This window comes from Sphaeramia orbicularis, chromosome 22, assembly GCF_902148855.1.
Source record: "Sphaeramia orbicularis chromosome 22, fSphaOr1.1, whole genome shotgun sequence".
NCBI lineage: Eukaryota > Metazoa > Chordata > Actinopteri > Kurtiformes > Apogonidae > Sphaeramia > Sphaeramia orbicularis.
In genome coordinates this window covers 38,832,318-38,976,496 of record NC_043978.1, presented here as the reverse complement: position 1 = coordinate 38,976,496, position 144,179 = coordinate 38,832,318, and the positions used below count along the sequence as shown (strand labels likewise).

The 144,179-nt window shown below is 37.8% G+C and overlaps 9 protein-coding genes across 12 annotated transcripts in view; 7 read left to right on the top strand and 2 right to left on the bottom strand.

Annotated features, from left to right (window-relative positions):
* Positions 1 to 6,071, top strand: part of LOC115414369 (serine palmitoyltransferase 2-like) — a 26,903-nt gene extending 20,832 nt beyond the window's left edge. Inside the window, exon 12 of the mRNA XM_030127690.1 lies at positions 5,792 to 6,071. Within this exon, the coding sequence (XP_029983550.1) occupies positions 5,792 to 5,911 (120 nt within the window). The 3' untranslated portion in view covers positions 5,912 to 6,071. The remainder of the gene's footprint in view (positions 1 to 5,791) is intronic.
* Positions 6,072 to 14,253: 8,182 nt separating this feature from the next.
* LOC115413990 (alcohol dehydrogenase 1) lies at positions 14,254 to 23,208 on the top strand. The gene is made up of 9 exons (XM_030127150.1): positions 14,254 to 14,384; positions 17,676 to 17,777; positions 17,864 to 18,005; positions 20,063 to 20,150; positions 20,610 to 20,829; positions 20,903 to 21,163; positions 22,541 to 22,673; positions 22,808 to 22,946; positions 23,049 to 23,208. The coding sequence occupies exons 1-9, from the start codon at positions 14,367 to 14,369 to the stop codon at positions 23,080 to 23,082; spliced, it is 1,137 nt and encodes a 378-aa protein (XP_029983010.1). The 5' UTR covers positions 14,254 to 14,366; the 3' UTR covers positions 23,083 to 23,208.
* Positions 23,209 to 30,634: 7,426 nt separating this feature from the next.
* On the bottom strand, positions 30,635 to 32,122 carry LOC115413994 (complement C1q-like protein 2). The gene is made up of 3 exons (XM_030127155.1): positions 31,885 to 32,122; positions 31,415 to 31,546; positions 30,635 to 31,328 (listed from the first exon to the last, which is right to left on the bottom strand). Exons 1-3 carry the CDS (start codon positions 32,021 to 32,023, stop codon positions 31,054 to 31,056), a joined length of 546 nt encoding a protein of 181 aa, XP_029983015.1. The 5' UTR covers positions 32,024 to 32,122; the 3' UTR covers positions 30,635 to 31,053.
* Positions 32,123 to 37,714: 5,592 nt separating this feature from the next.
* On the top strand, positions 37,715 to 45,333 carry LOC115413993 (alcohol dehydrogenase 1-like). Its single transcript, XM_030127154.1, has 9 exons — positions 37,715 to 37,798; positions 40,016 to 40,117; positions 40,235 to 40,376; positions 42,474 to 42,561; positions 42,916 to 43,135; positions 44,211 to 44,471; positions 44,591 to 44,723; positions 44,807 to 44,945; positions 45,075 to 45,333. The coding sequence occupies exons 1-9, from the start codon at positions 37,781 to 37,783 to the stop codon at positions 45,103 to 45,105; spliced, it is 1,134 nt and encodes a 377-aa protein (XP_029983014.1). The 5' UTR covers positions 37,715 to 37,780; the 3' UTR covers positions 45,106 to 45,333.
* A 7,095-nt stretch (positions 45,334 to 52,428) lies between these two features.
* LOC115413992 (alcohol dehydrogenase 1-like) lies at positions 52,429 to 58,278 on the top strand. The gene is made up of 9 exons (XM_030127152.1): positions 52,429 to 52,516; positions 53,632 to 53,733; positions 53,867 to 54,008; positions 54,959 to 55,046; positions 56,106 to 56,325; positions 56,464 to 56,724; positions 57,478 to 57,607; positions 57,698 to 57,836; positions 57,942 to 58,278. Exons 1-9 carry the CDS (start codon positions 52,499 to 52,501, stop codon positions 57,973 to 57,975), a joined length of 1,134 nt encoding a protein of 377 aa, XP_029983012.1. The 5' UTR covers positions 52,429 to 52,498; the 3' UTR covers positions 57,976 to 58,278.
* Positions 58,279 to 66,844: 8,566 nt separating this feature from the next.
* LOC115413991 (alcohol dehydrogenase 1-like) lies at positions 66,845 to 77,439 on the top strand. The gene is made up of 9 exons (XM_030127151.1): positions 66,845 to 66,959; positions 71,232 to 71,333; positions 71,465 to 71,606; positions 72,652 to 72,739; positions 74,352 to 74,571; positions 74,710 to 74,970; positions 75,711 to 75,843; positions 75,934 to 76,072; positions 77,283 to 77,439. Exons 1-9 carry the CDS (start codon positions 66,942 to 66,944, stop codon positions 77,314 to 77,316), a joined length of 1,137 nt encoding a protein of 378 aa, XP_029983011.1. The 5' UTR covers positions 66,845 to 66,941; the 3' UTR covers positions 77,317 to 77,439.
* Positions 77,440 to 85,867: 8,428 nt separating this feature from the next.
* Positions 85,868 to 93,422, top strand: LOC115413150 (alcohol dehydrogenase class-3 chain L). The gene is made up of 9 exons (XM_030125893.1): positions 85,868 to 85,938; positions 86,444 to 86,545; positions 87,772 to 87,913; positions 88,054 to 88,141; positions 88,235 to 88,454; positions 90,865 to 91,125; positions 91,605 to 91,740; positions 92,932 to 93,070; positions 93,330 to 93,422. The coding sequence occupies exons 1-9, from the start codon at positions 85,921 to 85,923 to the stop codon at positions 93,352 to 93,354; spliced, it is 1,131 nt and encodes a 376-aa protein (XP_029981753.1). The 5' UTR covers positions 85,868 to 85,920; the 3' UTR covers positions 93,355 to 93,422.
* Positions 93,423 to 99,869: 6,447 nt separating this feature from the next.
* On the bottom strand, positions 99,870 to 109,192 carry metap1 (methionyl aminopeptidase 1). 4 transcript variants are annotated; one of them, XM_030126445.1, is made up of 14 exons: positions 109,001 to 109,192; positions 107,768 to 107,819; positions 107,412 to 107,521; positions 106,080 to 106,140; positions 105,346 to 105,357; positions 104,968 to 104,995; positions 104,447 to 104,472; positions 103,993 to 104,084; positions 103,796 to 103,879; positions 103,326 to 103,464; positions 102,416 to 102,547; positions 101,411 to 101,554; positions 101,238 to 101,303; positions 99,870 to 101,120 (listed from the first exon to the last, which is right to left on the bottom strand). In XM_030126445.1, the coding sequence occupies exons 1-14, from the start codon at positions 109,175 to 109,177 to the stop codon at positions 100,954 to 100,956; spliced, it is 1,290 nt and encodes a 429-aa protein (XP_029982305.1). In that variant the 5' UTR covers positions 109,178 to 109,192; the 3' UTR covers positions 99,870 to 100,953. The 4 variants fall into 4 exon arrangements, with proteins under 4 accessions (XP_029982305.1, XP_029982306.1, XP_029982307.1 ...); XM_030126446.1 differs by lacking the exon at positions 105,346 to 105,357; XM_030126447.1 differs by lacking the exons at positions 104,447 to 104,472; positions 104,968 to 104,995; positions 105,346 to 105,357.
* Positions 109,193 to 109,197: 5 nt separating this feature from the next.
* eif4eb (eukaryotic translation initiation factor 4eb) lies at positions 109,198 to 119,191 on the top strand. The gene is made up of 7 exons (XM_030126449.1): positions 109,198 to 109,267; positions 110,661 to 110,764; positions 115,569 to 115,664; positions 115,826 to 115,889; positions 117,032 to 117,145; positions 117,356 to 117,495; positions 117,914 to 119,191. The coding sequence occupies exons 1-7, from the start codon at positions 109,250 to 109,252 to the stop codon at positions 118,026 to 118,028; spliced, it is 651 nt and encodes a 216-aa protein (XP_029982309.1). The 5' UTR covers positions 109,198 to 109,249; the 3' UTR covers positions 118,029 to 119,191.
* The last annotated feature ends 24,988 nt before the right edge of the window (positions 119,192 to 144,179 follow it).

The window sequence follows — 144,179 nt, the reverse complement described above, 5'->3', positions numbered from 1 at the left end:
AAGGAAAATCACCACAACACTGCAAACAACAGTAAAAACAATGAACAACAAAGAAAAAAACAAAAAACAAACCATCTATTTTTTTTTATAGTGGGTTGGTCTCACTCGCTTCTCTGTTTTGCCCCCGTTCCACAGACAGCGGGGGGTGCATGCTCAGACGTCTATGGAAAGAAAGGTCTATTCTCTCAGCACGTTTTGAAATTGTTCCTATTGAGCCAATGGTTGAATTTTTATAAATATTTAAAGTAAATTGTACATTCAGAACGCTCACTACAGACACGTCAGGGGCTAAAGGGCTGAAGTTGTAGGAGCCAATATCAGGGAGAAATAACAATAGATTTTGAAAATACACTCTTTCCTTTCCACAGCTCTCGCCTCTCAGTCCTATTCCATGATGTCCTTTTCAACTGCTCCTAATGTGTGTTCAGTGTGGTAATGCTAATGCTAATGCTAGCGACTGTGTGTATCAGGATGGGTAAAATGCAGAGCACAAATTTCCCCACACGGATAATAAAGTGCATTAATTTTTAACCCTTTCAACCTTGATTTTTATGCTGTACATGAAAAAGTGATGCCACTAGAGACGTAAGATCAAGTCCAGGTTGCGTCTGACAGAAACCTATCAGCGATCTGTAATTACAGCTGTCAGTCACTTATTTAAGCCCTTATCTGTCTGGAAAATACGGTGATTAGACAGAAACCTGCATCATAGAGTAGATTTAACACAGAGAAGCAGTACATGTACATATACCAAACAACATATATCAAAAGAAATGCCTAAAAAATAACACTCATTCATACCCATATAGTCACAAAACCCGTTGTTTTCACTACACATACACTGCAATTGTATGCATCAGGGTTCAGTATTGCACATAAAAATTCCAGATAATGTAGAGTACGTTACTGCAGAGAAGTCTGTTGTGTTTTTTGTGTTTTGAAAGCAATGTTTAAGATGGTAATGGACCTTTAACAAAGCTAGAAAATACTAGATTAGATTAAAAACAGCAGAAACAACAAAAGGAAACAAGCAATATAGATTTAGACAGAACAGAAAAATCTGTTTTATATGTTATGTATAAAATAAGAGCAGAAAACGCAGCTCCAAATCATCATATATTAAAAAAAACCCTGATGATTGCTTTATAGTTTATAATTAATGTTCTTTCAGATGTTTAGGTTTTTAAAAAATAAAGTTTTGTTACTGTTAACAGCGCCATAATTGTCCTGTTCATGAAGAATCCAAATAGACTAGAATAGAATCTTTAGTTTGTCAATAGTAGTTTGTTACACACGTAAACATGCACCAGACACAAATTTGTCTTCTGCCTTTAACCCATCACTAGACGATGCATCGCACACACTGCATGCTAGGAGGAGTGGGCTCACTATGTCAGGTGCCCGGGGAGCAAATGGGGGTTAAGTCAGCCATGGCTCAGGAGGTACAGTGGGTTGTCCAATAACCGAAGGGTTGGCGGTTTGAATCCTGCTCTGTCCTAATCTATCTGTTGTGTCCTTGGGCAAGAACCTCACCCACCTTGCCTCCAGTGCCACTCACACTGGTGTATGAATGTTCGGTGGTTGGAGGGGCCGTAGGTGCGAATTGGCAGCCACACTTCTGTCAGCCTGCCCCAGAGCAGCTGTGGGTACATGTGTGTTGAGCCGCATTATGTAATAAATTCCCATTATGAAATAAAAGTTCAAAATGTAATAAGAATGTCACATCATCTTGTAATAAAGCCGCATTATGTAATAAACTGACGCATTTTGTAATAAACTACCTCAATGCATTATGTAGTAAATTTTTTCGCGTTATGTAGGAAGTTATTACAATTTGAGAAGTTTATTACAAAATGCACTTGACACATTTTTATTTTCAGGAAAATGTAATGTGCTAACTTAATCTTTAAACTGTGTGGTTAAAGTTCTGATTACATTACCTGTAGCTCCTGTGACTAATTTCTTCTAAATTGCTCTGAAATTATATTAATTTGGATTGTTATTACAAAATGAACCATGTTATTACATTTTTTTAATAAAAATGTGTCAAGTGCATTTTGTAATAAATTTCTCAAATTGTAATAACTTACTACATAATGTGAAAAAATTTACTACATAATGTGTTGACGTAGTTTATTACAAAATGCGTCAGTTTATTACATAATGCGGCTTTATTACAAGATGACATGACATTCTTATTACATTTTGAACTTTTATTACAGGGTGGGGAAGCAAAATTTACAATATTTTGAGGCAGGGATTGAAAGACAGTGTATGACCAATTAGTTTATTGAAAGTCATGAGAATTTATTTGCCACAAGAAAATGTACATAATAGAAAATGTTTTTATTCTATGTGTCCTCCTCCTTTCTCAATAACTGCCTTCACACGCTTCCTGAAACTTGCGCAAGTGTTCCTCAAATATTCGGGTGACAACTTCTCCCATTCTTCTTTAATAGTATCTTCCAGACTTTCTCGTAATAGTTTTGCTCATAGTCATTCTCGTCTTTACATTATAAACAGTCTTTATGGACACTCCAACTATTTTTGAAATCTCCTTTGGTGTGACGAGTGCATTCAGCAAATCACACACTCTTTGACGTTTGCTTTCCTGATTACTCATATGGGCAAAAGTTTCTGAAAAGGTATGGATAATAGTGTTAGGTATGATTATGACATCAGTATATGTTTGGTTTCAAAACGATTGACGTAGTGCCTGCTGAGAAAAAACAACTAAATGTTCATTGTAAATTTTGCTTCCCCACCCTGTACATAATGGGAATTTATTACATAATGCAGCTCAACAAGGTGTAGTTTACCCCCACCAGAGGGGGGTGTGAGGGCGAAAGAATAATGGGTCAATAATGTAAAGTGCTTTGAGTGCCCAAAAAAGTGCTATAGAAATCTAATTCATTATTATTATTAAGTGCCTTGCTCAAGAGTACATCAGCCAACAACTCCCCACCAGTCCAGGAATTGAACCCGCGACCCTTCGGTTAAACACCAACTCTCCAGCCATCTATGCCACAGCGGCCCTCAAATGTGGTGAAGCTTCTTTATACTGCTCTACTGTGATGACTTGTGCTATTCTTTGTAATGTACATTCATATCTCCTATTCTATCTATGGTTCATTGCTTTCACATTTAACCATCTGTGATGACTGGGCTTTGGGTCCAAGATTTTTGAGGGAACACAACAGGATATGCTCCACGTTACTGGAATTCTTGAGGAGAGGAACAAAGAAACAGAAAGAACGAAGGACAGAGCAGTGGTCAGCACAGACTTTGAGGATGTGTGGATGAACGCCACCAGGCCCCGGTTAAGGTTGGACCTCTTCAATATGAATCACATTTGTTGGACTACAGTCTTCTGGATGACTGTGCTGCAGAGACAAGCAGAAAAATGGAATCCATCAAACCTTGCAGAGAACTGGTTTACCGCAATTCCATGGACACTAGGATACTGTTCCCTTAACCAGAAATGGATTTCACGCTTTTCCAAAGACCCCCAGTCTTACTCTTAACCATCTGACCTTTAAGCCTTTTCCATATCTACACTTAGACGGTTAAATAATCGCTTTCAGCTCCGTTTAAGCAATTTCAATCTTATCTCCGACATACTAAAGATTGCAGATTTTCTACACCATAATGGCAGCTTTAACCTACTCCTCACCCACTGTTCATTATGACACATTAGTATGACACTGTAAAATACATAATCACAGAAAAAAATAAGAATTTATTTTCTTGCGCGAAAGAAAATAAAGTCTTTGTTTTGTCTTTCTGCACATCCGCAAATTTATTGTAATCGTTCCAGAATAACAGATTATTACACACTAGTATTTACATGGATGTACCCACTTATAATAACAGAGAGTCAGAGTCAGTTTTATTCTGTTTTCTTTTCGTCACTCTGCTCAACCACTTAGCCACAACAATGCAGATTTGCACAGGTTATGCTATCATATTTCTATTCTTATATAAACGGTGGCAATCTGATGTCAAAACACACTTGGTTACAGCTGCATTTATTCATATTTTTGTTACCACAGTGGGTTAAATGTCCATGTTAAAGACGATAGAACGTTCTTGACTTCTTTTAAATGAACAAACATATGTGTAAATGATGCATTATTCAAAATGGATCAAAATATTACTTGTCTTTCAACATTGACTGTTAGAAATTTTTTTCTGAAATAAGGTCCCCTGGGGCACAACCATTATCAACTTTTTTGTTGTTTTGTGATTAATATATGCTATTTTTAGCTGTATTCCAAAATAATTTAAAAAAAATATATAATAATGAATAAATGTGCTACATTTTACATACTTCAATAAAATAAATTGGAAAATAGATGACAAAAGTGCTGGTGAGCTGATGTTTTCAATGTATATGATAAAGTGTTATTACATATATGTTGGTGTATGTACATTTATACAATAGGTTTATAAATCTTCCACTAGAAAGACCCTCTGGAGTGAATGTACTCTAATGTGCAAACAGTGTTTTGAATTAGATATAGTAGCTCTGAGACAAACATTCCTGTTGGTGAAACCCATCCCCTCATTAATGCCCACATTTTCACATTTTGACCCATGACTGTATCTTGGACACTTCACCCAACCAGCATTTTTTACCTAATTTTTCTTTATCCACGACTCAAAGTTGGTAAAGTTTGACTACTTTTATTCTGGAGGTATTTTATCTGTAGACCAGTGTATTTAGCCTCTACAGACAACATAGTAGCAATATAATGTTTAACCCATAAAGACCCAAACATCCACTGTCCACCAAAAGCATCTACTCATCTAAACTTTTGACCCACTAATTCTATCAATCCATGTAAATAATTGGTGTAAAATAGTTTGTCATCTTTTCATGGTCATCAGATATGACCCATTTGGATGTTCAGAGGCTCTGTAGTTACCGTGGAAACACAGTCTTTCTTCTACAACACTGATTCACCAGTAAAACCCATGGAGTTGGATCAATGACAGCGGATGGAGATACTGGGTTTATGTTCAGTTAATGACAGATTTGACTGAAAAAGGCACTTTTTCTGCAGTTTTCTCTGTTTTTGATATAATAACCATCAACTTTAATCTGAGTTTTAATGGACATTTACATGATCAGTGAATTAAATTTAGGAAAATACAGGATTTTCTTTGAAAAAATGTAAACACAGAGGGTAATATTATAAATAAATGGTGATAAATCACTTAAGAAAGGTTGAATATATAGAAAAAAAAGTCACACTGGGTCTTTATGGGTTATTTCTTTGACTGTATTGACAACAATGTATTTCACTGATTTCCTGTTGTGATCTTTTAATTAGTTTAGACTTAACAGCAGAGTAGATAAAATGAACTTAATATATTTACCTCTGCCAAGGAGGTTATGTTTTTGCCAGGGTTTGTTTGTTTGTCTGTTTGTTTGTTTGTTTGTTTGTTTGTTTGTTTGTCTGTCCGTTAGTGTGCAACATAACTCAAAAAGTTATGAACAGATTTGGATGAAATTTTCAGGGTTTGTTGGAAATGGGATAAGGAAGAAATGATTAAATTTTAGTGGTGATCAGGGGTGGGGGGCCCACGGGGGGGGGGGGGCACTGATCAGCCTTGGCGGAGGTCTGCGCTCTCCGAGTGCTTCTAGTTATATATCTGTGGTAGAAATCGCAGATACTTGATTGATAATTCGACAGTTTTGCAACAAACTGCAACATTCATGACATGTAAAATGATCTTTCAATCTAACCATCATCATCTGTGTAAATGCTGTTTTGTTTTGTTCCAGGTTCTGGGTGCCATCTGTGAGGTGGGCGACGTCCTTCAGCTCAAGTACTCCCGACACAGAATACAGCCATCTCTGGTTCGACCGTTTGACGATAGCGTCTATGAGGACATTGACGACTGATGAAACGCTCCTCTTCCGAAGTGGGTCGAACCAGAATAACCCCAGAAAACACAAAACGGGTCAAGATGGATTAAAGTCTTCCACAAGGACCAGGATGTGCACAGGTGCCCCTTACCACTAAGCTTGCTCTTATGTAACCTCCCCCAACAAAAGAAAAAACACTTCAAACGTTCAAAACTCAGTCTCTAACTCTGCTTTGCCTTACCTGAACATGCAGAACCTGAGGGGCACATACTGAAAGATAGCAACTCTGCTTTTTTGTGTCAGACTTTAATTATTTTTTTAATGTATTTTATTTTAATCGTTAAAAGGCTTGTGGTTGTGTATGTGAAATGGACATGAATGGGTGAAATGTCTCTAAAAGTCTGGGATTTTCTTGTTTTGTTCGTAATATGGATCTAATGTAAACTTAAATGGAGCGAAATTGGATTTTTTTTTTTTCAAAGTCTTGTTCTATTTTTCATCCAGAACAGTAAATGCCAAAGGCTGCTTCAGAAAAGCAATGGATCTTGTAAAGTTTATCCAGGACTGCATTAGTCACTAGATTTTCTCACCACTGGCAAAGCTGACGAGGTTAATTTCACCGCTTTTAAGTCTGTTTATTAGCAAGACGGTGCAAAAACTTCAACTGATTTCGAGGCCCAGCTAATTAATCATCTAGCTCAGAACTTTTTCCGTTCACTTTATTGAATGATTACATGTTGGTGTTTTTAAGATAACTATAAATAAGATGACTATTTTGTAAAATTACCCCACAGTCCCTCCATTCTGGGCTTTTCTAGATGCTTTAAAAATGCAGAACTACAGAGATTTAGCAGGACTCATCCATAAGCATTTGTTTTTGTGCAAACAGAGGGGGAATTCCAGTGATGAGCACTGCTTTTCAAAGTGTAGTTAAGATAAGTAGGCTTATTTTGTTACTTGCCAGGAGTTAGATAAAAGAACAGATGCCATTCGAGTCTGGATGCTAAATATGACCCCGGAGCTGGAAAGTGATTGGCTCAGCTTAGCCAAGTCATAAATGTCTTTTTGTTCTTGAGCTGTCTGCCAAACCATATGAGGCACAACATCTATCAGCGACTTCCTTTCTTTATGTTCTTTAAGTGAATCACCTGCCAGCTCCAGGGGAATGATGTGGACTTTGCCAAGAAAGCGACTGATTAGATTTCTCAAAATGTAAAATTCTTTGCTTAACCCATAAAGACCCGAACATCCACCAGCGACCAAAACCATCTACTGATCTAAACTGTTTAATACCTGCTGATCCATTAATTCTATCAACCCATGTAAATAATTGGTGTAAAATACAGTTTGTCATCTTTTCATGGTCATCAGATATGAGCCATTTGGACGTTCAGAGGCTCCGTAGTAAACGTGGAAACATCGTCATCCTCTACATCGGGGGTCTCAAACATGCGGCCTGGGGGCCAAAACCAGCCCGCAGAAAGGTCCAATCAGGCCCACAGGATGAATTTGTGAAGTGCAAAAATTACATATAAACAATCAAGGGTGTCAAGGGTGTTGAACTCCTTTTAGTTCAGGCTCCACATACAGACCAATATGCCCTAAAGTAAAATAATAGCATAATAACCTACAAATACTGACAACTCCATTTTTCTAGGTTCAACTGGATGACTGTTGCGCTTTTAAAGCGAAACTAGTTTAGTTGAACCTCAGAGAACCACCAAGAAGAACAATGACCTGGGCAAATGAGAAACTGTTCTTATTTTAGTTCCAAACTCAGAATTTTTACCTTCGCCAAGGAGGTTCTGTTTTTGTCGGCGTTGGTATGTCTGCTTGTCTGTGTGCAAGATAACTCAAAAAGTTATGGACGGATTTGGATGAAAATTTCAGGAAATGTTGATACTGGCACAAGGAACAAATGATTAAATTTTGGTGGTTATCGGGGGTGGGGGGGGCCACAGGGGCCCACTGATCTGCCTTGGCGGAGGTCTGCACTCTCCGAGTACTTTGTAGAAAAGACAGCGCAAAATCATTTTCAATTTAATCATTTGTTCCTTGTGCCAGTATCAACATTTCCTGAAATTTTCATCCAAATCCTGGGCACTGCTCTGCCTTGGCAGAGGTCTGCGGTCTCCAAGTGCTTCTAGTTTAACAATATTATGCTTGTTATCAAATAATATAATAAGTAATTTAATGTTATTTATTGCACTAAAAGAGAAAAAGTTGTCATTATTTATAGGTCATGATGCTATTACTTTACTGGTCTGGCCCACTTGAGATCCAACTGGGCTAAATGTGGCCCCTGGAAGCAATGAGTTTGAAACCCCTGTTCTACAGCATTGATTCACCAGTAACACTCATTGAGTTTGATAAATAATAATGGATGGAGACACTTGTTTTATGATCAATTAATGATATATTTCACTGAAAAGGTCTTTTTTTTTTTGCCAGTTTTCTCTGTTTTTCATATAATAAAGCTCAACTTTAATCTGAGCTTTTATATGATCAGTACATTAAATATTGGAAAATACCTGATTTTCACTGGAAAAAATGTAAAATACTGAGGATTATTTTGAAATAAATGGTGACAAATCACTTAAGAAATGTTAAATACAGAGAAAACATCATTTGGGAACGACCACAAAGGTAGCACTGGGTCTTTATGGGTTAATATGGGATTGATGAGGTAACAGGTTAAATGTTTGCCCACCAAGAATATTAAAGCCAAAAAAAATATATATATATATATCATGTACTCAGGTTTCAGTTTTTAGTTTTTTTACCTTAACTAACTCTACTTCTGTCAGTACAACAGTGCCAAAATAGAAATAGATACTGTAAGAGGAGCCAAGTAAGCTGAATTTAATTGATAGCATATCATTATTTGTAAAATATAATGAAGGATAGACAGTTACCTACACACACAAACTGAAAAAACAATGCTGAAATCATGATTATCAATAACAAGACAGGCCCCAACTTGAAAATGTTACATTTTATTGACTACTTTTAGATAAAGAATCATGGAAACTATTTTCTGTTGAAACTTGAACGGTGACTTTAAGCACTAAACGTTCATTATATGTGGATTTGACTGATCTTATGTATGTTACACCACCTCTGGACTGTGATCAGCTTAATGTGCGTTTGTCCAGTTTAGTATGTTACTGATTAAATCACAAGTCAAAGTCACAGTCAAGTTTAGAGTTTTGTTTTTGTTTTGTTATTACTGAAAGGTCAATATCCGCTCAGTTTAATGTAATTTAACTACACCGGTATTGTGCCAATGGGGCCAATATGTGATCAAGACCAAATTATATCCTGATGCTCTTATCTGCTCAACTGAAAGGAAAATACTGTTGTTTTATGTCAAAAATGTCTCAATGCCTTGTGAGTAGAAAAAAAAAAAAAAAAAAGCAAAAACAGTGCTTTCTTGTTTCTCTTTAAATGTACTGTGACTCAGATGTTTTATCTTAAATCCATGTACGAGTGGGAGTGGATGGGTGTGCTTGCTTGCATGGTTAAAGGTATTAATGTGTCTGTTACTGCACTTTTACCTCGCTCTTGTTCTACACACACATGCACACACACACACACGTGTCTTTGGAAATCTTGATTTAGTTTGACTTGGCGTTCCTGAGCTTTGGGACAACAGCACTCCTGAACGAATGAAGGCAGCTTTAAAAACAGATTAAAACAAAAAAAAATTTAAAATAAAATAAAAAAATAAAAATAGTCTTACATGCATACGTTGTCACCTGCATGGAGGCACAGTAACCACTCACACTAATGCATGTGCAGTATAAGTCATTGAAGCTGCTCGATGATAAACACTGTTCTGCTCGATGTGACTCATTTGAATGTCGTCATAAAAATCCACTTAATTCCAGAACAAAAAAAAAAAAAAAAAAGTTTAACACATCTAACTGTAGTTAAGGGCCTTTTTTTCTTTGGATGAAAGACTCAGATAAGCTCCGCACAACCTGTGAGCTCCTCAAACAAAATGTTTTATTCACCATAAGTTTCGGACCACAGCCCTTCATCACACATGGGACAGATCATCACACACAGCTGTTTATACTAATTGTAATATCATGTGACAGGTGATGCAGATCATTTGATGTCATCAGTAACTTTTAAATAAGGATAAATGTCTTTAAATACAAGTATGATCATCAAATTTCCTAACATTAATACAGTTAGTTCATGCAAATGCATACAAACACAATGATCTAATTACTCCAAATTCATGCAAGCTCATAAAGACAGCGATCAAGCCACTCTAAAACAAAACAAATTCATATTAATGCAATGATCGAGTTTCTTTAAATTCATACAATTATCTGATTCTTTCATCCACTGTTTCTTTGGGATCCTGCACACTTTTTAGTGACTGGATGTGCGTGTCATCACCTCTTTCCTTTTTTTTCTTTCTCATTATTTATCTGTTACTCTAAAATGGGAAATGTTTGTGTTTTACGTGTGTCTTATAGAAATCTGATTAGTTTTCTAACTGTTGAAAAAGTCTTAACATTTAAATCTTAGAATTACAGATGATTGTCCATGAGCTAAAAGCTAAATATACAATGTTGCTCATATAAATACAGAATGTCTTTTTTTTTTTTTAATTAAATAACATACTCAGAAAAGGTCATCAAATGAATCTGAGGGAAGGTATTTTAATGTCAAAATACAATAAATGAAAAACACAAAACCAGAAGTGCAGGTTTTGCATCAAACCTACTTATTTTTTTTGTTCATTTCAAAGATGTATGAACTTGAGATGAACATAAATATGCAGAAAGTAAAATGAAATACAAGTTCGGAAGATAACCCTAATGTTTTGTACAAACCTTCTCTTGTTACAGTCAAACATGGTGCAACCTGGGATGGATAGAAATCACTAATGTATGGGAGTGCGCTGATAATGGATGCAATCATTCGAGCGGTTTAGTGCAAATTACCACATCAGATAAATATTTCTGATACAGTGCCTTTTGAAGCAAATGATTTACAAAGAATGATGAAAGTAAAGGTAAATTTGTTCATCTTAAACAGCCATGTTTATCTTGTGGGTGCGTTCTCTACAGTACGTGGTTAATCGCCATGCATTTGATCTTATAAAATGCACTTTTTTGCAACATATGAGCAGATTATTCATGTCATTGATATCACTAGTTCATTAAAACAATGGAAACAAAAAGCTGCTTTGGTTTGTGTTTGTTTGTTTTTTTGACACACCATGGGTTAAACGGAACATACGTAGTCAATTAAAGCTCGGTTTTCCTGTTAAAATACAGTCATTAACCCTTTCATGCATAGTGGTCACTACAGTGGACAGTTATTCTACAGCTGGTCTCTTGTATATTTATGGGTTTTGTTGTTTTAGTTCCATATCAAACAACACAGTGGAGGCATGTGCATCATCCCATACACTGTAATTCATACAGTTACTGTAACTTTACTGTTCTAGATAAACCTGATCTGCAGTAACATGTTTGAGAGTAAATCATTTTTCTACTAATTAAGTTATTTTTTTAATATTATCTCCGTGAAGTGAGTTATAACTAGTATTAGAGTATGCTAAAATGTGAGAAAACATCAGATTAGCTGCATTAAAAAAAATTATTTCATAGTTTTCGCACAGTATATCACTTTCTGATATTGCGTTTTAAATACATGTTTCTTTTCTTCAAAAATGAAACGCATGGTGTCCAGCTGAGTGGACATTTTTGTAACTCCATAAAAAAACAGGTTCATAAAAAATTTCCATCACATTGCTTCATAACATTAGTCTACATCTGGTTTGAATTTCTAGCCTCCATGTCCTGTTTTTAGGGACCAGTTTCATAGAATCACCCAATTAGTACTTAACGCCAAGTACAGCAAAGGCTCATGGGATAGATAGATAGATAGATAGATAGATAGATAGATAGATAGATAGATAGATAGATAGATAGATAGATAGATAGATAGATAGATAGATAGATAGATAGATAGATAGATAGATAGATAGATAGATAGATAGATAGATAGATAGATAGATAGATAGATAGATTTTATTGATCCCAAACTGGGAGATCCTAGTGCATCTGCAGCAGCATGACAAACAGTAAAAATAGAATTTAAGAATAAAAATACAATTCAAGAGCAAACACACTATACATAATAAATTAGAAGAATGAAAAAGAACTGGTAGAGAATCTGGACAAAAAGTATCAGTAAGGTGCAACAGTGAACTGCCATGTGCAAAGTAAAATGTAATTTTTCAGTAAGATGGAGGTGCATACATATTAATGAAGTGCAGAGTGGAAATATGTTTATGAATATGTTTATACAGGGTGGGGAAGCAAAATTTACAATATTTTGAGGCAGGGATTGAAAGACAGTGTATGACCAATTAGTTTATTGAAAGTCATGAGAATTTATTTGCCAAAAGAAAATTTACATCATAGAAAATGTTTTTATTCTATGTGTCCTCCTTCTTTCTCAATAACTGCCTTCACACGCTTCCTGAAACTTGCGCAAGTGTTCCTCAAATATTCGGGTGACAGCTTCTCCTATTCTTCTTTAATAGTATCTTCCAGACTTTCTCGTAATAGTTTTGCTCATAGTCATTCTCCTCTTTACATTATAAACAGTCTTTATGGACACTCCAACTATTTTTGAAATCTCCTTTAGTGTGACGAGTGCATTCAGCAAATCACACACTCTTTGACGTTTGCTTTCCTGATTACTCATATGGGCAAAAGTTTCTGAAAAGGTATGGATAATAGTGTTAGGTATGATTATGACATCAGTATATGTTTGGTTTCAAAACAATTGACGTAGTGCCTGCTGAGAAAAAAACAACTACATGTGCATTGTAAATTTTGCTTCCCCACCCTGTATATATTTACTAATTTAGTAAAACTCATCTTTTCAGCACCATATGTGACCACACAGTGTCATAGCCTTTAAGGTAACTTTGTAAAACTTTATTTTCCATCTAAAATGAGAAACTGCCACAACAGTAACACTGTTAAAACTAAATCCGTATTCTATCTAGATTATTTTCATGACATTTACAGTACTATTTGCCAGTTCTATGACCCATGTTGAGTCCTGAAATATGTGGGCTCAGACCAGGACCCACATTTGCCCACATCAAAACATTCTGGCCCACTTTTATTGAACTCAAACTGAGAAAAGGTACCAATATTTAAAAAAAAAAAAGTCAAATCAGTACATACTGTATGCAACATTATTATGAGGTTTTTTAAAAAACAAAATATCACAACAAAGCACATTACTTCTGATGATAATTGCAGGTTGTAATGAAATCAAAATAATAATAATGATAATAATTGAATGATTTTGATTATATTGTATTTTTTGTATGTTTTCAGATTTTTCAATATATATTTTCAGTATAATTTGTGTGATTGTTCTATTCTATTCTATTCTATTCTATTCTATTCTATTTTATTCTACTCGTTTCTTTCTTGCTCATGTGTGAACTCCTTTTACAAACAGTGGACATAAATCCATATTTAACACTCAGTGTCATATTTATTTATATATTATTTATTATTTATTTAACATACACGGTGGTGCAGTGGTTAGCACTTGTGCCTCACAACAAGAAGGTCCTGGGTTTGATTCCAACACCAGTTGATGTGGGTGGGATCTTTCTGTGTGGAGTTTGCATGTTCTCCCCGTGTCTGCGTGGGTTCTCTCTGGGTACTCTGGCTCCTCCCACCATCCAAACACATGCACTGATAGGTTAACTGGTTAATCTAAACTGCCCATAGGTGTGAATGTGACAGTGATTACTTGTCTCTACATGTACCCATGATGAACTGGTGACATGTCCAGGGTGTACCCCGCCTTCGCCCATAAGTAGCTGGGAAAGGCTCCAGCGACCCTAGTGAGGAAAAAGCAGGTTCAGAAAATGAATGAATGAATATTTTTACTACTCCAAACTTTCCAGTAAACACTATCATCACATGTAACTTATAGAAGATCCAAGTGTATTTTGTATTTATTTACAGAATAATTCATTTTACATGAGACACCCCAGGACAGTCCATAACTCAAGGTATCATGACATCAAGAGGACAAGAGGACGTCACTAAATCTTCCCCAGTTTCATATTTTTCATCATGTTAGAGTCACAAAAGCTCATGTCTTCTATTTACATGTGTCATCTGGATGTCTTCTACGACCTGCTTTCCCATGTGTTAACCAGGTTTGAATATATCTTCTCTGTGACAGCATGGATTTCTTTTTTTTTTTTTTTCTTTTTTATTGGCGCTATTGATGGCAGTCACTGAATACTATATAAAAAAAAAAAACTCCAAGCCCCTGCCCATTACAGTGTTTACGCAACTCCTTTTTTTTCAGCAGTGCAGTATTTAAACCTCAAGTCTTGAGTCTCCCATCCCCGCTCTCTGGTCCGTCACTTTTGTCTATCCTCTTTCACTCCTTGACACTCATCCTTGCTGCAAAAATGGCCACTGCTGGTAAGGTAAGATTAGTATATAATATAACACGTAAGTACTGATATGTGTGTCTGTGTTGTGCAGGTTTATGCAAAAAAAAAAAAAAAAAAAAGTCAGGTTTTGTTTTTTTTTATTTTCAATGTGTAGGAATCCAAATACCAAGAGGCAAAAAAAAAAACAAACACATATGCATGATATATGCATTTTGTATGAGTGATTCTTATATGACTGTGACCTATGTTTTATTTATGTCTTTCTGAGACTCTGCAATGAATTTATGTCCTCTGTAGGGGACAAGAGTTGCACAGTTTTACTTAAAAAACAAACAAACAAACAAAAAAACAAAGAAAAAGAGGAAAACACTCCACTGCAAAGGGCATTTCATAGACATTCTATGAAAAAACATGTATCTGAAGTATTTATATATAACTAAGGATATGCTATTTATGTATATTCTCCAGTTATTAAACCAAATTCCTTCCTTTAAAAGTTGAAATCCCTTAAAATACAACGCCTCCTTTTTCCCTTCTTTCCCGTCTAAGTTATAATTCACCACCTCTCTTTTTGTTTGTTGGCAGACACAGTTTTAAGCGTTCAGACAGAGTTGATATTGGCAACGGTTAACGGCTAGTAAGCCAAGAACGATATGGTGCAAGGTGAATAAATCAGTGTTCTTCCACAGTAGAACAAAACACTACCAGTGAAAAAAAAAACTAAGGTAAACTAATTCCTTTACCTAGAAAGAAAAATATATATTTAGTTTTCATAATACTTTTCAAATCTGATTCTATTAGAGCCGTATGCAGTTACCATTGTGTGTTGTGTTTGCCAACCGACCTGGTGTGGACTTTAAACTGTTGCTCTTTGTGTGAATGTATTTTCCAGGAGCAGTTGACATTAAACACACTCCAACGCCCTGCTCATATATTTCTCAGGATAATGTCAAGTATGATGAGTATTTGCTTTGAACTTACAGCACACATGACCATAACATTTTATACTCTATTTTTTATTGCTTTACCATCCTCTTCTTTTACTCAGAGAGGATAAAGGCTACCTGCAAAATGAGTTCAACAAAATGTCAAGTTTTCTACTTCTGATTTAACCCTATAACACCAAACGTATCATATTTGATACATCAGTTTTGAAGCCCTCTACATGAACAGTGTGATATTTTTTTATCTTAAAAAACCTGATGTGTACAATTAGATACATGCAATACACAGATAATCCACCAGGGGGAGGAATTCGTTCACCAGAGGCCTTTCCAGTGACACTATAAGACTGTCATTAATGAGGGAGGAGGCAGAAATTACCAATTTGTTAGAAATGTTTGTGTTCTATTATGCTTTTGTTTGTTCAAAAATAATTCTATTTCAGCACTGAGACCTGATGTATCAAATACGATACAAAATTGAAACTCATACATGGAAATTGATATTTGGAAAAAAAAATGTTTTAGGTTAAGAAGGATCAATAAAGGCTCCAGTTTCAAAGAACTGGAATTTTCTGTCAATGATTTAATGGTTCAGGCTTTACAGGTTAATGGAACTCTGAATATGATAATGGGAATATCTTGACCTGTGTCAGGTTCATATACACACTGTAAAAAATGACTGTAGAATTAACACCAAAAAGTTGTAAAACTGCAACATAAAAAAAACTAAGTGACAATACAATGCAAAGTTGTTTATTTGAAAAGATTTTTGTGTTCACGATTGAATCAAATATAGCTGTAGTTTTTACAGGAAGAGTATGTGAACAAAACCAGATGTGTATGTAGAAATTATGTATTTGTATTGTTCTTAGAAAATAAAACCGTAAATTGAAAAACAATGTGGTGCCGTTTAAATTGCAAGACCATAATGTTGAAATAACGGCGTATATGCTTTTATATATATATATATATATATATATATATATATATATATATATATATATATATACAGGGTGGGGAAGCAAAATTTACAATATTTTGAGGCAGGGATTGAAAGACAGTGTATGACCAATTAGTTTATTGAAAGTCATGAGAATTTATTTGCCATAAGAAAATTGACATAATAGAAAATGTTTTTATTCTATGTGTCCTCCTTCTTTCTCAATAACTGCCTTCACACGCTTCCTGAAACTTGCGCAAGTGTTCCTCAAATATTCGGGTGACAACTTCTCCCATTCTTCTTTAATAGTATCTTCCAGACTTTCTCGTAATAGTTTTGCTCATACTCATTCTCTTCTTTCCATTCTAAACAGTCTTTATGGACACTCCAACTATTTTTGAAATCTCCTTTGGTGTGACGAGTGCATTCAGCAAATCACACACTCTTTGACGTTTGCTTTCCTGATTCCTCATATGGGCAAAAGTTTCTGAAAAGGTATGGATAATAGTGTTAGGTATGATTATGACATCAATATATGTTTGGTTTCAAAACAATTGACATAGTGCCTGCTGAGAAAAAACAACTAAATGTTCATTGTAAATTTTGCTTCCCCACCCTGTATATATATATATATATATATATATATATATATACATATATATATATATATATAAAGTAAACATTTAACAACGTAACATTTAAAATTTGTAAATGAATGGGTTGGTAGAGCTGGTAGAGCAGCTCGTCCAATAACCAAAGGGTCGGTGGTTCGAATCCTGGCTCTGACTGTCCATATGTCCAAGTGTCCATGGAAGACACTGAACCCTAAACTGGTCCCAGTTGGACCTGGTGGCTTTGAAAACAGCTTTGGACACCATGAAGGTGTAGAAAATGTGTGAAATAAGTGCAGTCCATTTACCAGTTAAATCCAGTGTTAAATCTACAGGTTTAAAATGTTAAATCTACAGGTTTAAAATGTTAAATCTACAGGTTTAAAATGTTAAATCTACATGTTTAAAATGTTAAATCTACAGGTTTAAAATGTTAAATCTACAGGTTTAAAATGTTAAATCTATAGGTTTAAAATGTTAAATCTACAGGTTTAAAATGTTAAATCTACATGTTTAAAATGTTAAATCTACAGGTTTAAAATGTTAAATCTATAGGTTTAAAATGTTAAATCTACAGGTTTAAAATGTTAAATCTACAGGTTTAAAATGTTAAATCTACAGGTTTAAAATGTTAAATCTACATGTTACTCTGCAAATATGTTTATGGATGTGTTTTTTACAGTATTGCTCTGGTAACCACAGCTGCCAGTTTTTTTCCGTAAAAACAACAGGATTTTTTTTACAGTGCAGGCCCTTGACATTATAAATTCAGGTTGAGTGTGTGTGATAGGTAAATGGTGTAATTTTATGTGGTATCATCATCTTCTAGGTGATCAAATGCAAGGCAGCAGTAGCCTGGGAGCCCAACAAACCTCTGGTGATGGAGGAGATTGAGGTAGCGCCCCCACAGGCCAATGAGGTCCGGATCAAGGTGAGAAACCACCACAGAATTGACCTATTTGTGCATTTACGTAAATGGAAAAGGTTTGGACTACATGGTTTCTGTCCCCGTTGTAGGTTGTGGCGACAGGCGTGTGCCACACCGACCTGTACCATCTTTTTGAGGGCATGCACAAAGATGGTTTCCCAGCAGTCCTTGGCCACGAGGGAGCTGGTATCGTAGAGAGCGTCGGGCCTGGAGTCACTGAATTTCAACCAGGTTTTGTACTGGTTCCATTTCAGTTCTGCATACCTGTAAAAAAGCTACATGCAGTATTTTTACTTTAAATATCAAAAATGAACCTCAAATTATCATTAGAGTGCTAAGAAAAAATGTCATTGTGAATATATTTGAGCACTAGAGGAAGTGGTGAGTCATACTACCAGTGTTAAGGATGAGAACTGGTAAGAAATAACTTAAAGAGCCTAAGAAAATGAAAAAAAAAATGCAGCATTTTGTCTACACAGTTGAGTTTGATTATGAAGTTATTATGTGATGTTGTTAAATCTAAGTTCTCTGTTTGTTGCTCCACGGTTCGGTCTGAACTGTGACAGTCCTGACTTTGTTCAGTGCAGCTACTGACCACACAAACTGTACAGAAAATGAAGGTGATCCATGGTTTTACTGCAGCTGTTTTCAGTCTAAAAGCAGATCTAAGCTAACAGAGCTATAATGTAAACTATCAGCTCTTACAGTATATGAGGATTCTAAAACACAGCGTTATTTTGACCAACTAAGATTTTGTATGAAGAAGAAAACTTCATGATGCTGTGTATACAGAGGTGTCAAGTAATGAAGTACAAATACTTTGTTACCTTACTTAAGTACAAATTTTGGTTATCTATACTTTAGTGGAGTCATTATTTTTCAGTTGACTTTTTATTTCTACTCCTTACATTTTCACACAGTTCTCTGTACTTTCTACTCACGACATTTTAAAAATTAGCTCATTACTCCTATTTCATTTTGGCTTGTCATCGCTCAAAGAAAAACAAACCATCCAGGTAAATTGCACCATCCGGATAGAGTGAATTTGACTGTGGTTGGATGAGAAGTATAAACATATACCATTCCAACACCCTATTGGTTTGTGTTTTTTTTTTTTTTGAATACATTTGCATTGGACTAAAATGCGTTCTTTTTCAATGGGCATATAAGCAGCTGAAACAGGTAGGCTAGTGCATCCCAAATGTTTCAACATTAACATTTTAATATAACATTATAGTCATTATGGCCTTCAGAAAAATGTTTTTTGGGGAGGTGGGGTAGTGCACTATAGGCCCCTGTGGCACCGCCTAAGCTTTTGTCCTAATGGCATTTTTTCCCCTTACCTTTACTTTTATACTTTAAGTAGTTTTGAAACCTGTACTTTTACACTTTTACTTGAGTAAAAAGCTTGAGTTGATACTTCCACTTCTACAGAAGTCTTTTTAAACCCTAGTATCTGTACTTCTACCTGAGTAATGAATGGGAATACTTTGGACACCTATGTATACAGGGTGGGGAAGCAAAATTTACAATGAACATTTAGTTGTTTTTTCTCAGCAGGCACTACGTCAATTGTTTTGAAACCAAACATATATCGATGTCATAATCATACCTAACACTATTATCCATACCTTTTCAGAAACTTTTGCCCATATGAGTAATCAGGAAAGCAAACGTCAAAGAGTGTGTGATTTGCTGAATGCACTCGTCACACCAAAGGAGATTTCAAAAATAGTTGGAGTGTCCATAAAGACTGTTTAGAATGGAAAGAAGAGAATGACTATGAGCAAAACTATTACGAGAAAGTCTGGAAGATACTATTAAAGAAGAATGGGAGAAGTTGTCACCCGAATATTTGAGGAACACTTGCGCAAGTTTCAGGAAGCGTGTGAAGGCAGTTATTGAGAAAGAAGGAGGACACATAGAATAAAAACATTTTCTATTATGTCAATTTTCTTGTGGCAAATAAATTGTCATGACTTTCAATAAACTAATTGGTCATACACTGTCTTTCAATCCCTGCCTCAAAATATTGTAAATTTTGCTTCCCCACCCTGTATATACCAACCACTGTCTTACTGATATCATCTGTCAGAACGTAGTGTTTTTGGTTATGTCACCATGAGTGGGCTCTGATATGTGACTTCTCCCTGCTGTTGAGAGTTTGGAAAACCAAATACTACATGTTAACCCTTTACAGAAAACAGATTTATTCAAGTGTATTAGTCCACATTTTGAGAATTATCATAAACTCACAGCCACATGGAAACACTGTGTTTTTCTTTCAGGAGATAAGGTGATTCCTCTGTTCATCTCTCAGTGTAAAGAATGTCGATTCTGCAAGAGTCCCAAAACCAACCAGTGTGAGAAAGGATGGTGAGTTCAGCCAGTGTTCACCTCCAGAAAATCTGCTTCCTCTTCATTTTTTTTTCATTCCTCCGGGGTCTGTTTATAAGATTGTAGGCCCATTTAATGGTGTATTATCGTCTTCGCTCCATGCAGTAAATGGTGCAAAGATACGATAAAAGATCCAATCAGATTTAGGCTCTTACCACTGTGCAATTTAGATGTTTGCTTTTTTCTTCTTAGGCATTTGGGAGGGGAATGTTTTTCCTTGCAGATGCTATTTGTCAAACTTCAGAAAAAAAATATTTTTTTAAAGACTGAGCTGTAAAATAGATGGTAATTTTGAAGTGAACTGAATGAAATATGACCAGTGCAGTTTTGGTTTATGGCATCTTTTAAACCACAATCAATCAAACTGGCTTGTGTGTCCATTTGTGATACTACGATACTTAACGCTGTAATGTTTGTTTGTTTGTTTGTTTTTTTCAGGGCTGCTGACCGCCATGATGTGATGTCAGATAAAGACACCAGATTTACCTGCAAAGGGAAGAAGATTCTGCAGTTTATGGGAACCAGCACCTTCTCTGAGTACACTGTGGTTAACCAAATGGCTGTGGCTAAGATCGACCCTGCAGCTCCTCTGGATAAAGTGTGTCTCCTCGGCTGTGGCGTCTGCACAGGATATGGAGCAGCAGTTAACACTGCCAAGGTTAGCATGTTTGATTGTTGACAGTCCAGCTTATCCAAAAGAGGCTTCAACTGACCAGTGTTTCACATTGTAGGTGGAGGAGGGCTCCACATGCGCTGTGTTCGGCCTGGGAGCTGTTGGTTTGGCCGCCGTCATGGGCTGTAAGAACGCAGGAGCCAAGAGGATTATTGCTGTTGACATTAATCCAGACAAGTTTGAGAAGGCCAAGGTGTTTGGAGCAAATGAATTTGTGAACCCCAAGGATCACGACAAACCCATCAGCCAAGTGTTGTCTGAGATGACCAATGGGGGAGTGGACTACTCTCTGGAATGTGTCGGCAACGTGGGAGTCATGGTGAGGCACATGCAAATTTACACAAAAAGAATGATTGAAGATAATAATAATAATAATAATAATAATAATAATATTTTATTTGTAATGCACTTTACATTTGACACCAAATCTCAAAGTGCACTATACAAAGGAATAAAATACAATAAAAGAAAAAACAACAGATAAAATCAACCAGAAAAGGTTTTTCCAAAAAGGAAGGTTTTTAGTCCTTTTTTTAAAAAAAATCGTCCACTGTCTGTGGAGCCCTGAGGTGGTCTGGGAGGACATTCCACAGATGGGGAGCAGCAGCCTCAAAAGCCCTGTCACCCATGGGCTTGAGCCGAGTCCTGGGAGGGCACAGACGGTGCAGTTGACCTGAAGAGTTATTAAAGGGTACCTGTTGTAAATTTTCATAACTAGCTATTTCAAAGGATTACGTATAATACAAGTGGTCAGACAGAGACAGGACAGAAGAAATATTTTACATAATTTTACACAAGATATCTTGTCAGAGAGTGGTGCAGATGAGTCTGAAAACACAGCGGTGACAGCATTCTGAGTCTGCCTGTTGTCTCATCTGGAAAAGTTTGAAGTGGTGTATGAGGTATTTATCCAAAGTCAGTGTATTAGTAGTTGGCACATTTTGGAGAAGCACACAGAGAACCTACACAGAAACACAGTAATGCACTGCAGTAGAAAGGAAGTAGTAGCAAAAGCAGCATTTCAGCCATTTAAAACAGGTCATTTTCTTACATTTTTTGCAACAGTCTGGTGGTCATGGGTAACCTCTGGGTTAGCTCACAAAAGGAATTATCCCTAGCAGCACTTTATATTTTACTACCTGCCCCCAAAGGGGAGACAAGGGGTATCGTTTTTGGTTCAGTTTGCTTCTTTGTTTGTTTCTTTATTTCTTTGTTTGTTTGGTTGTGAACACTCTAGCAGCAAAACTGTTGGTTGAATTCATACCAGACTGGGTTTATAGGTTGCCAGTGACCCAGAATAGATGTGATTACACTTAGGGAAAAGTAGGTCAAAGTTCAAATTTTCAAATGAATTTTTAAAATCTTTTTTTTCCCATTTACTTATAATGGGTGAAATTTCAAATGTCTATAAAAACATCAACTTTGTTTCAATTTACTTCAAACTTGTCACATATACAGAGGCCACTGATATGCTGACATCAGCACACGCATAGACATGATGACATCAGCTGGATCGATGCCAAAATAAGCTACAATATGTGCAAAGGGCGGGGTTTGTTGTGCCTGGCACCACTTGTTTATTTTGATTTTGTGTTACTTACTCTTATAACTCATATTTTTTCCACAGTTAGTGGCTGTCTAATCCATATCTTCTCATCCTATCTAGTAAATTAAATCTCTGTTCATCCTCACATAGCGCAGTGCCTTGGAGTCCACCATAAAAGGCTGGGGGGTCAGCGTGCTCGTTGGATGGACCGACATGTATGACTTTTCTGCTCGACCCATTCAGCTGATTGCCGGACGCACATGGAAAGGCTCTTTGTTCGGAGGTGAGACATCTGTCCATTAGCCCTGACATTCCTCCACCTGTAAAGAGCTGCATGTTTGACCCTTCAGTCTGTACTCTTGTGAATAAAAGCCTGCACTCTTATTGTATGATGTATAAATGGTCTTTGTTACTCAGGCTTTAAGAGTAAAGACGGCGTACCAGAGATGGTTAAAGACTACCTGAACAAGAAGGTGAAGCTGGATGAGTTCATCACTCACAAAATGGCCTTGAATCAGGTCAATGATGCCATTGAACTGATGAAACATGGGAAATGGTACACTTACACTTTTATACCTTTTACAACTCAATGCAATAAAGACAATAAAACAATAAAAATACAACTTTTTTCATTCCTGTTTTGTTTTTTTCTCTGCAGTATCCGGACCGTCCTGAGCGTTTCTTCAGCATAAAACACAATATTCAGTGAAGAGAAGCTGTAAAAGCCGTCACAGTCTTCATATACATTGGACAAAAACAAAAGTTAAAGGTTGAAAATGTTTATAAAGCACAATAAAAAGTCCTCACAGATGGAATAACTTTATTGTTTTGTGTTCCATTCTTCTTGTGTCGAATCATTAATCTGCCTGCATTTGTTATTATTTTCCATTTTGTGTTGGATCTAGTTTGACAGTTTTATTTGAGGTCGACACAGACCAGCCTGGTGTACTAGACTGGCTGTGTTGTAATTATGCTGCAAGGATGTGATCCAGAATTTGTCCCCAAGTGAGTGGTTTTTTTCCTCTCAGACCTAATCTCCTGAAGATTTCATCATAAAGAAGACAGTATTTCACTCTAATACCAGTCACACCACAGGATATAAGTGTAATCACAATGAAAATCTCATGACAGTTCTGAGGTTTTTGGGGTTTTTTTTGTTTATGTTTCCAGTGCTTGTTGCCAGTGCTGATCTAATTATACCCACAGAAGAGTTTGGGGTATTTTCACAATGATTCTGAGACTCTTTATTGTTTCTCAATCCATCTGAATCCAAAGACAGCATTTAGAATTATGAATCACTTTTTATTCATCATATTTTGGGGGTTTGTGAAAAAAAACAAACAAAACTCTTCAGTCATAATGAATAAGTCCAATGATATGAATGAGTCATGCTAATTCTATTTGTAAAACTACTCCACTGGATTATATGTCATATGTGGACAGGCCAGACTAGCTCCAACATCCACAAGACTTTCACTTAATAATCACCCATATGCGATGCCTTGTTTTAGCATCTACAATTAAGTTTTTCTTTTTTTTTTTTATTACATTTGCAACTATGCCAGCCTAAAAGCATCTCTGGTCACAAGTTGTATATGTTTTTATTTCACTTTTTATGGCTTCATTTAGAAGTCCAGAGTTCTGGATTCCAGATTTATTCCTTGTCTACACTAATACAAACCAATATGTTCTTTATCTTTCTTCCTGTTTAACTCTCTGTACACAATTGTTTAACCCTTTCATGCATAGTGGTCACTACCGTGGACAGCCATTCAAAGTTGTTCTCTTGTATATTCATGGATTTGGTTGTTTTACTTGCATATCAGCCAACACAGTGGACGCTTATGCATCATCCCATACAATGCAATTCATGCCATTACTGTTCTTCATCAGCCTGATATGCAGTCACATATCTGAGTGTAAATCAATTGCTAATGGTAATTTGACTGTAATTAACTTTTTTTTTTTTTTTAAACTTTTTTTGGGGGGGGGGGGGGGGGGGGGGCTTATCTGAGTAATAACTACAGACCCAGGAAAGGAAAAGTTTTGGCTTTTTTACATTTAATAATTGTCTTGATTGGAAACAGCATGATGCAACAGTTTTTTCAGATAGATTTTTTTTTAACCCTTTCATGCATGAATTATGAGAACCTTAGTAAAGATTTTTTTCTTGAGTGTTTTTATTCCTCCTTACACATGAAAAAGTCAGAATTCTGAGATTAACGTCCAGTGGCCCTAATCCTGTTCCAGTAAGAAAGTAATATGAAAACAATGAAAGAAAAACATTTTTAATGCTGCAAATCTGATGTTTTCTCACATTTTAACATATTCTAGTCCTAGTTATTACTCACGTTATGGAAATAACATGCAAAAAAAAAAAAACTTTGCGTCCAACAAATAACAGGTGATTTACACTCAAACATGTTAGTGCAGATCAGGTTTATGAAGAACAGCAAAGTGACAGTAATGGTCTGAATATCAGTGTATGGGATGGTGCATAAACAGCCACTGTGTTGGCCGATATGGAACTAAACCAACAAAACCCATGAATATACAAGAGAACAGCTGTAGAATAGCTGCCCACTGTAGTGACCACTATGCATGAAAGGGTTAAATTATGGAATGTCCTTTGCAGTGGACAGCATTTTTTTTTTTTTTTTAATAAAGCTGTAAAACTCTTGTCCCCTACAGAGGACAAAAATGCATTGCTGGCTCTCAGGAGGCCATAGAATGCTAAAATGTGAGAACAGATTAACAGCATTAAAAAAAAAGGTATTTCATAGTTTTCACACAGTATGTCAGTAAATGCATGGTGTCCAGCTGAATGGACATTTTTGTAACCCCATAACAATGACTCCCTTAACAATGACTCCCATCCTTTACGAGGTGAATTTCAGCTCCTTTCCTCTGGACGGAGGTTCTTAGTCCCAAGGTGCAGGACACAGCGTTATAAAAATAGCTTTGTTCCTGTTGCCGTCACTGAGCTCAATAAGAAATAGTGACATTGCACTTTACTAACTTATTTAGTTATTTAGTCCATTTCTTTGCTCTATTTATTATTATTGTGAATTCAAATTTTAAAATTTTTTTAATTTTATGTTCTTATCCTGGTTTTTTATCCTGGATTGTTTTTATCTTTTCTGGTTTTTAATGTGTTTTATTGCATCTTGTTTTTATTTATTTGATCTTATTTATTTTATTCTTTTACTTATCCATGCTGCTATACCGATGAATGGTGGAACACTGAGCACTTTTTGTCTTTTTGTCCTGTCTATAAGTGTGATCAAGTGCCTGTCTTGCATGTTCAATGTAAGTGTTCTTGTAATGCCAAGGCAATCACCTAGACTGCAAAACAAATCTACCTACGGGTATAAATAAAGGAACCTTGACCCTATGAAAAACAGGTTCATTAAAAAAAAAAAAAAAAAAAAAATCAGTCACATTGCTTTTTTCATGCCTAAGGAGAAATAAAAACACTCAGGAAAAAAGAATGTTGATTAAGGTTCTCATAATGCATGCATGAAAGGGTTAAAACGAAAAATGATTCAAATGCAAAAATTATTACAAAGTGACAGTTTGGTTATAGACGACCGTGTTGCAACTCCGTGCCAAGGGGGAGGGGTAAGTGGGAGGGCCAAGGGGTGAATTGGGATTGGGCCTTAGTTATACTTCTAGATGTGATGTTTCAGGTGCAGGTTCATTACACAAAATAACAATAAACATGCACAAAATTGGCGCCATTATTTTCTAGTCTATTTTCCCTGTCCACATGAATACACACAATCTGAGTTTTTTTTTTTTTTTTAAATCAACCCTTTCTGCAACTTAAAACACCATTTAAGAGAGAGAAGAACACCTGTCTAGCAAAATATCTGTATTAATGTGAACAGGGCATACATGGTATTTAGGAGCATCTAACTGCAGAAATGGAATACAATATTCATGATGTTTTCATTAGTGCACCATCAGCCAAAAATGACATTCATTTTATTTTTGTTACCTAGGACTGAGCGGCTGTCCACAAAGTTTGTTGTGTCTCTACAATTGCAGGACACTTTTCCTTTTCTCCTTTTGTTTTATAGCAGGTGAAATCCACTATTAAAGGTGCACCAATTGATTTTTTTTTTTTGTCATTGTTGCACAAAAGTTCTTCTACTATCTGTCTGTGTTTTCAGACAGTAGAATATCGATCCTGTGGTGCAGACTTTGGTTAATTATAAGGATTTTCAGACAGGCAGGAGTGTGAAATATGCAACAGACAGCTGTATTTACTGATTTTTTTTTGAGTGATGTATTAATGTTGGCTGTTTTATGTTTTGCTTTTGTCACCTGCCTGGGGAGTGCAGATGACAAGTAGTTATTTTTACTAATTCCGGCATATTTACATGAGTGTATTTTTTTATACAGCAGTGTTCATAAATGTGCATGGTCCCTATTAAATAAACCAATAAAATAAAAATAAAATAAATACATTTTGTTAAGATTCACTCAGCTCTGAAAAGTGTCATCTCTCTTCCTGTGTGATGTGAAACAGTCAGGTCATCTGAGTTTCTACATGTTTGAGTGTTAACTATAGTTATTATCCTCTGTACTAAAAAGTCCAGAAACACTGTGTGAAAATGCTGTAAAATGTACAGACGATTTTTCAGATAAATATTTATAAGCCCATAATCAGCTTAGGATCTGTCAAACAGTGGAGTAAAAAATGCATTTTTAAAGACAATGCTCTGACCCACTGCAGATCCTCGGGGTCTTGACTGAAACCACTTATTCACAAATTTCATGATTATCGTGCAAGCTTGCAAATAGGAGGCCATCATTTTAAGTGCTCATCTGTCCGTCTGGGATTAGTTTGTCCAAGTCCCTGGGTTTAGGACAAAGCTGAGATATGATGAGTGAGGCCAATTTTTTTCAGCAGAGATAAGTACCTCTGCTGCATCACAAATATATTATAAGTACTGAAATGTGATATCCATTGTTTCATTTCAATTAGTTCCAGATGGAGAACACACACTGTGGAAGCAAATCAGAATCAGAATCATAATCCTGCTGCTGTCCTTCTATAGATGTTCTGTGGAGAGCATCCTTACCCACAACTTCTTACTGTGGTATTGAGGTTTTGCACAAACGTCACATGATCAGGTGTTTTTTTTTGTTTACGACGCCATATTGGTAGGCAAGCTTTCCTTGGATCGTACAACGGGTTAAACAATGGCCCTGCTAAACTCCTGTGTGCCGTTTATTACTTAGCTCAAGGACAAGGTAAACTTTAGTATTCCCGAGGGGCGATTTGTTCTACAGCCAGCAGTTTCACACGGACAACAAACCAACAATAAATCCAATAAATAACCCATTAAAAACAATAGCACCAACATTACAAAGAATTATTCAGCAGAACAACGGCTGCCAGAACCAAAGAATTCCTCATCCTATTGGTCCTACATTTAGGAATACTGTATCTGCGACCTGATGGAAGCAACCTGAACACATCATAAAGGGGATGACTGGGATCATCCAGGACTGACTGAGCCTTCTTCAGAGTCCGCCTCTGGTACAACACAGTCAGGTCAGTGAATGTGGTGCCGACAATTTTAATAATAATTAAAGCTGCAAGCAGCATTGGGCGGGACCTCGCACCGGGCGTTCTGCCTCCCCCACGATCCGCCTCCCGTGACCGTCGACACCTCAGCTCCACTCACACCTCTCCGTCCCCATACCAGTTCCCACCCTTTAGTGTCTGTCCTCCTTACATCTGTACAGAACACCAGCGACCCTCTGCTGAAACCACCATCACCTTTAAATAAGACTTTTATTTTGGAAACCCTACTGTGTGTATGTGCATTTGTTTTGTATGTGAGAGAAAGAATCAGTTTGAAAAATGAATTGAAATTGTATGAATAACTCAGCATAAAAGTGATGATTTATCACATTTAAGGCTTTTATTTTGGAAAAACCCTATTGTGTGAGCATGTGTGTCTGTGAGAAAGAGTACTTTTGAATGAAGAAACACTGTACAAACAGTTGAGCATTTGGTCATAAAAATGAAAAGAAGTTATGTGAGACATTATGTATTATTTTTAATAGGGGTTTTATTTTGAAAAAATGCACTCTGTGTACTTTATAATGTGTGAAAAATGTCCAATATCCACAATATAATGCAGCAAAACCTGTTTTAAAATGTGAGGGGGAAAACAAAAAAGAAAAAAAGTCACTGACTGGCCTGGGGTTTGAACTCATGCCTTCCATACAGTAAACCACTGTTCTATCTACTGGTCTATTGTCAGACACACAGGTGCTTGCACTGGTAAGCCTTATATAGGGATTTTGTCATTGTGAAAAGTGAAACTAAACATACTCTTCAAAAAATCACCATTATTCCATCACCGTAGGTTGTATCTGAAAAATTCTTTCACTTTTGGATTCTGCAGACTTGTGGGAATTTAATGAGGTATAACTTTTTTGTCAAAAGTCTGAAATGAATAAGCAGTAATTGCAGAAACGTAGAGTAACTTTCAAAGGCAGATTGGCAACTTCCTGTTGGAGTTAGCTCATGAGTGTCAGTGTATGATTTGTCGGCTCAATCAGACCAACATTTTGGCATTTGTTTCATGTTTCTGTGACATTGCTACTGGCCGCTAGGGCAGATTTTGTCTATTTTTTAGTACATGGGTGGTGCTACAGAGTCCATTTTGGCACCCAAGGGGTTAATTTTGATATAGAATCAAAGTGTTCACCAGCCATGACACACATGGCAAATTTGGTGAGTTTTGGAGCATGTTAAGGGGGTCAAATGGCAGTCTAAAGTGGAAAAAGTATGAAAATAAACAAATTGTTATAATTCAATAACCTTACATCGCATCTCAAAAATTTTTGCATGTGAGGGTTGTGCTGAGTCCCGTGAACGGATAGATATGTCACATGTGGGGAAAAACTCCAAAGTGAAAAATTAGTTCCAAACATCGCAACTTTGCGGGCTTCTAAAAAAAACCTAAGACAGTTATGGAAAAAGTACGAGATCACTTTTTTGAGGAGGGTTCACTCTATCTTTTGGTGCTATTTAGAAGTCAATCCGACATGTGGTGTCATCGGAGTTAATTTTATTTTGAAAGGCATATTGCGAACTTCCTGTTGGAGCTAGCTCATAGGTGTCATCATGTGATTTGTTGGGCTCGATTAAATGAACGTTTTGGCGTTGGTTTCGTGTGTCTACGACATTCCTACTGGAAGTTTGCAATTTGAGCATTTTATTTTGAAGGGCAAATTCCTAACTTCCTGTTGGAGTTAGGTCATGAGTGTCAGCACGTGATTTGTTGGGCTCGATGAGACGAAAATTTTGGCATTTGTTTCATGTTTCTACGACATTCCTACTGGCTGCTAGGGCCATTTTTGTGTATCTAGGGGGCGCCAGAGAGCCCATTTTGGCATCTATGGGGTTAATTTTTTCATTTGATCAAATTTTTCGCCAGGCCGGACATGTGTGCCAAATTTGGTGAGTTTTTGAGCATCTTTAGGGGGTCAAAATCCAGTTCAAAGTGACGATAGTATAATAAAAAACGAACGAATAACAATAGGTCCTTGCTTGCAGGAGAGGCCTCTCACTGTGTGAGAGGGCCTTACCTTTTGGCTCGGTCCCTAAATATGTGAACATGAACAGGAAGCGTTTTCATGAAATGTTAAATTAAAACATATTTATTTGGGTTGTTAAGGAATGTTGGTGAGACAGATCTACACATGGATTTTTTTTCTTTTTTCAAATACATACGTCTTACACATGCTACTTCTTACTTCTAAAATAATTTCATGTGTTTAAATGGGGTTTAGACATTTTATATGTATTATTTTAGCGCACAGGAGAATCAATAGTTCAGTGTAATAAAGGATGGAAAAAGGTGTAACTATAACTAACAAATTCACCAAAGTGCAGGTCTTTATGTGTTTTAATGCTCAAACTTTCCAGATTCACCACTGATCAGGTCCATCCAAAGTTCAAATGAAATCTATACCCAAGTCACTGAACACACTGTCCGTTCTTAATGGTTAGTTAGTTATTTTCATTCTTTTCCATGTGAAATTATTTTATGTCAGACTCAGAATATGTCATGCACAAAGGCAGTTCTCTGAGGGGTTTACTCCAGTGGAAATCAAGGGTTTGAATGCTGTGTTTTACATACATGTGACACATATTCACACTCAGGTCTCTTACTAGTTGCGAAAACTAAAAAGAAATACACCGTCACACAATCATATGCTCAAGCAGATCTTTATTTCTATGCAATAATTGAGAGAGGAAAAAAAATAAAAATTCCGCAAAGTAAATGTTCATACTCAGTGTTGTTGCCATGATTTGTCATTCAGCCTTAGATTATGTAGAAGTTAAACAGTCGGACAAAAGAGAGAATTCAGAATTATTAACAAATATAATCCTTGTTCATCAGCTGATGACATCAAACTATCAGTTTGTAAACGTACTCCAATGAATTTTAAGATGTACAAGTGAAATCTGTATTGACACAGAACTGGAACATCCACAGTTTGATTTGTGTCAGCAGGTATTTTTCTTGCTAAACCTCTCCCCTTCTTTGCTCTTCTCTCTAATGTCAACTGGTTAATCAAAGGAAAGCTGTGAGAAGTATTACAGAAGAAAAAGAACACATCTTTTCCCCTCACATGGTGAAAAGGAGATGACCACTGAAGGTGCTATGGTGATTTTGATTGTCGTACATTACACTGTTTAGCCACAGATTTATGCTAACAACATCTCCAACCTCTAACACTAGGGTTATTGCATTGGAACCAGTCCCAAAACCATTGCCCTGACCCTCAGCAAAAGCAAAAGTTCTGCCTCCATTTTTCACCAACACAGCAGATGTGTGTCCTCCTACAGCCGTGCTGTAAAATTCAAAGTGGTAGGCGCCTTTCACTGGTGCAGTGAAAAAACCTGCAGGACATGGGTTTGGTTATTCTATGTAATCAACATGACCATAACAAGTTCAATTCATTGTTACACTTTATGAGTTCTGGTACCTGTGTCTGAGTTGTAGGCATTCCCAACATTTGTGACAACATGTTTGTAGATCAGAGTTGTAAAATCGCTGAATGGTCCAGTAGTCGACTCGCCTGAAGCCAGCAAAGCAGCTGAGAAAGCCACCTGACGGACTGAGAGAGAAGGACAACAGTGTATTTTGTATTAATTGTAACTGAAGTGTTCGTAATAACAAATGTTTTATTCCACATTTAATACCTAAAGTGTTCATAGTCACTAATCAGTATTTGACCAATCATAGTCACCTTCATTCCAGGTAGAGTTTAAATTATTATTATTTGACTATTATTTGACATGGATAACATTGAAACAGCATTCTGCAGAGGCATTCAAAAGACTTCCTCAGTATCATAAAGTGTAATTTATATATATATCTCCTTATAATCTGATATCCACACTATACTACCTTTAATACTGATTCATTTTGATAATTCTCAGGATACAACAGTACCTTGTAGCTGATTCTCCAGTTTGTTCACTTTGGCCTCCAACTCACTGAGCACAGTGTAGATGTTTGGACTACAGGTCCCATCGTTAGACTGTCCTTGAAGAAAAGCTGGGAACAGGAGCAGGAGCAGTGGAAGAAACATAGTTGTTTTTACTTGCAGATTGGCACTCTTCACAGTTCAGCTCTGGGGTTTCTGTGTTATGTCCAGCCTTAAATAGTGTTCTGATCTGGTTTGAATTTGCATCATAGAAGCAAGAGATGAGTGGGGAATTTAAAAAAACAAAATAAAGCTGCAAGCAGCATTGGGCGGGACCTTGCACCGGGCGATCCGCCTCCCCCGTGAGCTGCCTGCCCAGTGATCCGCCTCCTGTGACCGTCGACACCTCAGCTCCACTCACACCTCTCCGTCCCCATACCAGTTCCCACCCTTTAGTGTCTGTCCTCCTTACATCTCTACAGCAGCAACCCTCTGCTGAAACCACCATCACCTTTAAATGAGACTTTTATTTTGGAAACCCTACTGTGTGTATGTGCATTTGTTTTGTATGAGAGAAAGAATCAGTTTGAAAAATGAATTGAAATTGTATGAATAACTCAGCATAAAAGTGATGATTTATCACATTTAAGGCTTTTATTTTGGAAAAACCCTATTGTGTGAGCATGTGTCTGTGAGAAAGAGTACTTTTGAATGAAGAAACATTGTACAAACAGTTGAGCGTTTGGTCATAAAAATGAAAAGAAGTTATGTAATAGACATTATGTATTATATTTAATAGGGGTTTTATTTTGAAAAAAAGTACTCCGTGTACTTTGTAATGTATGCAAAATGTCCAATATCCACAATATAATGCAGCAAAACCTGTTTTAAAATGTGAGAGGTGGGGAATTTAAAAAAAAAAAAAAAAAATTCAGTGCCCTGCCTGGGTTTTGAACTCATGCCTCCTGCACAATAGACCAGTGTTTCAACCCCTGGTCTACTAACAGACACATATAGCTTTGCACTGGTAAGCCTTATATAGGGATTTTGTCATTGTGAAAAGTGAAACTAAACATACTCTTCAAAAATCGCCATTATTCCATCCCCGTAGGTCGTATCTGAAAAGTTCTTTCACTTTTGGATTCTGCAGACTTGTGGGAATTTATTGAGGTATAACTTTTTTGTCAAAAGTCTGAAATGAATAAGCAGTAATTGCAGAAACGTAGAGTAACTTTCAAATGCAGATTGCCAACCTCCTGTTGGAGTTAGCTCATGAGTGTCAGTGTATGATTTTTCGGGCTCAATCAGACCAACATTTTGGCATTTGTTTCATGTTTCTGTGACATTGCTACTGGCCGCTAGGGCAGTTTTTGTCTATTTTTTAGTACAAAGGTGGCGCTACAGAGTCCATTTTGGCACCCAAGGGGTTAACTTTGATATAGAATCAAAGTGTTCACCAGCCATGACATACATGGCAAATTTGGTGAGTTTTGGAGCATGTTAAGGGGGTCAAATGGCAGTCTAAAGTGGAAAAAGTATGAAAATAAACAAATTGTTATAAATCAATAACCGTACATCCTACCTGAAAAATTTTTGCATCTGAGCATTGTGCTGAGTCCCGTGAACAGATAGATATGTCACATGTGGGGAAAAACTGCAAAGTGAAAAATGAGTTCCAAACATCACAACTTTGCGGGCTTCTAAAAAAAAAACTAAGACAGTTATGGAAAAAGTACGAGATCACTTTTTTGAGGAGGGTTCACTCTATCTTTTGGTGCTATTTAGAAGTCAATACGACAAACATTGTCATCGGAGTTAGTTTTTAAAATTTTATTTTGAAAGGCATATTGCGAACTTCCTGTTGGAGTTAGGTCATAATCGTCAGTGTATGATTTGTAGAGCATCATCCAACAAAAATTTTGGCAATGGTTTCATGTCTCTACGACATTCCTACTGGCCACTAGGGCCGTTATGGTGTTTTTTCACATAGGTGGTGCTAGAGAGCAGTTATCGGATTAATTTTTTCATTTTATCGAATTTTTCGCCAGGCCTGACATGTGTGCCAAATTTGGTGAGTTTTTGAGCATGTTCAGGGGGTCAAAATCCAGTTGAAAGTCGCGACGGTATAATATAAAAACGAACGAAAAACAAAAGGGCCTTGCTTGCAGGCATGGCCTCTCACTGTGTGAGAGGGCCTTACCTCTCGGCTCGGTCCCTAATAATAATAATGGATTGGATTTATAAAGTGCCTTTCTAGACACCCAAAGTGCTTTACATTATTGACCCATTATTCATTCGCTCTCACACTCTGGTGGTGGTAAACTACATTTGTAGCCACAGTTGCCCTGGGACAGGCTGACAGAAGCGTGGCTGCCAATTTGCGCCTACGGCCCCTCCGACCACCACCAAACATTCATACACCAGTGTGTGTGGCACTGGAGGCAGGGAGGGTGAAGTGTCTTGCCCAAGGACACAACAGACTGACTAGGACAGAGTGGGATTTACACCGCCAACCCTTCAGTTATTGGACGACCCACTCTACCACCTGAGTCACAGCCGCCCCTTTTGCTGCACACTTTAGTGATGCCCTGCAACCTGTTCCTGTTTTTAAGGGTAAGCAGCCCATACCAGCTGAGAAAAGAAAAGGTCAACACAGACTCAATAAAACAAGAATAAAACATTTTCATAAAAGTGTTATCCACTTTGAAATCGCAAAGTTTACGGTAAAAATACATCCTTTGATGAGCCTTTTTACACACAGCATCCACCTGAGATTCAAAAGTTAGCCTGTGGTCCAGCACCATTCTGAGATATTTCTACTGCTGAACCACCTCAACAGCCTGGCCATTAATGATGACAGGAGAGAAGACTGGAGGATTCTTCCTAAAATCTACAATCATATCTTTGGTTTTTGACGCATTCGCATTTTAAAAGGATGTGCTACACCAGTCCGTGAATTCAGACACTACAGGGCCATGATCAGGGTCATCATCCCTAAGAAGAGACACAATCACTGAGTCGTCTGCAAACTTGAGGACATGCCGCACCGGGTACTGAGTTTGGCACTCATTGGTGTACAACACAAATAAAAGAGGGGAGAGGACGCACCCCTGTGGTGACCCAGTGGAAGATAAAATAACATTTGATGAAACACTGTTTACTCTCACATGTTGCGACCTCTCAGATAAAAAGCTTTCACCAATTTGAAGTTCGGCAGAAAGACCGCTGGGTTCCATTGGTGGCAGCGGTGGTTCTGTTCTGCCGACCGCTGTTTATAGTTATTACCGCGGTTAGCGTAGCTTCTCAGTATAGTTAGCCTGTGTGCCTGTTGCGCTTAGCAGCGTGGAAAAAAAGAATTATCATCATGACGTACGGTGATGAAGACCCCTTTAAACCTACCAGGATGGCTTCTCCTGGACTATCACCCTATGGAGAGAGTGATTGTGGATCTACCTGCTCCCTTTGCCGGCGATGGCAACCAGAGTTTCCTCAGCTGGAAGTGGTAGTTGGAGCTATGGCGGGTGGCACCGGTGAATTCAACGGGGAGCTGGTGACAATACTCCCCACCCGTCTGTGTAAGTCTGCTTTTCTACTATGGGACAGCCTTCCCGATGCGGTCAAGTCAAATTATGCGGCCGTGAAAGAGAAGATGGGATCGGCTTTTGGACAGAGACAGTTAATGGACCGTTTTAGAGCTAACATATTGGCTCGTTCACGAGTTCCGGGGCAGAGCCTGGAGGTGTACGGCTGATGTGAGCCGGCTGGAGCTGGTACTCGTGTTTTTGCCTCCGAGTTGCCCGCACATCACTGTTGTTCGTAAACATTGAAACTCATCAATGGTGCCTTTATCACAAGCAGACATACTCGCAAATAACAAAACACGCAAACACGAGCCCAAAGAAAAACACGATATAAAGCAACAGTTCTGACTTTCTGGATCCAGATAGCGTGCCTACCAATATGGCGGTGTAAACAACAATCACATGACCAGTGACGTCAGCTGCAAGTCCTCAATAGAAGTAGTTCTCAGGCTGACAAGAAGATTCTGGAAAGAGTCAGGAAGTCAGCCCAGAGCATCATAGGAGTGCAGCTGTCCTCTCTGTCAGACATCCAGAACACCAGGTCCAGAAGTATCACCCTTGACGGTTCACATCCTGTTCTCACTGTTGCCCTCAGGGAACAGGTACAGGTCCATCCAGGACTGCACCTCCAGATTTAGCAGCACGTTTTACCCAAGTGCAACACGGGTACTGAATACATTGCAATAACACCTCAAATAAGGATATATATTTAACACATATCCTTAGTGTCCAGCCAGGGTCAAAGTGCAATATATATTTATCTCTACTGTTTCTTGTTGGTGACATGCTTGTTTTTATTCTGTATAAAATAAAAATGTATAAATTTGTTACCAAGTGCTTGAATAAACTATTGAAACTGTATACCTGTCTTTTCTTTCCCTACATAACTGAAATTCCTAATTCCCTACATAACCATTCCATTCTTCAAAACTCTTGCCAAAAGTCATAGTTATATTTAAAAAAAAAAAAAAAATGCATCCATGGTTTATCAAAATAGACACCTTAATGAACATCTTAGCAAATTTTCATTGTTAGGAGACACTTGCAACCGCACTTTTAAAACATTTAGAAAAAAAAGGAAAATTTAGATGTTAATTTTTGTTCCCTACATAACCATGCAGTTTTTCAAATTTTTATGGCAAAAGATGGCACTATATTTTTGTTTCTTTTTATGAGCTTCAAGTACTAGTTAATACTTTTAAAATGATGTATTATTCATGTCTCTATCTTAAATACTTTTTGAATTACAGTATAAAATGTAGTCGGGCACTCCCTACATAACTGCGTGACTTGACCCATATACGTATATTTACACTTTTCTTTTAAACTGTTTTGCACTACGCACCACTAGAAAGTTGTCTCTTTTAAGTTAGCTGTACATATATATAATGACAATAAAGGCATTCTATTCTATTCTATTCTATTCGACCAACTGAGGATCCAATTGTAAATCTTCCAAAAAGAAAAAAAAAAAAAAAGATCAGCTTCTGTTTATATATTTGTCATTTATCTGACTTTCTCTTTTCCTACTACCCCTGAATTACCCAGGTACACTACGACATTACCGGCTCATATGCCTTGAACTCATTGTCCAAGTCGTAAAAGTCATTATATCAGACGTGGTGTTGCGAATCCTGTGTGTGGACTTTGAGCTGCTGCTTTGTTTGATGTTTGCTTTTTCCAGGTGCAGCTGCCATTATAGATATTAAATCTATTCAGCTCTGTTATCTTCTTCTTGAAAGAAAACGTAGTAAATATTTGCAATTTATTCATGACTTTAATATTACCCCATCATGCGGGTGTAATGCAAATTTAATCCCGCAGAGGATCGTATATTGTTACTGTCAAGAACGGACTGATATGTGATGTTATATGAATATTTGACTTATTTTAACAAGCATCAGTGTGTTACAGACCTTGCTGATATCACATAATTTAATGGTATCATAACATCACAATGTAAATCCTCCACAACATCATGCTCACATTGAATTTTTCTTAAATTCTGTAGCTGCTGTGTGTTTTTGTGGTTGTTTCTCACTGATTCAGTTTATGATCCTACCTTTATAATAGGTTTAGCGTTAAGGAATCATGGTTTGTGGTTCTTCATGTGTAATTGTTCACGCTATAACCACACACATTCTGGAAATCCGAGGATTTGTCCATGTGCTTCTTCTACTACAGTTACAGATTAGCAGTGGGGGTCTCAAAGTTCTTTAAGAAAACACACAATACAACAATAAAACACTCAGGTCTTTGTGTCTCCTCCCACTATTGTATCCTGCAACTCGCTCTGGACAAGATCTTCTCTCACTTGTTCTCACTGAACTTTGGAGCAAAAATGTCCACAGCTGGTAAGGTCAGTATATGTGTGAACTGCAGAATATGTGAGATTCCGAATAGTTTGCATGTGATATGTGCTTAATTGTGCATGAGACTTACATATGCACACACACTAAAATAAGATCATTAGTAGTGAAGTCAGAAAACACTGTAAATTAATGTAGAGATTATTTCAATATTGTAAGAAAGAGTATTAAGCTGATTTTTAGTACTCATAAAAACTAAAATTGAAAAAGTTAATATGTTCTTAAGTGAATTAACTTCACACACAGATCGTAGTGTTAGTAGAGGGTTAGTATATCACTGTTATATAACAGTGGCTGCGTGACCTTAAAATGCCTGTTCTCTTTTCCCCACTTTATCTTTTTTCCTGCTTTGCCTCAGTGGAGTATCACATGTTCTGATTCGACAAAAAGTACAAAACTATCCAGACCATGTGTATCAAATGCTGATTTTGGCAGAGACGACAGACAAGTTGAAAAAGAGGACAAGAATTTAGTGGGAAAAGATTGGAGGCGTACTGTGAAAGCAACATAGTGTTGTTGTTAACCCTGTGTGTGGACACTGCTGTTTATGTCATGGATCCTTTCTCAGGCACAACTCTATTCTGTTATTGTCTTAAAATTAAAAATGAATAATTATGTTTTGTAGCGTTTTTATTATGGCTGATGTAGTGACACTGCTCGTAAAACCTCTATTAAGGGGAGAAGAGAAACCACAGATGATCCACGAATGCTTTGTTCAGCAAAAATAGACAATTCAAAACAGACAGATAAGCAGATGTAAAATACGAACTCCATCAAACCCTCAGAAATTTAACCATTTACAAACACAATGGTGCAAAAAAAAACAAAAACCACAGTTAAAAAAAAAAAAAAAAACTGGGTTAAATATAGTGTCAGCAGCTGTCTGTTGTAAATCTGTATAAACATTAATCTGTCAGATCATTATCTGTGTCTTTTGATTTTTTCACAAGCACACCCTCCTTCATATGGATGTTTAGAAAGAAATTACACAAAGGAACAGAAGGTTTTCTCTAGAATGCAGCATTGGCTTTTATCCAGCTGCTACTAGTGGAGATACTTGCATTTTTTCACTCAGAATAATCATAAATAAATAAACAAACAAACAAAAACAAACTTAGAGTAGATTAGATTAAAGGTGCTGGAGACTTTCATGACCAATTTTTCATCAAATCTGTAAAACCTCAGTCATAGCCTCAGTATCATGAATCTGTAAGTCTTTCTGTGATTACTCACCTGAATGTCTTGCATCACGGTGAACAATTTCGAAGTGTCATCCACCATAAACAGTCCATGTGTTTACAAACGAGCCGGAAGGTCCTCGGGCATCTGCGGAACTTTGTTGCAACGTGCATTGTGGGAAGCAAAGGCTTGCGCAGCCACCTGGCAGTGGCAGCTGCTACAGACATGATCGGAAACGGCAGGAACTTCCTTCCTTCTATGCATATTCCTCCAGCCGTTTCTGCGTGTTTGTTTCATCCATATAATGCCATATGGTCACGCTGCCGCTGCCAGGTGGCTGCGCGAACCTCCATTTCCCACAATGCACGTCGCAACAAAATTTCACAGATGCCCGAGTGACGTCCCGGGTCGGTTTGTAAACACATGGTTTGTTTAAGGTGGATTACACTTCGAAACTGTTCACTGTAATGCAAGATATTCAGGTGAGTAATCACAGAAAGACTTACAGATTTGTGATACTTAAGCTACGACTGAGGTTTTACAGATTTGATGAAAAACTGGTCACAAAAGTCTCCAGCACCTTTAAATTAAGTGCTCAGAATTTTAAAAAAAATATTGAATTTGAGAAATGGCTAAAATCTATGGTCAGGTTAAAGGTCAGGGTCAGGTTTATTTCTATAGTTCATTTACAGCAATGCAAAGTGTCCAAAGTGCTGAACACGTATAAAGGTAAAAGTACAAAATAAAATAAAACTAATAAAAATATATGGATATAAAAGACAAGGTATGATAAAATGGATAAAACAGGCACACAACAATAAAATACTCTCTAAAAATACAACCAGAAGATAAAACAAGTTCAGATTAATGTTGCATTCTTTTGTGCAACCAAAATAAATATCAGCCACTTACTGAATGGGTTTATTTTGAAATCCATCCAAGTTGGGCTTCATGGAAACAGGTCGCAACATGTTTTTTATCACTGCTCTTGTTTGTCTACTCCAAATTGTGGTGTCATTGCCCGTTAGGTTATCAAATGCAAGGCTGCGGTGGCGTGGGAGCCCAACAAGCCTGTGACGATCGAGGAAATTGAGGTAGCCCCTCCCGAGGCTGATGAGGTTCGGATCAAGGTGAGGAACCGTGATGGTGCAGCCAAACCGAACACACTTCCTGTCTTGCTTATTGCAGCCTGTATGATCCAGTTATGGTTAAATATTTTCATGATGCGGTCTTTGTTTTCTGTCCAGATTGTGGCGACCTCAGTGTGCCATACAGACCTGTACCACCTCTTTGAGGGTATGCACAAAGATGGCTTCCCAGTCGTCCTCGGCCATGAGGCAGCAGGCATCGTAGAAAGCGTTGGGTCTGGGGTCACGGAATTTCAGCCAGGTCAGATTCAGATTCTTTGGGAATACTGTACAATCATTACCTTATTAGAAGATCCAGAGTTCTGAAAGGTTTCACTGCAAAAAAACACTTGGTTCAGCCTGAGTTTTACACAAGGAGACTTTTCAAGTAAAGACAAAAATGTCAGTTTAGTAAATGTCAGCAGGTGTACATCACTTAAAACTGCAGTGCTGGAATAATATCAGCAAAGAATTTGGAAAAATATTGGGATATGAACTACCAAGGACATGTTGGGTCATTTAACAGGAAAAGACAAACCAAGTAAGAATAAATATTTGATTAAAATCCTCTTGGTAGCATCTAAAAAAGCCATCCCACAAAAATGGTCTAAAAAGGACCCCCTTACCCTAAGTAACTGAAGAGACACTGGAAGAAATTCACAACATGGAGAGACTTACTTATATCACAAGACTACAGCAACCAACATGCGAAGATTGATGGAAAAAGTGGACAGTATACAGGAAGACAACTGACACCATGTTCTAAATGTTTGTGTTGTAAAATCTCAAAAATTAAACAATAAAATATTCATTCATTTTCTGAGCCCGCTTTATCCTCACTAGGGTCACTGGAGCCTATCCCAGCTACTTATGGGCGAAGGCCGGGTACACCCTGGACATGTCGCCCGTTCATTGCAGGGCTGACATATAGAGACAAACAATCACTCTCACATTCACACCTACACGGTGGTGCAGTGGATGGCACTTGTGCCTCACAGCAAGAAGGTCCTGGGTTCAATTCCAACACCAATTGAAGTGGGTGGGACCTTCCTGTGTAGAGTTTGCATGTTCTCCCCGTGTCTGCGTGGGTTCTCTCTTGGTACTCCCTGCCTATCTTCAAGAAGCTCCTGAAGACGCAGCTCTTCCGAGAGCACCTCCTATCCTAACACTTTCAAACATTCCATCTTAAATATTCTAATAAGGTTTTTCCCAGGATTATCACAGATTCTTCCAGGATTATTTCTGGACCTGCTGTGGTGGTCCTGCCTCTTCCCTGCCCTCATCATCACCACTCACTTATCCTCAACTGCCTCCATGTGTCTCCCCCTACTCCCCCCTTCTCCCCCAGTCTCTATCTCTATCGCTCTCTCTTTTTCTCTTTCTTTACCCTCTCTCTTTAACCCCAACTGGTCAAGGCAGACGGCCATCCTCCAGGAGTCTGGGTCTGCTCCAGGTTTCTGCTGTTAAAGGGAAGTTTTTCCTCGCCACTGTCACCAGTCACAAATGTTTGCTCCTGGAGGATTCTGTTGGGTTTCTGTAAATTGGCTTAGAGTCTGATTTTTGACCAACTCTATATATAAAGTGTCATGAGATAACTTTTTTTGTGATCTGGCATTATATAAATAAAATTTCATTGATTGAGTGATTTAATTGGTTTTCCCCTGTAAGTCGCTTTGGAAAAAAGCATCTGCCAAATGCATAAACATAAACAAACTCCGGCTTCCTCCCTCCATCCAAAGACATGCACTGATAGGTTAATCTAAATTGCCCATAGGTGCGAATGTGAGAGTGACAAAAAAATACAAGTTAAAAAAAAAACTCCACTGCTGATAGTCTTTTGGTGTCACTAGGAAAATTTTCCAGAACGACCTTTCAATGTATTGCAATTTAAGTGGTCTGAGATGAAACAAGACCTGACCCGCTTCTGTTTTCTGGCATAAAATCTATTTATCTCCTGATGCAGACTTTGACTAATCACAGGTGTTTTCAGACAAGCAGGAAGGTTGAATCCATGATAGACAGAGATAAGCACTGATCACTGTTTAGGTTCAGACATGACTCCATTGTTGTACTCTGTATTTCAGCAGAAAAACTGCCTTCTCTTTTCAACAGTGCAGTGAAATGTTGTTAGGTTGTCTATGTTTATAATTAGTCTTTGAATTTGGACTGAGAGGAGAGAGCTGTGGAAGGAAGGTTTGTATTTTAAAATTCTGGTAATTTTTCCAACTGATTTTGGCTCCTGCAGCTTTCAGGAGGCGGGGTAAGGTCTGCTTTGTTTAATAGAAAGACTAAGCCAATCGACAATCTACAAAAAAAGTCATTTCAAAGTCACTTCATAGCATTTAATTCCATCTTTCAGGAGACAAAGTGATCCCCCTGTTCCTCGCCCAGTGCAGAGACTGTCGATTCTGCAAGAGTCCCAAGACCAACCAGTGTGAGAAAGCATGGTCAGTCTAATACACATTCATCTTTATTTATTTATTTTATCATCAGAGATCTGTATATACAGGGTGTCCCATAAGTCTCCATACATAGGAAAAATAAGCGTTTCTTGACATAAACCATTTTTATTTATATAATATGCTCTATATGACTGCCATTTTGTCGGGAACACATTTCAATACGTGTCCACCACTGCTGAAGAACTATAAAGAAGAAATATAAAGAAATACATGTTAGAACCATGGAATGTATTATGTCTCCTATGTATGGAGACTTATGGGACACCCTGTATTATTAGAGATCTCTATATATTCATTTGTATTGACTGTACCTTTACTTCAGTTTATTATTTCCCCTAGGGTTGAGCATCGTGCAGATGCAATGTCACCGCTAAGGTCCAGATTAACCTGCAAGGGGAAGAAGGTGTACCAGTTTTCAGGAATCAGTACCTTCTCTGAGTACACTGTGGTCAAACAGATTAATGTGACCAAGATCGACCCGGCTGCTCCGCTGGATAAAGTGTGTCTCCTGGGCTGTGGGATCTGCACAGGATATGGAGCAGCGGTTAATACTGCTAAGGTAGATGCAGCCTGTTGGAATGTCCAGGACAGTCCAACTTGTTAGATTGAGTCAAATCTAACTGGAAAAATATCAGATCATGTGAACTGAAGCGTACTCACTGAACAAGGGGGCTTCAAAAAGCTCATGGAAAAAGAGTATATCTTCGACGTGGTTTAAATCGCATGGCCTTCAGTTTTAGACAGATGGACTTAAAGGTGCGCTGCCACACAAAACCATTTTTATTTGTAGTTTTTGAAATATCTTTGGTCCATAGGTGTTTGTGTTTTACTGAATTTGAAAATGAACCGCTGCTCTCCTCTGTCTGCTATTGCCACTGAAAAGAAATAAGCGAAGAAATCAGGTCAATTAGAAAAGCTGGTCAGTGTGACATGTTAATGCCTGAGCTCATTACTATTCATGAGTGAGACCACACCAGAATTCATCTAGCGACAGTTTTCATATACAGCAAGCTGGGGTGCCGTAAAAGTGGGGGGTGGGTGGGTAAACATGATAAATTCATGGGGCCCAGCAGTCCTGGGGGGCCCACAGAGCAGTGGAGGGGTCCAGTGGATACAGGTTAGAAGTTCTAAAAATTCCATGTAAGGTCCGCTGTACAAGAGAGGCATAGCAGCCAGGAGTCGGACGTTCAAAGCATGTTAAGTTTCACTTTCAGTTTCCACCAGTTCCTGTTCCTTTTGCGCAGGGTAAAGGATGCTGAAAAGCCAGGCTCTCATTGGCTAGCTGTTAAACAATCAAAGTCAAGCTGATTAGCATGTTGAATATTCATGAGAACTGGCACAAATCGAGCTGAGTCTTCCAGCAGACTTTCTATACCACGTTAGAATGGCTTGGAACTCGGTAACCGAGGCATTTTTACCACAAAAAATGTTAGAGTCCATGGTAGAACTTCAGACATGACCACAACAGTAATAAAAATACATGTGGCTGGATACCTTTAAAGGCTGGTATCCACACTTGCAGAGGTGTATTGACCTATATGGAGCATATCATCACTGTCGGGTGGAAACCTCTTATGTCCAAAATAGTTATTTTTCCGGAAACTGGAAAAAACTATGTATGTTCCACATTGTAGGTGGAGGAGGGCTCCACATGTGCTGTGTTTGGCCTGGGAGCTATCGGATTGGCCGCTGTCATGGGCTGTAAGAACGCAGGGGCCAAGAGGATTATTGCTGTCGACATTAATCCAGACAAGTTTGAGAAGGCCAAGGTGTTTGGTGCCACTGACTTTGTGAACCCCAAGGATCACGACAAACCCATCAGCCAAGTGCTGTTTGAGATGACCAATGGGGGAGTGGACTACTCCCTGGAATGTGTCGGCAACGTGGGAGTCATGGTGAGGCACATGTGAACTGGGTTATCTACCTTATGATCGCCCTCATCCTCTCAGCTGTTTTGAAGTATTAAAGTCTGATGGTGAAGGCATCTGAGTGTGTATTGCCTGTCCTCGTGTAGCGCAGTGCACTGGAGTCCACGATACCAGCCTGGGGAGTCAGTGTGATCGTTGGCTGGACAACCTTACATGATTTTTCTGCCCCACCCGGTGACCTCATTGCTGGACGCACATGGAAGGGGACCATGTTTGGAGGTAAAACACCTCAAATATGAGTAAGACTCTCTATGCTTTTACTGTATGATGTGCATGATGTTTCTGTGCTGTTTTTTGCTCAGGTTTTAAGAGTAAGGACGGCGTACCTGAGATGGTTAACGCCTACATGAACAAGAAACTGATGGTGGATGAGTTCATCACTGATAACATGACCTTTGACCAGATCAATGATGCCATTGAAATGATGAAACATGGGAAATGGTACATTTTCACTATTTTATCTCATCCACCATCCATGAGTTAGTTTTATTTTCAGTGCAAAAGAATAATAAAATGTGGAATTCTTTTTAATGCAATTTTTTTTTTTTTATTATATTTTTTTCTCCACAGCATCCGCACTGTCCTGACTTTTACTGAATAAATCACAGTCTTCAGTGACCTACAGATGGATCATACATGAGTCTTCATACACTGGGAGATCAACTAGCTATTACATACAATAATTTAACCACTGAAGTGGCTTAAATGATTCACACTGATGTACTGACACTGTCATATGTAAGAGACAAAGTAAAAACATGTCTGTATCACTTTGTTAATTCTGTTTTATTTCATATTTAGTTTAACAGTTTATGTTCAGTTTTGCACAAACCAGCCTAGTTTTATCAGCAGGTCAGTAGTGTAGTTATGTTGATATTCTGGGAAGGAGATAATACTGTATATCCAGTTATCCAGTGGTGTAGTGGTCCCTAGAGAAGTGGGTATACTCTAAATTTTTGCCCCTTTTTTTTTTTTTAAGTAGTCCAGAAAAATGCCCTGTTTTAGAAACAGTGACATATAAGACTACTGTATTTAGTTTACCCAAAAATCCATCAATAGTATTTGTTCACTTTTATAAAATGATCATGACTTGATCAGGAGCAGTTTGTAGGTTTTACTGGTCACACAAGCAGCTGCATGAATGTAAATGTATTCAACATGAGGCAAACACAGGATAACATTAGCCTACTCACACGGTTTATCTATAGAGGGTATGCACATACATTACTTCCCCCCAGACCACGCCCCTCTAAGTCAGACTGAGTGTCAAAAACCAACCTGCTCAACATGACGGAGTATAGCAGTAAACACAGCCAGACTGGGAAAATGTGACATATGAAATTAAATGAAGGACAACTGGACTGGACATGGATCTGTACAAACTACCAAAGAACAAGTGGTCCATGAACACTGACACGTGGACAGAAATCGTGTATCCGGACATCCAGGGTGTAGGGGATCATCGCTGTTTTTACCTGAAATAAATATACATGGTTTCATCATTACTGACAACCAGGGTCCAAAACTAGGGCCCAGAACCAGCTGATCCAAAGTCCATTTACAGTAGACCATGTACTGACCCCAGTGAATATATGCATGATCTACTGGTACTGAGGAGATTTACTGAGTCTAGTTCAGATCAAGTACTTTATACAACACAGATACTACTGCTGTGGACCAGCAGGGTACAACTGTATTCTGGTAAATTATGATATTTTTCCCACCTGTTTTTAAATTACAACATTATTCTTGTAATATTATGGTTTTATTGTCGGAATATGACAACTATAATCTCATAAACGAATGACATTTTTATGAGTTTTTTTTAAACTATGACTATTCTCATGACATTGTGATTCTGTTTGTATTCGACTTTATTCTCATAAAATTACAGGTTTATATCAATATTTTATGACTTTATACTCGCAGTGACAAGGGTTTTTATTTTCTCATGTGGCCCTAATACACCGTGGTAGCTTTATTCTCCAGTTCCCCCGTATTTAAAAACTAGGTTAGCCTCAGTTTAAGTTAGTTTACTAATCATGTAGGAGCACAAGGTTCAGAATCACAAAATGAAGACAAAAACCATGAAAGATCTGATCATGAAACCAAGAGCTTTACTAAGAAGTAACGTTAGCCAAAACAATACGTAATTTAAGGTATGATTTTACCCAAAAATACAGCATAAATTAATGTTACCTGACACCAAACAGGATCCACAAATATGGGTTTGGTTTCCTGGATTTGTGGATCCATCTACTTCTCTTTTCTTTGTCTTTCGGTGTCTGTAAAACGATAGCTCCGACTGCTTTTCAAACCTGTTCATACAATCAATCACACAACAGCTCTTCCCCATTTTTTATTAAATATTGTTTATTGTTCTTCAGTTTAGACAGTATTGAAGCCAATGCTGTCACTCATCTCCCTCTTTCTGCCACTCAGTGGGCGGAACCGCGGTGACTTCTGCTAGTGGTGACATCATGTGCATACCCTCTATAGGCGACAACATCTCTTCTCCTCTGACCAGTAGTTTAAAACAGTGATTCATCTGGAAACCACCTTAAAACTTACCCTAGAATACATTCCATGAAAGTAGGTTCTGTCAATACGTGTCACTCACTTGAAAGATGTTAATTCTGCCTTTCTCGTTCACATTTCCAATAATTGTGCATCTTTCAACGAGACGTGGAGTGACCGGTCAATCCACTGGGGTGGCACTGGTACCTGAGGTGTCCAGTCAGGTTCCAGAGGTGGCCAGCGCTAGTTAGCAATATTTTCCTCGGCATGACCCGCCCTACTCTGCCCCTGATTGGCTCCTCAGTCCTCATGCCTAAACTTAACCAGAGTCCTCGGTATATATCAGAGTCGCGAAACTTCCATAGACTCCTGTTGTCAACAAAATATGCACCTTCTTTCGGGTCATGGAGGGGCCAGTAGTTCCAAACACTGAGTGTAACGCCATCAAACGTGTGCATTTCTATTGCAGCTGATCTAACAACTCCAGCGGTAAGTTAATAAGATATCGTCATCTTTCAAATTATTGAGTGTATTTCCTGTGCTAGTGGACATGTTGTAAATTCAGTTTTCTTTGGTTCGGGTTAGGGTTTGTACTAATATCTTAAACCACTGTTATGTTCGATTGTCAGCTGTAGCCCTATAGTTTGCAAATGTGACTTGTCCTGCTGTTGAGATTTAATGACTATAACCACAAATTATGGAGTTTTTAAGATAAGGTAACGTTAGTAGAAATGTTGTTATCGGTGGGTTTTATTTTAGTTGTTTTGCTGAACCTGGTGGTGTTCGGTTCAGTTTGTCAGCTGAGGTAATGTGCTAATTAGGAGGAGAGTTACTGTAGAGCTGAGCTCTGCCAATAGAAGTTCAATCAAGTTATTATTCCTGAGTCAAAGGAGGTGAAACTTCTGTCACTTGGTGTTTGTAAGATCCGACTCATCCTGTAAGAATTCTGTTGAGTTTGAGTTGGCTAATTTTGAGTTTTTAATGACTTTAGTGCCCATGCTAACGCGAACATGCTAAGTTAGCCACTATGCTATCTGCTGGTTAATATCGTATTGTGTGTGTTATCAGAGCAGAGCTTGGCAGACACACAGTGTTCACAGATAAACACTGTTTTCTGCTTGGACCTCAGTTCTATAATAGTAAAAGTTAAACATGGTAAACTGTCCATCTCCTTATGAGTACAGTAAAACTGTAGAATGAATGAACTTGTAAAGTTAGCACCACTCACATAAGCAGCCTATCCAAGCTAACACCAACCTTTACCCCTAAAATTTCAGTTTTCAAAATAATGAATGCAGTCCTTTCAGTGGTCAACCCCACTACTCAAAAGTAGAACACACACAACAGTACATATGGAAGTGACACAACGGTTGTGTGTGGTTTAGTTTCAGATTTACCATGTTCACTGCTGTTTCTCCCATTAATTAACATGGCAGCGCTTAGTTTGTTTGGACCTAAAGGCTGACATGAACAATGTGATCACCTGAGCGGCGACATCAAAGCGTGTCGCAACTCTCTTTCTAGGGCTCTGAACTTAACCAAGCGAATCAGTGAAGGTACCAAGTACTAGCCAATTAGAGGCAGAGTAGGGTGGGTCATGGCTTCACCATCTTAGGAGAAAAAATGGCCAATGGGCTCTAAGCACAGCCCCGCTATCCTGAACTTCAGGTGGCTCCTTTATTTCCTGTCTTTCATTACTGGACACACTGGTTAATCCAGGTGTGTCTGCTGCTTCTTGTTGTGACTACTGATCAATTAGACACACCTGGATTAATCAGTGTGTCCAATAATGAAAGACAGGAGATAAAGGAGTCACCTGAAGTTCAGGAAGTACTGGGGCTGTGCATAGAGCCCATGTGGCTCACAGATACTACTGAATGGTGTGCATCAGGGAGGTTTAGAGGTGGGTATAAGCAATGATAACTGAAAAATAAGTACTACACTATACTACAAGTAGCACTATAAGTACACCACTGTGTATATCATACAATAAGACCAATGAATATGAAACGGTACTGTGTGTAAAAACAAAACAAAACTTCCCTTTAATGACTTTCTTTGTGAATACATCTGTTTTCTTATTTTTGCTACTTTCACTTAGGTAAGAAATGTTTTAGATGCAAGACACAGTCCACAAATTGCCACATTAACTCAAGAAAGCATAGGTTTTACATTTTATGAATGTAAATGACACATGTGTATCTAATTAATTCTAGAGTGTTCTATGTTTTAGAGTCATTTTTAGTACAATTATTGAATTATTAAATTCATGGGCTGCTGGTCCACTGATCCAAGGTAAGATTATAAACACCTTTAGATGACACTGGGCGTGTGTCGGAGGATTCAGAAATGGATGCATCCAGTGCAGGACGACAGTCAAGTGGAGAATCTGACTGAATATACTTTTTTTTTATGACTTACATTATTTAAATTTTCTTTTTCCAAACATATCACATCATCACACATCTAACATTTAAATTAGAATGCTGAATGCACATTTTTAATCACAGCACTTATTTAGTTCTTGTTTTCTCTGAAATATTCACATCATCATGTTTAACATAACTGAATTTTCACTCCACTGTAGTCTGTAAGAGTCATCTTAGTTCAACAGAAATTGGCCCATGTGATTTGTGGTTTTCACATTTACTAAAATAAAAGATCTGAGTTACATGTGAACAAAAGGATCAGAATGGAGTCACTTTAGGCTGGATTGTGAACATAAACTCCATTCACACTGCAAGTCTCAGGCTACATTCAGACAGCAGGTCTTAATGCACAATTCGGATTTTTTGTGAAATCCGATTTTTTTGTGTGCTCGTTCACATTACACATTAAATGCGACTTCTATCGGTTTTGAGTATGAACTGAATGCGACCCTAAAGTGACCCGCATGTGCTAAAGAGGTCCAGATGTCATAAGTGCCCACGCAGGCACACACTGTGTTTTCAGAGGTAAATATGTTTTTCCCGCTGCTGGGACTCCTATTTTTGGGGGCATTTCACACAGGGGTGGGGTTACGTCCTGCGACACTGATGTGTTTGATGTGGGTTCTTGTGTTGTTGTGGTGTCATGATCCATTTATCACTTAATCCCAACCCTAACATGTAGAACATAACCCCGCCCCCAGACAAAATATATATAACAAAATGCCCCAAAAAATACGAGTGCCCCCACCGCTCCTCCTCCTGGGACGCAGAATTGCGACGTTTGTCACATTTCAATGACGTAAAGGTCAGATAAATGCGACCTGGCCGTTCAGACTGAAGTCACATTCCAAAATATCAGATTCGTATAGGATTTAGGACCACATATGAAAGTGGCCTGAGTTGGATTTGAGAAATCAGGTTTCTGCTGTGTCTTTAACAGATCAGATACAGGTCACATATGGGAAAAAAAAATCAGATTTGGGCCACATTTGCCTGTAGTCTGAACGTAGCCTATATGCTCAAATCTGATCTTTTGCTAAAATCTGTTTTTTTTTTTTTACCTCCACCAGGCAGTATTGTGATCACTTTGCTTTATGTGTTTGCGTACGTGCGTGTTTGTTTGTTCGCGTGTTTGTTTGTTAGCAAGATAACTCAAAAAGTTATGGACAGACTTTCAAAAAATTTTCAGGAAATGTTGATACTGGCACAAGAAAGGAATTATTACATTTTGGTGGTGATTTGGGGGGGGCAGATCTGTCTTGGCGGAGGTCTGCACTCTCCGAGTGCTCTTCTTGTTTTAATATGGTTTTTCACAATATAATTCAAATGTGTCTGCCATCAGACTCATGTGAACAGTCTATGACCTGAAGTGACTCATGCACAAAAGAAGACGTGACATCACAGAGTGCACTGAGTTTACAGAAGTAAATATGGATCATGCTGGGTCCCACCTCCTCCAGCGTAGAATAATGATATAAAAGTGAAAGTCAAACTCAAGTCACATTGTAAAATATCAGATATGTTTTCAATTTACGACCACAAATGAAAGTGGCCTGGGTCTGATTTGTAAATTTTGTATGTGTGCTGTTCACACTGTCATAAAGAAGTCAGGTGTAGGTCACACATGTGCAATAAAAAGTCTGAATTGGGCCACTTTTACTTGCAGTGTGAACGTAGCCATAGACAGTTTATTTTCACTGAGTGTGGCGCTGCAGTAACTGACCCAGAGTTTGACTTACCAGTCCCACTGAAAAAAAAAGCATAATTTCCCATGATTCAGGCTAAATGGTTGAGAGTTTGTATTAAATCTGCTTTGTGTAACTGCATCCTGCTCTTATACAGTGTCTGTGGGATGCTGATAAATAACATCCTTCCACTTTATGACAAAAAGTAAATCCATTATTCACGTCACCCAGGTAAAGACAGATTTGGGAGGATGACTTGGCTTCTTTTAGCCTTTTAAAAGAAAATTAAGAGGAAAATTTAAGGGAATGTTGCTACACGAGACTCAGAGATGAATAACGATGTTTAACTTTTCTTCTAATTCTGTGATTAAGTGTCTTTTTCCCCTTTTTTGTTTTTTACCATGTTTAGAGTTTAGATTTTCAGTCAGACATCCACTTCAAATTCACATATGTTAACTTCTTTTGCTTTTGTACAGTTTCAGAAAATGTCTTTTTTTATATTAACCTCAATAGATAAAAACAAAAACATCCTACAGCAGTGAGCCCGTCCAATAAACAAATGAGTTTTCTTTTTTTCTTTCCGTCTTTTCTAAATGGCCAAGCAGTGTACATTGTCACAATAATGTATCCTGCTCCTTTTGTCTGAGCGTTCATGAACTCCGACTCAGGTGACATCAGTTCAACTATGAGGGTTTTAATTATTAGACTGTGGAGATTGAGATTTGTTGAAAGCAGACACATGTCTCAATTAGTTGGAGTGTTGCAGCTGTTGGCTGTCAAGTTTTTGAACTCTTACAATAACCTTTTTCATGGCAGATATTTTGACTTTTAAGGTAGAAAATACATTTGTTATTGATATCATTAAAAGTTATCAGACCATGTGTTTGTGCATGCTGGTTGACTAAAGGCCACCAGTGGAAACTAAACAGAACAGAGCTATTGTTGATGTCATAACTAACATCTGTGCCGTTTCTGTCTTAATGAGCCAAAATGTATGCTGCGGCAGGTCTATGTATTCATGTTAGCATTTGGAGTCTATCTTAAAATACGTTGCTTCTTGTTTGATCGTACTCTAAACACCACAGACTTCTCATCTGTGTCTGTGAACATGAAGAACTGATCATGTGGCTGTGAAGGGTTTTAGAACATGTTCGACCACAGGCACTGGGATAGAACACCATTCTGCTTAATGTGTAACACACATCCCAGAGTCCCTGCCCATATGAACGTTTGCCAGTTTCACACTACAGTACTTAAATGTTGGATTTCCGGTGTCTTCTGCTTCTTCTCCCACTGTTCTGTCCAGCAGCTTGTTCTCTGTTGACACCTCTTGTACTTTTTCATACTGAACATCGCATTAAAAATGGCCACAGCTGGTAAGGTGAGTACATTTTACCATATGTCGGTATGTATGTGGTGTTTTTTTTGTAAAATATTTGCATGCTTGTAAGCTGTACTGAGTACATATGCGCTCTGAAAATGTGTATATTGGATAACGAATCAATTTTGGGAAGCTTCAACAATGAACACGGATAAACTATGAAAACCTATTGTGATTTCTTTTATTTTGGTTGCAATTCAGGCTTCAACAGCTGGACTGCAGATACACACAGAACTCTGGAAATAGTTCATTTTAACTTTCACTGCAGTAGAATTTGGATTAATGTTTAACCTTGTTTTAGCGTAGATCTTTTCATTCCTCTCTGTCTTCACTGGAAAAATCCTCTTAACGTGCACTGATACTGGGGTGAATGACAAACAATAAAGAAGTCAATAAAAACAGTATCATATTTCCACTGGAGGAAAAACAAACAAGCTATCCAATGCACTAAGCAAACATTGAATGCACGTTTCATTATTCTAAACAAACTCCATTTAAAGGAACAACTGGTATTAATGACATTTAAACAACTGCAATGTATTATTCTGCTTAAAAGACAAAAAAAAAGCAACAAATATTTAACTCACATTGCTATGATTAACTACTTTTAAAGAACATAACGTGCTGCACCCTTTTAATACCCCTCGGCCAAAAATAGTGTAAGATTCTGTTGAAAGTTACTGCCCTATAATTTACATTAGATGGTCTTTGTTTAAATTTGGTGCGGATATCTCAATGCATTCTTCAGATGTGATTACGTCGTTGAAAGGACATGTCGCCATGTGACCTTGGAAAAGTAGGTCAAGGTGACCTATTTTCAATAGGTTTCTGTCCCATGCCAAGATGCATCCACGGAATAAAGCTGGTGCAGATATGTCAATGCATTCTTTAGATAATGTGATTACATTGTTGAATGGACAGACAGATGGACAGATCAACAACAAAACAATTATAATACCTCTTTGGCCCAAAATTGGCTGGGGGGTAAAAAACAATGTATCTTGGTTCTGGACAATGTAATATTCTTCTGGCTAAAGCTTGTGGTTTAATTCTGTACTCATAAATGGTTGCAAAGAGAATGTCTGTGAACTTTGTGTGGTGTCATTGCCCGTTAGGTTATCAAATGCAAGGCTGCAGTGGCATGGGAGCCCAACAAGCCTGTGGTGATTGAGGAGATTGAGGTAGCCCCTCCCCAGGATGGTGAAGTTCGGATCAAGGTGAGGAAGCGTAAAGATGCACACAATAGAACCACCAAAGATGAATGACTTCTGGTTTAAAGTGAACAAACACAACTAATCTTATTTTTTGCAGCCTGTATGATCCTGTCATGTTGAATTGTTTTCTGTCCAGATTGTGGCGACCTCAGTGTGCCATTCAGACCTGTACCACCTTTTTGAGAATATACATAAAGACGGCTTCCCAGTCGTCCTTGGCCACGAGGCAGCAGGCATCGTAGAAAGTGTTGGACCTGGAGTCACCGAGTTTCAGCCAGGTCAGATTGTGTAACTGTTAGCTTACTCTGTATCAGTGACGAGTGTTGTGCAATTTACTTCCAGACTGTAATACATTACAGATGAATTGTTACTGTTATTTAACAGTAATTCCTTACCTTACCCCCCCCCCCCATACAAGAGATAGCAGAGCCTTGGGACGCATAAATTTGTGCCCCACAGTACATGTGGACGGATAGCTCAGTAAGTAACACTACAGTCTATGATGAAAGAATTCAAGATTTCTAACTAGTCATAGAAAGGTTAGCTCACCTTGTCATTGCTGATCACAGGGATCATGCTAATGCTAACTAGCTTTGTAAAGCAGGGTTAGGGTTAGTAATGAGCATACGTCCATGTCACCAGTGTACTGTCTTCTGCCGTCTTCACCCATTGGCTGAACACCAACAGGAAATAGAACTTTCCTGCTGCATTTTTGATTCATTAAGGTCTTGCGGTCTTGCTGTTTTTGTTTTTTCATTTGAGTAATTAATTTATGGCCAATAAATGTGTTGTAACGCAAGCACTATTGAGCACGTATTATGTGAAATATTACTAAAACATTTATTAGTAATGACTTACACTACTGCGTTACACCAAAAAGTAATCCATTACTGTGATGCATTAATTTTGTAACGTGTTACAAATGCCCTGACATGAACTATGGTAGTAGTACAGGAATAGTAGACACACATGTACCCAGAGTAACTTAGTTTTTGTATCGTTCTGCCCACACACAAATGATGACATCCGGAAAAATCCTGAACACAGTTAAACAAGAGAAAAAATAACATACAGGCTGAGGCCAGGGTCTCAACAGGTAAACACATCACCACACACTGATTCAGCTGTCAGATATTTTGTGTTTCGTTAAATCTCTATAATAACAGAGCTACAACTGACTAAAAACTTAGTTCATTGTCATTTTGCAGCATTAATGTTTGTCTTTCAGGAGACAAGGTGATTCCTCTGTTCCTTTCCCAGTGTAAAGAATGTCGTTTCTGTAAACATCCTAAGACCAACGTCTGTGAGAAATCATGGTCAGTCCAAAATACATTCACCTTTGTTGGGCTGCAATTAGGCATAAAATTAACTTCACCACCAGATATTGTTAGTGATATCTAGTGGTGAAGTTGCAACCAGCTTTATACACCACGTATCACAATTCTCTGCTTTTTTACCTCTAAAGCACAAATGGCTTGTAGTTTCTATGTTGCACCAGTAATAATTCAATTTCACACTCTTTGTGAGTGACAGTAATCAAACAGAATAAAAGAAGATGAATTCTGGGGTACTGTCGAAACACAGTGGTACAACATAACCCATTTGTTCTGAAAATATTCATGATTCATACTAAGATAACACAACAATCAGGGTAATTATAGCAACACTGTAGAAGCCAATAATGTAATAACAGCCGATAACATAATAACGGCCGATAATATCATAAATTTGCCATTTTTAAAATGTAGTAAGTTAATAACATAATATCTGGCCAATAATGTAATAAAAGTCCTGAACCGATAACGTAATAACTTTTGACCAATAACGTAATAATTTATTATGTTATCGGTAGTTTATTACATTATTGGCCTGGTAAAAGAAAAATCTTTGCAAATGTAATAACTGAGCTAATAATGTAATAATATACTAATATCACTGTATTTAAGTTTTGTTTATTAGATACAACTCTCTCTCTCTCTCTCTCTCTCTCCATGTATTTGTCCATTTAACTTGATGGTTAAATGATCTCTAGCTCTGTCTGCTGCTCCTTAGCCTTTCAAACTATCTCTGAACGAAGTGGAAGCACACGTTTACACACAGACAATGGTACGATATGAAATATGTATGACATGTAACTCACTCTTGAACATAGTAAATTTTTTTTCACTGTTAAGGATTTTTTGATTTCCCATAACTGACCACTAGATGGCAGTGGTGTGGCATTGACTTTCTTCAGTTGTTCAAACTACCTCGCTTCCTTTCTAGCACAAAAGCATAGCAAAGCATATTCCAAATATACTCTACTTTTGCTTGTATTACCCTACATCTTCAGCACTGATCCTATATAAGTAGCACTTTCACTTTCTTTTCCTTAGGAGTGAGATTCGTATTGATGCGATGTCACCACTGGACTCCAGATTTACCTGCAAAGGGAAGAAGGTGTATCAGTTTTCAGGAACCAGTACCTTCTCTGAGTACACTGTGGTCAGGCAGATTAATCTGACTAAGATCGACCCTGCAGCTCCTCTGGATAAAGTGTGTCTCCTCAGCTGTGGGATCTGCACAGGATATGGAGCAGCAGTTAATACTGCAGAGGTGAGTGACCCTGAGTGAGACAATAGAATAATAGGCCAATGTACATAATACTACTTTATTCTTACCCAGAATGGAAGGTACAGTGGAAGGTTGGAGCATTAAGAAGAACAAATCTATACTGAGTGTTTGTCGCTGTAGGTGAAAGAGGGCTCCACATGTGCTGTGTTCGGCCTGGGAGCTGTTGGTTTGGCTGCCGTCATGGGCTGTAAGAACGCAGGAGCCAAGAGGATTATTGCTGTCGACACCAATCCGGACAAGTTTGAGAAAGCAAAGGTGTTCGGAGCAAATGAATTTGTGAACCCCAAGGATCACGACAAACCCATCAGCCAAGTGTTGTCTGAGATGACCAATGGGGGAGTGGACTACTCTCTGGAATGTGTCGGCAATGTGGAAGTCATGGTGAGGCACATGCAAATTTACACAAAAAGGATGATTGAAGGTATATTACAGGGTACCTTCAGTGAATTTTCATTGCTCGCTATTTCAGAAGATCACGTATAATACTAGCAGTTCCACTGGGTAACTTACGTTATAGTCCACTGTCAAGTATGTATGAATACTAAGTCACTGCTCCATCAGTCATGGTCAGCATCATGTTTCCTCCTTCACGGGGCATTCCAGCAGTTGCAGTGACGCAGACTCTTTGATTTGTCTGATAACCTGGGCTGCGATGGACTGGTCCCTGACCCTGTGCAACAGACACCAGGCTAAGATGACACATTATCAGCCAGTGCTGGGTCGCGTCCCTAGGACAATGGCAGAGTGCAATGCTTATAGCTGCACAAACAAATGCACAAATCCTAGAAATCCACTCAGTCTTGCCCACTGACTGTTGCTTGTTTACTCGCACTTGATCACCCCAAAGCAACAACTTCCTGCCGGTAACGGCTGCTCCCCATAGGTTGTGCCCCCGCCTGTAATTCATGTAATAAAAAGGTCCAGTCTGGTGCATTTATGGTCATTTTTTTACTGAATTTGCCCCTCTCTTGCTTATAAGTAAAACGCAAAGCACAGTTAATGTCGTAAGTGTGACCAGTACAGGTACACTTGAACTGATTTATCTACCTTACTGTCACATCATTTTCCACTGTTGTGAAGTATTTAAGTGTGATGGTTAAGGTATCTGAGTGTGTATTGTCTGTCCTCATTTAGCGCAGTGCGTTGGAGTCCACTGTACAAGGCTGGGGAGTCAGTGTGATCGTTGGCTGGAACATGCATGAGTTTTCTGGCCAACCCATTAAACTAATTACTGGACGCACATGGAAGGGTGCCCTCTTTGGCGGTAAAACACTTAAAGGCACTTGAATGTTACAGGATACTAATATCTATGCTCATGCAAAATGTGTCTTGGCACATTATGTTTTTTGCTCAGGTTTTAAGAGTAAGGACGGCGTACCGGAGATGGTTAAAGCCTACATGAACAAGAAGCTGATGGTGGATGAGTTCATCACCCACAACCTGACCTTGGACCAGATCAATGATGCCATTGAAATGATGAAACACGGGAAATGGTACTTTCTCAGTCTTTTACTTCATACAGAATTTTAGATTTTTCAGTCAGTGCGGATAATAAGATGTGATTCTTTTTATTTCTGTTTTTTATGTTTGCACCACAGCATCCGGACCGTCCTGAATGTTTCTCCACAGTAAGTCCATGTTCAGTGACAAGCAGCTGGATTATACTACAGAATCTTCTGCAGTGTCCATGTAAACAAATGTCAAACATGTCAGATTCTTTATGAGCAAGAGCAATAAATGGTCCAAACAGATGAAGTTGTCGTTGTTTGGAATCTTGTTTTGTTGAGTGTCCTGTGTCTGTATCATGTTGTTGAATTTTTTTTATTGCATTGTATTGAGTGAAGCTGAAGTGTTATAGTTTAGATTTTCCAAGACCAGCCTTGTGTAATCATTAGGCACGGCAAGTTTGTATCGTATCATTCATATAAAAGACAAGTCAAAGTATTCCACAAAGGCATAGAAATGCATTAAATCAAGGAAAATTACATTAAAATCATGCAATTAAGACAAAAAATAGGACAATAATTTAAGGACAGAAGACATTATTTCCTTAAAATCAATCAAACTTTAAAACTGAAACAGCATGGTATTAGGTGAAAGCATTAAGGGCATTAAGAGAACAAGGATGAATTATTTATGAGAAAACTGCAGTAAACAATTTGGTTTTCAGGCTTGATTTTAAATGAACTGCTGATCTCAGGTTTTCAGGAAGTTTGTTCCACAGGTGATTATCGTAGTTAGTGTATATTGCTTCACTTTGGTTCTGGTTCTTGTAAAACACAATAGACCTGCCCCAGATAATAATGGATTAGATTTCTATAGCCCTTTTCAAGGCACCTGAAGTGCTTTACATTACTGATCCACTATTCATTCGCTCTCACATTCACACTTTGGGGGTTGTGAACTATGGTTACAGCCACAGCTGCCCTGGGGCAGGCTGTGGCCCCTCCGATCACCACCGAGCATTCATACACATTCATACAAGGTGGGTGAAGTGTCTTACCCAAGGACACAACGGCACATGACTACAACAGCACGGGATTTGAATCCAGATGACCTGAGGGACCTGGAAGCTTCATAGGGAACTAATAAGTCCTACATGTATTATGGTCCAACACCATTTAGTGCTTTATGAAGTAGCAGGAGGAACATATTATCAAATCTATCCTGTAACTCAGAGGAAGCCAATGTAGTGATTTGAGGATGGATATGATATGGTGTAGTTTCCTGGTGTTTGAAAGGATTCTGCAGCAGTATTTTGGATGCAGCTGCAGCTTCCTGACTGATGTTTTGTGAAGACCCGTTATCAAAACATACAGCAATCTAATCCACTAAAGATGAATGCGTTAACAAGTTTTTTCTGCATCTTGTTTAGACAGAAAACCCTATATTCTAGCAATATACTTAGATGTCATTTGTTGGGGGAAAAATTATAATTCCTGTCTCGTCTGCATTAAGCTGGAGAAAATTTTGACACGACTTTCTGATTTGATGAATATGCATACTCATTGAAAGTAAGGCTCTACTCATGAGATGATACTGAGATATAAAGTTGTGTGTCATTCACATGGTAAGCAATGTTGTAATATTCCATTATCTGAACAAGGGGCACCACATAAATATTGAATAAAAGAGGTCTGAGGATAGACCCTTGAGGAACACCATTTGTAATTTTTGTTCACTTCGACTAATAATTACCTCCACCAGAAGGTATTGAGATCACTTTGCTTTGTGTGCGTGCGTGTTTTGTTTGTTAGCAAGATAACTCAAAAAGTTATGGATGGATTTTCATGAAGTTTTCAGGAAATGTTGATACTGGCACAAGGAAGAAATGATTAAATTTTGGTGGTGATCGGGGGGGGGGGGTCTGTCTTGGTGGAGGTCTGCACTCTCCGAGTGCTTTTCTTGTTGACACTATGGAGCTACTAAAGACACTACAACTGCTGTGGCTGCTCTAAGCAGTCAGACCGGAGGGAAAGTCTAGCAAAAGTTTACAGGTTACAGTTTGACCATGAATAAACTCTGCAGCTCCTTGACACACAAGAAGACCTTATGTTTGAGTGACAGCTATCACTATCACTGCAAATACTTATGCTAATACTGATGCTATCGCCAATTCATGCTAGTGATGTTTATCCATAGACTGTAGACAGGCTAAGAGCTGGAACTGAGGCATGTTTTAAGCCTCTTGACAAATGTGCCTGTCCATCAATCAAGTCAGCCACGCGCCGAACTATGCATAACTTCAATCATTCATAAAATCAAAATGGATGAGTTATAAAAAAAATTCATCCCCTGTACAGTGTGTGCTGATGAAGACAATAACTAATCAGACCAAAATTGCGTTTTGTATCAGGCTGTAAAAACAGACATTTTTGAATGGGGTGTGTATGTGACTCCTGGATCTCTTTGAGTCAACCTCAAGTGGACACACAATGAACTGCAGTTTTTTGCACTTCTGCATTGGCTTCAGTTTTCAACACCGGAGGTGGCTGATTGTGTTAATCTTGCGAGAATGGCAGTCTGGTTGCCTTGGTAATAAATATGTGAGACTATTAACCACACCCCCACTCTCTGTTTAGGAAAAAATGTACACTGCTAAACAGGAAGAAAGACTGACTAGAGGGGGGGATTTAACTTCATTTGTTTCCCTCCCACCCCTAGTAATTTCACATTTTTGTTGTCAAAGAAAACGAGAAGGACACTTGCCAATTTCATGTAGTCTGTGTTTGAGATTTTTCCCACTAAGATCACCAAGTTTGCTCTCCTCAACACTGCTATGATTTCAGTGAAAGCATGGGGGCTTTTGAAAAGGCTTAGGCTTGGCTTAGTTCTTGAAAATCAAACAATATAATACAATACCTAACCTGTGAACTTCAAAATCCTGATTTTATTCTTGGTCCACTGTTCTTGGTCCGGGATTTCTCTCCTCTTGATCTTGTCGGTCACACTGTTATCTGGTTTTGGCCAGTAGCAATACACAGCCTGCAAAAAATGTAAAAACTATATGTTAGGCATGTAAGGAAGTTAAATTTATTCATATAGCACCTTTGACAGAGCAAAGTCACAAAGTACTTGACAGGAAAAATAAGTTACTAAAAGAATATCAAATAGTAAAATAAACAAATAAAAACACAGAAATACAATGTATCCAGAAATGTATCCAGATGCCATTTATTATCACCCAGTTATGTGTATTTATTATATTACAGAAATAGCCCATGTTTTGGTCATATCCCAATCAGATCTGTAAAAAATGTAAATTCCAACTTGATATCATTGATACTGATTTATTGTATCAATCCACTTCCAATCTCTCATAATGGGAAAATTTTTCAAAGTCGCACCAAATCCAGAATCAGATCTGGATCGAAATAATTTCAATACCTTGTGTTGACATCATCATACAGAAGCTATATACCAAGTTTGAAGTCAAACAGAACTGCAGTTTTGGAGAAGAAGACGATTGAAATTTTTTCCCCATAAGAGCCCATGTTAAATTTTCCGTAAGTTCCCGGATCCAGAAGAAGATCCTGATCAGCATGAGGCCATTACGTTTTGGTCATCTCCCCTTCAGGGCTGTACTGTAGAAACTTACACTTGATATCATTTATATTTACTGAGTTATTGCATCGATCCACTTCCTATCTCTTATAATGGGGAAATTTTTCAAAGTCGCACCAAATCCAGAATCAGATCTGGATCCAAATAATTTCACTAACTTTTGTTGACATCACCATAAAGAAGCTGTATACCAAGTTTGAAGTCAATTGGAATTGTAGTTTCAGAGAAGAAGACGGTTGAAATTTTTGTAACGGACGACAGAAGACGATGATGACGCCGGATGCCGCATGACGACAATAGCTTATGGCCTGTCGGCCGGTAAGCTAAAAATGGGCAAAACTATATGACAATACATTCCTGAAAATATGAATTTCATAGCCATCACAAGAAGGTGCAGTATGATCTACTTAGTTGGCACTCACAATAAATCACCTCACCCTCATCAAAGTATGCAATAAGGAATACATAAATACATAACAAACTAGAAAAGCACTCGGAGAGCGCAGACCTCCGCCAAGGCAGATCAGTGCTGTGCCCCCCCCCATCACCACCAAAATTGAATCATTTGTTCCTTGTGTCAGTATCAACATTTCCTGAAATTTTCATCCAAATCCATCCATAACTTTTTGAGTTATCTTGCACACAGACAGACAGACAGACAGACAAACCAACGGCAGCAAAAACATAACCTCCTTGGCGGAGGTAATGAGGGGTTGAGTAAGGCTGATAAGATCCCTTTTCTCTTTGGAGCAAAACATACAGGTCTTCCAGCACAACATCTGCATATGATGGCTGTGTGGTTATAGTTGTGTGTGTGGTTTTCTATCAAGAAGGAATAAGAATATACAATCTGAATGAAGAATAATAACATATACATGAATTAATTTTCCCCACACTCTGTTACAATTTTTTTTAAAATCCTTTTATCCCATTCATTTTTAACTCTGTTCTGTATTGTGTTTAATTCTTCCTTTCTCTGTAGAGCACTTTGAATTGCAATTGTGTATGAAATGTGTTCTACAAATCAAACTGCCTTGTCTTGAGTTCTATGCACATTATTACCAAGCTAATATAAACTAAACAGAGGAAGTAATGAAATGGCTATAATTACATAAGGCCTTTACACCATCCCAGAAACACAACAAGAGCTCACGTCATATTTAACACTGGAGTTCACTTCCTGTTCTTTCTTATTGGGATGAAATGTGTCCCGCTGCCAGATGCCTTTAGCATTAGCAGTAAACATTAGCAGCAGGTGCTGGTGGAACAGACTGCGGTCAAGCCAGCCGCGGTTCTCCTCTGCATGGTCAAGCCAGCCGCTAGTGTTTTTCTTGTGCACTACTCATTCGACAATGAAAGTAGATGGCACAAAAGAAAGGGTTGATTTCTGCTCTAGGTTAAAGACGCTTCCACGCTAATGTTGCCAATTTGAGTCAATGGTGTTTTCCGTTCTGAAACAGCCTATTGGGGATGGCCGAGGAGTGGTTTCCGCCGTTCCCAGTTTGTTGTTATTGAGTCCATATTTGTGTGTAATAATCAGAGGGCCAAATCGTACCTGATATGAAATGGCCGCTGCAGACGGCAGAATTCCGGATGTTTTCATGAGTCCAGTCCGTCCTTTAATGGTTTGAAGCAGAAGCGTGTCAGGTTTCAAACCAGGGTCCAAGTGAAGGTTGGGCTTTTTAGAGCTTCTATTGTGAAAACATATAGCACAAAAAGACATTTTCCTCTTCTTTGCTGTGTTTTCTTTCAATTAAACTCAGTCCAATGTTGAGGTAGATGTTAATAAAAATGTCCTGCCCTCCGCCCACTCCTCCTGTGATGTATGCACACACTGGCACACCGCCTCCTACCCACCTGTGGATCTAGCCAGTGAATGCCCCATCACAGAAGGCCGGAAGTAGTGATGTTGTGGGATGTGCCGAGGTTTCGAAGCGCGTGTTGAGTAATGGAGGGGTGTTTCCGCGAAGCGCGTGTCGAAGCTTGCTTCATTTAGGGGCGGAGCCGAAAATTATGACGTCCGAAGCCTCGCTGTCCGGCTGTACCACGTGACTGCTTCACGAAGCGGTTCAGAGGTGGTTCTATGTGATTCAGGTTTGACAGCAATACAAACCCCTCAGGCTCCGTTCAAAATGTGGGTTTTTGATTGAGGGTTACGGTCAGTGCAGAGTTTGAACAGAGTTTGGATACTAGAGTTTGAATAGCGTTCATATAGTTTGGAGATAGTTTGAAGAGTTTAGAGCAGTGGTTCTTAACCTGGGTTCGATCGAACCCTAGGGGTTCGGTGAGTCAGTCTCAGGGGTTCGGCGGAGGTCAAGACACACACTCGACTCATTAGTCGGGTGTGTGTGTCGGGCTAGGTCCGTGTATGTAAACAAACGGCTTCGGAGACTCTTTCTCTGATTGACATCCAATATACGCGGTGTATTGTTGTTGCTTATAGCACTACAACACAATCCGGGAGTGTTTATAATCTCTTCCACTCGTCTGACGATTAATTATTTGAGTATTTTCCAAATCGTTGTTATGACTTTTGCTACTTCCTGTTAACCACAGAGGCAGCCATGTGTAGTGCTTGTTTACATTTTTCGGTCACCACATTGGTCAGTTACAATCATGTGACAACCGACGAACCGTCGCGGATGGAGAAATCGTATTACGCTAAAGCCGAGCTAGTGCCGTAATAAAACAACGATCACAAAAATACTGAAGGAGTATAACGAGAGCTTTTTTTTGATACACTACATGCAATTATCTTTTTTTTATGTCAAAATTGCGTGATTCGGAAAGTTTGGAGCGAGATGAAATGAAAACCGGGTTGACCTGACGGCCTACACATACATATACACAACAGCAGAAGTCACACTGATTTGCAGTAAATAGTCATTATTATTGTAGCCTGATGGAAATTAGGTGATGGCTGTGTGTTAAAATGTTAAAAATGATAAATAGCATAAATACAATAAGTTCATTATTGGAATACATAAGGTTAAAAATTAAAACCATTTCAGTGTGGTAGTATTAAAAAAGATCATGTCTTTGTGAAAAGGTATGTAATTTGTTGTAAGTTCATGCACTGTATTGGTTTTGTTCTTTGAGCACAGTGATGTTAATGCACGGTTCATTTTGTGCACCAGTAAAACATATGCCGGTGTCTTGAATTTGAAAAAAATCATATTGTATTTTTTAATAAAGAAGGGTTCGGTGACTGCGCATATGAAACTGGTGGGGTTCAGTACCGCCAACAAGGTTAAGAACCATTGGTTTAGAGAGAGAGATCATTTGAAGATTTAGGAGAGTGAGAAGAGAAGGATGAGTAAGAGGATGGAGCCAGTGAAGAAGAGGAGGATTCCCCCTGTGTGGGAACATTTTAGTTTGATAACTCCTATTAAGGTAAACTAAATCTAACATTATTTCGAACACATAAGGTTTACTTATCTGGAGTACTGGGAGAGACAAAAAATTACTGTACCTCAATTTATATAATGTTGCTCTTGCGTTTTTGTGCATGCCAACATCTTCTGTACCATGTGACAGGGTGTTTTCAAACACCGGAGAGGTTGTGTCAAAAAAAAAAAAGAAAAAAAATCACTTCAAATCAAAAACTGTTGAGAAACTGTTATTTCTGAATAAAAATAAATAAAATCTCCCCTGTTCTGTACATCATTGTCCAAGTTACACAAGCATGTTCAGTGCCCTCTTCCTAGTTCCACAAGCACTTTCACTGTCCTCCGCCTGTTTAAGTCATGACATTATCCTAAAGTGACAAAAAAACAAAAACATTACACAACCTCCCACATATGATACCACCACCATTTGGGGGAAATTTACACACAGAGAATACATTAAAAAAATATTTTATTATACACATATGTGATAATTTATGTAGAGAAATTATTTGGTCAAACATTTTTTGTTATTCATAGTCATTCCCAAGAGCCATAACAGACACAAAAATGTAATGCATCACACATTCTGTGGTTCAGATACAACTGCCTGTGATTATACACATGGCCAGTAGGTGGTTTCGTGCACACATGAAGCTTCGAGAAATGAACCCTTTCTCGAACCAACTGGCTCAAGTGGTTTGATGCCCCATGAGGCTTCATCTCACCATCACTAGCCGAAAGAAACTGCAGTTCGAAGCCTTATAAAGTGTATGCATTGACTAGCGGACGTCACCGCGGCTACGCCCACTGAATGGCAGAAGGAGGAAGATGAGTAGCGGCTTGTTTTGATGGTTTAATGGTTTGAAGCAGAAGCATGTCCGGTTTGAGCGCATCTCGAACCAGGGTCCAAGTGAAGATTGGGCTTTTTAGCGCTTCTAATTGTGGTTACGCTCACTGAATAGCAGAAGGAGGAAGATGAGTAGTGGCTTTGGCTTGAATAGAGGGAATGCACATACGTCACTTCCCCCCTGGGCCACACCCCTCTAAGTCAGACTGAGTGGCAAAAACAAAGCGGCTCAACATGGCGGAGCACAGCAGTAACTACAGTGAGACCTATAAAAATGTGGAATATAACACGAAATTAAAGACAACTGGACTTGACATGGATCCATACAACTACCAAACAACAAGTGGTCTACAAACATTGATATGTGGCCGGAAATGACGTATCCTGACATTTATATGAACCTGATTTCAACGCTGGGAAAATACCCAATGCAAAGGCTAAAAGCATACAAAAGACAAAGAGTTGTTGACATCCTCGTCATCGTTAATTAGAGGATTACAGCTGGTGAGTGCTTTCAATTCAATATACTATTGTTTTTGAGGTTTTATGTCAATGCAGATGTATTTTCTTGGTGGTGATTGCCAAGGTAAAGGCCCAGCAGTAGTGCTCACAGTTCACTACTGATTTACTGGAGTTGAACCCTTAGTATTGCATCTACTGCTACTTTGGATATTTAAGTATAGTTAATAACAAATACTTGATACAACACAGCTACAACAGCTTTGTGCTAGAGTACCCCCTTATTTGGAAAACTAGGTTAGCCTCAGTTTAAGCTAGTTTACAAATTATGTACAGCGCAAGGTTCAGAATCACACAACTGAAGACAAAAACGTTTCAGTTATCAAATATAGAACTAAATGACAGATGCTAACATTAAGAGCTTTACTAAGAAGTAACGTTAGCCAAAACCATATGTAATTTCAGGTATGATTTTATGCAAGAATACAGTATTCATGTTAGCATTTGGAGTCTATCTTAAAATACGTTGCTTCTTGTTTGATCGTACTCTAAACACCACAGACTTGTCATCTGTGTCTGTGAACATGAAGAACTGATCATTTGGCTGTGAAGGGCTTTAGAACATGTTCTACCACTGGCACTGGGATACAACAACATTCTGTTTATTGTGTAACACACATCCCAGAGTCCCTGCCCATATGAACGTTTGCCAGTGTCACACTACAGTACTTAAATGTTGGATTTCCGGTTTCTTCTGCTTCTTCTCCCACTGTTCTGTCCTGCAGCTTGTTCTCTGTTGACACCTCTTGTACTTTTTCATCCTGAACATCGCATTAAAAATGGCCACAGCTGGTAAGGTGAGTACATTTCACTATGTGTGGGTATGTACAGAGGTCGCGTTAACAGAAAATATTCCGTCATTGACGAATTTAAAAAAAAAAAAAAAATGACGGAAAATTCTGAAGACCGTCCGTCATTTTGACAGATTCAAACACTGAAGGTAATCTGCTGTTAACCTTTCCTGCTCGGCTCGTCCGACCGTAGTGAGCAAGCACAGGGCAGATTTCCTCCAGGGCCAATGACGGGGTTAACTCCCCTCCCAGTAGAAGACAGCAGCTTTTATTTATGCACAGTACATGGATGTTTGTACACTTTTTCCTTCTGTCCTCTTACACACTCACACTCAAAACAGACGCTCCCTCACCTTGCTCGACCACTCACACCATACGCACACGCCACACACCACTCTCGCACTTACAGGAACACACACACACACACACACACACCAGTCTCATAACACTACCAAAGAAAGTTTTCACACAACACTGTGAACAGAACCTGCTGCAGAACCGCTGGTCTGTCTGAACAAGTCATCACACAGTCCATACCAGTGTCCTACCTGTACAGAACCTGTGAACACAGCCGAGTCTCCTTAGTTCTTTTAAAGCCCAGTAAATGTGATGGCATTGATAAACACGGTGAAAAAAGAGGGACTGACGCGGTTAAGGATGACGGACAAGCAAGGAAAACACCAGTGGCATTTGGTGTGTTATATGTACACATTTTCTACCTTTCATGTGTTATTAGATGGCATGTCAGTTTGTGCGCAGATCTGTGGTTCACAGAACCTGACCTCTAACCCTCAGTGCATGATAACACACCAATTAAAAGTGGAGTATAGAATTATGCGAGTCATGATATCACGTTGGTTTATCAGCCAGCAGCAACTACAGCTGCTGCATCATTGAGATGTTTTGAACATTAAATACTATTAAATATATCTCTTTATCATTAAAAAATAAAAATTTGAAATGACGTATAATAATATGTTATGACGGAATTTTTACGACCCTGTCTGTCAAAATGACGGACAATAAAAATGTTTAGCACAACCTCTGGGTATGTATGTGGTATTTTTTTGTAAAATATTTGCATGCTTGTAAGCTGTACTGAGTACATGTGCACTCTGAAAATGTGTATATTGGATAAAGAATCAGTTTTGGGAAGCTTCAAAAATGAACACAGATAAACTATGAAAACCTATTGTGATTTCTTTTATTTTGGTTGCAATTCAGGCTTCAACAGCGGGACTGCAGATACACACAGAACTCTGGAAATACTTAATTTTAACTTTCACTGCAGTGGAATTTGGATTAATGTTTAACCTCATTTAAGCGTAGATCTTTTCATTCCTCTGTTTTCACTGGAAAAATCCTCTTCTCTTAACTTGCACTGATACTGGGGTGAATGACAAACAAAAAAGAAGTCAATAAAAACAGTATCATATTTCCACTGGAGGAAAAACAAACAAGCTATCCAATGCACTAAGCAAACATTGAATGCATGTTTCATTATTCTAAACAAACTCCATTTAAAGGAACAACTGGTACTAATGACATTTAAATAACTGCAATGTATTATTCTGCTTAAAAGACAAAAAAAATGCAACAAATATTTAACTCACATTGCTATGATTAAGTACTTTTAAAGAACATAACGTGCTGCACCCTTTTAATACCCCTCGGCCAAAAATAGTGTAAGATTCTGTTGAAAGTTACTGCCTATAATTTACATTAGATGGTCTTTGTTTAAATTTGGTGCGGATATCTCAATGCATTCTTCAGATGTGATTACGTCGTTGAAAGGACATGTCGCCATTTGACCTTGGAAAAGTAGGTCAAGGTGACCTATTTTCAATAGGTTTCTGTTCCATGCCAAGATGCATCCACGGCAGGGCCAGATTAACACTTCATTGTACCCTGGGCAACAATATTCAAGGGCCCCATCATCACAACCCCAGGATCCCTATAATCTGGCAAAATACAGAATAAATTCCAGGAATATATGTAAACATACCCCATACTTCAATATCTAACTATTATCAATTGCATTTTGATGTACAAATGTGTAAATGCTCGTAGAACTATAAGTGCACCACTATAGCCTCTTGTCAAGGCCACTCACTTGCATATGATGATATGAAAACAAAACACATCATCATCATCAGTATAATCTAAAATTGATCCATTACATTAGAAAGAGAGGGAAGTGTCCTCCATTTTCACAAAAAATAAATAAACCATTTCCAAAGTATCCAGTATTTATTTAAGAACACTTTTTGCCAACACAAATGTATTGAATCGTCAGAAAAAGCCCACAGACAAAACACAAACATAATCTGATAGAATCAGATATGAATTTTAAACAGAAATCCCCTTGTCACCTCAGAATTCAACAAGAGAGTTAAAGTAAGTGCAATGTAAACATCTTGAAATCTGCTTTTTCTCAACAATAAACATATCTCAACATTTTCATGGAGCCACCACAAGGAAAAAATAAATATAATGCAGTATAATCTGCTAAAATAAACATTTTGGTCCCAGTTTAAGTTTTAAACAGAAAACACATCACAATTCAAGGCATGTCAAGGCAAGGGTTAAACATTTTAATACTAAATACTACATATACTAAATACTATAAACCAGTGCCGGCTGCTCGTCTTTCAGACAGGGGAAGCTCACTGTCGGCTTACATTAAAAAAAAAAAAAAAAAAAAAAAAAAAAAAGAATTAAGAAAATGCTCAGTAACCTTATCGTACCAAGTAGGCGTCTTTTTCAGGGACTGGACCAGTGTTCTCTCAATATCCAGTAGACCTAGGCTGCTTAGATTGCCTTGGCTCATTGTGTTGTGGGTGTCAGACTTCAGCCTTTTTAAACTACAGATGCTCCTTTCACTCCGACCTAGGCGACAGTTTGATTGATTTAACTATCTACAAAACGATATTAAACTCGAACAAAAAATGATTAAATTATGGAACTGAAACAAGAAAACGTGAAAATTATGTTAAATTGAAACAAGGAAGTACAATGAGTGTGTTTTATTTACAGTGCAAAAAAATGAACGAGTAATTTCGTAGTACTTTCTCTCTTGATTTCACAGCAGAATGCGCGATGTTACTAAACTGAACTGTGTCAGTGAAGGAGTAGATCTGAAAACAGCTGTCAGTCAAACGGGATTCAGCCTTTCGACCGATCCTCCAATCAGCACGTGGGATTCTGGCATAGCCCGTTCGAGCTCCGCCCACAGCTCCATTCACCCGCAGAGACACCCGGTGTCCGGGGGCGGGACAACATCGTGGCATTTATCCAATTACTGTCCAGTTTTGACGCAATGAAAAAAACTGTTCCATTCAGTCCCATTGAAGCCCAGAGACGCCCACAGTCTACGGACAAATGCACTGAGCAGAGATGGAGGAGAAAACAGCGCAACGGGAATGTATGAGAAGTGAACAACATCGAGTCCGTTGATTTGTGATAAAGCTGATTTGAACGAACTCATCTTTGAGATGAACGTGTTCGAACACATTTGTAGTCAATAAAATGTCAACACAACCGTACATATTTAACCATTTAATTTTCATAATTTTAGGGGAAGCCGGGCTTCCCTTGCAGTCTATGAGAAATCGCCACTACTATAAACATCTGGAAAACCGTCAATTTCTCTCAAAGAAATACTTATCTGACCAATACTAAACTTCCCACTTAGCTGCTTCTCCATGTTTGCAATGTTTTGATTCGCGTATGTCGCGTAGTTCTTGACGTCTTACATCCCGCTCAGTGCACGCACGTTGATTTGCGTCACCGCTGATTCGCTTTTTGGACTGACCAATGAGGAGAGGGTCTCAGCTCACGGTCACAGACAGCAGGAGCAGGGTTTCTGTGCAGTGCAATGGCCCCAGGCAGCGGACAGTTTCATTTATAAGCAAAAGATAACCAGATATTTTCGTTATGCCCGAGCTACGCAGGGCCCTTCAGAGGTCGCGGGCCCCTGGGCAATTGCCCAGTTGCCCATATGGTTAATCCGGGCTTGATCCACGGTATAAAGTTGGTGCAGATATGTCAATGCATTCTTTAGATAATGTGATTACATTGTTGAATGGACAGACAGATCAACAACAAAACAATTATAATACCTCCTTGGCCCGAAGTTAGCTGAGGGGTAAAAAACAATGTATCTTGGTTCTGGACAATGTAATATTCTTCTGGCTAAAGCTTGTGGTTTAATTCTGTACTTATAAATGGTTGCAAAGAGAATGTCTGTGAACTTGGTGTGGTGTCATTGCCCGTTAGGTAATCAAATGCAAGGCTGCAGTGGCATGGGAGCCCAACAAGCCTGTGGTGATCGAGGAGATTGAGGTAGCCCCTCCCCAGGATGGTGAAGTTCGGATCAAGGTGAGGAAGCGTAAAGATGCACACAATAGAACCACCAAAGATGAATGACTTCTGGTTTAAAGTGAACAAACAATTAATCTTACTTTTTGCAGCCTGTATGATCCTGTCATGTTGAATTGTTTTCTGTCCAGATTGTGGCGACCTCAGTGTGCCATTCAGACCTGTACCACCTTTTTGAGAATATGCATAAAGACGGCTTCCCAGTCGTCCTTGGCCACGAGGCAGCAGGCATCGTAGAAAGTGTTGGACCTGGAGTCACCGAGTTTCAGCCAGGTCAGATTGTGTAACTGTTAGCTTACTCTGTATCAATGACGAGTGTTGTGCAATTTACTTCCAGACTGTAATACATTACAGATGAATTGTTACTGTTATTTAAAAGTAACTCCTTACTTTACAATATTACCGTCTCAGAATTATAATGTGTTACGTGACTCCTGTGTTACTTTTGAGTTACATACAGACTCTTGTCTAAATGGCGCATACACAGTAGAACCCCCCCCCATACAAGAGATAGCAGAGCCTTGGGACGCATAAATTTGCACCCCAAAGTACATGTGGACGGATAGCTCAGTAAGTAACACTACAGTCTATGATGAAAGAATTCAAGATTTCTAACTAGTCATAGAAAGGTTAGCTCACCTTGTCATTGCTGATCACAGGGATCATGCTAATGCTAACTAGCTTTGTAAAGGAGGGTTAGGGTTAGTAATGAGCATACGTCCATGTCACCAGTGTACTGTCTTCTGCCGTCTTCACCCATTGGCTGAACACCAACAGGAAATAGAACTTTCCTGCTGCATTTTTGATTCATTAAGGTCTTGCGGTCTTGCTGTTTTTGTTTTTTCATTTGAGTAATTAATTTATGGCCAATAAATGTGTTGTAACGCAAGCACTATTGAGCACGTATTATGTGAAATATTACTAAAACATTTATTAGTAATGACTTACACTACTGCGTTACACCAAAAAGTAATCCATTACTGTGATGCATTAATTTTGTAACGTGTTACAAATGCCCTGACATGAACTATGGTAGTAGTACAGGAATAGTAGAGACACATGTATCCAGAGTAACTTAGTTTTTATATCGTTCTGCCCACACACAAATGATGACATCTGGAAACATCCTGAACACAGTTAAACAAGAGAAAAAATAACTTACAGGCTGAGGCCAGGGTCTCAACAGGTAAACACATCACCACACACTGATTCAGCTGTCAGATATTTTGTGTTTCGTTAAATCTCTATAATAACAGAGCTACAACTGACTTAAAACTGAGTTCATTGTCATTTTGCAGCATTAATGTTTGTCTTTCAGGAGACAAGGTGATTCCTCTGTTCCTTTCCCAGTGTAAAGAATGTCGTTTCTGTAAACATCCCAAGACCAACGTCTGTGAGAAAGCATGGTCAGTCCAAAACACATTCACCTTTGTTGGGCTGCAATTAGGCATAAAATTAACTTCACCACCAGATATTGTTAGTGATATCTAGCGGTGAAGTTGCAACCAGCTTTATACACCACGAATCACAATTCTCTGCTTTTTTACCTCTAAAGCACAAATGGCTTGTTGTTTCTATGTTGCACCAGTAATAATTCAATTTCACACTCATTGTGAGTGACAGTAATCAAACAGAATAAAAGAAGATGAATTTTGAGGTACTGTCGAAACACAGTGGTACAACATAACCCATTTGTTCTGAAAATATTCATGATTCATACTAAGATAATACAACAATCAGGGTAATTATAGCAACATTGTAGAAGCCAATAATGTAATAACAGCTGATAACATAATAACGGCCGATAATATAATAAATTTGCCATTTTTAAAATGTAATAAGCCAATAACATAATATCTGGCCAATAATGTAATAAAAGTCCTGAACCGATAACATAATAACTTTTGACATATAACGTAATAATTTATTATGTTATCAGTATTATTGGCCTGGTAGAAAAAAAAAAAAAATCTTTGCAAATGTATTAACTGAGCCAATAACGTAATAATATACTAATATCACTGTATTTAAGTTTTGTTTATTAGACACAACTCTCTCTCTCTCCCTCTCTCTCGCCATGTATTTGTCCATTTAACTTGATGGTTAAATGATCTCTAGTCCTGTCTGCTGCTCCTTAGCCTTTCAAACTATCTCTGAACGAAGTGGATGCACACCTTTACACACAGACAATGGTATGATATGAAATATGTATGATTACCTTGAACACGTGTGCTAGAAAGGAAGCAAGGAAGTTTAGACAACTGAAGAAAGTCAGTGTCACACCATTGCCATCTAGTGGTCAATTATGGGAAATCAAAAAATCCTTAACAGTGAAATTTTTTTTTACCATCTTCAAGAGTGAGTTACATGTCATATATGTCATACATATTTCATATTATACCATTGTCTGTGTTTGCAAATGTGTGCATCCACTTCAGTCAGAGATAGTTTGAAAGGCTAAGGAGCAGCAGACAGGACTAGAGATCATTTAACCATCAGGTTAAATGGACAAATACATGGAGAGAGAGAGAGAGAGAGAGAGAGAGAGAGAGAGAGAGAGAGAGAGAGAGAGAGAGAGAGAGAGAGAGAGAGAGAGATTTGATCACAGTTATATCTAATAAATGAAACTTAAATATAGTGATATTGATATATTATTACGTTATTGGCTCAGTTATTACATTAGCAAAGATTTTTTTTTTTTTTTTACCAGGCCAATAATGTAATAACCAGCGGCTAATGTAATAAGTTATTATGTTACTGGCCAAAAGTTATGACATTATCGGTTCCGGACTTTTATTACATGATTGGACAGATATTACATTATTGGCTTACTACATTTTAAAAATGGCAAATTTATTACGTTATCGGCCATTATTGTGTTATAGATTGTTATTATATTATTGACTTCTACAATCACTAATCAAAGCATATTCCAAATATACTCTACTTTTGCTTGTATTACCCTACATCTTCAGCACTGATCCTATATAAGTAGCACTTTCACTTTCTTTTCCTTAGGAGTGAGATTCGTATTGATGCGATGTCACCACTGGACTCCAGATTTACCTGCAAAGGGAAGAAGGTGTACCAGTTTTCAGGAACCAGTACCTTCTCTGAGTACACTGTGGTCAGGCAGATTAATCTGACTAAGATCGACCCTGCAGCTCCTCTGGATAAAGTGTGTCTCCTCAGCTGTGGGATCTGCACAGGATATGGAGCAGCAGTTAATACTGCAGAGGTGAGTGACCCTGAGTGAGACAATAGAATAATAGGCCAATGTACATAATACTACTTTATTCTTACCCAGAATGGAAGGTACAGTGGAAGGTTGGAGCATTAAGAAGAACAAATCTATACTGAGTGTGTGTCGCTGTAGGTGAAAGAGGGCTCCACATGTGCTGTGTTCGGCCTGGGAGCTGTTGGTTTGGCCGCCGTCATGGGCTGTAAGAACGCAGGAGCCAAGAGGATTATTGCTGTCGACACCAATCCGGACAAGTTTGAGAAAGCAAAGGTGTTCGGAGCAAATGAATTTGTGAACCCCAAGGATCACGACAAACCCATCAGCCAAGTGTTGTCTGAGATGACCAATGGGGGAGTGGACTACTCTCTGGAATGTGTCGGCAATGTGGAAGTCATGGTGAGGCACATGCAAATTTACACAAAAAGGATGATTGAAGGTATATTACAGGGTACCTTCAGTGAATTTTCATTGCTTGCTATTTCAGAAGATCACGTATAATACTAGCAGTTCCACTGGGTAACTTACGTTATAGTCCACTGTCAAGTATGCATGAATACTAAGTCACTGCTCACACTGTCATGTTTCCTCCTTCACGGGGCATTCCAGCAGCTGTGGTGACACAGACTCTTTGATTTGTCTGATAACCTGGGCTGCGATGGACTGGTCCCTGACCCTGTGCAACAGAGACCAGGCTAAGATGACACATTATCAGCCAGTGCTGGGTCACGTCCCTAGGACAATGGCAGAGTGCAACGCTTATAGCTGCACAAACAAATGCACAAATCCTAGAAATCCACTCAGTCTTGCCCACTGACTGTTGCTTGTTTACTCGCACTTGATCACCCCAAAGCAACAACTTCCTGCTGGTAACGGCTGCTCCCCATAGGTTGTGCCCCCGCCTGTAATTCATGTAATAAAAAGGTCCAGTCTGGTGCATTTATGGTGATTTTTTACTGAATTTACCCCTCTCTTGCTTATAAGTAAAACGCAAAGCACAATTAATGTCGTAAGTTTGACCAGTACAGGTACACTTGAACTTATTTATCTACCTTACTGTCACATCATTTTCCACTGTTGTGAAGTATTTAAGTGTGATGGTTAAGGTATCTGAGTGTGTATTGTCTGTCCTCATTTAGCGCAGTGCATTGGAGTCCACTGTACAAGGCTGGGGAGTCAGTGTGATCGTTGGCTGGAACAACATACATGAGTTTTCTGGCCAACCCATTCAACTAATTGCTGGACGCACATGGAAGGGTGCCCTCTTTGGCGGTAAAACATTTAAAGGCACTTGAATGTTACAGGATACTAATATCTATGCTCATGCAAAATGTGTCTTGGCACATTATGTTTTTTGCTCAGGTTTTAAGAGTAAGGACAGCGTACCGGAGATGGTTAAAGCCTACATGAACAAGAAGGTGATGGTGGATGAGTTCATCACCCACAACCTGACCTTGGACCAGATCAATGATGCCATTGAAATGATGAAACACGGGAAATGGTACTTTCTTATAGAATTATATTTGTGCCAGTTTCTTGAGCGAGCAACAATAGCTTCTGAGCGCACAATTAGAGATTTTGAGCACATAAAAATATATTTTGCAAGCACATCAATTATATTTCAAAAAGAAATTATGCTTGAGCAAACAAAAATCGATATTGTGCTCCATAAATGCATTTGCATGTTAGTTTTACTCATAATGTTCTCTCACAAATTCTTTCCATGGCGCACAAAGAGACCGCTGCGCTTGCTCACTTTCCCCTTCCCTCTCTCGTTCAACCTCCCTCTCCCTGCGCGCTCAGGTTGTCGTGTCCGCACGCTCAACTTGACACACACGTTACAATTGTGCCACAAAACCAACCAATCGGAGAGCTTGTGGAAGTACACTCTGATTGGCTGTTCGCTCTCCAATTAGCTCGCTAGTTACATTTACCCAAAAAAAAAGCGCTCAACGAGACAGACACGGACCGGAAGAGGAGGAATTGATTCTATACGAACTTATACAAATAAACAGATATAATGTAAACCCTGACAACGCAGTCCTAACGTTACGGCACTATAGTACAAAAACTAAACAAAGTAGTGGTATGACATGAGACAGTAATCATAATAATAATAAATACTGACCGAAGTTTGTGTAGAATCAATTCCTCGTCTTCCGGTCCGTGTCTGTCTCGTCGAGCGCTTTTTTTTCGGGTAAATGTAACTAGCGAGCTAATTGGAGAGCGAACAGCCAATCAGAGTGTACTTCCACAAGCTCTCCGATTGGTTAGTTTTGTGGCACAATTGTAACGTGTGTCAAGTTGAGGGTGCGGACACGACAACCTGAGCGCGTAGGGAGAGGGAGGTCGAGAGAGAGAGGGAAGGGGAAAGTGAGCGAGTGCAGCGGTCTGTTTGTGCGCCATGGAAAGAATTTGTGAGAGAACATTATGAGTAAAACCAACATTTATGGAGCACAATATCGATTTTTGTTTGCTCAAGCATAATTTATTTTTGAAATATAATTGATGTGCTCGCAAAATATATTTTTATGTGCTCAAAATCTCTAATTGTGCGCTCAGAAGCTATCGTTGCTCGCTCAAGAAACTGGCATAAATATAATTCCATACTTTCTCAGTCTTTTACTTCATACAGAACTTTAGATTTTTCAGTCAGTGCGGATAATAAGATGTGATTCTTTTTATTTCTGTTTTTTATGTTTGCACCACAGCATCCGGACCGTCCTGAATGTTTCTCCACAGTAAGTCCATGTTCAGTGACAAGCAGCTGGATTATACTACAGAATCTTCTGCAGTGTCCATGTAAACAAATGTCAAACATGTCAGACTCTTTATGAGAGAGAGCAATAAATGGTCCAAACAGATGAAGTTGTCGTTGTTTGGAATCTTGTTTTGTTGAGTGTCCTGTGTCTGTATCATGTTGTTGAATTTTTTTTTGTTGCACTGTATTGAGTGAAGCTGAAGTGTTATAGTTTAGATTTTCCAAGACCAGCCTTGTGTAATCATTAGGCACGGCAAGTTTGTATCATATCATTCATATAAAAGACAAGTCAAAGTGTTCCACAAAGGCATGGAAATGCATTAAATCAAGGAAAATTACATTAAAACCATGCAATTAAGACAAAAAATAGGACAATAATTTAAAGAGAGAAGACATTATTTCCTTAAAATCAATCAAACTTTAAAACTGAAACAGCATGGTATTAGGTGAAAGCATTAAGGGCATTAAGAGAACAAGGATGAATTATTTATGCGAAAACTGCAGTAAACAATTTGGTTTTCAGGCTTGATTTTAAATGAACTGCTGATCTCAGGTTTTCAGGAAGTTTGTTCCACAAGTGATTATCGTAGTTAGTGTATGTTGCTTCACTTTGTTTGGTTCTGGTTCTTGTAAAACACAATAGGCCTGCCCCAGATAATAATGGATTAGATTTCTATAGCCCTTTTCAAGGCACCTGAAGTGCTTTACATTATTGATCCATTATTCATTCGCTCTCACATTCACACTTTGGTGGTTGTAAACTACGGTTACAGCCACAGCTGCCCTGGGGCAGGCTTGGCGGAGGTCTGCGCTCTTCGAGTGCTTTTCTTGTTGACACTATGGAGCTACTAAAGACACTACAACTGCTGTGGCTGCTCTAAGCAGTCAGACCAGAGGGAACGTCTAGCAAAAGTTTACAGGTTACAGTTTGACCATGAATAAACTCTGCAGCTCCTCGACACACAAGAAGACCTTATGTTTGAGTGACAGCTATCACTATCACTGCAAATACTTATGCTAATACTGATGCTATCGCCAATTCATGCTAGTGATATCTATCCATAGACTGTAGACAGGCTAAGAGCTGGAACTGAGGCATGTTTTAAGCCTCTTGACAAATGTGCCTGTCCATCAATCAAGTCAGCCACGCGCCGAACTATGCATAACTTCAATCATTCATAAAATCAAAATGGATGAGTTATAAAAAAAATTCATCCCCTGTACAGTGTGTGCTGATGAAGACAATAACTAATCAGACCAAAATTGCGTTTTGTATCAGGCTGTAAAAACAGACATTTTTGAATGGGGTGTGTATGTGACTCCTGGATCTCTTTGAGTCAACCTCAAGTGGACACACAATGAACTGCAGTTTTTTTGTACTTCTGCATTGACTTCAGTTTTCAACACCGGGGGTGGCTGATTGTGTTAATCTTGCGAGAACGGCAGTCTGGTTGCCTTAGTAATAAATATGTGAGACTATTAACCACACCCCCACTCTCTGTTTAGGAAAAAATGTACACTGCTAAACAGGAAGAAAGACTGACTAGAGGGGGGGATTTAACTTCATTTGTTTCCCTCCCACCCCTAGTAATTTCACATTTTTGTTGTCAAAGAAAACGAGAAGGACACTTGCCAATTTCATGTAGTCTGTGTTTGAGATTTTTCCCACTAAGATCATCAAGTTTGCTCTCCTCAACACTGCTATGATTTCAGTGAAAGCATGGGGGCTTTTGAAAAGGCTTAGGCTTGGCTTAGTTTTTGAAAATCAAACAGTATAATACAATACCTAACCTGTGAATTTCAAAATCCTGATTTTATTCTTGGTCCACTGTTCTTGGTCCGGGATTTCTCTCCTCTTGATCTTGTCGGTCACACTGTTATCTGGTTTTGGCTGGTAGCAATACACAGCCTGGAAAAATTTAAAAACTACATGTTAGGCATGTAAAGAAGCCAAATTTATTCATATAGCACCTTTGACAGAGCAAAGTCACAAAGTACTTCACAGGAAAAATAAGTTACTAAAAGAATATCAAATAGTAAAATAAACAAATAAAAACACAGAAATACAAACATGAGAGGCTAGTAGAAAGGCCAGTCTGAACAGACAAGTCTTTAGCTGTTTTTAAAGTGTCATCAGAGACGGCTAATCTTAAGACCAGTGGAAGAGTGTTACACAGTTTATGAGCCACAAGCCACGCTAGCTGCTATTGGCTGCAGCACAAGTTTACATTATATGATGCATAGATAAATTAGGATTAGGAAATACCTTGTTAATGGTCTGAATCCAGTTGGTTGGCATGACATCCACCGTGTTTGTTATGAGTAACGTAACAACTGCAGTTGCAGTTGCAGTTGTAACATCACAACTGCAAACTGTTGTGTGTTCTGAAAGGAGAAAAAGAAAATAATGTCATTTTGAGTATGTTCTATCTGACATCTCAACTTCCCTAAATTCTGAACACCCCAGAAAAAAAATATAAAAATCTCAATAAAATGATTTTAAAAAGAAAGGCATACCGAGCCTGATCTGTCTGGTAGGCTCAAAGCCATGCTGTGTACACTGTAAAGAGACAACACAACAAAATGTCGATGAGTATAACATTCCTGGAATGAGAAATATCAGTATGGTTACCCAAACAGTAAACCATAAAGATAGGACCAATGGCCCGGTAGCTTACCGGCCAAATTAAAAGCTTTGGGAAATGTATCCAGATGCCATTTATTATCACCCAGTTCTGTGTACTTATCATGTTACAGAAATAGCCCATGTTTTGGTCATATCCCAATCAGATCTGTAAAAAATGTAAATTCCAACTTGATATCATTGATACTGATTTATTGTATCAATCCACTTCCAATCTCTCATAATGGGAAAATTTTTCAAAGTCGCACCAAATCCAGAATCAGATCTGGATCGAAATAATGTCAATACCTTCTGTTGACATCATCATACAGAAGCTATATACCAAGTCTGAAGTCAAACAGAACTGCAGTTTCGGAGAAGAAGACGACTGAAATTTTTTCCCCATAAGAGCCCATGTTAAATTTTCCGTAAGTTCCCGGATCCAGAAGAAGATCCTGATCAGCATGAGGCCATTACGTTTTGGTCATCTCCCCATCAGGGCTGTACTGTAGAAACTTACACTTGATATCATTTATATTTACTGAGTTATTGCATCGATCCACTTCCTATCTCTTATAATGGGGAAATTTTTCAAAGTCGCACCAAATCCAGAATCAGATCTGGATCCAAATAATTTCACTAACTTTTGTTGACATCACCATAAAGAAGCTGTATACCAAGTTTGAAGTCAATTGGAATTGTAGTTTCAGAGAAGAAGACGGTTGAAATTTTTGTAACGGACGACAGAAGATGATGACGACGCCAGATGCCGCATGACGACAATAGCTTACAGCCTGTCGGCCGGTAAGCTAAAAATGGGCAAAACTATGACAATACATTCCTGAAAATATGAATTTCATAGCCATCACAAGAAGGTGCAGTATGATCTACTTAGTCGGCACTCACAATAAATCACCTCACCCTCATCAAAGTATGCAATAATGAATACATAAATACATAAACTAGAAAAGCACTCGGAGAGCGCAGACCTCCACCAAGGCAGATCAGTGCTGTGCCCCCCCATCAACACCAAAATTGAATCATTTGTTCCTTGTGTCAGTATCAACATTTCCTGAAATTTTCATCCAAATCCGTCCATAACTTTTTGAGTTATCTTGCACACAGACAGACAGACAGACAAACCAACGGCAGCAAAAACATAACCTCCTTGGCGGAGGTAATGAGGGGTTGAGTAAGGCTGATAAGATCCCTTTTCTCTTTGGAGCAAAACATACAGGTCTTCCAGCACAACATCTGCATATGATGGCTGTGTGGTTATAGTTGTGTGTGTGGTTTTCTATCAAGAAGGAATAAGAATATACAATCTGAATGAAGAATAATAACATATACAGGGTGGGGAAGCAAAATTTACAATATTTGGAGGCAGGGATTGAAAGACAGTGTATGACCAATTAGTTTATTGAAAGTCATGAGAATTTATTTGCCACAAGAAAATTGACATCATAGAAAATGTTTTTATTCTATGTGTCCTCCTTCTTTCTCAATAACTGCCTTCACACGCTTCCTGAAACTTGCGCAAGTGTTCCTCAAATATTCGGGTGACAACTTCTCCCATTCTTCTTTAATAGTATCTTCCAGACTTTCTCGTAATAGTTTTGCTCATAGTCATTCTCTTCTTTACATTATAAACAGTCTTTATGGACACTCCAACTATTTTTGAAATCTCCTTTGGTGTGACGAGTGCATTCAGCAAATCACACTCTTTGACGTTTGCTTTCCTGATTACTCATATGGGCAAAAGTTTCTGAAAAGGTATGGATAATAGTGTTAGGTATGATTATGACATCAATATATGTTTGGTTTCAAAACAATTGACGTAGTGCCTGCTGAGAAAAAACAACTAAATGTTCATTGTAAATTTTGCTTCCCCACCCTGTACATGAATTAATTTTCCCCACACTCTGTTACAAATTTTTTATCCTTTTATCCCATTCATTTTTAACTCTGTTCTGTATTGTGTTTAATTCTTCCTTTCTCTGTAGAGCACTTTGAATTGCAATTGTGTATGAAATGTGTTCTACAAATCAAACTGCCTTGTCTTGAGTTCTATGCACATTATTACCAAGCTAATATAAACTAAACAGAGGAAGTAATGAAATGGCTATAATTACATAAGGCCTTTACACCATCCCAGAAACAAAACAAGAGCTTACGTCATATTTAACACTGGAGTTCACTTCCTGTTCTTTCTTATTGGGATGAAATGTGTCCCGCTGCCAGATGCCTTTAGCATTAGCAGTAAACATTAGCAGCAGGTGCTGGTGGAATAGACTGCGGTCAAGCCAGCCGCTAGTGTTTTTCTTGTGCACTACTCATTCGACAATTAAAGTAGATGCCACAGAAGAAAGGGTTGATTTCTGCTCAATAATCAGAGGGCCAAATCGTACCTGATATGAAATGTCCGCTGCAGACAGCAGAATTCCGGTGTGGGATAAAATACGGACCTTGTAAAATTTGGACCTATTTGGAATTTGCGCATGCGCGAGCGCAGCCTTACCGGATGTCAGGTTCAGAGACCCCTAACCCCTAACCCAACCCAAAAGCGCACAATTCTACTCGCAAGGTACTTATTTCATAAGCCTCGCTGAACCTGACATCCGGTAAGGCTGCACTCGCGCATGCGCAAATTCCAAATAGGTCCAAATTGTACAAGGTCCGTATTTTATGCCACACCGGATGTTTTCATGAGTCCAGTCCGTCCTTTAATGGTTTGAAGCAGAAGCGTGTCCGGTTTCGAACCAGGGTCCAAGTGAAGGTTGGGCTTTTTAGCGCTTCTATTGTGAGAACATACAGCACAAAAAGACATGTCCCTCCTCTTCGTCGTGTTTTCTTTCAATTAAACTCAGTCTAGTGTTGAGGTAGATGTTCAAAAAAAATGTCCTTCCCTCCACCCACTCCTCCTGTGGAAGGAGGAAGATGAGTGGCGGCTTTGGCTTGAATGCACATACGTCACTTCCCCCCTGAGCCACGCCCCTCGAAGTCAGACTGAGTGGCAAAAACAAAGCGGCTCAACATGGCGGAGCACAGCAGTAACTACAGCAAGACCAAAATGTGGAATATAACATGAAATTAAAGACAGATGGACTCGACATGGATCCGTACAACTACCAAACAACAAGTGGTCTACGAACATTGATATGTGGCCGGAAATCACGTATCTTGACATTTATATGAACCTGATTTCAACACTGGGAAAATCCCCAATGCAAAGGCTGAAAGCATACAAAAGCCAAAGAGTTGTTGACATCCTCGTCATCGTTAATTAGAGGATTACAGCTGGTGAGTGCTTTCAATTCAACATGCTATTGTTTTTGAGGTTTTCTGTCAGTGCAGATGTATTTTCTTGGTGGTGATTTCCAAGGTAAAGGCCCAGCAGTAGTGCTCACAGTTCACTACTGATTTACTGGAGTTGAACCCTTAGTATTGACCCAAGTGAGTGTATGATCTACTGGTACTGTGGAGGTTTAAGTAGAGTTAACATCAAATACTTGATACAACACAGCTACAACAGCTTTGTGCTAGAGTACCCCCTTATTTGGAAAACTAGGTTAGCCTCACTTTAAGCTAGTTTACAAATTATGTAGAGCACAAGGTTCAGAATCACACAACTGAAGACAAAAACGTTTCAGTTATCAAATATAGAGCTAAATGACAGATGCTAACATTAAGAGCTTTACTAAGAAGTAACGTTAGCCAAAACCATATGTAAGTTCAGGTATGATTTTACACAAGAATACAGCATAAATTATTGTTACCTGACACGAAATGGGAACCACAACTCCAGGTTTCGTTGCCTGGATTCCAGTTATTTCTACGAATTGCAGCGATCCATCTGCTTCTTCTGTCTTTGGCTTTAGGTAGCCGCTAAAACGATAGCTCCGAGTGGTTTTTAAACCTATTTATGCAATCAATGGCACAACAGCTCTGCCCCATTTGTAGCTTACCGGCCGACAGGCACAACAAACCCCATCCCTTACATGTATTGTAGCTTTTTTTGACATCGATCCAACTGATGACATCATGTATGTGTGTGCTGATGTCAGCATATCAATTGCCACTATATATGTGCCAAGTTTGAAGTAAACTGAAACAAAATTGATGTTTTTATAGACGTGAAATTTTGCCCATTATAAGCAAATGGGAGAAAAAAAAAAGATTTGGTAACACTTTATAATAAGGGTCTCTTACTTAACGTTAGCTAGTACATTATTAAGCATTAATTAACTGTTTAATAATATATTAGCAATCATTATTATGTATTACTTAGCATTAAGTAACATACTAGTTAATAAGCAAATAATTAATGTTTACTACACAAAGTTAGTTAATAACTTATTAAGCATTAATAAAAGTTGAATAATGTAATTGGTTATCATTATGTATGCACAACTCAGCATTATTTTTTTTTCCATTATAAGTAAATGGGAGATAAAAAAAAAAAAAAAATTAAAATTCACAAAAAATTTGAATTTTGACCTACCTTCCCTAAAATGTAATCACATCTATTCTGGGTCACTGGCAATCTATAACCCCAGTTTGGTAGGAATTCAACCTGTAGTTTTGCTGCTACAGACATTTGAAATTTTGCCCATTATAAGTACATGGGGAAAAAAAGATTTAAACATTCCTAAAGAATTTGAACTTTGACCTACTGTTCCCGAAATGTATCACATCTATTCTGGGTCACTGGCAATCTATAAACCCAATTTGGTATGAATTCAATCAATAGTTATGCTGCTCAAGTGTTCACAATCAAAGCAACAAACCAAACCAATTTCTACTGATAATTCCTTAGAAAAATTATTGTCTTGAATTTTTCAATTTCTGGTTACAGATGTGAAGACTCTCTTTGTATATGTTCGATTGAACCTTGGACTCAATTGGCCAATAGAATCAATAACAGTCATAACTTTGTAACTAAAACTATTTCCAAGGTCTTCAACAGGAGCTGAGAGCTGGGTTGATGAATAATGTGCAGGTTTTATCATTTATATAACTCTTTTTGATTACCTTTGCTTCAGCTTTGTTCCGTGTTTTTGTTCTGCCCAGTTTGGGATGTAGCTTTCTACTTCAGCCATGTTTTTATCTATAGAGGATACCTCAAGTGAGATTATATGTCCATTACTAGATTTAATAAAAGGTGGCAGATGTGAGTAACTATATATACTGTAGAAACTACATTTGACATGCTCTGCGTGGTGGTGTTAAAACTAGCTGTGCTCATATTGCATTTTTAACCCAGTTATTTTGACATCGCTTTCATTACTTCAAAAATGTCATTTTCATGGAATGGCTAAATTGATGTTGCATCTATACTGAGCTGAATCTAAAGATAAATTCAATCTCTGATCCGGGAAATCTCATTTTCCTTCAGGTATTGGATTAATGTGTTATCTATATTACACATGTGTTGCCATTTACCACTCACATGTAATTTAATTAGATCCTTCTGGCAAAACCTGACAAAAAGAGACAGTATTTCCCTTATAAATCATATTTAATAATATTTAATAAAAATATTGCACATTAAAATATTGCAATATTGCAGTGTAGAAGAGAAATAAAAGTGTCACTTCATGGAAACAATGTTTTGGGTTTTTTTTAATATGCAGGATGTTGCACAGAATATTTTTTTCTCTTAATGCTGATTAATGGATCTTGTATTCTTGGGTGAAATAAAAACATTAAAAGAAATCTGAGCTAAAATCTTCCCTCATGATACTTCTGGATCAGTGTAGACCAATGTTTTAGCAAAGTCTGTTGTTTTATCCTGTAAGTTTTACATCTTGTAGTAAAAGAGTCTGGTGTGGAATGAGCACTGTGGACATGGGAGGAAGTATTTGGAGTGGACAGCCCACAGAGGCTGGGCTCTTCATTGTGATTGGTCTAAACTTTTGATAAGAGCTATGCTGTTACCTAACCTTGTGTGTGGCTTTGAAACAACATGGCAACTGTCGGAAAGGTGAGCACGCTGTCTTCTCACATATGTAATGATACTACGTTTTTAACGTCTGTACATGGTTCAGTGAATTTAGGTTGCTCAACAACATTCAGGCCTAGACCTTGTCCTCTGCTCAGTGTTTATACAGTGGAGGGAATGTTTACAGTACAAGAGGGTGGGGTAGGATCTGCTTTATGTAGCAGACATTACACAACAAACCCACTGTTTTATTGTGTTTCATAATGTATAATAGACAAAAGCAGACACTGGAGGGTTTACTGTGCATCTATACTTTAAAGTACAACATTAGGCCTCCTGTTATAGTGGTAAAGGAAGATAGGAGTTAAAAGTTCAAGTTTTTGCTGACCCAAGAGACTCTACTTAAATGAAATGCACTTCAGACTTGTTTTCCTTTGAGACACTTTTTCTTTTCTTTTTTTTTATAATTCTTGGCTTGCTCTGAACTGGTTAAATGTTGACTCATATATCCTTTAAGTGTTGTGAAAGCTCAGTGTTTGTGTTGCAGGTGATCACATGCAGAGCTGCAGTAGCATGGGAGGCTGGGAAACCTCTTGTGATGGAGGAGGTGCAGGTGGCCCCTCCTAAAGCTGGAGAGGTCCGCCTCAAGGTACGTATTCACAGCTGACAGTAGTTTGGGAGATAAAAGTGTGAAAATACAGTAAAAAACAAACATTTTAACCTTCCAAGTCATCATATGACAACTTACTTCCTCTCAGTTAACCCTCAAAGACCTGAAGCATCTACTGATCGAACATGTTTGATAACTTCTGAACCACTAATACATTGAAATAATACAGTTTCTCAGCTTTTCACGGTCATCAGATGTGACCCATTTGGATGTTCATATGTTCCTGTAGTGACCGTGGGAACACCATCATTTTCTGCAACATTGATTCACCACTAAAACCCATGTAGTTTGAGAAATAACAGTTGTTGTAGACTCTTGTTTTTATGTTCAGTTAATGATATATTTTGCTGAAAAAGTGTCTTTTCTTCAGTTTTCTCTGTTTTGATATAATAACCTTTGTATTTACTCTCAGTTTTTATGAACATTGACATGATCAGTAAATTAAACATAGGAAAATAGCTGATTTTCACTGAAAAATGCAGAGGATAATACTATGATAAACTGATATATCACACAGGAAAGCTCAAATGTTTTTAACTCTTTAAAACCTGACGTATCAACACTGACTCACCCTGCGCATATGCAGTGTGGATGGCTGTAACTCTTTTACTGTTTGTGCAATTGGAAAAATTCCAACAGTTTCTGAAACCTCAGACATTGCACTTTATAGTCTTTATTGGGTCATTACTGTTATTTCACTTACGTCTGTACTAGAAGTGGAAGAAGAAGCCATTGTAGCAGGATTATAACAAACTGTAAATGATTGCTAGATTTTGAAAGATCTGGGAAAAAAAGTGTTCTGGAAAAATGGGAAAATGGACTCACATGATTTTTTCTTGTACCCACATGTGTCTGTGTGCTTTTTGTAACCTATACCATACAAAGCCAAGCCCCTTCCACGTGACTATAGACTATTTATAGACCCTACTAATTATCTGCAGTGTACTTTGCACTTTCAATCATTTGTGGTTAAATATGGTTTCGAAGGTTGCTGTGTATCACCAAGACTACCTCTATATAAAGAAATTCTTCATATCTGTGTTATAATCCTTATTAAAGGCACTTCTGGGAATACTTTAGTTGAGCCTTTAAAGATAGACATTAATTTGAGTCCTACAAATGATATTAATTGAACTGAACTGAATTGGCATGTGTAAGCAGGTACTCATCATCAAAGAGAATTCACTACACATCATTTATTTCAGATCGTGGCCACAGGCATCTGTCACACTGACTCGTACACTCTGAGTGGCTCCGACCCTGAGGGGGTTTTCCCTGTGGTGCTTGGCCATGAAGGAGCTGGCATCGTGGAAAGTGTTGGAGAGGGAGTCACCAAGTTTCAACCAGGTCTTTATGTTTTATGGTTTCCATTTTTTTCCATTCCATCTTTTTATATATATATATATGTATATATATATATATATATATATATATATATATATATATATATATATATATATATATTCCATCATCTGTTTGTTTTCTAGGAGACACAGTCATACCCTTGTATATCCCACAATGTGGAGAGTGCAAATTCTGTAAAAATCCCAAAACCAACTTGTGCCAAAAGATCAGGTAACATCAACAGCCCCTGGATTAAAACACAGTAAACATAAAATCCTTGACTTAACAGCATCTAACATCTGCAGCGGATGTCTTATTCTCCAGGATCACTCAGGGTAGAGGTTTAATGCCAGACGGGACGAGCCGTTTCTCCTGCAAAGGCAAGAGCCTGTTCCACTTCATGGGCTGCAGTACATTCTCTGAGTACACTGTGGTGGCAGATATATCTCTGGCCAAGGTGGACCACAGGGCTCCTCTGGACAAGGTGTGTCTGCTGGGCTGTGGCATTTCCACTGGATATGGAGCAGCTCTCAACACCGCTAAGGTGGGTCAGCCTGCACTTGTAATCCACAATGCAATAACCTGACCTGTTTGTGGGATGAAGGTGGAAATCTGTGCTGCCTTAACCTCCTAAGACTCAGCTATGGGTTTGTTTTGTCCGGTTTCACAGCTTTATTAAATAAAATTAAATAAAAAACAAGTGGTGCCCGACACAACAAACCCCACCCCTCGAAAGTATTTTAGCTTATTTTGGCATCGATCCAGCTGATGTCATCATGTCTGTGCATGTGGTAATGTCAGCACATCAACTGCCTCTATATATGTGCCAAGTTTGAAATAAAACTTATGTTTTTATAGACATTTGAAATTTCGCCGATTGTAAGTGGGAGAAAAAAAAAAGATTTTAAAAATTCATAGAAGATTTAAACTTTGACCTACTTTTCCCAAAATGTAAACACATCTATTCCTGGTCACTGGCAGTCTATAAACCCAGTTTGGTATGAATGCAACCAATAGCTTTGCTGCTACAGACATTTGAAATTTTGCCCATTATAAGTAAATGGGGAAAAAAAGATTTTAAAAAATTCATAAGAAATTTAAACTTTGACCTACTGTTCCCAAAGTGTAATGACATTTATTCTGAGATACTGGCAATCAATAAATCCAATTTGGTATGAATTCAACCAATAGTTTTGCTGCCACAAGCATATTAAATTTCACCCATTATAAGTAAATGGGGAAAAAAAAGATTTTAAAAATTCATAAAAAATTGGAACTTTGACCTGCTTTTCCTAAAATGTAATCAGATCTATCCTGGGTCACTGGAAATCTATAAACCCAATTTTGTATGAATTCAACCAATTGTTTCACTGCTAGAGTGTTAACAAACAAACAAGCAAACCGAACTAAAAACAATACCCCTTGTCTCCCCTTCAGGGGGCGGGGCGGGGTTGTAACACAAATGTCCACTGCAAAGGACATTAATTGAAAAAAAATTTAAATGTATCTGAAGGAGGTGAAGACAGAAATATGATATAATATAGTAATAACATAAAGGATAATGTAACACAACTGATGATGTGAATACTGGTCCTCCTTGTAAACTAAATGTTCTTAACATAATTGTTGAGTATTCCAGTTGTCCTCTATTTCTTTCTGTTAGATATTGTCTTAACTATCCTCTGTTCCATTCTGTTAGTTGCTATGCAGCTGTGATGGGCTTGGTCTAATTACTGGTGTGTCACTCAGCTTCTGTTTTCCATGTGCTTGTCCTTCCAACACCAGCAAAGCCTTTCATCCAGATGACAGAGGACCTTTTACCTATATTAGCCATGACACATGTCAAATGTCACAATTAATCCTGGAGTCGACATTTTATTTGCATCACGTTGTGGGTGAAGAAATCAAAGAGTCACAATCAGGCAGCAAAATAAATGACTGAGCTAGTTTCCTTTGTTACCACCACAAAGCAGGTTATGTGGTCTGTCAGCAGGATTACACAAAAAACTACTGCACTGATTTTCATGAAACAACATATGGATATGGATAGATCAATAAAAAGAGAGTAGCATTGTTCACTTTCTTTAACAATGGAGAGCACCAGGTGGACATAGAAGTTAGAATAGAATAGAATAGAATAGAATAGAATAGAATAGGCTTTATTACACCAGTGGTGCAGTTAAATTGCAGGTGGTCTCTAGCAGTGACAATGCATTTACATTTAAATAACGACACAAAATATACAGACATGTATTAAAATATGCATATAAAATTTAAAAATATATGTAAAATAGTGTGCAGTCGAAAATATGCGCAAATTGAAGATGTACTGTATGAAGGGTAAAAATTAAAAAATATATAAATATAGAATAAAGTGTGGAAGTTTAACAGTGTAAACAATGTAAACACACATAACAGGATGGTAACTGGAAAAAACCTGATGAAAAGGTTATAATTAATGGTTTAATACTGGAAGATATTGGAAGAGGTTTAGGTTAAAGGAAAAGTTCCCAATATTACCATTTTATTAGCATCTGATCTGATTCTCATTTACAACATCCATTGCTGAGATCTTGTGCTACAAAACCTTTGACCTTGAAAGGTTGCAGGTGAAGGTCAGATAATATAACATTTTGCACCCACACTGCAGCAAACAGTCTAGAGCAATTTTGTATCATATAAATGGAAATAAAAGATCTGATTGGAGGTTGGTGTAAATCTCAAATTTCATCTTCATGAAGCCATTGCTGGTTTCATATGTTGTTGTGGTGATGCTAGGTGCCTTCGTGGAGGTTAGTTCAGTCTCAGTCTAGTTTCTACATTTGCTTTCACGTGTATGTTGAGGAATAATCTGTGCCAATTCTGAATATGCTGTTATACATCTGTGTGCATTGTTAATAAGTATGAGTCAACCAGTACTGACAGTATGTGTTGATAATGGACTGGATGTCCAGGTGGAGGCTGGTTCAATCTGTGCAGTGTTCGGCTTGGGGGCGCTGGGCCTGGCGGCCATCATGGGCTGTAAAGCAGCCGGGGCGACCAGGATTATAGGAATCGATCTCAACCCTGACAAGTTTAAAACTGCTCGAGAGTTTGGAGCCACCGATGTGGTGAACCCTAAGGACCACAGCAAACCCATCCAAGAGGTCCTGGTGGAGATGACGGATGGAGGCGTGGACTTCTCCTTTGAATGTGTGGGAAATGTGGCAATCATGGTGAGGGATGCAAAGTATTTGGATTTACTCAGGAATCATGAACGTTTTTCGTGACCAAATATTAAAGTACAGTTACGGAAAAAATTATTAGACCACCCTTGTTTTCTTAAATTTCTTGTTCATTTTAATGCCTGGTACAACTAAAGGTACATTTGTTTGGACAAATATAATGATAACATCAAAAATAGCTCATAAGAGTTTAATTTCAGAGCTGATATCTAGCCATGTTTTCCATGTTTTCTTGATAATAACCAAAATCTCTTCAGTTCTTACATCAATAGCTATGGCATTGTACTGCCAAAAACAGTGCTTTTAGGCATTCCATGTTTTCTTTTCTGTCTGTTTTAGTCACATGACACACACAGGAGTTAGTACTTGATTGCATAACCATTGTTTTTGATGACTTCTGATGGTCTAATAATCTTTTCCATGACTGTATGTTATGTGACATGCTGTGCTGTGATGTGGTTTGGTGGCAGAGAGCCGCCCTGGAGGCCTGTCATAAAGGATGGGGCACTAGTGTCATCATTGGGGTGGCAGCGGCCGGGCAGGAGATTTCCACCAGGCCATTCCAGCTGGTGACTGGACGTACCTGGAAAGGCACTGCCTTCGGAGGTAAAAGACATTTAAATTTTTTTCCAAAATGTTTGTTTGTTTCCTTTTTTTTTTTTTTTTTTTTTTTTTTATATAAACACAGAACAGAAGACACAGTACAACACTGATCTACACCAGGGACTCACACACTTTTTCATGTCAAGACCCAAATGATAAATTTATTGTCTCTTTAGGACCCAAACTTACAGAAATATGAACTGAACTGCCACAGATCTACATTTTTATTGACTCTTATACTGTCAGAAAACTCTTTGTAAGTCATTTCATTTATCTTTTGTCGTATTTCATCTTCTTTTGTCTTTTTGCTTCTTTAACATTTATGTCTTTTACATCATATCCATCCTATTTTGTCATATTCATCTCCTTACTTTTTGACATCGTCACACGTTCTGCATTTTATGTAACTTTGTGATCAGTATTTACAAACTCTCAAAAACAGTCTTCTTCTGTTTTAATTGCGGATTTTTTTTTTTTCCTCATTTTCCTCTTTACCCAGTGGTGGTATTGTCGTGAAGGATTTTAACCCATAAAGACCCAGTGCTACTTTTGTGGCACTTCCCAAACACATTTTTCTCTATATTTAACTTTTCTTATGTGATTTATCATCATTTATTATAATATTATCCTTTGTATTTTGTGTTTTTTCAGTGAAACTGCTCAGATTAAAGTTGATGGTTATTATATCAGAAATAGAGAAGATTTAAGAAAAAGGGACTTTTTCAGCTAATATATCAATAACTGAACATAAATCAAGTGTCTCCATCCACCATCATTGATCCAACTCCATGGGTTTTACTGGTGAATAAATGTTGTAGAAGATGACAGTGTTTACATGTTCACTAAAGAGCCTCTGAATGTCTAAATGGATCATATCTGATGATCATAAAAAGATTGCACCAATTATTTACATGTGTGGATAGAATTAGTGGATTAACACTTATTTAATATTTTGGATCAGTAGATGGTTTGGATCAGCAGTGGATGTTTGGGTCTTTATGGGTTAAACTACAACAGTGCAGGACTGTTACATACTGGTATTTTTTTGTCCACATCTCGTTCCACATCTTCTAATCAGTGTTTACAAGCTCAGAAATGTAGTTTTGAGGTGTGGCCACAAGTAGGTTCCTATTTCTTGATAAAATAATGTACTGATTGTATAGATATGTAATCATTGCATCTCCTTTCCCTCAGGTTACAAGAGTGTTGACAGTGTTCCCAAACTGGTGGAGGAGTATATGAGCAAGAAGCTGAAAGTGGATGAATTTGTGACTCACACTCTGCCCTTTGAGAAGATCACTGATGGTTTTGATCTAATGCATGCTGGGAAATGGTAAGCCTTGATTTCAGATCCAGTTTGAAGTTGTTTGTTATGTTAATGTGTGTAGTGCTGCAGCGTCCCTACGGGTTTCATCTGTCGATGGCCTTATAATACATCGCTGCTGCCCTCTGTTGACGACAAAGCTGCCATGTGATGAGTGACAGGGTTCTTTAATTTTCCTCATGAGAGGCTGTGTTTTCTTCAAGCATCAAATCTGTCTGTACTTGATTTTTAAAAGCTGAAAAATGAAATCTCATTTCCTCTCTTTCAGCATTCGAGTCGTCCTCAAGTTCTAGAAGCAGGAAACTGTGATCCCACTCTGTGTTTGTTCTGCTCAGTTTAATAAATAATCTTTCAATTCCCAGTTTGTGTGTGATTTATTTGAACAATGCACAGTCAGACACCCCTTTGATCCGCATTTCCCTCCCCAGAAGCAACCCAGAACAAGTTGGGGAGTAAAAATAAAGGAACTAAAACAAGATGATTCAGAAATATTCTATAATATTCTGCTGCATGCATAATACAGTTTGAACTGTAGACAAAGCCACAAACAAGCAAAAGGTGTCAGATTTGACAGGTTATTGAGGTTTGCTGAGTAATGTTCATGCTTGAAGACATCATAGGTAAACTGTACTCTGCTTTAAAGTCCTTCCAGACTGTCCTCTGCTGATCCTCCCTGTAGGATTTCAGAACAAGGCTGGTTTATGTTGTTTGCTGAGAAAAATAGACAGATTGGTTCAAAAGGTTTAGACCCACCTTTACAGGAAATTTGAGCATCATCAAGCGTGGGTAATTTACTTTCATTTCCAAAACGTTGCCTTAAACTGTAAGTGACTTGAAAAAATTACTACAAAGCCTTGTACTGAGCTCTGCCAGATTTTATTAAGCAAAACACATCAACCTTAGTTCAGATGACGATGGGAATACAAAGACAATGAGCACACAAAGTGTTGAAATGTTTTTATTATTTGACAGCAAACTAACCTTAAAAATATTTCACGTACCATCTACGTAGTCTCCCATTTCTCCAGGACTGGGATACAGCATTGGCTCCTCTTGCAGGACAATCTCACAACTGTCCAACAATGACCTTAAGTGATTTCAGATTTTATTTGCGATCCTTGAAAACTGCTTTCACTGGCTAATTAAAGTCTGCTTAAATTATAGAATGTTTCAAAGGTTATGTTTTTGTGCAGGCAAATGCCCAAATCTGATCTTTTTTGCTCAAATGTATCTCACATCAGAGTGCGAATTACCCCTACATAATATGGGGGTACTCCTTTCACTTCTTCTATGACCATCATGGTCCACTACCGTCAATACGAACAGTTGCACTCATCACCACATTTAATGTTAAAGTGTAAGATAAGTCACAGTCAAGCAAGGTCAAGATAAGCAACAAAATGAGAAACAGTATGCTACATTATTGTGATATGTTGTAAAATTAAATGCCTTACATAGGATTGCAGTGATTCAGTTCATTACAAGACTGATAAAGAGGTAAAAACCGTAAAACAGTTAAAATATTTTCAATAAATATTAATACATATTAAATTACATAAGCCTTAAAAACAATATGAATATAGTTAAAAGGTTCATGTTGCAATAATATCTCTGCCATTTCAAATAAGGTAATCCAATCCACTAGAATGCCTGAAACTATATGGGATTGATTAGTTGTGTCCTTTTCCACCGTTTTCGCGCCGTTTTTCCTCATTGCATTAAACTGAGGGAAACAACTATAAATCACTCCCGTGATTCTTTCTCCCGTTTTCAGGTAATTGTGATCAACCGTGATTATAGCAGCAAATTTCAAAGCAAATTTCTCCATAATTTCTGACAATACTTGATGTATCTGGGTAGAGGACATCCCTGACTACTCACACACTCAGAATTATTCATTTTTACTGTATCAATTTTGAGAAATTTCACATTAAACGTCATACATTTGGACCTTGAGATGGTTACATTTCTCATTTTTATGACACTGTAAAAGCAAATTGCTCTATAATTTCTGGCAATGATTGATATACATGAGTAGAGGACATCTCTGACTACTCACAAACTCAGAATTATTCATTTTTACTGTATCAATTTTGAGAAATTTCACATTAAATGTCCTACATTTGTACTTTGAAATTGTTATATTTCTCATATTTCTGACACTGTAAAAGCAAATTGCTCCATAATTTCTGGCAATAATTGATGTATCTGTGTGGAGTACATTTCTGACTACTCACACCCTCAGAATTATTCATTTTTACTGTATCAATTTTGAGAAATTTCACATTAAAAGTCATACATTTGTACCTTGAGATGGTTACATTTCTCATTTTTCTGACGATGTAAAAGCAAATTGCTCCATAATTTTTTGGCAATGCTTGATGTATCTGAGTAGAGGACATTTCTGACTACTCATACCCACAAAATTGTTTATTTTTGCTGTACCATTTATGAGAAATTTCACATTAAAAGTCATACATTTGGACCTTGAGATGGTTACATATCTCACATTTGTGATACTGTAAATCCACATTGCTCCACAATTTCTGGCAATGATTGATGTACATGAGTAGAGGACGTCTCTGACTATGCACAAACAAAGAAATTTTTATTTTTACTGTACCATTATTGAGAAATTTCACATTAAAAGTCCTACATTTGGACCTTGAGATGATTATATTTCTCACATTTGAGAAACTAAATCCGGATTGCTCCATAATTTCTGGCAATGATTGATGTATCTGCGTAGAGTACATCTCTGACTACTCACACATTCAGAATTATTAATTTTTACTGTACCAATATAAAGAAATTTCGTATTAAAAGTCATACATTTGGACCTGGAGATGGTTATATTTCTCGTTTTTCTGACACTGTAAAAGCAAATTGCTTAATAATTTCTGGCTATGGTTGATGTACATGAGTAGAGGACATCTCTGACTACTCACACCCTCAGAATTATTCATTTTTACTGTATCAATTTTGAGAAATTTCACATTAAATGTCCTACATTTGTACTTTGAAATTGCTATATTTCTCATTTTTCTGACACTGCAAAAGCAAATTGCTCCATAATTTCTAGCAATAATTGATGTATCTGTGTAGAGTACATTTTTGACTACTCACACCCTCAGAATTATTCATTTTTACTGTGTCAATTTTGAGAAATTTCACATTAAAAGTCGTACATTTGGACCTGGAGATTGTTACATTTCTCATTTTTCTGACACTGTAAAAACAAATTGCTCCATAATTTGTGGCAATACTTGATGTATCTGAGTAGAGGACGTTTCTGACTACTCACAAAGAATTATTCATTTTTACTATACCATTATTGAGAAATTTCACATTAAAAGTCATACATTTGTACTTTGAGATGGTTACATGTCTCACCTTTGTGATACTGTAAATCCACATTGCTCCATTATTTCTGGCAATGCTTGATGTACATGAGTAGAGGACATCTCTGGCTACTCATACGTTCAGAATTATTACATTTTAAAATGCAACAGAGACATGAATGCAGTGGCAAAACGAACCCAGAAACATAAAAGCTGCACAACTCCGGTCTGTGACTAGTGTTTAATGGGAGCTAGGGATGAGGGGAGTCAGTTTTTCATATTAAATCATGGTTCCCTAGGCCAGGATGGACCAGTAACAGTGAGAGGGACCATTCCACCTCACAATAACCACTTCACAGCACTTACATAATTGAAGGTTTTCAGTAATGTCTAGATCAGGGGTGTCCAAACTTTTTTTAAAGAGGGCCAGATCTGATAATGTGGAGATTGCCAGGGGCCAGTGGTCCCTTCGGACGTTTTTTAAACAGTAAAAATTACATATAAACGCGCTGTTCTACAGCAAGTTTATTTTCATTGTCACAATATCATTTTTTTAAATGGCAGTGTAACCAAATCTGAGCCACTCAGGTGTGAACAAATTTAAAAAAAAAACAATTCTGCCTTCCTTTCACATCTGGAGTCAGATAACATAGAACAAACTGTGTGGAGTATCTTAAACATCCAAGAAGTTGATAAAAATCTTAACCCCACATTCATTTAAAACATGACTTATATGAGTAATCGTTACTCATATATTACTCAGTAATGCAAAGTCTGTTAACATTTCAGATGAAAACATATAACTCTTACTCTTGTCTTTCACAAAATTATTCAGAAAGTAATATTTGTGTCACATCTACAAGTACACAACACCAGCAGTTAGAGGCAACTAACCTGGCAACTTGGTAGCCTGTCCTGGTGGTGAATTCACTGAACTCAGGTTCACATGAAGAGTCACTGTTGTGAGTTTAAAGCAGCTTGAATTTGCTTCACTTTTTCGGAGCGCAAACTCCCTGCTAGCTTGTCATATGCGTTAGCATGTTTTATCTGCTAGTGTCTCTTTACATTGAATTCCTTAAACAAGGCAACAGTCTGTTGACAAATTAGGCAAACATAATTGCCTCGATTTTCAGTGAAAAAAATTGTACTTCCCATCGCTCCTGGAAGCGGCGGCCCTCACTGTCAACTTCCGTTTTTTTATTTACAGGCGCCGTGGTTAGAAATTAGCGAAAAGGGTTCACGGTAAGGTCACAGAGCCAGATAGAGTTAGAGTGGTGCTGCCACCATGAGGTGAAAGGAGAAACTGCATTTTGAACCTTTGATGATTCATGTACTCGGTTCAACAGTCCAGCGGGCCATAAATAACACTTTCTAAAACTGAAGCTGTGGGCCGTATAAAATCTGACCGCGGGCCATGATTGGCCCCCGGGCTGGACTTTGGACATGCCTGGTCTAGATTTTGTGACTTTAGTTGCTGGTGAAGTATATCCTCAGAGTGTATTAGTATATTTAGGGAAAAAAAAGATCTGTACACTTCTAAAATCACTGGATTTGTGCATGTCTAGGTCAGGACCCTGATCTGCTCACACTGGAATCTGTTACTGTAACACACAGGTGTCAAACATGCGGCCCGGGGGCCAAAACCGGCCCACCAAAGGTTCCAATCCGGCCAACGGGATGAATTTGCAAAGTGCAAGTTATGGCATCAAACTCAAAAATAATATCATAATAACCTATAAATATTGACAACACCAATTTTTTCTCTTTGATTTAGTGCAAAAACATTAAATTAAGAAAATGTTTACATTAACAAACTATCCTGTAACAATAAAATGTGAATAACCTGAACAAATATGAACAACCTTAAATGTCTAAAGAAAATTAAGTGCAATTTTAACAATATTCTGCCTGTTACTAAATGTTTTGGGTTTTTGTAGATTGGATCTGTAATGTATATGCATAAATGATAAATCGGGGCAGAATATTGATAAAATTACTTATATTCTTAACAAATTTTTTTTTTTTTTTTCAGATTATTCACATCCTTTTTGTTTGGATAGTTTGTAAACATAAATATTGGCATAATTTAATGTCATTTTTTTGCACTAAAACAATTTAAAGTTGTCATTATTTATTTGCTATCATGCGATTATTTTACTGGTCCGGCCCACTTCAGATTAAATTGGGTTGAATGTGGCCCCCGGAAGAAAATGAGTTTGACACCCCTGCTGTAACACATTTAACTTATTGAGCTTTAAGCCCATTTCTCAGCCTACCTGCTGGAAATGACACTCCCAAAATGAATGGAGTACATTCCAGAAACATTTTTCTCAATAAATTTGGATTCAAAGGAAAGGTAACACCTGTGCTGACGTAGAAGTGTCAAAATAATATTCAAATACAGTTTAAGAGTACTTCAGCAGCTCCTAAATAAACAACTAAGCAGCGGAAATCTTGGAAACCTTTAGCTCTCAAGCCAGCCTTGTGAACGTAACCTTAGTTTTACTTACTCATCAGGTCTCTATCGCCGCTGTGGTGTAATTAATGTTTAATTGTGCTTTCAGTTTCCATTGGATAGAACTGATGATAGTGAAACTGTAGCCACAACTGTCCAAATGTAATAAATAGAGTTCGTACATATTTTTCAAGGTCATATTCAAGTACTTTTAAGGGACATTTTCAAATTTTTCCAGCACAGCACCAAATCATTGGGGTCAAATACATATCAACAGGAATACATAAACTCAGGATTATTTTTTTTCCCACTTTTTATCGCAATAATGCTATAAACATCTAAAATTATGTTTCATGATAACGGCAAAAAGTTTAGAAATTAACAGAACACAAAGTTTTATCCAAAAAAGGGAAGCGGCTTGGCGTTCTTCAGACACACTTGCAATGAGCCAAAGATTAAGATAAAAATGTACCTGGAGTTGACCTGAGAGCACCTAGTAGTTTTCTTAAACAAAATTTTATTTTTCAAAATGTATCAAATCCCTGCAGGTAGCTTTGGCTTCGCATCTAACCTGGCAGAGTTAACATTCAAAATGAAATAAATCACATCAGTTAGAAATGCAAGCACTTCAACTGAAATTCAAGCACTTTTCAGGCCTTGGAAACATCAAAATTCAAGCATTTCAAGCACCCGTACGAACCCTGAGTAAAAGGATCTAATAATCTGTAACCCTATATATTTCAAAAGCAATCTTCCCGACAGAGTCAAACAGATTTACAGAGATTAATTATTCAGTGGTATGTAGTCAGTGATAATGAAGCTCTGTTGTCGGTAATGGTTTAAATGTCTACCTTGTCAGTATCATTGTACTCCGATGATATCATAGCCATTAAGACTGACAAGCAACCACAGAGTCATTTATAGTAATTAACAGCTGGTAAATTAAGCCATATTTAACATTTAGATCACAAGTCGATATACTCAAGGACAAACTCACCCACACACACACAGCTACAGAAGAGTCATTTATTACTCCATTAGAAGAAATACAAAGATGGCAGAGAAACTGTGATCACATTAGTCCTCTGAAAATCTAGAAATAATGAATACTGCTCACACCACAACCCCCCCACCCACCCACCTCCTCCCTATATGAAGGTAAATGGTGACTGGTGAGATAAGAAGGAATTTTTAATTTTTTTTTTTTTTTTTGGGGGGGGGGTCAGTTACAGGTCTTGAGATGCGGTGTGGTTTGTAATCTTAGATTCTCAAATTAAGGCTCGTTTTGCTACACCAGAGCTATTTGAAACACGAGACACAGGAGGGGGAAGTCCACAGAGCAGGATGAACAAGAGCAGAGCGCTCAGTGGTGTCGTTCTCATGCTGGAAATCCATGCAGATGTTTCTGAAAACTGGTAGAAGACCAATACAAGTCATAATCAGTTTGTTAACAATTAAGGTTGGCATGCCCCTCCTGTGAAATCTTAAACATTGCGCAGGTCAGCAGGCTGGAGTTTAACCTGACGCTGTGATGAGCTGGTATTGATATGAAGCTGTAAGGAAACTGGATTGTAATTTGGCCAAAGTTTGAGCCTGTGAGACTTGTTCACCCTGCCTTCTGTGTCGAATATTGCTGGTTGCTATCAGTCTTATCTCTGGTCAATTTATAGAAAGTCCAATTAAGCAGAGGCTGAGAGGAAAGAAGCAGAGTGTGGCATACTAGCAGAACTTGCCCTGAGCTCCAACAAACCTCAGACAAAAACTACCCAGCGATTAAAAGCTCACAATGAGGGGTCGGAGGTCAAAACAGGCCTGATGTCGAGCCTGACGACTAAGCATAAATACTTTCACATATTTCCTTCAGAGGATACAGTTGTCACTAATAAAGCAATCCACGTTTGATATAAGACACTTTCAAGTACTTCCATTTCATTTGAGGAACCGATATTTAATTCAAAGAATAAGCAGAGCTGCTAACGTGGAGCTCTACAAGTGGCGCCTCTTGTTTGACATGTCAGCATGTATGTGTGAGACCCAAAGGTGCTGGGTGTCATTTTTGCCCGGAGAGTCCAGTCCATGGTGCGTTCTAGTCCGGCCTACATTTGGCTCAGGAAATGGGCATCACCATTGTCCTCCATGCGGCGGGTCAGGATCTCGCAGCCGGTCTCCGTTACCAGGAGGGTGTGTTCGAACTGAGCTGACCGCTTCCCGTCTCTGGTCACCGCCGTCCAGCCGTCCGGCCACGTCTCGTCTTGCCAGCCACCTGAGACGTGACGCACAGGAATGCGCAGTTTTGGCTTACAACACATCAATTAAACACATGTGGAAACGAACACTGAACACCTCTATGTCACATTCATACGAATGCAGTTACACTCACCTTCGCATATCATGGGCTCAATGGTGAACACGTGACCAGGCTTCATAACACCCACTGCTTTGTTTTCTGAAGAATGAACAAATACACAAATCATCCTCCTGCAGCATGAGACAAATTCGGCAACAGCTTGAGATGTGTCGAATGCAGACAATGACAATTATGCGACTACTCACTGGCATAGTGCGGCACGTTGGGAGCTGTGTGGAAAAGTCTGTGGATCCCGTGGCCACAGTAGCTCCTCACCACAGAGAATCCATTAGCCTGAGCATGCTTCTGGATGATGTTACCTAGTTCTCTGTAGCGGATGCCAGGCTTTACTGTAAAACATGAAAACACTGAATATATCAACATCTGAGACTGAGACTTCACCTGTTCGATCAAAGTTATATCTGAACATTTCAGAAAGAGTTTTTCATGTTATTATATTAAATATTAGTTAAATGCTCAAAAAATTTGCTTTACCTGGTGTAAACTACACATTCAAGGCTATATCCAGAGTTTTTCTGGCACCAAAGTATTACCAGGTCACTTGAGATGCTGGGATGAAGCCCTTGTACTGCAGGTAGGTTTTGTTTCTATGACAACATATCAGGACTAGCTTACAATGCATTGGGTGACAAAAGCATAGCACCCACCAGTGACACTCAGCATCTGACATACCTAATCTAACAAATGGGCTTTGCCGTTTCTGTCCATTGTGAAAATTCCTGAGCTCTGGACAGATGGATACGAACAGAAACCTTTTTTGGTGCTATAGTGATGAATTGTGTGAGTGGTTGCCTGAAAAGGTGCACCGGTGACAAGACTGACTCTTTTCTATCAAGTTCTGAAATGTTCAACTGAAAGAACTCACAGCAGCTGTACAAAAAACTTTGAGCACTGTGAGAAAAAAAAAGAAAGATTGTTTTTTCTCTAAAACGCCATATGTGCACACTCCTCATTAGGACCAATTGGAAAAAAAGATGCTGGTGCTCGAAAAAAAAAAAAAAAAACAACCTCTGAGAACACAGTCTCTGAGATGGTTCAACTGCAGCGATGATAAAAGTCAGAAACCTCAGTAACCTATCAGTCAAAGTTTGTTTAATTAAGTGCAGGGACTCACATGTAACCACCATATGCAGATTATGCAACACACCTGCAACACATGGAAAATGACAAAGTGAAGCTGCAGCTCCTACCAGAATCAATGGCTTGCATAAGGCATTCGTATGTGGTCTGAACCAGCTTCTTTGCTCCTTCCTCCACCTCGCCGACATAGAAGGTTTCGTTGAGGTCACCATGGAAACCATTGTGGTAGACGGTGATGTCCACTGTATAAGAGTAAGGAGACATGCATATATCAGAGCCTTTGTATCGCATGACAAACTGCCTTCTACTGAGTGTCAACCACAAAGAGGGTGGTGAATAATCTGCCTCTGACACATTTACAGACAGACGTAGTGGGTCCACACTGACTTATGAGAGATCGACCCATTTGCAAGGCCAAACAAAATGTCCTCTTTTTAAAATTGCTGGTAAAATTGGAATTGCCAGTAGGCAAACTGCACCTTCTACTTAAGGAGAAATATAGACAGAAGCAAACCTTGACTAGTGAGGCCCCACTGGTAAAGGTTAATGAAACTATTTGTCTTGTCGGACCACGCTGCGAGAGATGAGTTACTGGCAAGTACTCAATCAGACTCTCTGGGGGGAGTGGTGGATGGAAGACATCGCCTAAGCAGACATATTCATAAAGAGGCTAAAATTGGCTGAACTCCTGCTGTTAGCATTTCAAGATGCTAGTACAACCATTCATCATGTAGGAGAAATCTTTTCTCTAACACGCTTTAATAAAACATTTTTCAACATTGAAACTTTGCTACAATATTTCTAGACTTTGGAGTGGAGTATTTCTCAAGTGGTTATGGTTATTTCCTCAAAGACATGTATATAACCATTAAGTCAAAAATTCCCTCTCATTTAAGTTAATATATTCTAATTGTGCACGTAAGGTTGGAGGTGGTCCAGATACAAGTGACTTACTAAAACCCAATCAGGGCTTTAGGAGTAGTGTACAGGGTATGTGTGCTGCATGTGGTATGAGTATACCGTTCAGGATATCTCCTTCCTGTAGAGGTCTTCTGTCTGGGATACCATGACAGATGACTTCATTGACAGACGTGCAGCAGGATTTGGGGAAGTTGTAATAGTTAAGAGGGGAAGGGTAGCAGTTCCTCGCTGTACAAGCCTGGAAAGAAGAAATTCAAGAGTGAGGAAGATGTTAATGGGGACAGCGTGACAGCAGTTTGTGTGCGAGTCAAACATTATCGAGTAAGGCAGATGTCACTGTGTGTGAAAACGTAAATGCAGCTGAATTAATGTTCTACTGCAGGGGCTCTGTTGACACGCAACTCACTTTTTTATTATTGATTAGCTTTGCCTGCTTCAAAATAATTACCAGGTCAATATGTATGACAATGTGTGACCAGGTCTCCAAGGCGCAGATTTAAGTTGTTACAACACACGATCAAACAAAATGACACACAATATTGTTGGTCATGATTTAGGTGTGTTTATACCAGATGAACAGTGTGGTCGATTTCTTCGGTTGTAACACCTGGTTTCACCATCATGGCTGCGATATCCAGGACTTCTCGTGCCAGCTGCAAAAACCATATAATTGTCAATACTAGGCACACGACTAAAAACTATAAATTATTGAAATGTTATTCTTTTTACACACAAAACCAGTGCAGCAGCTGTGTTTTTTCTTTACCTTGCATACCACTCGCATGCCTTCGATGTCGTCTGCAGAAAGGATCTTGATCTGCGACGTCCCCTTCAAAAACTGCTCTGACTCCGACATCCCTGCAAGACAGAAACGAGGACAGACAACTGGCATCATTCACTTGTCACTGCTCAGTGATGCTGATGAGCTGATTTAAATAATACCCCACAAAGTGGCTGCTGTCTGTCTGTCTGTCAATGGTCAACAGTTCATTCTATGTAGCAATTTTGTGTTTGCATGGAAAGTGACAGCTTAACAAGAGCTCAGTTGTAAGGTATGAGGTATTATCTATACTACAGTTGCGCAAAGTACTCAGCGTAGAGCTGCTAGACAATGCAGTGTTTATATTTAGATGGCTTACACCATGTCAGTGGTTTATATCACACGTATTAAGTCTGAGACAAAACACTTTAGACTGTGTCTATCCTTTGTCAATTTTTACCTGTTGCAGTGTCTGACTCCTGGCAGCTTCAACATATCAAACAGACATTTAAATCAACTCCAGACTATAAGCACAAGTGTGAGGTTTATACAAGTCTTTTAGTTCAGGAAAGAAAAAAAAAAACAGTTTGGCTGAAAAGCAAAGATAAAACTAAGTAAGCTGTATTTAGAGTCTAGGGCAGGATTAAACAAAGCAGGTGTTCTTTTTAATAACATCATACTTACTCACGATCTTCTTTAATTTTTTTAAAATGGGAAATCAGAGAAAATTACTAGTAATAATTAAGCAAAACTGAGGATGACAGAAGTAGCAGTACTATAGAATTTAAGTCTGCTCAAGATGTCAGCCACTGAGCATCCGTGAATCTTCTCTCCAGTATGTGCATTTTGTATTCTGCATCGAACATCTACTTCAAAACCATAGAAGCGTCTTGCAATGCTTTAAATAGCTTGCTACTCCAGCAGAGACAACACTAGTTTCAGCACCTGAGCAGAGCAGAGGCAGACTATAGTGACACTCACACTGTTGACTCAGGAAGACACGGCAGGACTGTTATTTGAAACACAGTAGAAGTATCAGGGAAGTCTTTAAGTGCAGGAATATAAAGAATTCCGTGTGTGTGTGTCTGCATAAAAACATTACATTATTAATAGGCTGTGAAGCAAAAAAAAATATATATATAAATTTTTTTTTTAAAATTATATATGTGTGTGTGTTGGCTAAATCACTTGAGTAATGAACAATCCGCTAATCTATAATTTACTAACTCAACAAGATGATTATTGGATGAACATGAACAGTTGCCTAGCAACATGAACAGCTTTGTGTGACCATGCTCAAATAAAGCCCTTCTGACCTGCCCTACAGTGTGAGCGCATCAATCAATTTGATTTACTTACGGTTTGATACACCTGCTCAGGAAAACAGAGATTAAAATTAAAGACATCCTTATGCATTCTTCATGTCAAGAACAAATTACAGGTTAAATTGAGGTGATAATTAATGTTTGTTATATATGTGAATATTTTTTTAATCAACATTGGACTTGATCACTCAGGGTTATGTTGAAAACACAACCCTGGAACAACTGTGGTTTAGTCCCTGGACAGGCATCACATGAGAATGAAAGGAGCCTGTAACCATGACTACCTGAGCACAGATCTACGCAGCCAGATGACAAGGATGTAGAGGTTGCCATGGTTGCACAATGAATGACTTGCCCCAAGACTTAGATCTAAATAAGCCAGGTTATGATTACATGTGTCTGATAATTAAGATGACAGAAAGTAACTGGTGATGTACGCAGGATGATATAGTGCGACAGTTCATCTGTTCTCAGCAATTAATCTTTAACAAATTAAGGAAGAGACTTTGATCGACTGATTAAAGAGTGAACTTGATTTAGAGAATTCAATTATTCTTCTGTGTTTTCCTAAAGAGGAAATTTAATTGGTTCTTATCCTGACAGCAAAACACACCTTTTTGACACCAACATAACACTGGTCTTATGTAATATAGCCTGCTGTGTATTTGTTTTTGTTTAAGCACATGGGAGAGGAACAAGTGAACCTCCAAGAGAGTGGTGATCCAATATAATTACTGAAAACACATTGCATTGATAAGCAAACATTACCTCGGGGATGATCAGCATAGTCAGGTTTTTGGATATCACCAGGCACCGGCCTCATGGGAGTCTACAACAATGATCAAGAAGAAGAAGAAAGGCTTCGTCATATTATGCATACACATTAGCATATAAACAAGACATGATTTAACACATGATGCAATTTTCATAACACAGCATCAGTCACTGGCAACAAATCTTAAACCCTGCTTCCTTGTCAAAATACAATAATTATACTTAATAATGAATAATTTTCTGCATGTTGAAATATTAGACTGTTACTTAATCTATGCTTCATTGGGGGTATATGGAAAATCCAGTCTAGCTTGCTGGAAGGACTGTCAGAATAAGGGTGAATATTTCCTTCACACAGTGACAGGACTGTCATTCTCCTTCCTTCCACTAACTGTGCATTATCACCTTGGAGGTCCCACTTGCCATGTGAAATAACAACCTCTGAGCTGCAAGTGCACCTTGAATATGGCAAGTTTGACAAAGACACACATCTTTTATGTGCAGCTTTCTTTTGAAGACTTCTTAACATTTTAATCTGATGTCACTCTTCCTCATGCAGACATGTTCCAACAAAACTATTTCTCTCCCTCTACACTATTTAGCAAATGCACTGTCGGAGTATCCTACCTCCAAAGAACTAGACAATCAACCCAGATGACTTTTACCTATTCCAGAACAGAGAACAGTACCCATCTACAGCACCAGCACAGTGCTCACAAATTGCAGAGACAGGTCTGACTAAGCACGACTATGAAAAACCCATATGGTATGGGAAACTGAGACCAGTATACTCAAGCACTACTCTCACATTGATATGTCTGCTATTTTTCTCATTCTTTGTTGCAGTCTGCTGTGCCCTTGTTTGCTACCCCCTCTACTTCATCTGTCTTCCTTTTATGACATGATATAAAAAAAAAAAAAACATTAACAATATGTGCTAATTTTTTCCCAGTTTATATGAGTTTGAGCGGTGCACTGTAAAGACTTGTTGTGCATCAACTATTTAACTTCTGTGCTTGAATGGGTTAAAGCTATGTTAACCTTTTCCAATTCCTAAAATCAAACCTAGGTATTTGGGACACTGATTATTCTACCAAAATTTAGCGTAGTTTGCATCACAATAGGTCAGCTGACTTAAAAATGAAAAAGGTCAAACTTTTCAGTCTCTGCAACAGACAATGTTATAAATGTGACAAATAAAAAAAAGTGACAAAATACAAAGCAAGACAAGTGGGCAGCATTGAGGGCACCCAATTGGAAATAAGAGGAGGTACTGTTAAGCACAATTACATACAAAAAAAGCACTTTAAACAACAAAGAACTTACCAGTGGGTAATGAGGGCGTAATTTTCCTGTGTAGCGGTAACCCGGCCATGGGTCTGTGTTTGTGTCCTTCTCAACACAGTTTTTAAGTTCATTCTGGTTCTTATCCTCCTCTAAAACACATACAAATGCACTTCTCTCAAATATCTAGCACCAACATGGGATGAGGCAAATAAGCAACAGCACTGACCCTTGAAAAAGAGGCTTTTAAATTAATGTAAAGATCAATTAATTCATTGTTTGAATCTCAACATTCATACGTGTCCTACGACATAACTCACCATGTTACTTGTATAAACACTAAATATAACCATCTCTACTCAACTCTAACATGCACAGTATGAATCAATAATACATACTTGCTTTTTTATGCAGCAACTTGTGAGAAGTCCAGCTCCCTTTGAAACATTCCTAGAAATGAAAACATAAAAAGAACCTTTAAATGGGGCTGCCAGAATACAGACACAGTCCTGTTTTTTCCCCAGACAAGCGTAAACAGTGCTCCAACACTCATCCGCCGTTTCAGGCATCTAAATTAATTATTATGCAGTCATCCTTTGACTTTATGTGATGTGCACTTGTTTCCAAGTAATTACAGCTGAGCTCCAGAAGAGTCATTATTCATACATCAGCAACAAAGACAAAGAAATACATGATTAACTACATTTTAACGATATACATAATGAGACAGTTAACGCCACAGAGTGACGTTAACTGTAGAGAGACGGTCAAGTTACACAAAAACTGCAGACACAGCAGAGGTCTCTAGGGTCAAATACCATTCCACTAGGGATAGTTTAGCACTAGGTTTATTGGCAGAGACATTATTCAGAGTATGACTGCCAAATGCGAGGCAGACTGCCCACACATTCCATAATACACCTAGTCTTACCATGTTTTATAATAAGCAAGAGTAATCTAAAAGTTTCTTGTGAATCAATCCGCAAAAACAGAGTCGTCATCCTATTTTATAAGATGATGTTATTCTGCTGCAAGACTTTGTTTAGTATGATGACTTGTCTGCAATACATTGATCGTAAAATAAGCATTCTTGGGAACGGAATTTTGCAGGATAAGACTTAAAGGTTAAACATCATGGCATCGAGTGATCAATCACGCAGGATTGACTATGCAGCAGTTTACAGCTCAACCAACGCTAGATACAAAATATTACTATAAATGTAGCATGTAGGATTTGATAAGTGCACCTCTCAAAATTGTTTTGGGTTGCCTATAAAGTTACCGGACTTGGAAGTTAATTTCATTTACAGCAAGACCGTTTCCCACTCGCTTAAGCTAACCAGCAAAGTTAGCTAGCTAAGCTAAACGTTTTCTGCCGGCCTATGGTTGCTGTAACAAAAATAACATCACATACTACCACCGACAGCAGCATTCATCCTCAGTAGTCTGCTTAACATTACAAACTTAGACAGCAAAAGTCAAATGTCACCAGACAGGTTATTAACATTTAACCAAGCATCTACACATGTCTAAGGTAGCTTGACAGTTAGCTGCCTCGTGATATGAGGCAAGGCCCAAGTATGCATCAACAGTCGCCGTTAAAACAGAATAACTCGGGAAAACAACAGTACCTGTGAACAGAAATATGAGCCTTGAATCCCAAGCTTGATACATGTGGGACACTGAAGTTTGGCGTCCTTGCTGCAGCCCTCTGTTTCACACTCCCTTCTAGCCTCGGTGCTCGCCATGCCTTCGTCTGTTGGAGGGGTGGAGCCGCGGAGAAGCAGCCGGCTGGCCACACTGCGCATGCGCTAAGCGGCGTCGTCACGTTGTACGGCTCAGTCCAATCAACACAAACTTTCCAAACAGAGATTTGTAAGATGGCGACTGCCGAACCGGTGAGTACTTTCTGTGAAGAACATATCAAAACATTTCGGCGTTGTTCTCGGCTCATTTACGGGACAAAATCATAACCAAAGTTTATGAACAGCTTTAAATACAAGTCTCCAAATGGAAGTGAAGGGTTGTTACAATTAAATGTTGTGTTTAAACTTGTTTCATTTTTGGCTTCTTGTGCCACGACCTAAGCGTAAAAGAGGAATGCTGGTGTGTGGAGATCCCAACTTTAAGGCTGACGTTATAGCTAACAGACGAGCCGTTCACGATTGAAAAGACAGAATTTCCCCCTTTATTGTTTATTATGGTGCTCGTTAGAACATGTAGCGATGTGGTAAACGCCGATTCAACGCCCTTTATGTTTTTAACGGACTACCTGTAAAATTTGGCATGAATGACAATCAACTAAACCAAACTAATACTGTGTTTAACCTCTCTAAATGTCAGCTGAATTGAGACTGCTGACTGCTGACCTCTACGATGCAGCGTAAGCTATTTTAGTACCAATGGGTAACGAAAGCGTTACTTTAGACATAGATGACTTGGATTTAAAAAAGTACTGCCTAGCTTAACATTTGCTTAACACGCTGTGGTGTTTACTCTATCCTGGATGACGTATTTGATACAGGGCACAATGGTAAATAGTGGTCAAAGGGATGCTACATTCACATGTTTTAAAAGCCTCATTAAGGAAACACCGGTTATATGATGATGATGATGATATATGTTTATTCTGTTGCACAATAAATGAACAGGGTTTTAACTAAAAAATAAAGTTAACATCACTGAAGTTACTTGTCGCCACTCGTGGGTAGTGTTAGCAGAGGGGTTAGCTAGCCAAATTACTTAAAACGTCACGGTGAAATGTGGAGCAGATGTTCATTCAGTTATATTTACTGAACTGGCGTCACGGAATTTATTCACACGGTAAATCATATGTGTTTAGGAGATTACTAATCTCATTTTAGATTGTACATAATACCAGCGTTTTTGTTTTAGTTATCATCTTGTTAGTTTCCAATACTGAAGTGTTAATTTATGTGAAAAACAACTGTAACATTTTAAGTGAAGTAATTATATTTAGAAACTATTATTACACTTCCTACGATTTGTCTACAGAAAAGTAGTATAACAGTCCCTCAAATAACCTTTTAATATTATGTTTTTTAATATTAGTTATAGGCAGATTTTTTGACATCAGATATTTACATGTCACTTCATACTGAGGAAAGAGGAATTTGTTGTTATCAATGCAAATACAGCTTATTTCTTTTGTTAGGTTTGTAAAAGAAGCATCTCGTGTCTTTTGCCATTTCCACATCAGAAAACATCTCTGCGACAGTCTATTGATTATTTCTGAAGCTCTGAATTTAGCTCTACCTCTCTGATTTTTAGGAAACCAACCCCAGTCCTTCCCAGCCTGATGAAGATGGAGCTGAGGAGACTGGACAGGAGATTGTGAGCCCAGAGGCCTACATCAAGCACCCCCTCCAGAACAAGTTTGTGCCTCTTTTCTCCTTCTGGGCACAATGTAATATTTATTTGAGGCAGCCAGTGTCCTCAAAGACACACATTTTTGATGTGACATTTGAAGTGTTTAAAGTTTAGTAGCATGTCTAGTAGCCTATCACAAGGTCATTATTAGAATGCAATATTTTCACTCACTGTACAAGTCAGTGTACAGGGATGCAGTAAACACTGCACTTGTTTGCAGGTGTGTTTCAATTATGTAACTTTCCTGTCATTACTTATATTTAATGTTTAGATACATGTTTGAGCCTTTGTACTTTGTAGGATACAGTAGAAAGTAGGTACTATCACTTTGACCAGGAATCACTTTGACCAGGAATCAAAGTCTCCTTGTTTGCTGCCATTTCACTCTGCAGTTTCAGTTTAGTATTATGTCAAATTATAACAAGCTAATTTTCATATACAATAACTGAATTTTAAATAGAAAGTTGCACAGTATCCATGCCTTTAAATCTGCACAATTGTTATGTTTTATTTGGCCTCATAGAAAAATAAAGCTGTATGTCAATGGGAATATTTGCATTTATGAATTACGAATTAGTATATTCATGCCTGCGGGAGACATTTATGACGTCAACAATGCTGAGCCATAACATGAACATGGACAATATGTGGTCAATGGTGTCCTGATAAGATAATTATTATCAAGAGTCAAAGTGTTTTATTGTCATATGTACAGTAAAGAAACAGGTTTCCCTGTACAATGAAAATCTTACTTTACCATCCACACTGAATGCCAAAAGAATTTAAGATAAATATAAATAGAATAATTTAACTAGAAAATTAAAACAAACAAAACAAAGTTGCATTTAAGAATGGCATGCAAAGAGAATTAGCATAAAAAATCTAAACTATAAAAATTATAAAACTAAGTAAAAATACAAAATACTATTACTAAGTAAATGTATATTTACAGAAGTGTGCAATGAGTAATTTTGTAAACTGTCAGCAATGAGTGGTATGTTAAATGTGCAAAACTGTCAGAGATGAACAGTATGATATATGTGGAATTATTGAGTATAATCAGAGGCAAAGAGAAGATTGATTGACTTGTACTGTTTCTCTGGGGGCATGAACTCTAAATCTTGACTGTGAACAGGTCAGTCTTGTCCTGGGCACATCAGTGCTTTTCAATAAATGTTTCAGGGATTTTAGAAATGAATGGGACTGACTACCACTAGTTGGCTGGTGTAGGTTTTATAAGTAAAGGTTAGGCCTAATTATATAATAGGCTACTTGTTCGTTGATGAAGATTGTTCTTTCTAATATGGAATTGTTGATTAATGGTAAAACATCCTTGAACAGTTTAGTCAGGATGGAATCTAAACTTGTTGATGCTTTAGATGAAGCAATTTTTGAAGTTTCCTCAGATTTATCGGAGAATCATTGAACAGTAGTCTACATGTCAATATACAGACAGTACTAGAGCTATTCTGCTTGAAGATTTGTCTGTGACAATTGTAAGGAGGATGTAACGATTTTTTTTGGTTTTGTTCAGTGGTTGGAAATTTATTCACAAGAATCTCATGAAGTAATTTTTACTGAGAGCTAAAGGGCCAAGGAGAAACCTGGTGTTCTTGTTTTCCGCTGGTTATTGATGTTGTGTGATTTTGCTATTAAAGTATCTTTCCATGCTTGGCAGAATTCCTCTAAATTACAAGAAAATGTAATAAAGTAACAGTAATATGTTGCATAATATTTTATATGAAATAGTTATGGTAGCACATTTAAGACACTGTTGTTCAAAATCAATTCAATACAAAGCTTTAATCCTCTTTATTGTTTAATGAACTGTCTGTAGACATGCATTTCTTTGGTTTGTCTGTTGGGTTGAATGGGCTTTGATTGAACCAGAATGGAACAGCATTAAAATCAAAGTACTATGAAATGACTCTGTTCTGCTGTACCACGCTGTTTGCCAGCAGAGTCTGAAAAAATAGAAATAAATATGCATCAGTGACATCAAAGTTAAACTTGGGTCACAGACACATCATACAATCAGTTGATCCTCAGGTAAAGTTTGAGTGTAAAAATTACTCTCCTATACATGACTTAATGGATGGTTCAAAGAGAAATGAGAGCGAGACATGAATTGATCATTCACTGAAAACAATGAATTCTGTGTTCACCAAGAGAAGGCTGAGACATTAGCAAAATTGATTCTGCACAGCTCAGTTTTCAACCAGCAACATGTCAAAACTCCCAAATGAAAATACAGAGTATTCTTCTGACAATACAAAGAAATTTGTACGTATATTAATTAGTGCTCTCAAACAATTAAAATTTTTAATCGGATTAATCACAGAGTTGCTGTGGATTAATTTTGATTAATCACGATTAAATATCATTCATTTTTAATCTATATTAATCATGTTTCATTTTGCATGAGCAAACAGACTCAGGAAAGAAGGGAATATATATGCACTTAATGTGTTTATTAAACACCTTCAACAGTTTCAACAAAATAACTTGAAACAACTGTTTCGTCTTGGGTTTTTTTTTTTTGTCCTCATATTTCCATCCAGAGGGCCAGCATGCTGTTTAGTGTCTTCCATCTTTATGGGTTGGTTCTGCTGCCTGTCACCACAGGATCAACTGCCTACTTGCGCATGTGTGATGGAAACTCTACTTGGACAAACTGCCTGATATGCGTTGGCAGAGATGTTCGGAGTCATTCTGCACTGTAGATGGGTTAATTGTGTTAAAATTTTTAATCAGATTAATCATGATGATGGATTAATCTGTGTTAACGCGTTAAATTTGATAGCCCTAATGTTAAAAAGTATTGCTACTTTTTGGGTCAGTTGTTACTGGAGGAACTTGGTTTGTGTGTGTTTTCATGCTCTTTGTGTATCGAGGTGGATTTCTTGCCGCTGTCCACACACATTCAGTGTGTTGGATTGGAGACCGTTTTTGATATCCTCACAGTAAGACTGAGATTGTCTGCATGGTCTGGTGACCCTTCCAGAGTGTTTCACTGTTTTATGCCCAGCCAATTCAGATAGGTGCTGGTACCCAGTGGTGCTGAATACGAATAAGCGTCAAATGAAAATTTCATATAGATTTAAATTCCACAAGGATATTTATTTTCATAAGGGTCAAATAAAAAGCCAAACTGAGCAGAAAAGTAGACGAATAAAGGAAAAGTTGTGCCCCAAACACTGAAATTTTTTACAGCTCAGTTATGTTTCATATAAGCAGGCAGCCTAAAGACTAGGTAGAGGATCACTGGCCACATTGATTACTGACGTTGTGCTCTAATGACAAGGATGAACTAAGATCCTACATGTGTTTCCTTCTTTGTGAGGCTATGCTGGTAAATATTCTTTGCTTTGATTACTGGTTGGACCCAAGCCTTTCAGTTACACCTCTTCTACTAAATTAAGTCTGGTTGTTTAACTGACTGTGTTGAGGATTCTTGGAGCCATAATGGTGGACCAGCCTCACTCACTGCAGCTTTTGAGTGGAGTCATTCAAATTGAGGATGTGTCATTAATGGAGAATAATGTACAATGCACAACTGACTAGAATATTACACCACATAGCTCCAATATCTGAAAACTTTTTTAGTGCCGGTAAACGTTTAGTTCGTATCATAAGGTTCTGTCTGCTTTATCTTCCTCTATATTGTTACTGTCTCCATTGTCTCTTTTCAAAATGTAAAATGAAATACACCCTTAACAGTTTATGCTTCAATTCAATGAAGGTTCCACTATTTTTTTGGCTCCAGGCCCAAAGAAACAATTTAGTTTTGGTCAAAATTCTTGTGATGGTAGATATAGATATAGCCTAGATCTACAGATATAGATAGACTTTATTTTGAACGTAACTAGGCAAAAGAAATTCCAGATTTAAAATGACACCTCAATGTATAGAAATAAATCAACCCAAAAAGGAAATAAATGTCACACAAATGTATAACTATTTAACTGTGCCTCTTTAACAATATTTTATGTCTGAAAAGGAGTAGGAAGAAACCAAGCTTTTATTGTCCTACCCCAATTTTGCATGACTTGGCTAATCAGCTAATGTGTACAGTTCAGTGGAGGTAGTATGTTCTACCCATGTTGGAATGGTTTCCTCCACATTCTCACTCCATGAAAAAACATTTACGCCAGTTTCATTCCAATAATGTCAGTGCTTTTGACCAAAGCACTGATTAAAATAAATACACAAGTTACATTTCCCTGCGGGGACAACATAGTTAACTTTGTCCCATCATGCATTGGAAGTCAAAGAGATTTGCCTCTGACTTTGGTTTGTGATAGAATATCACATGTAGGACAAAACATTCAAATTGATTTAAATGCTTTATCCGACAAGACACAAACATGCCTTTGACTGAAGATTACTGGGTGTTTCTTATCAGACATTCTGCTCTGCACATTGGAAAAACTTATCTTCCAGTTGACTCAGTTTATTCCTGACATTGATAAAGGCTGTTTTCCTATCAAGAGAAAAGCTACGTTTAGTGTTTTTTTTTTTCCCCCCGATAACCATACTTTCTCTTTATAATTTTTCATCCTAAAGAGCTTAAGGCAAGACCGTAAGAGGATTTGGCAATGAACGAGTATGACGCAGCGTCGCAATTAATTGGACCACAAGAGTAATGGCTTGATGTAGTGAACAGTTTGTCTGCAGCATGCAGGTGCATCCATACGTCCCTCATTTGCTCTGAAGCTCAATGGCTTTTGGTTCCTTTTGTTTACCTCGTGTTTTAATTAGGTGCTTGTTACATTTATGCAAATTTCCTTTTCTGTTTTTGCCCAACAGATGGTCTCTCTGGTTCTTCAAGAATGACAAGAGCAAAACATGGCAGGCCAACCTGCGACTCATCTCTAAATTTGACACAGTGGAAGATTTCTGGGCGTAAGATGCAATAAATCTCTCTCCTTCTTTGTCTTTTTAGATTTCTGTACTTTTATGGGGTGACTTAAGCAGTTAAATGTCATAACTTTCTATTGTGTCTTTGAAATACTGTTAGATGTGCAAAGTCTGAATGACTGTGGACTTTTTTTTTTCCATTTCAGTCTCTACAACCATATCCAATTGTCAAGCAACCTCATGTCAGGTTGTGATTATTCCCTTTTCAAGGTATGTTGGATTTGTGGAGAAATGAGTTCAAATATAGGTATAACAGAAAATGCTGTTTTGGTTTATTTACTTTTTACTATGAAAATTGGTGTTTTATGTTTAATGTAGCCACAATTTCTGTGTTTGTAGTAGAAGTATAAATAATGACAGCTGCTTTTTTCCTGCTCAGTCTCATGAGTTATTGAGACATCAGATGTATGCAAGAAAAACAAAGGTCTGAGCCTCCATACTGCAACTGACATCATTCATATTCAGAAGAATAGCAGGAAAAGTCACATTTAGGATGTTGGTTGACAAGTAATGTTCTCAAAGTGGTTAACAAGTGTCAAATGGATTTTCATCTGTGAAAAATGAGTACTGAATTAAGAAATTTAATGTAAATGACTTATCATGATTTAAAAGTAAGGGTTAAAGTGAAATTTTAAGGTAATGGATCCAAATACAGTTACTTAAAACACATAAAACATAAAACCTCCAGTCAGAACAGAAGGATGTATGATTTGAGGCAAAAAGAAACAGCACTGAATGTGGATTTTTCTCTAAATATGTTTCTCCAGCTCAGAGCTCACCAGAAAACATCTCATTTAACCAGACATGATGGCAGAAAATGAGAAGTGTGGGTGCAAGTTTAGTCATTTGAAATGTCGAGAGGCGGGCAGCAGCTACTAATTACACTGAATTTCAGACAGGTCATTAAAATAAATAGAAAAGGAGTTATTAAATATGACTGCAGGCTTTGATCATTGAGCTTTTATTGAATCCATTAGTGAGATCGCCCGCTAACGGGTGAGCTACAGCAGGAACACTGGAGTTATTCTTACAAAATAAGTTTTTTTTTTTTTTTTATCAAACAGTAAATGTGAATCAGATTATTAAGGTGGAATATGTACAGAAGAGCAGCTTTAGAAAAGGACACCAACCATATATTAGCCATCTCTAGATCCTTTGATCCTTCCTTAGTATTCTATCTCATCTGCAGTCCTGTAGTCAGATTCAAAGAATACGTACAGTGATTATGGAAAGTTGAAGATGTATCGTATTTTCTGTGTGCAAGCTTGAAATCCACTTCTGAACACCATTTTAAAGGTTATTTTGATGCAGCAGCTCGGGATGTGTAATGACCATATGAACCCTCGCTGCAGGATGGCATTGAACCCATGTGGGAGGATGAGAGGAACAAGCGTGGAGGGCGCTGGCTGATCACACTCACCAAGCAGCAGAGGAGATTAGACTTGGACCGCTACTGGCTGGAAACTGTAGGTTTGGCTGTGGCAGCAGCGCTTTATGTCACGTTCAGAGCAGTAACTCGAATAAGTGAAACTATAAATCATTTCTTGAGCCTCGTCTCAAAGCGGTAACAGCATGTGTATATCCCCTCTGACAATACGCCATATTAGAGCTTGTAGTTAAAAGTCAGGCTGTGAATAACAGCTAAATAGTCTTTGTTTGTCTGTCGTCGACACCAGCTCCTATGCCTAGTCGGAGAGGCCTTCGACGACTACAGCGACGACGTCTGCGGAGCCGTGGTTAATATCCGCACAAAGGGAGATAAAATAGCCGTGTGGACATCAGACTACGAGAACCGGGAAGCTGTAACACACATAGGGTGAGACAGGTCGCCAGTGTTTACATTTCTAATCATCGTCATAGGAAATACATACTGTTTATACTGTTAATAGAGACACATACTGTTTCATTTCATAGCTATACATACTGGCACATACTGTTAATGCTGTAAATTACATCTATTCATATTTTATCCAGTTATATTTTTTACTCTACTAAGTTTTATTCTTATGTTACTTTTTTAAATTGTAAATGTTTATATTTTCTTATCTTATTTTTAGTTTTTGTAATTTCATATTCACTTTATTTTATGTAGCACTCCTAATTTCATTTAACACACAATGACAATAAAGGCTATTCTATTCTATTCTATTCTATTCTATTCTATTCTGTTCTATTCTATTCTATTCTGTTCTATTTTATTCTATTCTCTTACTGTGTCGTTTTCTTGTCAACAGGAGAGTTTACAAGGAGCGTTTGGGGCTTCCCATGAAGATGACTATTGGCTACCAATCCCACGCAGACACAGCTACCAAAAGCGGCTCAACCACCAAGAACAAATTTGTTGTTTGAGAAATACCCGACGTGCCTCTTTCATTATTCTTGTCTTATTTGTTGTTGGTGCATATGTTTACTAATTGCTGCAAAGACTGTGCGGAATGCAATCTGGAAGAAAAAGGAAAAAACTCCAAATCTGCAGTGCTCAGCTCAGAAAAGTCAAGACTACAGTTTGCCAAATGTTTCCATAACCTGCCCAGGACTTGAACCACAACAAACCCGACGGAAGACTGATGAAGACGAATCTTCCAAAACACTAAGAGGTATTAATAGTAGATTTCATTTAGAGTGCAACATATTCCTCTAAAGAAATTTGTATTGATTTTTATTTTTTAATGGCAGGGATTCCTGAAATGCAAAAAAATGTATATTTTCTCCCCCATTTTCTACAGCAATGATGGTTTGCTGTAATCCCACATTAAACCCTTTTAATTTATTATACTAATTTGCCTGCATTTTAGTAGATTGTTAGAGATTTTTTTTTTGTTTTATGCTTTTTTTTTTGCCTTGAACTATTGCACGTAATCAACTTTTATGACTTTTCATGACATATTAATTTGAGTGTTAATATAATTAAAACATTGGTTTTGCAATTACTAGCTAAGTTGTGTAATGCTTTTTTGTAACATGTAGCCAGAGCATTCCTCGATATGAATCACTTATTTGATTGTAGGCAATAACTACAGTATAAAAAGATCTAAACAATGTTCTTTTGACTAGTATTTTGTAGAATTTAATGTAGATACTAATATAGTTTGACTATTTTTGATCTGTAATCCAAATGTGGGATCTAGACTTGACATGCATTGCACATTAAGGGTGAGAGGAGCATCTGCAGATTGAAGATGGGACAAAGAAATTATGAATGTTACAAGTAATGAGATATGAGGTAATTACAAGGCAACAGAGTCCTTATGAGGCAGTAAAATACAGTATAATACACTATATAGCCCTTTCACTGTAGAACTCTCCAAAGGCAACACAAGAATCCTTTTAAACATTTATTCATTTTGACTGCACTCATAAAATAAGATGTAGTTTTCAAGCGCTAACCGTGGCTGGCGCAAAAATTTCAAATATCTGACCCACCCACCCCCCTCCCCACTCCATCACAGACAAATCCTCTTCAAATGTCAAAATAAAAAGCACTTTGAAACAAAAGGTTGCTTTGGGCAGCATGATTTCCTTTTTTCAGTTCATTGCTACCAGGGCACTTTTAAAAATGTCACCTCGACATGACAAATGTCACCACAGTCTCTGAGATCAGCATTCTTTAAGCCAGCAGGCAAAGCATCTACAAGGAGATCTTTCTTGATCTGATGATGAAGTGGCAAGTGACTGCAAACTTTATTAGGTGGTTGCTGAAGTTGTGACATGGTTATAGTAACCTTTAAAGGTCAGCTGATCTCCTTGAATCACTTATGGGACACAACAATGTCCTTGAATCTTAATGAGTCTCTTTTATTTTTTTTTATTTTTTTTTTTTGTTTCAATCAAACACAGTATACAGCTGTTAATAGTAATGCAAACTGACCCAAACTATTAACATTCATAACACCTACATTAGTTCAAACCTAGTCACAGTTTGGAATCAGCAACAAAGATCCAGAAAATTCCTGACTGCACACATTCATGTACAAAACGTGATGAAAGCTAACAAAAAAAATAAAGGAAATAAAACAGCAGTCTGCCTCCTGTGTCTATTGAATACTACACCCCAGCATAGATTAGAATCGAATGGGATATTGATTCTTTTTAGTGTGCGTGTGTGAAAATTAGCCAAACTCACACTGCAGTCTGAGCCCAGGTAAACATAAGGCCAGGGCACGGTCAGTTTATTAAATGGGGTTAGACACTAACCTTGGCAGCAGTGAATGCAATCAATGTAGTAAATTGAACTAAGTGCAGTTTCCCAGTCTCCAGTCGGGCCCTGATGCCTGCAGGCCCTCCTAGTATTCTATCATAGACACTTATAAAAATCCCCTACCGCCAATGTGTGACAATAGGTCAAATCAATCAGGGAGACGAAGAAAGGGAGGCTAAAATCAGAGGAGATTTATAGACAGAACAATATACATAACAATATAAGTGAAAAAGTGTTATTGCAACAGAATAGTTATCCCATTGACTCATTTAAAGGCCAACACTGGATATTTCTATTGATTCTGTGGCTGGAGGCAGGTTTTAAAAGCTAATCATTCCACTGCTGTCCGTCACTTTACACTGGAGGGAGCTGCAACCCCATTTAACTTTTTACTGGTACGTGTTGGGCCAGTGGGCAGCGTGTTTGCAGCTGTACTTCCCACCTTAAAAGGCAGTGATTTAGGGCTGTGTGTATCATCTGGATTACACTCTCTATGTTTGGGTATTTCCTGTGTGGGCCTTTGACGGTGGCAGCCACAATTCATTGGGAAAAAAATTAAGTTAGGCAGCAGTGGAGGCAGAAAAATCTATTGTGTGTGCAGAGGTGAGAAGGGAATTTCAGACAAGTAGCAAACACATAAATATCTATATATATATTTTTTTTTTTCTGTGTGTATGTGTTTCAGAGACTATATATGAATCTCTTTTTCTATAATGGATGACTTAATGTATGCATTGAGCGCAATCCACACTGGGAATAAGCACACACAAAGAAATGTATATTATGGATAGTATATGTTGCCAGCAGCTATAATTAGGACATTATATAGAGTAATACCCTTACAAGTGAAGGATCTAAGCCAGAGCCATTTGTGAAGCTTAGTGCTTTATCAGCTAGCATTCTGTAGATGGCTGATCAATTTCCCCAGAGTCCATCCGGCCTCTTATTTCTCTCCCAGTAGTGTAAGGATCAATGGCAGGATTTGTTAACCCAGATTAAATGAATGAAGAGGTAATCAGAGAGGCAGTTAGCCTACTCTTAGACCCTCTCATCCGGGGAAGGTGGATTACATTTAAAGCCTGGACACATATAGTTAACAAATATATAGCAGGGCCCCTGAGATACCATCACCACAAACAGCACAAAAAAAAAATTAAAAAATCACATTTTGGAAAGCAGTCACTGCACACATCATGCGGTGTGGATATTGATCCGTTCTCCCAGCCCATGCATCAGTCTGAGCCTGTACTGTAAATAAAACCAGGCAGTTGGCAGCTAACTAAGAAGAAACAAAATTATCCCAATTTGAGCTTCATGTGAACATTTTATTGATCACCTCTAGTACATCTTAGACTTTTTCACCTCATTATTTCTCTTCTCTTTCAAATTGTGTTAAAATTGTGGGAACCTAAGCTAAGCATTTGTGTCCCTGGAGATACTTTCCGATAGCTCACATGGTGTGAAATCTGGATTTAAGCTCTGAAATCCATATAATAGAAGAACAAGGAAGATGGAGAGCTAGCCAAGAGCACTGCAAATCTAAAACCAAACACAATTCACTGAAGAGGGATTTCATGTTTCAGTGTGACTTTACGAGACTAGCGGTAGATCCTGTCCTATTGATTCCAATGGAAGAAGTGAAGGTTTACAGATTTCAACTGGTTCTTTCATCTCAAATAAATATTAGACCTATTCTTCAGATGCCACTGATCTTCACATCCTGACTTGAAAGTAACATTTACAACACACTGATCTGGAGAAAATTGGCCTGTCTGTTTCAGTAACCAACTCTAACAGTATGTAGCAGCACAAAGCTCATCAAAAGGAGACAATAGAATTAATAAATGAAAACTATGGTTAAGTAATTATAGTTACCTGTAAAATGTGAGACATTAGTATAATATTGTTTCGTTTAAGCCTTCTGCATTTACTTTTAGTCATTCCCCTGACGTTCTTAACCCTTCAAATCCATTTTGGAAAATTACTAGTATATTTTAAGACTTTAAAGGGGCTGTATGTAAGAATTATGTTCCATTCATTCATTCATTTTCTGAACCTGCTTTATCCTCATTAGGGTCATGGGGGTTGCCTGGAGCCTATCCCAGCTACATAGGGGCGAAGGCGGGGTACACCCTGGACAAGTTGCCAGCTCATCGCAGGGCTGATATATAGAGACAAACAATCACTCTCACATTCACACCTATGGGCAATTTAGATTAACCAATTAACCTATTAGTGCATGTCTTTGGATGGTGGGAGGAGCCAGAGTACCCGGAGAGAACCCACGCAGACACGGGGAGAACATGCAATCTCCACACAGAAAGGTCCAACCCCCCCCATCGACTGGTGTTGGAATCGAACCCAGGACCTTCTTGCTGTGAGGCATGAGTGCTAACCACTGCACCACTGTGTCGCCCAATTATGTTCCAAGTAATCATAAAATGGTCCTGAATTTCACCAGACATTAAGGAATCCTGTTCATTTCAAATACTGATATCACTGAAAGTAGTAGTCCAGCCAGAATATTCACATTTGAGAAACTAAGTGTTAGCCCACAAGTAATGTTTATGTTGTCATTTTGTGTTTTGGTCTGATGCTCCACCCATCACCTATCTCCCAGTCACAAAGTCAGTATTGTTTTGATATCCAGGTTGCCAGTTCCTACTGAGCTGCAGCTGGAATATCTCTGATCACAAATATCTGACGTTACTAAACCTTAAAGACCTCTTATTATTCCCAAATACATCATGACAAAGTGAGAAACGAAACAAGGATATGTCTAGGAGATGCTTTTGAGAGATTTTGAAGACCGACGTTGGCTGTCCTGTGGTCTCCCGTGGCCCAGGTCCGCGGTCTCTCGGAGCCACTGAGAGCCGGTCTGTTTACCCAGGCCGCGGCCTCTTCTCCCGGGACCGGATGAAGAGACCGTGGCCCAGGAGAAGAGACTGCGCCCAGTATAAATACCAGTGTAGGACTTGTTGCTTGCCAAGGTAGCTCCTTGTAGTAGATGCTCATGCTGGATCTGGCAACCTCTAGTCTGGGGGGAGGGGGAGGGTACCAGTTTAAGCCAGTACCAGTTTAAGCCACAATCCTACATACGACTCCTTTAAATGTAAATATAATGCAATACTTTCAAGGAAGTCACATACTGAAGTATTTTTTGTCAAAGTGTGGTGGCTTTTTTATGATAGTTTAGTCATACACTGATTTATACACCAGGATTTGATGTTTCCGGTGCAGGTTCACTACATACAGCAATAGTAGACATGCACACAATAGGATGTAACGCCACTGTTTTCCAGTCTCTCTGTTTTCCTCATCCACATGGTGACACACAAACCAGAGTTTTAAAAAATCTCAGTAAGTGCAACGTAAAAGAGCCTGTTGACAAAAAATATCTGCATTAGTGAGATGAGGGCATATATATCTACAATTCCAGAACAATCCCCACCATCCTTTGTTTTCTAGTCTCTGCTCTTCTTGTGTGGCCATTTTGTGACTTTGAATCCAAATCTGTGAATTATTGCAGAAAACCACTTTGCCCTTTTCTTCTTTCCTTTTCTAATTGAAAAATTGACATTTGCTATGCATAGTGTTAATGAATCCAGTGATTTGTTTCATTCATACAGTGCCTCTCCGTCCTGTCCTCGGGACCTGGACTCGTTGGTTATCTATCTTACTATGTGGTCAATTGCCATTAATTATATTCATCCGGTGTCCGAGCATCAATGAATGAGCGCGTGGCGTGAAATAAACCCCCACAGGCCTGTAAATTCACACAATGGACAACCACCCCTTTAAAGAGAAAAAGAGCTGCAAAAAACTTAAAAGGTTACTTCCCATGAAAAAAAGTGGGTCAGTCAATGAGTTTGAGCGCTATGGAGCAGTTTGAAGATATTTAATCAATAGAATTTCTCATTAATTTGTGCCGTGCATTCATCTAACTTCCAAAGGATGTTGAGGGCCACAAGAAGCAGGATTCACACAAACTGAAAATAATTAACGGGAGCCTTTTGTGAAGTTTCATGGTGTTTGCACTCCTAGTTATTATGTATTAAATTGGCCGAGAATAATAACCCCTGTGCACTCACAATGTCATTCATCTGTGAAAAATGAGCTCCAGAGTACTAGTAGTCTTATTTAATTTGTTGTCACTGAGGTGAATATATTGCAACAATTATGTCTCACTTTTAAAATACAAAATAAAACTAACATAAATGGAGTAAATGCTTGTAGTTGAATAACTGCAGCTTATAAATTCCTCCAGAAGAAATAATGTGAAGTCTAAAAGGAAGGTTACTTTGGGGCGATTACACATTATATAAGCTAGAAATATGTGCTCTTGTGCCCAAGGGTGAGCACAGTTTCTACCCTGTAAAACCTTAAAGTTGTTTTCGTTTATTATTTTCCTTCCTGTTGCAGCATTAGGATTTATTAATTTCATATTTTCACCCACCTGGTGATATCAACGCCTTACTTTTTTAGTGTTTTGGAATACGTTCAAATAGCTTTTCCGTTGCAATAAAGACGCAGGCATCATCATATCAATGACCTGAAAGACGCTAAAATGTTGCACATAGCTGAGAGGGACTATGGTTTGAGACTATGCAGACCTTGCAACAATACACCAGGACAATAAGCGTATACTGCACGCTGCGTACACTTAATATGGATTTAGGACACAATGGCATATGTCTCAGTAGGATTAAAAATTAGGGGAAATCTTGAGAAATTTCTAAACTCCTGCACATTTACATAAAATAAACAGAAAACTGCAACAATCAGGAGAAAATAAGGATATGCTGCAACACCCTTAGGCACTGAGGCGCAGCATGTATGCAGTAAATATGTAGAAAATGTAGGCTGCGTGCCATTGTCCTGATCATTATTGAAGCTGGAGGCTACTGTTGTCCTTAGAGTTAAACACCATTATTGCTGAACATGTGTAAATATCATGTTTATCCTTCCAAACATAGCCTTTCTTTGTATTTATTCAGCACTGAATATGGCAATGAGTTTTGAGAGTGCATAAGGAGCATATTAGCCTTGTTATGCCGGGTTATGTTTTCCTTTATTTATTCATAAGGCTTAAAAAAATCACAATAGCATTAACAGCCAGTACTGAGAGGCTTTTTAATCTTAAAACAGTACTTTTTACTGGAGTCTGGTATTGTGTATACAGTGTCAGTTTACTCTATGCTTGTCTTTAATTAAAGTGTCCCTGTTTTTTTTTTTAAAGATAGATGATAACTTTTGAGTGAAAACAACAATAAAAAACAGCCTGTTCCAGTAAATTAAGCCTATGCCTGTTTGCTGACAATCACATTTTATTGCTGCTTGTTTTTAATTCCTCAAGCACTTTGCAGTCAGCCGCTGTCATGGTGCACTTGGCTTGCATTCACCGAAATGATACAGCCTCCAACTATTCAACGCCCACCTCAGAGCCACTTGTCACTTTTTCATGGTTTGTTATGTCTCAGTAATTCCCAAACAAGTGCATTTGTGCACGACGGTATGAAGGATTAGGATGTTTGAGTTTACTGTGCACAATAAACTGACATTGTTTTTTTTAATTGCTCCTCTGAGCTGTAACAGTAAAGAATTCTGCTTGAGTTACACTAGTTAAGATGAAGTTATGTAACATTTTGAGCATAATTCTGAATAATGAACAGTTGAGGTAATTAACGGTGTATTCCAGAGTTGCAGCGGGGAACCATAAGGGTTATATGAGGTTTTACAGTCCTGTCATTACCCTGTCCTGTAATTACATTTCACACATTCCAAAGCTATAATCTCTTCCCTTCTGGTTATAATGCACCAGCTATGATAAAATTACCCCCATACACTGGGTATCTTTTTCATATTAAGCTCAGTGTAGCTGTTCCACTAGCATTAATAACCAGTTCATAGCGCCATACTCTGAAACCTCGTCCTCTGGTCAACGTCTCCATGTCCACATTTACCAGGTAGTGGTGGTAGAATGACTTCATTGCTGGTGTCAAACATTTAGCCTCTTGGTATTACAGGAGGTCACTGGTTTTGCTTCTCTTTCCCGACCAATTTACTCTTTACAACAGAGTAAAAAGGGAGTCACGCTGCAGTGCTCTTTGCTGGTGCTGCTGTGAAGTCACAGTACGATTAACCAGTGACAAAGTGGTTTATACTACTGCCTCCTTTCCAAACCCGACACTATCCTCCACCCTCCAGCTGGATCTTCTCTATAAACTCAAACCTATGCCACTGGCGAACAATATTATATACCAGAGATATGTTCACCTTTGGGTCATTTTCATTTCTGACAATATTTTAAGGGTTTATTTTTAGCTCTTCCTCTGCTGTAGAACTAGAAAAATTATGATTTTTATTATTTTTCTTTAATATTCTGCTAAAACATAAACAGTCACTACTGATCTAAAATGCATAAATTCTGAACCATTAATCCTATTAATACATGTAAATAATTCAGATAAAATGCAGTTTCTCAGTTTTTCATTGTCACTGACATTTCATGTCATTTGACATTCATATTCAAAATAAATACATCAGTCAATCAGTCAATCAGATCCGACTCATGTGGACGTTCAGAGGCTCCATAGTGAACGTGGAAACACTGTCATCCTCTGCAACACTGGCTCACCAATAAAATCAGTGTATTTTGACAAATGGCAGTGGTTGTATATGTTTATTTTCATGTTCAGCTAAAGATATACTTTTTTGAAAAGATACATTTTTCTTCAGTTTTCTCTGTTTTGATAAAAGTAACTTTAAAAATTACTCTAAGCTTTATGTGGATATCTACATGATCAGAAAATTAAATATTAGAAAATGCCTGATTTTAATTGAAAAATGCTAAATGAAGAGGATAACATAACTATAAAAGGTAATTAATCACATAGTAAAGGCCAAATGTAGAGTCACCATAAAATTACCTCTGGGTCTTTAATAGCTAAAAGAGCAATAGCCAGAAATCAAGACACACACCCCTTCCTTCTGCAGTTCTCTCCTCTCTGTCCAAATCAAAAGACTATCGAAACATAAATATAGATACAAATATAAATGGATGACCATATGACCATTTCATGCCACCACACAAAACTCAAAATCCAAAGTGTTACAGTCAGCAGAGCTGCTTGGATCCACAGATTAGTGGAGTTGAGTCACAACCAAGGTTATAATAGTTTTGGATTTTTAATTATAGTTTAGTTTTACTTAGTCTGGACTTTTTTTCTCTAATTCAGTTAGTTTTAATTACTTTTTAGAGCAGGTTGGCTATTTTTTATTAGTTATCGTTTTTTTCTGAATGCTTAAATTTAGTTTAGTTCTAGTATTTTAGTTATTTCATATATTTTATCTTTGTCACCATCCTATTCAAAGAAATTAGTGAGGCGCAGATCAGCGGGTTACCCTGGACACTTTATTTGGGGGTGGGGTCAGAGTTTCTCATTGACTGAGCAGAGACACAAACATACAGTATGTACAGTACAATGTATAAATTCCCTATAGCAGGTTGGGGGGGGGGGGGGGTTGATGCAGGTGGGGGTGTGATCCATACACAACGTCACTTATGTGAAAACAAAACTGAATTTTACATGCTTTCACTGTTCACCTCCCGACAATACCTCTCTTATACCGCTGATCTTAGATGAAATTTTCACATGTTCTATCCGATATCAACTGGGTCCCATCCACTGCTCTATGGACCCCCACAAAAACTGGGCCCCATGAATGTGCCATGTAGGGCTGTAGCCATTTTGGCTATATATCTCACCTAGGGCGCCTACACACACACACACACACACACACACACACATACATATATATATATATATATATATATATAAACCAGCCAACCACGAGTAAACCAGATAGAAACACATATAAATCAGATAGAAACATATATGTGCAGGACACAGTGTTATAAAAACAGCTTTGTTCCTGTTGCCGTCACTGAGCTCAATAAGAAATAGTGGCATTGCACTTTACTTACTTATTTTAGTTATTAGGGACTGAGCCGAAAGGTAAGGCCCTCTCACTCACACTGAGTGGGCCTTACCTTGAAAGCAAGGCCCTATTGTATTTCGTTTGTTTTTTATTATTATTATACTGAGACAAAATAAACTAGAATTTGACCCCTAAACATACTCAAAAACTCACCAAATTTGGCACGTATGTCAGGTCTGGCGAAAAATTTTATAAAATGTAAAAATTAACCCCACAGGTGCCAAAATGAGCTCTCTAGCGCCCCCTAGATACACAAAAACGGCCCTAGTGGCCAATAGGAATGTCGTAGGAACATGAAACTCCAACAGAAAGTTCAGAATTTGCCTTTCAAAATAAAATGCTCACATATAAACTTCCAGTAGGAATGTCGTAGACACACGAAACCAACGCCAAAAGTTTCGTCTCATCAAGCCCGAGAAATCATACACTGACACCTATGAGCTAACTCCAACAGGAAGTTCGCAATATGCCTTTCAAAATAACATTTCTAAAACTAACTCGTATGACACTGTTTGTCGTATTGTGTTCTAAATAGCACCACAAGATGGAGTGAACCCTTCTCAAAAAAGTGATCTCGCACTTTTTTCATAACTGTCTTAGTTTTTTTTTATTATTTTTTTTATAAGCCCTGAAAGTTGCGAAGACTAAAACTGAAGATTCAGTTTTGACTTTTCCCCCACATATATTGAAACGTTCACAAAACACAGCAGAAGTCTCCTGTGCAAAAATTTTTGAGATACGATGTATGGTTTTGGATTTACCACAATTTATGTGAGAAGTGGTGTCTGACTGAACTGCAGTATTAACTGTATTGACTCACATGTCTCATCTATAGGAGCCATGTGACATGAACATGCACATGCACACATATGCTGACAGCTGATTGGCTGAAATCTTCCTGCTCAAACAGAGTGGAGAGGCTTTTTTTTTTGTTAGAAAGTCAACAAACAACTCATCATAACTCTCATATTTGTGGGGTTTCAGTAACAAATTATACATCAAAATGTAAGAAAAACTCTTTTCTTTCCCAGACTGTTCACATTTTAATCTTAAAGTGTTGAGTTTTTGATCTATGGGCCTCCAAACACAACAACTCATGATTTTTCTCTCATTCTCTCCCATGTTAAATTTGTCTCACTCACATGTTTGACTAACTCCACCTTCGTACAGTCACTGCTTATGCAGTTCTGACTTTGTTTCAACATATTATAGATTCAAATGTTCAATACACTTTCAAAAAGCCTGACGTGCAAGATTTTTTCAGATAGGAGGTACGGTTATGGACTGACGTCAGTTTGTTTGACAGGTGGTTTTGGAGTTCATGTCTGCTCCACAGGTCGTTAGTGGTGATCAGGTGCACCTGCCATGTTTATGCTCCCATAGCAACCATGTAGAGTGCATAGCAACTGTGTGTGTGTGTGTGTGTGTGTGTGTGTGTGTGTGTGTGTGTGAGAGAGAGAGAGAGAGAGAGAGAGAGAGAGAGAGAGAGAGACTACTACTACTATTACTGATCCAACCTGGATAATATAAAAAAAATGTTTAGAACTGATTCTCTCTCTCATTCTCTCACACACACTGTACAGTCCATAGCAATTGTGTGTGTTACACTACTACTACTAACGATATTTATACTCTTATTACTACTACTACTACTACTACTACTATTTATACTACGACTACATCTACTACTACTGGTATTTCTACTCTTACTACTACTACAACTACTACTACTATTTATACTACGACTACATCTACTACTACTGGTATTTCTACTCTTACTACTACTACTACTACTACTACTACTACTACTACTACTGCTATTTATACTATGACTACATCTACTACTACTGGTATTTCTACTCTTACTACTACTGCTATTACTACTACTACTATTACTATTACTACTACTGCTATTTATACTATGACTACATCTACTACTACTGCTATTTCTACTCTTACTACTACTACTACTACTACTACTGCTGCTGCTAATACTACTACTACATCTATTACTACTTCTACTACTACTACTACTACTACTACTACTATTCAGACAGTAATAAAACAGAAATCATGAAATCAATCTGAATTCAGACTGAAATCAGACCTAAATCATGAAATCAGACTGAAATCACTTAAATCAGACCTAAAACATGAAATCAGACTGAAATCATTGAATAAAACTGAAATCAGACTGAAATCAGACAGAAATCATGAAATCAAACTGATTTCAGAATGAAATCAGCCAGAAATCATGAAATCAGCCAGAAATCATGAAATCAGACTGAACTCATATTGAAATCACTGAAATCATACCTAAATCATGAAATCAAACTGAAATAATCTAATAAAACAGAATTCAGACAGAAATCAGATTGAAATCAAATCAAACTGAATTCAGACTAAAATCACTGAAATCAGACTGAAATAATGAAATCAGACTGAAATCACTGAAATCAGAAAAAAAATCATGGAATCAAATTGAAATCACTGAAATCAGACTGAATTATAAATTCAAAATGAATTCAGACATAAATAAGACTGAAATAATGAAATCAAAGTGAATTAGACAGAAATCAGACAGAAATCATTAAATCAAACTGAAATCAGACTGAATTATAAATTCAAAATGAATTCAGACAGAAATAAGACTGAAATCATGAAATCAAACTGAATTCAGACAGGAATCACTGATATCAGACTGAATTATAAATTTAAAATGAATTCAGACAGAAATGATGAAATCAAACTGAATTCAGACTGAAATCACTGAAATCATAGTGAATTATAAATTCAAAACGAATTCAGACAGAAATCATGAAATCAGACAGAAATCACTGATATCAGACTGAATTATAAATTCAAAATTAATTCAGACAGAAATCATGAAATCAAACTGAATTCAGACTGAAATCACTGAAATCATAGTGAATTATAAATTCAAAACTAAGTCAGACAGAAATCATGAAATCAGACAGAAATAACTGAAATCAGACTGAATTATAAATTCAAAATGAATTCAGACAGAAATCAGACAAATCATGAAATCAAACTGAATTCAGACTGAAATCACTGAAATCATGAAATCAGATTGAAATAGCTGAAATCAGACTGAAATCATGGAATTAGACCGAAATCACAGAAATCAGATTGAAATCAAGAAATCAGATTTAAGTAATGAAATCTGACTGAAATCATGGAATCGGACTTAAATCCCAGAAATCAGACTGAAATGAAAGAAATCAGACTGACAGCGCTGAAATAAAACTGAAATCACTGAAATTGGATTGAAGTCATGAAAATCAGAGTGAAACCAGAGTGAAATCAGAGTGAAATCACTGAAATCAGATTGAAATTACAGAGATTAGATTGAAATCATGAAAATCAGAGGAAAATCAGAATGAAATCAAAGAAATCAGACTGAAATTACAGATATCAAGTTGAAATCTGACTGAAATCAAAGAAATCAGATGGATATCAAATGGAAATCACTGAAATCAGTATTCAGGGGTAAAGCCGGCAGTGTGTCCTTTGTCACCGTGGTGGTGGTGTGTTGGTGATGGTTTCCATGGCGCCAGCCCATCACAGCGCCCCCATGTGTGTCAGTGATGTCAGACTGATTCAGGTTCCACATTAAGACCAATAAAGACCTAAAGTGGATCAGAACCAGGAAAAGAAGAACACAATCAACTAGAAATAATGACAAATACTAATGTTTCTTTATATTTTCCTGTGGCAAAAATAAAAATAACATGATGAAAATAGTTACATCTACAAACAATTCTTTAAAAACATGTGAATAACATAAACAACCTGATATTTCTAAACATAAATCAGGATAATTTTACCAATATTCAGCCTCAGTTTATCATTTGTACATGTTCATTCTATCATACAGATACAGAGGATCTACAAATACACATAACAGTTAAGAAAAGACTGAATACTGGAACAAACTCACTGATTTATGTTAAAGACAGTTCAGGTTCAGGTTTGTTCAGATTATTAGGTACCGATTGATGGAGGAAATTTTTTTAGCACTACTAATTTGATTTTAATAGTTTTATTCTTTTCTTTATTATTTTATCATAAAGGTGGTGGTCATGGAAGACGTCATGTTGCAGTCACAAATTTTATGACGACCAGCAAAAAAAAATCTATATGGTAAGTTCTGTCATACATTAACACACTCATTCTGTCCCATCGTGCTCACACTTCACTGTTCCAAACACCACTGGATTAGTGATGTAACACTGAGTAAAGTACACTGTAGAGTTGAAGATTGAGAATCTTCATGTATCACCATATGGGATTCATCTGGACATGAAACACATACTAAAATAGACTGTCTATATTTAATCCATCACTAGCTCATCTGCAGACTAGGAGTAGAGGGCTGCCATGTCCGCTGCTTGAGGAGTGAAGTGCTTTGCTCAAGGGTACATTAGCCAACAATTTCTCTGCTGGTCCAGGGAATCAAACCAGCAGCTCTACAAGTCGATCCTCCAACTTTCTACTCCCAATGATGATGATCTACAGCTCTGGAAAAAAATAAGAGACCACTACAAAATGATCACTTTCTCTGATTTTACTTTTTATAGGTATGTGTTTGAGTAAAATGATTTTTTTTTTCTCTAGACTACTGACAACATTTCTCCCAAATTCCAAACAAAAATATTATTATTTAGAGCAGGGGTGTCAAACTCATTTTAGTTCAGGGGTCAGATTCAGCTAAATTTGATTTGAAGTGGGCCGGACCAGTGAAATAATAACATAATAATATATAAATAATGTCAACTCCAAACTTTTCTCTATGTTTTAGAGCAAAAAAAGTTAATTTACATTATGAACAGGTTCTACATCTACAACTATCCTTGCAAAAGATGTGAATAACATGAACAAACTGAAAAAATAAAAAAGTGTAAAAATAAGTGTAACTTTATTATGTCTCAGTTTAACATTTACACATGTACATAATAACTTACAGATCACAGTGGATCTACAAACACTTAAAACATTTCATAACAGGCAGAATCTTGTTAGAATTGTACTTGCTTCTCTTAAGACATTTCAGGTTATTCACATTTTTTTTTGCAAAATTATACTTTGTTTTGGTGTAAAAATATGAAAATATTTACATTTACAAAGAGAAACATTTGGAGTTGTTATTATTTTTATGTTGTTATGATAGTATTTGACTGGTCTGACCCACCTGAGATTAAATTGGTCTGAATGTGGAACCAGACCTAAAAGGATTGTTAATATCTTGTAATATCGTGTAATTTTTGCATTTCACAAATTCATCCCAAGGGCCAAACTGGACCCTTTGCCAGGCCGGATTTGGCCCCTGGGCCGCATGTTTGACACCTGTGATTTAGAGCATGTATTTGCAGAACATGACACACGGTCAAAGTAATAAAAAAGATGCAGATGTCAAATAATGCCAAAAAAAACTAGTTCATATTCATTTGTAAACAACACAATACCAATGTTGTAACTTGGTAAAAGTTCAGATATCAGTATTTGCTGGAATAACCCTGATTTTCAATGACAGCTTTTACGTGTCTTGGCTCTCCACCACTGCTGTTGGATGACTTTATGCAGCTCCTGGCAGAGAAATTCAAGAAGCTCAGCAATGTTCGATGGCTTGTGACCATCCATCTTCTTCCAGAAGTTTTCAAAGTGGGTTCAGGTCTGCAGATTGGGCTGGCCATGACAGGATCTTCATCTGGTGGTCCGTCATCCACACCTTTATTGATCTAGCTGAAGCCAGGAGCATTGTCCTGATAGAGCAGAAGTCCAGTAGTTTTCAAGAGTTATTTTTGATTCCAATTACTTTTGCAGTACTACCAGCCAAGGTTGTTATCGTTAACGAAAATGAACAAAATGACGAAAACTAGAATTGAAAAAACATTTTTGTTAACTGAAATAAATAAAAACTCTGATTAAAAGAAAAAAATGATAACTGAAACTGTATTGTGTGCTTACAAAACTAACTAAAACGTATAAAAATGATGGATAAAATTCCCTTCGTTTTTGTCTTTGTCAGTGTCGGATTGATACAAAATCGATTTATTTCGCTCTAGCAATTTTAGCTGCCAGCACCATACGGCACGTAACGGTCTGTCACTTCTCGTCACTTGTGGTTTAGAGTCGTCTTCTGGTCCCCACTCTACCTTGAAACATGGAGACTAAAGTTGGGAGAAAGCAGCAGAGTCCTGTCTGGGATTTATTTGAATACAATGGCGAAGAACATAAAAAATATAAAGAAACTAAAACTAAACAAAAACTAAGTATTTAGAAAATAACGAAAACGAATTAAAACTAGCAAACCTGCTCTAAAAACCAATTAAAACTAACTGAATTAGAGAAAAAAAGTCAAAACTAAATAAAACTAAACTATAATGAAAAATCCAAAACTATTATAACCTTGCTAACAGCGCTGTTTTTGCCTATTGTAAGAAGATAGTGATGGCCACAGTAGTGGTTTTTCTACTTCTCCTTCTTAAATAACACATAGATCAGGTGTTATTTAGCAGAATAAGGTGTGCTTGTGTTGGAATTCAACAGACACAGGAATGGAACAGCTGTCATACATGCAGACATGTTGATTTCACAGGAAACTGCAGTGGTCTCTTCATTTTTTCCAGAGCTGTATATATACATGCACACAGATGGGGACAGCATCTGGAGAGGTAAAGAACCATTTAAGTCTAGAAAGAGTGTGTTGAACTAAGTCAGGTTTTACAGTTTATCACGGAGAGCTGGAAAGGGGACTAAAGTGAGATGTAACTGGATGAATGAGACAGAATTTTTTAAATCTTACGTTCGCTCTGTAATCATCAAGCCATCTGCCTCTCACTAGATGAGTTGGCAACACTTCAAAAATCAACGAAAATCAATCAGATCTTTACTATTTCAGAACGTTTTTTGCTATAATTACGTGTATATATCATTTCAGTCTTTAGTATTCAATTAATTTTATATGGGCTGGTGTTACAGCGCCCCCTATGGACCAGCTGCCAGTGATTTTCTCCAGTCTGTAAACATAGTAAAGAAAAGGAGCTGAAGTCTTATTTCCTGTCTGACCAGTTCAATTATAATATGCAGATAGGTTACAATGAAACCACTGTCCCTGTTGGATACCGATGCTTTAAGGCACATTTAGTTTCAGTCTTAATTGAAAAGAGCATAATCATGAATTCCAGATTCACCAAAAGCATTTCTCCTGAGACTCCATTCTGCAGCCCTGACTTAATATCAATAAAATTTGACTTTTAACGAGGAAAAAAAAAAGGGGAAAAATCCATTAATAATCTTATTAAGTAAACTAGTGTGAACCAAACATGTCTGTGTGGTGTATTTGCTCAGGAGCATGACCTTTAAGCAGACTTTTGACTGCTCGGCGTGGAGATACACAACCTGACTCAACCTCTGAACAACAACACACATCATCGGGGGCTGCTGCTGTTTGTTTAAAGGCCAGCTGTCACTCAACCCCACATCTCAGGTCTTTGGCAGTGTCTGTGGTCCACAGGATGCGGTCTCAGAGAAGCCAGAAAAGTCACTACCCAGTAGAGTTTCTGCAGACCTGTAAATGCTTTAGATAGGTTTTCTACTGTTCGTCCTTGAACTACGCTTACAACATTGATTCCACAAAGTCTCTTTACAATTTAAGACATTTACTACGAAAGCAATAAATGAGATACATTAATCAGATTTGTTCTATGTACTCAGTAGTTATCGAAGTTTTTAATCACATTGTGGGATCATGTGCAATCGAATCATTGGTCCATTTTTCTTCAACCAGAGATCAATTACTGTAAATACTGACATTGACCTTTTGACTGAATATGTGTCACCACAACTGAATGACCTTCAACCAACCATCATTTTCCAGGTCGATGGTGCACCACCACACTGGGGACTACATGTTGGTGGGTTCCTAAATCGAACATTTACACACTGGTGGATTGGAAGGGATGGTCCAACTCCCTGGACACCTCGTTCACCACATATCACTCACGAGACATCAATGACCTGAAGTAAAAGATCACTGATGCCATTGACACCACTGATGAGGTAATGCTACAGCCAACATGACAAGAAATCCAGTACCGTCTTGTGGTGCTTTGTGCAAATAATGGTCCCATATAGAGGTAGATTAAATGAGGCAAAAAACTTCAGTATCTACTTTTCATTTTGTAATAATTTCCACAGATTTCTCCATTCATTTGCTTTTGTAATAATTTTGTTAAACTGTAAAATGATTTTATAGACATCCTTTATTACTCTATCAACTTGTCACATATTGATGCTTGGACAGGACATCGCATTTTAATGAAGGCCTAATTTTCCAGTGGGGTGGGTAGTCTAGAAGATGTCTACACTGTTCCTTAGCAATGGTTTGGTTTAGTTTAGGTCAGGGGAGGGGAGGGGAGGGGTAAAATAAGAAAGACAAAGAGAAAATGGCAGTTAAACAGGTCTCTAAGTTCATAACCTTTTGTGCCTCCATAGTTGCCCCAATGACCTCCTAGACCCTATTAGAACAGGATTAGAATTACCCATGAACCTCTGGTAATTTGTAATAACTGTGGAGATTACCTATGATTTTAATCCCCTGAGAATCAGCCATGTCTGTGATTTGTGAAGTTAAAATGGCATCGCAAACGACCTGCTATATCTGTGTAAATGCAGAGGTCCTGTGGTAATGTTATTTCATTGCCAACTGACATCTATGTAGTTTGTTGGGATAATAAATTAAAATTTGAAAGAGTTTTGGGTGAAATTTCAAGAGGTTCATGTTACACTATGGAAAGAAAGAGCAAATTTCAGAGGAATGTCTGAAAAGATGGATGGATGGCAAGCATGTTAGCGACTGTACGGAATATTTTTCCACCTTTCAATAGTTGTCTGAAAGTGATGAATCTGCCCTTGACATTGGAACCGAGGAATAATGTCAGTAAGTCTGAGTAAAAAACAGACTTCACTTAACCTGGGTGAATGCATCATATGAAATACAGATGTGAGAGGTTAATGCACAAGTCCTCAGACGCCCACATGTTATAATAGTCTTGTGTGACTAGTGCTTTAGTGAAGGTTGCACCTATATAACCTGTATATACAGGTCTCATTTGCAGTTACAGCTGCACATGCACTGTTCCAGTGGCAATCAGGGAAATGACAACTTATAACCACTTATAAAATGCATCTAAAAACTGGTACATTCATAACTGGAATTTTTCTAGTCCTCTCTCTGTTGTATTTTTCTATATTTGCAAGTGCAAAGTGTATTTTAACATTTTTTGCTTACAGTCTGATATTATGTAATTTATTGTACAGTTTTATATTCTGCTCTTGTCTTGTGCTTGCCTGTGTTTGGGTATTTAAAAAAAAAAAAAAAAAAAAAAATATATATATATATATATATATATATATATATATATATATATATATATATACATATATATATATATATATAATTTTTTGTTTTTTTAATTACATGTTTATAACCTTGTGCTACTTTTTAAGGTGACAATTTAACACCTGTCCAGGGACTGCACATGTAAAATAGCTAGTAGGCTAACTCTGGAGTATTTACAGCAATGTGAATTAATGTGCAATGTCCCTGTAGCACCACATCATGTAATAATGGAGTAATATGTAACAATGTAATAATTTTTCACCTCATTTTTTAATGCTGCATTTTGTAATAAACTTTTCCGCATTCTGAAATAACTTATACGTATTATGTCTTCCAAATTTCAGTGCACCAGTAAGTTTTTTGTCAGTAATACTTGAGCAATGAAACATCCTACTATTTTTTTTTTTTTTAAATAATTCTAATTAAGCTGGAATGCTTAATGTTGTTCTGCTGGTATGATGGTTTTTCCAATCAAGGCATCAATTTGGTGGTTTATAACATAATGCACCAAATTGCCACACCAGCATTTTGTAATAACTGTTACAATATGAAATAAGTTATTACAAAATGCGGCAAAGTTTATTACAAAATGCATTCGAGAATTTTATTACGAAATGTGGCATTTTATTATAAAATGTGGAGTTATTACATAATGAGGTGAAAAATTATTACATTATTACATATTGCACTGTTAATACATAATGCGGTGCTACAGTCCCTGTTAAATAAACTTGCCCCATGCTGTTAATTTACAACATTTAAGGACTTATATGAACTTCTCTGTGGTATCCTGTGCATTAAAAAATGACACTCTATGGGTACCTCAAATGCCTCATGACCGATTGGCAATATGTGACACCTCCATAATAGTTTCACCTATGAGATTCACTGATGGGAAGGATTTTTTCAACACCCCACTTCTGATTTTAATACAGTTTGATATTTCAAGCTCATGGGGCGGTTTCATGGTAGACACCAGGTGGTAATCAGAAATCATCCATATGTCCCATCATAATATAAACACACTCATTCTGTCCCATCATGTTCACAGTTCTTGGGGGTGATTGGGGGGTAAGAGCTGACTCCCTCAAGAAATGCAATAAATGACCTTAGAGGTTCATAAATGTGTCTGTGGAATGCACTCACTGCCCTATTAATTTCACCAACACTGAGAAGCGCAGCATTGTTCCAGGTCTCACATATTTCCAGAAGACCTTCGGCTAGATGGAGTCAGGACGGTACTGTTGTCTTCCTCAAGGCCTCTGAGGTGACGCCAAATGGCACACCTTCTGTTTGTTTTGTTTCTGGCTTTCTGCACAACCCTCTGTGTGAATATACGCCACATTTATGATCATACTTGTGACCCTGAGGCTCCAAAGCCAATTGTGTACGTGTGTGTGTGTGTGTGTTTGTGTATCAGATGCATCTTAGATCTTTTCAATTTGATTCCTTTCATTTTTTCTTTTGCTTTCAAGTCTCATTAGAAGTGCAAATTTGGACAATTAGTCTGCGCGTCTTTGTTCTCTTGATAAGAGCTCAGCTTCTTAAATAATTATTCAGGATTTAATATTAAAGGGTAGTTTGCACAGTCAACCATGACAATCAAAGCTTCAAATGACCCAACAATGTAGGGCATAAATATTAAAACGCTGATGTGTGTGAGTAGATAAATGTAAAAGACAGTGTTAGTTTGGTGATTGGTCTCTTTTTTTCGTATTTTGTGTGTATGTGTGCTATTTTTCCACTCCTTAATAATGAGTCTCCAGAGGAGAGTGGGTGAAGTAAACAGATTGGTATTAATTCAGGACAAATTAGATGATTGCAGATGTGACTTTTACTTCATAAGGCATAATTACTGCCGTCCAGATCTGCCAGTGTGCTCCTCATTTATGAAAGGGCTGTCAGTCTCAAATTAAGTTTATAGTCTCCTCATCTGACCTTTTAAATTAGATAAAATTAAAGAAAAAAAAAAAAAGAGAAAGATGAAAATTGAAATGTCATGTACCCTACATTTTAATCACTCGGGATATTAATACAGTGAAATAATATTTTCTGTTTATCAATTCAAAATGTCAAAACGTGAGTGGCTTGTATTCATAGCCTCACGTCCATTCTTATTTTCCAGTGAAAACACTCGTTTGGGCTGGAGTCTGACACGACTAGAATATTTATAAACTAGCTCCTTATTTACCGAAATAGTATGAAAGAAGAAGGAATGTAATATTAATCAGTTAACGGATTAGTTTGCTTGCTTTCTAACCTTCTGCTGCATACTTAGGTTTGCACTCTCAGGACTCCCGCTGGTTTTTAGTGTAGATGAATTTTAATTAATAAACAGAACAGACGACTAATGATAACTCCTACTGTACACAAGGGGCAAAGAGTTGTTCTGAGGAAACACAAAAACTGGGAATAATTTTCTAACATAGGTGATGGTGGTTACTCCCATTGAAAACATTTAACTTTGCTAATTACTCAGAGAAAAGCTTAGGTAAATAAAAAATTGTTTATCAAGTTGAATTTTAAGCTTGTATGCAATTCTGTCCACTACTATTAGAGGCATTGAGCCTGTTTACATGAACACTAAAACTCTGATTATTATCTGATTTATGGAGTTACCTGATTATTGAAGTGATCATGTATAATCTGATATACTTTACCAGATAACAGCAGGAATCTGATTATAAAACATCAGATAAACACCCTTAAAAATAAACAAATAAATAAAAAATAGAAGTCAACTGTCACCATACATACTCCAAAAAAACAAACAAAACTAGTAACAGACAAAATTTTTAATGACTACATTTCTTAAAGGGGTCATATTTTGCTAAACCCACTTTTATTAGTCTTTGGTTCAATTATTTGTGTATTTGGACCCTAATAGTTTAAAAAGTTTGAATTTGAACCCTCCAGGTGCTGCAAAGCTATCTTTATATTCATTCTGGCAAAAATCGAGTGGATTTCTACACCCTGTTTTAATTCCTTCTTAATTTGTTGCGTCTATAACCAGTTAAGTCACGACATTTGCACATATAAGGTCAAGACTTCTGAGGAATATTTCTCTGAGTATGACATAATTGTTTGTCAGCAGCAGCGGTTGTAGTCCATACTGAAAATATGTCCAAACTTTGACCCGGTTACCTAAAATGTTCAGTTGTTGGTTGTTGTGTTGGTTCAGTTGTGTTGAACACAAGTGGTTGAACGGGACAGAGCACCACGGTCAACAACCTGGAGGGGGTGGGGCCTGAAGTGGTGCCAGCGCTCAAAATGACCTTTCTGGTGTCATTAGTCAGAAATAGGGTTGAAGATGGACCTGTGGAGTTTAACCTTCCACTTTCTGTTACCATCTCTTATGTTAACGGGTTGGTTTTGACCCATGTCTTAAATCAGCTGTAAAATACACTAAAAACAATTATCTATCATCCAATTTATTTCTCATCTCTTGGTTACCTTGTTAGGCTTCCTTATCCATGAAAATATTGGTTTTAATATTTTTGGTGTGAGCCTCTGGGCATTTTTTTGTCAGTGTACCCCTCGATGTGCACTCTGCAGTCACCAAGTCTATACTGAATGAACCTCACATGTGTGGACATGCCCGTCTGTGCTTGTTTTGTTTTGGTGCAGGTAAACTGGATAACAAGGCAAAATGAGAATCCTCAAAAGCTCACATGATTGTTAGAGGAGCTGACTGTCAGTGTCTTGGCTGACAGTGCACTTTTGATTTCAGTTTGGGCTCGAATTATTGCTTTATAATCATGTATTTTATAAGTAGACATTTCATAATTTAGTGGAAAACAAAAACCAATCAATCAATCAATCAATCAATCAATCAATCAATCAATCAATCAATCAATCAATCAATCAATTTGTTATATATAAATAATTTTGTTTCCTGATAAAGTCAAAAAGCCTTGATGCAATACACAAAATTTATGTGGTTAATTTATGCATTTAAAACCTAAAATGCCAAACCTAACACAAAAAGAAGGAAGAATTCAGACCCAAGCATAGACTTTACAGTTTATGTAGACCACAGGGAAAGGTTTTAAAATGAATAATTCCATAAAAAAAAAAATAAAAAAATAATATATATATATATATATATATATATATATATATATATATATATATATATATATATATATATATATATATCACTCCTTTAAGTAGCTTCTATAACATTATCAAATGTGGGTGGTGTATCTGTGGTATAGAAGGTTGGAGAAGTGGCTTGTGATCAAACAGTCATTGGTTCGATTCCCCAGACTGGCAGAGAACATTGTTGCCCCTGAGCAAGGCACTCAACCCTCCTTCATGTTCTGCTAGTGATTGGTGTAATACAGAGGGTCAGTTTCAGTGAGTGTTGCATGTCCACATGTAAAGATATAGAATGACACATAAATATTCCTAATTCTTTTTTTTTTTTTTTTTGGGGCGTTTTTTAAATTTTTTTTAAATTTTAACTGTAGTACAAACAAAGCACAGTATCATGGTTTTGATGTATAAACAATACAATAAAGGAATGGGAAAGAAGAAAAAAAAAAAAAAAAAAAAAAAAAAATATATATATATATATATATATATATATATATATATGAATATTCTGAATATTCCTCATTCTTAAATTTAATTGCAGTCCGTCCTTCAGTCATCATCTTGCCTTCCACCTGTTCTGTGCGTTCCCACGTTTCTAGAAATTCCCACGTGTTCAGTGTATGCCACCACACCCTTCCATCCCCTCGTTAAGTCCCAGTGCGTCGATAATACCTGCCACCACATGTACGTCCTCTTCCAGATTGTCTGCCGTGTTCACCGGCTGCCAAGGCGTTGTCTGTTCCTCCTGTGGCTGCTGTTCAGTTTTTATTGCTCATTTCAGAGTATTTTTTTTTTTCTTCTTACACTATTTGGTAAATGCAGCCGACATCAGCTTGCAAACATGGAGGTCACTGAAGTCAGTTTTTATAGTTCCATTAAGCTGATGTGAAGTGGAAGCCAACGAATTCATGAGCAGATGATAATGAGGATGAGGATAAAGAGCCAGTTTTTTTGCCTTGGCATTGCAGACTATTGACAAATCTCATGAATTCCAGTATGACTGTTCAGACTGAGGTCCATTGCAAAAATTAGATCTATATTTGATTTAGAACCACTATGGAAGGGGCCCAAACCATAATTACATAAGATCAGATTCCACAGTATTGGTGCTGTTCTCACTGTTATGGATGTAACATGAGCGGAAAAGTAATCAGATTTGAGGCCACTTTTGACTGCAATATTATCTGAACATAACCTGTGTTTCCTTGTGGTTTTTGCTCTCTTTTTTTTTTCTTTCTTATCTGCATGTGCCTCATCTAAATGCCAACCTGTAAGATGATAGGATTACTCAGTTTAAGAGCCGTAAATCAAAGATTATCAGATCACATGTACATTTTGTTACTCAGTCGTGAACTTCAGGTTAAATAATTAAATGAAAGTCCTACTAGATTTTAGGAAAAAATACAGATAAATAACAGTATTTATTCTGCACTCCATTTTCCTCCCACCAGCCAAAGAAATACACTTTAATAGGTTCACTGGTCAATCGAAATCGCCCGTAGGTGTGAATATAAGTGTGAATGATTGTTCTGTACTCGTCAGCCCTTCACCTGTTGGTACCTGGAATAGGCTCCTCCACCTCCGCAGCTCTCTCGGGGATTAAACGATTACAGAAAATGAATAAATGAATGACTATTTGAGGTGGATCCACATAAGCCTTTGTCTTTAAGAATAAACTTCTTTCCATGATTTTGCATGATTTTGCAAATAAATGCTCAGTGTATAATATTTACTGGCATGTAATGGATTGAAACAAACTGCATATCTCTTCACGTTTCCCTACAGAGGCCACACAAAATAAAAAAAAAAACAAAAAACAAAAAACATTCATTAGAGCCAGTGTGTGTTTTGTCTGCTCTGGGCTTTTATTTAAGTTGTGTAATAAGTCTGGTCCACGCTCAGGCATGGATGATGACAGTATGATGCTCCTTAAAGCTGCAGGAGCTGAAATGAACAGAAAATGAAAATACACACCTCTCCTCTGCAGCTTTCTCCTTTAAGTCCAAATCAAAAGACTAAACATGAACCCATTATAGATGATGTTCCATGCTGTTATAGAAAAACGAAGCTATACTGAACAAAAATATAAATGCACGACTTTTGTTTTTGTTCCCATTTTTCATGAGCTGAACTGAAAGATCTAAAACTTTTTCTGTGTACACACAAGGTTTATTTCTCTCAAATATTGTTCACAAATCTGTCTAAATTTGTGTTAGTGAACACTTCTTCTTTGCTGAGATAATCCATCCACCTCACAGGTGTGGCATATCAAGATGCTGATTAGACAGCATGATTTTTGCACAGGTGTGCCTTAGGCTGGCCACAATAAAAAGCCACTCTAAAATGTGCAGTTTTATCTCACAGCACAATACCACAGATGTCACAAGTTTTGAGGGAATATGCAACTGGCATGCTGACTTCAGGAATCTCCACCAGAGCTTTTGCCTGTGAATTGAATGTTCATTTCTCTACCATAAGCCATCTCCAAAGGTGTTTCAGAGAATTCATGAAGAAGACTGTGCGAGGAAAATGGTGGTCACACCAAATATTGACTGGTTTTCTAACCCCCCTGGACCACCCAATACAGTAAAAGTGCACATTTTAGAGTGGCCTTTTATTGTGGCCAGCCTAAGTCACACCTGTGCAATAATCCTGCTGTTTTATCAGCATCTTGATATGCCACACCTGTGAAGTGGATGGATTATCTCAGCAAAGGACAAAGGAGAAGTGCTCACTAACACAGATTTAGACAAATTTATGAACAATATTTTAGAGAAAT

Bases quoted from the DNA above. Each gene is read 5' to 3' on its own strand.
- LOC115413990 (XM_030127150.1), top strand. The intron at 17,778-17,863 runs GTGAGAAACCAC...TCCCCGTTGTAG, and splicing joins CCAATGAGGTCCGGATCAAG to GTTGTGGCGACAGGCGTGTG. The intron at 20,830-20,902 runs GTTAGCATGTTT...TTCACATTGTAG, and splicing joins CAGCAGTTAACACTGCCAAG to GTGGAGGAGGGCTCCACATG.
- LOC115413994 (XM_030127155.1), bottom strand. From the start codon at position 32,023: ATGTTTCTTCCACTGCTCCTGCTCCTGTTCCCAGCTTTTCTTCAAGGA. The intron at 31,547-31,884 runs GTACTGTTGTAT...CTTCTCTCTCAG, and splicing joins ACTGGAGAATCAGCTACAAG to TCCGTCAGGTGGCTTTCTCA. The intron at 31,329-31,414 runs GTACCAGAACTC...CATGTCCTGCAG, and splicing joins TGCCTACAACTCAGACACAG to GTTTTTTCACTGCACCAGTG.
- LOC115413993 (XM_030127154.1), top strand. The intron at 40,118-40,234 runs GTGAGGAACCGT...TTTTCTGTCCAG, and splicing joins CTGATGAGGTTCGGATCAAG to ATTGTGGCGACCTCAGTGTG. The intron at 40,377-42,473 runs GTCAGATTCAGA...TCCATCTTTCAG, and splicing joins GGTCACGGAATTTCAGCCAG to GAGACAAAGTGATCCCCCTG.
- LOC115413992 (XM_030127152.1), top strand. The intron at 55,047-56,105 runs GTCAGTCCAAAA...TCTTTTCCTTAG, and splicing joins AACGTCTGTGAGAAATCATG to GAGTGAGATTCGTATTGATG. The intron at 56,326-56,463 runs GTGAGTGACCCT...TTGTCGCTGTAG, and splicing joins CAGCAGTTAATACTGCAGAG to GTGAAAGAGGGCTCCACATG.
- LOC115413991 (XM_030127151.1), top strand. The intron at 74,971-75,710 runs GTGAGGCACATG...GTCCTCATTTAG, and splicing joins TCGGCAATGTGGAAGTCATG to CGCAGTGCATTGGAGTCCAC. The intron at 75,844-75,933 runs GTAAAACATTTA...TTTTTTGCTCAG, and splicing joins GAAGGGTGCCCTCTTTGGCG to GTTTTAAGAGTAAGGACAGC.
- LOC115413150 (XM_030125893.1), top strand. The intron at 91,126-91,604 runs GTGAGGGATGCA...GTTTGGTGGCAG, and splicing joins TGGGAAATGTGGCAATCATG to AGAGCCGCCCTGGAGGCCTG. The intron at 91,741-92,931 runs GTAAAAGACATT...CCTTTCCCTCAG, and splicing joins GAAAGGCACTGCCTTCGGAG to GTTACAAGAGTGTTGACAGT.
- metap1 (XM_030126445.1), bottom strand. From the start codon at position 109,177: ATGCGCAGTGTGGCCAGCCGGCTGCTTCTCCGCGGCTCCACCCCTCCA. The intron at 103,880-103,992 runs GTAAAGAAAAAA...TGGTTTTTGCAG, and splicing joins GCATGCGAGTGGTATGCAAG to CTGGCACGAGAAGTCCTGGA. The intron at 102,548-103,325 runs GTATACTCATAC...ACTCTTATACAG, and splicing joins GGAAGGAGATATCCTGAACG to TGGACATCACCGTCTACCAC.
- eif4eb (XM_030126449.1), top strand. The intron at 110,765-115,568 runs GTTTGTGCCTCT...TTTGCCCAACAG, and splicing joins AAGCACCCCCTCCAGAACAA to ATGGTCTCTCTGGTTCTTCA. The intron at 117,496-117,913 runs GTGAGACAGGTC...TCTTGTCAACAG, and splicing joins GAAGCTGTAACACACATAGG to GAGAGTTTACAAGGAGCGTT.